Source organism: Macrotis lagotis, chromosome 4 (genome assembly GCF_037893015.1).
Source record: "Macrotis lagotis isolate mMagLag1 chromosome 4, bilby.v1.9.chrom.fasta, whole genome shotgun sequence".
Taxonomy (NCBI): domain Eukaryota; kingdom Metazoa; phylum Chordata; class Mammalia; order Peramelemorphia; family Peramelidae; genus Macrotis; species Macrotis lagotis.
Genome location: NC_133661.1, coordinates 23892738 through 24014682, shown reverse-complemented (window position 1 = coordinate 24014682; position 121945 = coordinate 23892738). Strand labels below are relative to the sequence as shown.

Genomic DNA, 121945 nt, shown 5'->3' with positions numbered 1-121945 from the left:
GTGAAAGAGAAGGTTCCGATTTTCCCACTTTAGTTTCCTTGGGAATCCTCATTGCTCTAACCTTTTTTTAAAAATGTGTCTATACAGTGGAAAAGAACATAAAGGAGCAGAACCTTTTTTAAGTGATAATTTAATAATCAGTAATTATAATAATGAAATCTTATGGTTACAAAACACCTTTTGCCCAAACAGTTCCAGTTTTTAGCCATGTTATGTCATTATCTTGGTAGATTACAGATTAAGTTTTTGAGGAGGTAGACCAAGGGAAAAACCTGGATTCTATTTTCACAAATCATAAACTTGGACAAGTGAGCTTACATTTGAATTTCCACATCTAAATCAGATTTACCTGTATGGACCTTTTCTAAAGAGAAGATACCAGTGTCTTTATTCTTTCAGAGATACATCTTTCTCAGAATAAAGAAGCCAGATCCCCATAGTACAGGAAGGAGGGATGAGTGGGTCTTTTGGACAATTTAGGTCCAAAGAACACAGCCAAAATTCAAATATAAATGAACTTTAATCCCATTTCCTTTTGTTTTTTTTTGGTTCATCTGTTTATATCCTGAACTTCTTTTCTTAAACAGTTATTACTTTGACTTTATTTTTTTAATGACAAGATTTAAAGTACTGTTGGTTAAGGGTGAATCCCCAGTTGATGTGGCAGCTCCCTTGGCACCCCCCCCCCCAAGCTAAATCAATCTTGATAAAAGCACAGGGTCCAAAACAGTGGAGAGGTCAGTCCCTTTGATGCTGTCTGCTTGAGTCACAGTGTACCCGGAGTAGTTTATGTTTGAGTCCTATATGTATTTGTATATGGACACGTCTTCTCTACTAGAATGTTTTTGCTTTTTTCTTGTGTTGCCTGTACTTAGTGAAGTCCCTGGCTTCTAGGAAAGATTTAATAAATGCTTGTAGATTGATTGAATGCATTCCCTTTGGGGTGTCATTTTGGAAAGGAAATAGCAACCTAGGGTATATACAGAATCAGCTGAGGGAATCAAGGATGTTGAGTAGAAGACCTGGTAATGGGAGTAGGGGATGTTCCCTCCCCATCCCCATGCAGATTAATTGCCAGCAGACACTTGGAAAAGCCATTACTTTTATTTTGTATGGGCTTAGAAAGCAGAATTTGGAGCAACAGGTGACAGTTGTAGACAAGCACATTTTGGCTTGATGTAAGAAAAATCTTCCTAATAAAACTATGTCACAGTAATATGATGGTAGACTGCTTTGGGAAGTAGTGATTTGCCCCTCCTTCGAGGGTTGGACCATTAAGAACACACTAATAGAGAGGACATTACTGTTTAGGTACGGGTTAGAAGTGATCTCTGGAGCCTCTTCTCTCAAATGGGAATTTGTGAAATAAGATAATGATTTATAAGCTAATAAATTCAAAAAAACTCAAAAATTAGACTCAGATTTGAAGCAGCCTAAATAGCAATGTCTACCAGTCCTTGTTTTGTTGGTTACCTTCTAGTGAAGGTGGCAAAGAAGATAGATCTGAGTTCAAATTCAGTCTCAGACACTTGACACTAGCGCTGGGACTTTGGGCAAGTTGCTTCACCCTGACTGCCTCACATTCAGTTGTCTTTGGTTTTTGCAAGGCAATGAGGTTAAGTGACTTGCCTAAGGTTACACAGCTAGGTAATAAGTGTCTGAGGGCAGATTTGAACTCAGATCCTCCTGACTCCAGGGCCAGTGCTCTATCCACTTAGCCACCTAGCTGCCCCATCTCCAGTGATCCTGTCTCCTATCTGGCCACTGGACCCAGATGGTTCCAGAGGAGAAAGTGAGAATGATGACTGGGCACAGCAGCCCCTCCCTCAAATTCAGTTCATCTGCTTGTCACAGTATCAACTCCCTGATGTGGTCTTCTTCAAAAATGAGGGACAAACAGCAATACCTTCTAGTGATGAATGGACTGCTTCATGTTCAAAGGTGTGTATTTGAAGTGGACCAGAAGGGTGGGGTTGGAAAGACCTAAAATCCTTCTCCGACTACCTACGGGACAGTTCTGTTTGGAGGGCCCCCCCTGAAGCTGCCCCTCTCCTCCCAGGCAGCCCCCCCCCCTCACTTGCTTCCCTACCTTGGAAACTTGGTCTTATTTTTGGCTCCTCTGTCTCTGCTATTACTCACATCCAGTTAGTTCCTGAACCCTATCAGTTTCTCCCTCAGTAACAGGGATTGGATTTGTCTTTTTTTCTATTTCCATGGCACCACCTTAGTAACTGACTGTCATTACCTGAATTTCTAACAAGTCTTCCTACCTCTGTTCTCTTCTTTCTCCCATTTTATCCTGTACTCTGCTGGTAAACTAATCTCCCTTCTGCATTTATATGATAAAACCATTTCTTCAGCACCTTCCTTTTACTAATGGTTAAACTTCAGACTCCTTACTGTGGCCTTCAGGGCCTCCCCTGGAGACACCTATTTGCAGACACTGGACAGTGTGCTGGACTTTGAGTCAATACTGGATTTCGATCTGGCTCAGCCACTTATTCAGGGAGTGACTTTGGGCAAGCTCCTTCACCTCTCAGTGCCTCAGTTTCCTCATCTGTAAAATGAGAGGTTAGGGTTAGGCCTTCAGGTTTCCTTCCAGCTCTAAATCCATGATTCTACTTTCCAGTCTTCTCTTTTGTTCTGCTCCCAGGTATGTCATTATGCTGAACTGGATTGCTGACTGTCCCTTGTACATTCTCCTGCTTGCCATACCTAGTTTTTCTTCACACATGATTCCCAAGCCTAAACTGCCCTACTCCTCTCCCTCAGCCCTTTGAATTCCCACAAGCCCTTTCAGGTCCAGGGCTACCCATTCAATCATTACTCTCCTTTTCTGCCTCCCACTTTCCCCCTATATTAGACCCCTGAACCCCAAGGACTTTCCCTAAGTCCTCAGTACCATCAGGAACTGCCCCCAAGAGGGACTCCTCTAATCTAAACTTGCTCTCTTGGCACAGGGACCCAGTGGGTTCTTAACGACTGTTGAATGTGAATGACCCACCCAGGTTAGTATTAGAGAGGCTTCCCTTCTCTCCTTCCTGTTAAGAAATGCAATCATTATACAGCCATAAATAGTTTTGAACTGTAAATTAAATTCAAACACCCTTTACTTCTCTTAATTAACTTTATTTTTTCCCTGTTTTTTGCTTCTTGTTTTTTCTTTTCCCTCCAGAAGACATCAGCCATCTCTCTCCACCTCCCCCGCTTTCCCATCTGTCCTTCCCTCCTGGCTAGGAGAGATTTTTTTTTTCTTTTTGCTTTATATTTAATTTAATTAATCGAGTTGAATCACAAATGGTGAAAGAGTTGACATTCAGCTTCAGCAGATAGTTAAAGGAGAGTTCTGGGCTGCCCCTTTTATGCTGGGCAGAGAAAAGTTGTGTTGTCTGGCTGTTATTGGGCTGCTACTTGTGGGAAGCCCATCTGTGGCCAGGGCAGATGAACCGTGGAGGGGGTCCTTCCTATGATGATGCCATCCCTCTAGGAAGGGGGAAAGAAGTGAAGGGAAAATTCCTTAGAGTGAAATCATTGATTGATTGAAATGTCTGGTATCTGAGAAGAGAATGTTGGGGGGTTAGTATCCAATTTAATTACTGAGACTTTTGAAGAATCAAATTACCTTAAGTTTCCTTTCTGAATTATGGAGTGGACTGCAAATACTCTATCTCTCTAATTCTCAAAACTAAAGGACTGTAAGAATCCCATGCGTTATGATCATCAAGATCCCATCAGAAATGAAAGGAATAAAGAGAAAAAGCTATGTTTTGTGTACCAAACACTTCTAGCTATCAGACTTGATAGTTTCTCATGCCTTTATAAAATCCTTTAGGCCTACAGTGGTGACAAGAGAAGACTGGAGAGAGGATTGATACCTCAGAGACCAAAAGATGTTTATCCTTCTGTCATACTGCCAGTTAGTAGCACGAGAGATGTTCACCCTTAAGTCACTCTGCTAGTGAGTAGCAGTACCAGAATAGAACCCAGACCTTCTGAGACTCCCTTGACTCCTATTTTTCTTCATGTAGTACATGAATTCCATTGATATTCTCACGTTGATAATCAAATACAATAGAAAGATCCCAACAGAAATGATAGGAATAAGGAAAAAAAGCCCAGCTCCATTGGATGAAGCTGTTAGAGACCATGTGATGGTCTTCACTCACTTGTTCTTGGTGTGTTCATGCCTAAGACCCTCAGCAGCTTATTGAAGAATCTTGCCTAGAAACACAACACCCAGGTGAGCACAGACACTGGGAAAACCCTCCAGGTCACTTAACTCCTGTCTTCTGTCAACCCAGTCTGTTTGATAGAGAGGTCTGACCCAGAGACCTGGGTTCCCCTACTCTTTAGAGATGGGGAGAGATCTTAAGAGCCATTAGTAGTCCTTGCTAGCTCTTTGCTTTTTGCTCTTTTACCAGGATTATCCTGTTCTCCTGATTATGTTAATAAGAACTTAATTTTACCCATTGCCTAAGGTGATCCACATATAATAAGTCAGAGGTTATGTAAGAGTGGCTTTAAATGGAACATTTTTACGTGAGTATCCCTGAAATAATTCTGAGGTAAAAAAAAAAATCAAACTCTGCTGCCTTGGGTATTTACTTTGAAATATCCTCTGTTCCAGTTTTCTAGGCCTGAAGTGTTAGGAAAATATGAAGAACAGTGCAGTTTCCAAGTAGAGTGGTAGGAACACTCTTGTATGTAAAATATATCTTCTTTCTATTACCATAGTGTGGATATCAATGGAATTCATGTACTTATAGAAGAGTCATCAGGAGCCAAGGGAGTCTTAAGAAGTGGGTTCTAGTGTGATACTGCTGCTATCCAGCCGTGGGACTAAAGGATGGACTTCTAGGGCTGCTACCCAGCAGTGGGACTGAAGAATTTATTTCTCTAGTGCTGTTTCCCATTTGTCAAATAAGGACATTGAACTATATGATATTTTTGACTGTTTTCATTTATCAAAAAATGAGTGTCAAGAATTTTATGTATATTATAACTGTGAATTTCAATAATCAGATCAATTCATATTGAAAAATACCACATTCTAAAAAGTGGTTGACATTTTTCTTTTGTTTTAAAAATATAATAAGGTAAAAATCAAAACATACATCCACACACATATATACATTTACATATATAAATAGGCTCATACACATGAAATTCTCTGGTGTGTCTATATTTATTTGCTCTTTGTTGAGGTCTCTTCCAGCTTTTATGATTTTCCCTGCATCTGGGTAAAACAAACCAAGGGTCATTATTGTCTTCTCCATGAAATGACCCTGTTTCTTAAGTTGGGCTGTAGTAGACTTCTAAGTGGAGACTTTTGTTCTACTCACCCCATGAATTGTTTTATATTAATAGCATCATGAACTAACCCTGGGCAGAGCCAAACCTCTCTTTGAGTTCATAAGTGCATTCACATTAGCGCTGACCTTGTGCTAGATTGTGGTCTAGACCCTGGGAATGCCGAACCAAAACACTCCCTGGTCTGAGGAGCTAGTGTTAAGTTGGACGGTAATGAAGCTAACTTTTATGTGGCTCTTACTCAGTGCTAAGCCCTTTATAAATATTCTCTTATTTAATTTTTCCCAGTTTTTGGCCTCAAGTTAGTTGAGGAAGAGGATAAGGATCAGGAGAGGGTCCTTTTTTTGTTTTGTATTCCTAGTTGCCAATCTGAGGTCTGGTGCAGAGTAGGGTCTCTTAGGAGGAATTGATAACCGATCTCCCTACACTGTGAAATAATAGCCCCCACGACAAAAGGGCTTGGATCACCTAGATGAATGTGGTTAGTCAATGATGCCTGTCCAGGCTATTCAGAAAGTTTGGGGTTATTGTACCTGTGTCTCCTCTTTCATGGCCCTTTGCTGTCATTGCTCTCTCTGCTGGATAGTTGAGACCTTCACAGTAGCAGTCAGTTTCTTTAGAACAAATTCTGCAAATGTTTAAGACCCAGACACTAGATCAAGGAACCCAGGACTGTATGAAAGAGATGAAATGATTATATTTTGTCCTGACATTTATTTTTCATAGACTGTTATGCTAATAATTCAAAGGCATTAGATTCCCACCCCCCTTCCCCTGTCTCCCCAACTGTATGTGTTTTAAATTTGTTTAAACCATGGTAATTACTTATTGTAGAATATAATAGGTCTAGTTTGTGGATGGACCAGGAAAGGGATCATTCCTTAGAGTAACTATAGTTCCTAGGCTTGTGAAATCACTGATCTAAAGCCAGAAGGGCCTTCAGAGGCTGTCTAGTCCCAGCTTCTAATTTTTTAGATGAGACGGAGGCCAAGGTTTCTCAACAGAGGCAACAAGGGCTGGGCCCTTTGGCTCCAAATCCAATGCTTTTCTCACTATACCATTTGCCCCATATTTTCTAAGGCTTAGCTTAGGAGGCAGAAAAAGTCCTTGAAAAGTAGAAGGGTATGGAGAGCCTGGCTTTCATGAGGTACCTGGCATCAAGTCTTAAGTACTCATAAGAAAGAGTTCGCAACTAAATAAGCTTCCTTTCCTTCTTTGAAGAACAACTTGCATTATTATTGAAATTTAGGACTTCAGTTGGGGAAGTGGTAGAAAATCCCCAGACTGATTTCACTAATGTGTCCTAGGGGCACAAGGATTTAAAAAAAGAAAAAAGGTGGGACTTGACTGTAGCGAGGCCCCTACCTCTTTTCCTTCCTTTCTCTCCTATCCCCTTCTTTAATCCCAAATTGGCAGATGGGTAGAAGAGAGCAGTGGAAGGAGAACATCTTCACAGTTTGGAGACAAGTATCTCCAGAGAAGAACTTGAGCACTTCCCTTTCTCATTTCTTTGTCATGTTCTTAAGGCTGTTAATGTGGTATTAATGTATAGTGTGGAACTCGATTCTCTCCACGGCATCTGAAAACCCCTTGGCTTCATCTCCCATATGTTCCTACTTTAGTCTCAGATGAAGAATGACCCTTCTCCTTGTAGCTTGATCTCATCCCCTTCTGTCAGTCATCTTTGCCCCACAACTATCTTCCCCACCAATTTCTAGCTCTTTTTCTTTGCTGCTGCATACACATACTCAGAGCTCCTCCCTCCTAAGAAAACCTTTACTTCTACTCCCATGCACAGTGTCCTCTAGGACTTGTCTTTACAGAGAGAGACTTATAGAAAGAGGTGCCTACTTTCCACTTCTTCACCCCTCACTCCTGGCTTCCAACCTTATCACTCTGCTGAAGCTGCTTTCTCCAGTCCCTTGTGAACTCTTCTTTCTCAGGTCCACAACCTACCTTTGGCCTTCTCGCCCTCTTCAGAGTGGCCATCTTTGACTCTTGCCCAGGCTCTTTTTCCAGGTACACTGACCTCTCTGGTTTCTGGGATGCTGTTCGTGGCTCTCCTTCTCCTGGATGACTTCTCCATCATTAGCTAGACCACCCCCTCCCTTACCCCTTGGGTTACTTCCAAGACTTGGGCCTGGGCCCTTCTCTCTGTCTACACCCTCTCAGTGGCATCATTAGATCCCATGAGTTTAATGATCACCAGACAACTCCTTGTCCTTGTCTTTCTCCAGAGCTTTAGCTCCACAGCACCAACTAACTGCTCCCCCCTCCCTCACTTTGACATGAATGTCCTTTGGGCATCTATAACATAACATGCCCCAAACTGAACTGATCTCTTCCCCAGACTTCCCGTCCTTCAGACCTCTTGATTTCTGCCCAAAGCTCCACCCGCCCCCCCAGTCACCATGGTTGGCAGCCTTGGCGTTATTCTCTACTGCTCATTCTCTTTCACCTCCACCACCTTTCAGATCTGTTTCCTCTTCAGCCAAAGGGACCTGCCAGAATTCTGGGCCTCATTGCTTCTTTCCAGGGTAACATCAAAAGACCTTCACATAGCTGTCACTTCCTACCTAAGAAATGCCATCTACTGTGAAACGAAAAGAAAGCAAAATTTCATATAGTCCAGTATTGTGAAAGCAAAGGCCTATTTCTTAGGTTTGCTACAAGTAGCTCCTGACTGGAATGCCAACCCCTTTTCGAGCTGGCTCCATGTATTCAGCCTATTCAGGGTTAGTCGATGTTATTGTCCTTTTCTGATCATGGCTTGGCCATGTTGCCTTCTTGTGGTGCCTTCCATTTGAGCCTCCAGCTCCAGGCTCCTGGCCTTTGCCCAGCTCTCCTGCCTCATCTGGGATCTGCTCCCCTCTGGCAGTCTCCTTCCCCTCTCCAGCCTCCCGAGTCTTTCCTGACCCTCCCCTCCTAATTTTGTTGTATTTATCATGTTTATATTGCGTTTTTGCTGCTAGGTGAACATGGTCTCTCTCTCTCCTTGTCAAGGACTGATGTTTGTAGGCTCTTAAGAACTGTTTGCAGATTGACTAAATGATTGCTTTGTTTTTAAGCATTAGAAAAGTTTAGGTCCTCCAAGGAGCTCCTAAGACTTCCATCTGAAATGTGGTTTTGTTGTTTGTTTGTTTTTAGTTTTTTTGCAAGGCAATGGGGGTTAAGTGGCTTGCTCAAGGCCACACAGCTAGGTTATTATTAAGTGTCTGAGGCTGGATTTGAACTCAGGGACTCCTGACTCCATGGCCCGTGCTCTAGCCACTGTGCCACCTAACTGCCCTGAAATAAGTTTTGAATGTCACCTGCTATCAGCTGATCCTTTAGAACTTGTACAGTTCTGATAGCCCAAAAAACTCATGTCAAAACTGTGTTGTATCTAAGTATTGTTCTTATTCCTATTCTTGTTTTAGGATTGGGAACTCTAGTCCCTTGTTGGGAAACAAGGCATTAGCTAGTTTCCTTTCTTGCTATCTTATGTTAGATTAAAAATTAATTTAATGAAATGTTAATACTCACTATCCAACCAAAATGTTTTAATCTCTTTTGACTGGAAGATGAACACTGGTTTGCAATTTCTTATCTTGAGACTCCCCATCTGGCTGGTCTTGGAAATAAGTTCATTTTTTAGCAGCATAGTAACTGGCAATTAGAGTTCTAGAAATGCCAATTTTAATCAAAACTTCGATTTCAAAGATAGAAAAACTTAAATGAACCGTAGACTGCTTTTCCATTTTATTCACTTAGATGTTTTTAAAAAAGCAATTTAAATAATTCACAGAGAGGATTAAGATGTCCCAGTAATGGTAAGAAAACAGCTTAGATTCCTAAATGCAGTCATTCTTACTCTGAAGACTCTGACACACACATCTTTACTATTATTGTTGTCTATAACATCCTATCTTCTTTATATGTATTAAGACCCTAGAACACCCTCTGTTCTTACTCTCTCAGAAATTTTACAAAATAAAAAAAATTGCTAACTGAATTTGTGTGTCCTAATAGTCAGTAGATTGATAACAAATTAATAAATATGAACCAGATAATTAAAACTAGTTAACTAATGTCATTAGATTTTTAAAAAAGTATCTTGTATTTTATTATCCTAAATCCTCCTTGGATAGAGTTCTTTAAAGTTCTGTTTTATTAAAGAATTGATTTCTTCAGAGTCAGAATCTTGAAAATAAATTTTAAAAATCATTAGAAGTAGAAAATTTTGTTTTCTAAAATGTGTATATGGTCTAGTTGCATTTACCGAATCCCATTCTGCTCTGTGATTAGTTACTTGTAGACCTGACTTTTTTTTTTATTTTTATTTTTTTATAGACCTTTACCTTCTTCTCTGGGACGTAGAAGCAAGCAATCTCCCTCTAAATATATTCAGGAGCTGGAGCAAGTGTTTCCTGTGGGACCACGGTCAGCAGTAGGTGATCTTCCCTGGTCACCTGCTCATTGGATAGAATAGCAGGAATCCAGGAAAAGAGGCAGATGATGGAGCTGAGTAGAAGGCCAAAAGGCTCTACCTCCAGAAAGGTAGCGTGATTGTTCCCACCCTGTCCTTGTTCATTCCTGTAACCCTGGCCCTGAAATTAGGTGTCCAGCTGCTGGGTCTGCTGTCAGATGAGTGATATGCAGATCCTCTTGTACCAGCATTTCTTCTCCACAGCCCACAAAATACTTTACCTCTCACCATGGAAAAAAAAAAAGTAGGAATGAAAGACAAAATACATTCAATTCAGTTCAGTTCAACTAATGTATACTAAAGATTTCTTACGTATAAGACTGAACTTGGTCTTAGGGATACAACTGAGTTACCTATCTCTAGGACCCTACACCTAGAACTTAGATGGGATCTTTTGGGTCTTTTTGTCCACTGCTCCCCTTTTACTGAAATCCCATATTCTCTCTGTGCTCTTTGGTGGGTGGAGGAGAGACTCCCTTCACTGGTACAGACTGCAGCATGATTCCAGGTAGTTCTTATTTATGTCTACCATAAATACTCCATAGAGGATTTCTTGCATAGGAAACTTCTCTGACATTTTTAATGTGGAAACTCTCCCTCAGGCTGTGGGTGATTTATCATTCTAGCTATAACCCACCTGATTTTCTAGCCAAATCTTTGTCATCTTTTTTCTACTTCTTGCATAGAATCCATTGTGGTTAATAGACTATAGCCTACTTGTATCCACCATGTTCTTTCTATTTTGGTTCCTCTTCCCAGCCACATAGCATCAATGGAATGCTATTGGATTTTGTTATAAAATGGACTTTTATGACATTGAGCATCTTGAAATCATTTAAAGGGCCTCTTAAATTCTTAAATGTAACCACGTCTTTTGTTCTAATTCAGTTTTGGGCATGGCTTATTGTGTAGCTTCATTGTATACATATTGTATACAATACATATCTTTGGGTTGTCTTTATAATTGCATATCATAAGGGCACTATGTCTTCAACTATTTTAGTTTTTCATTGTGGATAGCTAAATTGGTCTTTAAATGACCACAAATTTCATTGAATGGAATATTCTAGAGTTCTATGCAGTCAACTCAGTATTACACATAAATAGAAACTTTTAAAAATATTTCATTTTTCCCCAATTATATGTAAAAACAACCTTTTTTTTACATTCATTATTAAATTTTGAGTTTCAGATTCTGTAACTCACTGTCTTTTCCCTGACCCCTTCCTGAGATGGTAGGCAGTCTGATATGGGTTCTACATACATAAGCATGTAAAATGTTTCCATATTAGTCATTTTGTTACAGAAGAAAAACTTGAACAAAGCAAAAAAAGGAAGAAAATGAAAAATAGTATGCTTTGAATGCTGTCAATTCTTTCTCTGGAGATGAATAGCATTTTTCATCATGAGTCCCTTGGGATTATCTTGGATCATTATATTGCTGAGAATAACTAAGTCATTTACAATTCTTTATCATACAATATTGCTGTTACTGTGGACAATGCTTTCTGGTTCTGCTCTCTTCATTCTATGTTAGTTCATGTAATTCTTTCCAGGCTTTTCTGAAATCATCTTGCTTATCATTGGCACAACATATAATCATATATCACAACTAATTCCCTAATTGATGAGAATACTCTCAGTTTCCAATTTTTTATTACTAAAAGAATATGCTATAAATATTTTTGTACAAATATTTTTTTTCCTTATTCTATGATCTCTTTGGGATATAGACCTAATAGTAATATTACTGGATCAAAAGGTATGTACAGTTTGATTACCTTTGGGGCATAGTTCCATGTTGCTCTCCAGAGTAGTTGAATTGCTTACAACTTCATCTACAATGCATTAATATTCTGATTTCCCCACATTTCTTCCAATATTTATTACTTTACTTTATTTTTTTGTAAGTCAGTGGGGTTAAATGACTTGCCCAAGGTCACACAGCTAGGTAATTATTAAGTGACTGAGCCTGCATTTGAACTCAGGTTCTCCTGACATCAGTGTTATTCTATTCACTGAGCCACCGAGCTGCTCCCAGCTTTATTTTTTTTTTTTTTGGTCATATGAGCCAATCTGATAGGTGTAAAGTGGAATTTAAGAGCTGTTTTAAATTGTATTTCTCTAAGCAATAGAGATTTATTTAGTACATGTTTTCATGTGACTCTAGATAGCTTTGATTTCTTTCTCTGAAAATTGCTTAATTCATATCCCTTGTCCATCAATTGGGGAATGACTTTTATTCTTAAAAATTTGACTTAGTTCTCTTTATATTTGAGAAATTAGGTCTTTATCAGAGATACTTGCTTTACATTTTCCCCTCTTTCTGCTTTCCTTCTAATTTTGTTTGCATTGATTTTGTTTGTACAGAAACTTCTAAAATTTTATATGAGCAAAATGATCCATTTTCTATTTTTTAATGCACACTATATCTTGTTTGACCCCAAATTCTTCTCCTTTCCATAGATCTGACTGCTAAACTATTCCATGCTCTCTGAATTTGCTTCTAGTATCACCCATTATTTCTAAATCATGTACCCATTTTAACCTCATGCCTAGTTTGTGCCATCTTGTTTTCATAAATAGGAGCTTTTTATATAAGTTTTCTCACAACAGCAACAATAAAAAATTCCAACAAACTTTTCTCTGTGGTCCTATTTGTAATGAAATCTTGTCATGATGTCAATGTACAAACAAAAGTGAGTGTTATTCTTACAGAGAAAAAATGATTTTATTATTTTTATTTATTTATTTATTATTTTCATCATTTCAGTTCTAGTATTCTTTAGATGGTACAATTAGAATTTCTGAGATTACAGGATTTTGGATTTAGAGCTGGAAGAGATGAGGTTCTATGGTTTCTTAGGACTTTCCAAAGTGTAGAAGGAGGGGCTCGTAGTTCTTGGGAGCAGGCTACAGGACATTACAAATGAGGATACACATCAGAGACGTGGCGTAAGCAGTGGTGTGCTATTCAACTAGAACTGGGGGCCACTAAACCACACTTGATGAATTAGACAACTACATATTTTAATATATTTCTTTTAAAAAATACACCAGTACATTAAAATCAAATAGGAACTACATTTTAATTTTCTTTGGGTTACCCTTGGGAGTGTTATGGATCATGTGTTTGACTCATGGTATTGACAGAGGTACAATTAGAGAAATGGATGAATGGGAGAAAAAAGATAAGTCAGCAAGTCATGTGTGGATGAGGGAAGAATAATCACTGGACACTGAGTACTGTCGAGAGAAGGTTCCCTGCATGGAGGATAGACCTTCAGGTTGAGTGTATGAATATGGGACATGGATAAGACCCACATGGGAGAGGCTCCCATAGATGGATTACACCCTCCCTCTTTAGAAGGCATGTGATTATTCAGTTGTCTGATTCTCATGACCATAGTTTGCCAATACTATCCATGGGATTTTCATGGCAAAGATAAAGGAATAGTTGGCCATTAGAGACAGGAGATAATGGGACTTCACACTTGATCCTTACTAGCTGTGTGACCTTGAGCAAGTCACTTAACCCTGACTGCTTTGCATCTAGAGTCCAGTCATCCTAATCCATAATCTGTCTACTGGACCTACATGGTTCTGGAGGAAAAGGTGAGGCTGGTAATTTAGCACAGCCCTCCTTCAAATCCAGTTCACTTGCTTGTCATGGCATCACCAGACATGGTGTCATGGTCTTCTTTGAGAACAAAGGACAAACCTCATCATTTTTGATGTTCCCCTTTCCCCCCAAGGTTCAATCTATTTTTATTTAATCCAATTGAAAATGATGGTTGATGCTTAGAAGTTTGCACTCAAGAATGTGATCAACAGTGACCTTCTAGAATATTTCCTCCACTTTGATAGCTGATGGGAGGAGAAGACAGCCTTGTGGTATTAACAGAAGTATAGTCAGCAGAATGAAGGAAGTGAGAGTCCAGCTGTTGTCTGCCCTCCTCAGAGACAAACTTTAGAGGATTGGAATAAGTTCTGGATGCTCTAACTTTAGGAAGTCAAGAGTCTTCCCAGAGGAGAGTGATGGGGATAGTGAGTGACCTTAAGACCACAGAATCACAGTCACATGAGACTTAAAGTCAGGACCTCCTGACTCCAGAGCTATGCTCATTCCATAGGATTGAACTGCTTCCCTAGAGACAACTTCATTTACCATTGTAAATGCCTTTTCTTAGAGGTTTTCAGGTAGAGGTTAGAGGACCACTGAGCATGTTGGGAATTGGGGTTCATTATTCAGGGAGGTTGCCTCATGAGAACTAGATGATCAGAAAGTTCTCTTTCAGGTTTAAGTTTCTTTTTTATGTTATTTTATTTTTTCAATTACATGTAAAGAGTTTTTAACATTCACCTTTTGTAAGCTTTTCAGCTTTATATTTTTCTCCTTCCTTCCCCATGATAGCAAGTAATTTGATATATTTGTTTAATATATTTCCATATTAGTCATGTTGTGAAAGAAGAATCAGAACTAAAGGGAAGTTTCTAATTGTTAGCTTCCTTGTTAGTGGGGTTCAGGAAATTTTAGGAAACACAAGGATTGGAACTATCAGAGAGAGAGGAAAAGTGAATGAATATCTGAGCCATGGTCCTCATTTTGTAGAAGGGACTTGTTTCAAGATCATATAGATAATAAGTAGGAAAAAGTCAGGAGGCAAACCCAGATAATCTTTCACTTCCAAGACTGCCACTCTTTTTACTAATATCCCTCTGCCACTCCACAAATTGTATGTTCACTCCCTGGACACCAAGTGGAACACAATCTGCAATCATTCCATGGCCAAACCTCTAAATGTAGGTTGCTTAGTTTTTTCCCCTGCCTTTCTTTGTCACCTGCTTCCTCACTTCCAGATTGTAACCCACAGTGGTAAAGCCAGAATACCCAAGAGAGTCAAGTTGGATTTAGACAATGCGGACTTCCTTTGTCTGGGGCTATAGAGGGTTCCATTGGCTTATTTACTTCAAACAGATGCATGAGTTCCCTGGTTCCCATGTGGAGCCACATGATCCTGACTGGCCAGAATAACAAGAACTGACATTTATATATAGCCTTTAAGGTCTGGAAAGCACTTTACATAGATCTCACTTGTCTCATTTTATTAGGCAGCGAATATGGTACAGTGGGTGAAATGTAGGTTTGGAGTCAGGAAGCCCTGAATTCAAATCTGAACTCAGACACTAATTGGGTTATCCTGTATGCATTATTTAATCTCTATTTGTCTCAGTTTCCTCTTCTGGAAATTGGGGATAATGACACCTCCTACCTCCCAGGATTGTTGTAAAGATGAAATGAGATAACAGTGTTAGCTATTAGCGATCGTAGTATTAGCTATTATTATTATGATTTTCATAATGGCCCTGAGGGAAGGTGCTATTATCATGCTCATTTTACAATTGAGATACTATCTCTTAAGGCACCACTCTTCCTTTGTTGCTTTTTCAGTTGTTTCAGACTCTTCAAGATAGGCTTTAGGGTTTTCTTGGCAAAGTGACTGAAGTGATTTGTCTTTTCCACCTCATTTTACCAATGAGGAAACTAGGGCAAACAGGGGTGGTGGTGGGGGAAATGTCCAAGTTTAGACTGAGCTCAAGTCTGCCTGACTCCAGGTCCTGGTGTCTATCCACTTTGCCATCCAATTGCTTCCCCTTACTTTGAGGTTCATGTTATTCATATCTATCAACCAACCAAAATCCTGATATAGGTTGTCTACAGACTTCCAGTTTCCTCCCCTTCCTTCCTCAATGAGTTTGGTACCTATTTTTCTCTCCTCACTTCATGCCCTCATATAGTTGGCTCTCCCTATCTACTGACTTTCTACTTGATTCTACCATCCCCACAAACTATTGCCCTAGATCTCTTCTACCCTTTGTCCTCCTTTCACTCCCTTCTTATTGTCTGGTTTCTGAACTTATCATTCATCTGAAGTTATTCTTTCCAAAACCTTTTTTCTGTCCACATTCTCCTTGTTCTCTTTGCACTCTTTGCTCTCATTCTTGATATTCTCTTCATTCTTGATTTTTGGGATTTCTCTGTCTCCTTTGTTGATTCTTCCTCTATGCATATTCTCTAACCTTAGGTATCTCTCATCATTCTGTCCTGGGTCCTCATCTCTTCTCCCTCTATACTGCTTTTGGTGCACTTGTCAGCATCCATGAATGCTCACATCTCCAACTACCTTTTGAATATCTTGAATTAGCCTTCAGGAGACATATTAAACTCAGTATTTCCCACCACCCCTGAAGCACACAGAATCCAACACTAAACATTAAGTCCAAAGCCCAGAAGTAACCTGGAAGAGTGAGCAAACACAAAGAGAACCCAAACATAAAGAGCTAACATGGTGAAAGAGAAGCTTAAGACAAACAGAGAAAACAATGGCTTGAAAATATCTATAGGCAAAGCCTTAAAGAAAAATGTATATTGGACACAAACCCAACAAAAATTCCTAAACCATTAAGTAAAGAGTTAAGAAAAAAGGACCAAAAATTTTTACAACCAAATGAGGGCAATAGAAAACAATGATATATAACAAGGACTTGAAAAGTGAATTACCAAGCTAAGTAAAAGTGGTATCAAACTTTACTGAGGAAAATAATTCATTGAAAATTAGAATTGACCACATGGAAGCTGATAATTCCATAAACAATAAGAAATAATAAAACAGTAGAAATATTAAAAAAAACATAGGAGAAAATGTGAAAAATCCCTCTGAAAAATGACCTGGAAAAATAGATTGAGGAGGGATAATTTAAAAATATTGGATTGCTTGAAATACATGGATAACAACAATAAAAAAACCTTTTCATAGTTAAAGAAATAACACTGCTCAGATATCTAAGAACTAAAGGACAAAGTAGGATTTTTAAAAATCCATTGGTCACTTCTTGAAAATATCTCTAAAATTAAGATTCCCAGGAAAGTTAAAAAATCCAGAGCTCCCAGGTCACTGAAAAAATATTGGAAGCAGCCAGAAAGAATTCAAGTACGATGGCATTATACTTAGGATTTAGCAGTCACTATCTTTAGGAGTAGAGTGGAAAGCTTTGAAAATGAGATTCCAAAAGACAAAAGATCAAGGATTATAAGTCAAAATAACTCATCCAATAAAACTGAGTAATGTTAGAGGAAGAAAAATAGATTTTTAATGAAATAAAGACCTTTCAAACTTTTTCTGATGAAAAGATCAGGGATGAATAGAAAATGTGTTAAACAATTCAAGAGAAACATAGAAAAGTAAAAATGAGTGCCATAGGGACTAAATAAGGTTAAACTCTTTACATTCACATATGAAGAGATGATACATGGAATTCCAGGGGTCTTAGTGTGAGTCTTATTTGAAAGATTCTATTATACTGAGATATCTCAAAAGAAAAGTAGAAGAACCGTACCTTGGGAGGGGGTAAGGAAGAGAAAGAAGAAAAATTACCTCACATAAATGGATTGTACAAGGAAGAGTTTCTGCAAGGTAGGGAGCAGTAGGAGGAGGATGGGCAGTGCTTGAATCTGATTCTTATCTGAACTGGTTCAAAGAGAAATGCAGACATGTACACATATTTATAAATTCATCTCACCTAACAGAGAAATAGGAAGGAAAAGGGATGAGAGAGAATAAAAGCAGGAGGATAGATTAAGGGAGGCATTCGTCAAAAGTAAAAAGACAGTTCTAGGGGGAAAAGTAAAAAAAAATTAAAACTAAGAGAATGGAATGGAAGAAAATACAGTTAGCAATCATAACTCAATGTGAATGAGATGAACTTACCCATAAAATAGAAGAGGATAGCAGAATGAAGTAGAAACTATAATCCAACCATACAGGAAACCTGCTTAAAATAAAAATTCACATGGAGTTAAGAGTTTGGAGCAGAATCTTGAATTTCACAGGAAGTAAAAAAGGCAGGGGTAGTAGTCATGAACTTAGACAAAGCAAAAATAGATCTAATTAAAAGAGATAACGCAGGAGCTACATTTTGCTAAAAGGGTTTGTACGTTATAAATGATTATCAATACTGAATATATGTGCACCAAATGACATGGCATTTAAATTCTTAAGGAATGAGTTAAATGAATTATAGGCAACAATAATAAAACTATAACCCTATGATAATGTAGCGGGGGACCCCAATTTACCCCTCTTAGACATAGATAAATCTAATCACAAAATAAACAAGATAAGGAGTTGAATAGAAGTTTTAGAAAAGGTACATATGATAAACCTCTGGAAAATATTGAATGGGAAAAAAAAAGAAGCATATCTATTTCTCAGCTGTACATATTACCTAGCAAAAATTGACCATGTATTATGGCATTAAAAACCTCACAAAGAAATATGGAAATATTAAATGTGTCTTTTCCTAACTAGAATGCAATAAAAAATACAGTCAGTAGAAGATTTTTGAAGCAGAAATTAAAATTTATTGAAAACTCAATAGCCTAATCCTAAGGAATGAGTGATTCAAAGAACAACTTATAGAAATAACCAATAATTTCATTAAAGATAATGGCAATGAAATATCATACACAGCCAGAGCAGTACTTAGAAAGCAATTTCATATCTCTAAATGTTTACATCAATAAAAGAGAGAAAGAGAATGGTGAATTGAACTCACAACTAAAAAAACCCCCTAGAAAATCTAAATTAAATACTAAAATAAGAAATCCTGAAAAATCGAAGGAGAGATTAAGAAAACTGAAAGTTAAAAAGCTCTCAAAACTGTTGAACTAATAAAACAAGTAACTCATGTTTTTTGGGGGAAAACATATAAGCCATTGGCTAATTTGATTTAATAAAAGAAAGCAAAATGACTAGTATCAGTGAAAAAGATGAGTTTGCAACCAATTAAGAAGAAATGAACAATTATTAGAAATGATTTTTGGCCAACTAGTTGTCAATAAAACTGACAATCTAAATGAAATGGATGAATTTTTTCAAGATTAATTGATCAGATGAGCAGAAGATAAAATACAAAACTTCGATCTTAGAAAAAAATTAGACCAGCCATCACTGAACTGGGCTGCTAGGGGATGCAGTGGATAAAGCACTGACTTGGAATTAGGAAGACTTGGAATTAGGTTTTCTAGGAACTCGTCTTCATGAGTTCAAATCAGACCTCAAACACTCACTAGCCCAGTTATCCTAAATCACTTGCCCTTTTCCTTTGTTCTTCGTTCTGTAAAATGGAACAGAAAATGGCAAAGCACTCCAGTCTCTTTGTCAAGAAAACTCTATATGAGGCATGATGAATTATCAGCTATAACATAAGTTTCTCAACAGCAACAGTGAATGAGCTGCCAGAGGGTATAATTGAACCAGGAGATACATGGATTAAAAGTGAATTGTACCAAATATCTAAAGAGTATTTAATTCTAATATTATTTCATTTGAAAAATAAAGAAGAAATCCTAACAAGTTTCTTCTATGGCATATTTTCATGATACCTAAACCATAGAAATCAATCAAGCAGAGAAAGAAAACAATAGGCTGAGTTCCTTAATGAATATTGATAGAAAAATTTTAAATAAAACATTTGAAATGAGATTACAGTAATGTAAAGATCCTACACCGTGACACAAGCTGAATTGATGCCAGGAATGCTGGACTGGTTCAATATTAGGAGGACTATCAGTATAATGGACGATATTAGTAATAAACCAATAAGAGCACAGGATTATTTCAATGGATGCGGAAAAAAACTTTTTACAAATGCAATGCCCATTCTTGTAAAAACCCCAGAAAGCATAGGAATAAATGCACTTTTCCTTAAAATATGGTAACATTTCTCTAAAACATTAGACTATAAGCTTCTTGAGGGCAGGGATTTTTCTGTTTTACTTTTTTTTGTGTCTCCAAGTGTTTAGCACAGGATCTAGCACCTAGTAGACTCTTAATAAATGTTTATTGATTGATTGAACTGTAAACTTTTTTTTTTTGGTATGGAGACAAGCTGGAAGCTTTGCCAGTAAGATCAGGAATGATACAATAATGTTTATTATCACCATTGCTATTCAGTTTTTTTACTAGCAAACCAGCTAATTGTAGCAGTAAAACCAGAAAAAGAAATTGAAGAAACAAGTGTAGAGAAAAGAACTATCATTTTTTTGCATGAAACTATTTTTTTTTTTTTACAAATGATATGATGATTTACTTAGAGAAGCCTAGGAGTCAACCAAAAATTCATTGAGACAACTTCAGCAAAGTTGCAGTATTTAGAATGAATTCACATAATCAGTGTTTCTATATATTACAACAAAGAAAAAAGAAATTCCATTTACAGTAACTATGGACAGTATGAAATACTTGGGAATCTATCTGCCTGGACCGTCATGGAAACTATATGAAACATAATAACAAAACACTCTTCACAGAATTGGAGACCAAGAATAATTGGAGAAATATTAATTACTCAGTGGTAGGCCAAAACAATATAATAAAAATAATGATTCTACCTGTTAATTTATTTATTTGGTGCCATCTCAAACTATTATACATTGCTTTATAGAACTAGAAAAAAAATAACAATGCATCTAGAGGGACAAAATGACAAAGCATAAAGGGGAGTTAATGGGGAAAAAATGAAAAGGAAAGAGATCAAGCAGTGCCAGATCTCAAACTATACTATAAAGATGTCATTGTCAAAACAATTTGTTACTGCTTAAGAAACAGAGAAGTTGATTATGAAACAGATTAGGTACATAATTTACAGAAGCAAATGAGCACGGTTCATAGTGTTTGTAAGGATCTAAGCTTTTGAAGTAAGAAACTATTCAACAAAAGCTGTGGGAGAAAATTGGAAAATAGTTTAGCAAAAACTAGGCATAGCCCAACCACTCACACCATCTACTAAGTGTTGTCATAAAAAAAATTATTGAATCATGGAAGAAATTACCTGTCAGATCTTCCCATAGATAAGGGAAGAGTTCATGACCAAAGAAGAGATAGTGAAATTCGTGACTGGTAAAGTGGATAGTATTGACTATTCAAATTGAAAAAGTTTTTACGCAAAACCAATGCAGAGGGGCAGCTAGGTGGAGCAGTGGATAGAGCACCGGCCCTGGAGTCAGGAGTACTTGAGTTCAAATCCAACTCAGACACTTAATAATTGCCTAGTTGTGTGGCCTTGGGCAAGCCACTTAACCCCATTACCTTGCAAAAATCTAAAACAAAACAAAACCAAAAAAACCCAATTCAGATAAAGTTAGAAGCAGAGAACCCAAAAACCTTTGCCGTAGGTTTCTCTGATAAAGGTATCTTTTCTAAGACATTTAGGAAACTGAGTCAAATTTATAAAAGCAAGAATCATTCTCCAATTGATAAATGGTCAAGGAATATGAATAGGTAGTTTCCAGAGGAAGACATTTAAGCTATTGATAGCTATGAGGAAAAATGCTCTAAATCACTAATTTGAGAAATGCAAATTAAAGTTAACTCTGAAGTACCACCTCACATCTGGCAGATTGACTAAGATGACGAAGTACACTAATTCAATGTTGGTGAAACTGGGCTAGTCTAGCCATATTGGAAAGCAATTTGGAAATTATTCCAAGAGTTTTAAATTGTTCTTACCCTTTGACTCAGTGACATCAAAGAAAGAGGAAAAGGATGCTTTGTGAGCAAGTTTTGATAGCAGTTCTTTTCTTGGTGGCAAAGAATGGAAACTGAGAACATACCCATAAATTGGGGAATGTCTAAACAAGTAGTAGCAGATTGTGATGAAATAGTGTTGTGTTAGAAGACATGATAAAGGGATTGGAATTCAGAAAAATTTGAGAAGATTTGTATGAACTGATATAAAGGGAAGTGAGCAGAACCAGGAGAACAATTTACATAGGAGCAACATTATCAAAATCATCAGTTCTGAAAGATGTACTAGCTGATTGACACAACAACCAGCCACAGTTCCAAAGGACTCATGCTGCAACATGCTGTCCACCTCAAGATAAAGAGCTTATAGACTTAGGTGCAAATGTCACTTGTCTCTGTCTGTGACTGTCTTTTCCTCTCTCTCAATTTGGCTCATATGGGAATTTATCTTACGCAGATTACACATTTATATTGGGTTTGGTTTTTCTTCTCAATGGGTGAAGATAGGGGAAAGAATTTGGAACTGAAAATAAAATAAAATTGAGTTTTCTTGGGAAAAATAAAATAAATGTCACTTTCCTATCTATTTCTGGACTCCCTGAAATCTCTTCATGGAGTGCTTTCTAGAAATATTTAATATATTCTTTATCTCTTTGGTTGGATTCAGGTTGGGAACATTTTGCCTCCAGGCATTGCCTTAGTATTTCATTTACCTCCATTTTCCTGAAATGGAGATTCACGCATAGGTAGTGACAACCCTTTGGGGTTCCATCCATAAAAAGCTGAAATGTTGCCTCAGATTGCTGGGAGCTCTGCACCCAAAACGTCCCCCACCCACCCCCAGACACTGACTCACACCCCACTGACAGCGCGCTGACTCATGCCCCCACTACTTGCACACATTCAAGTTAATGAACTAATCACTCTCCCTGCTTTCAATACCATCCTCTTCAACTCCAACCATGCTCAAAATATACTCCCTCCTAGGCTTCCAACTACACCCACTCCAGGGAGCTTGCAGAACTCTTTTATAACCTGTTGGCTAATTGCAGAATAACAATCTCAGAGTTGGAAAGGAATGGATGAATGAGTAAAGCAAGGCAGTCTATCCATTTTAATAAGGGAAAACGACCTAGAGAACGTTCAGCTACGCGTCAGATGGATAGATCAGATGGAAAGATCGATCCTGTGTCCCTTAGGGTGCGGTGGCAAAGCAAACGGCCGAGCATCTTTCCTGTCATTTCCACTGATAACATTTCCAGTTCTGGTGGTAACCATTTGATAATACCAAGTATTGGAAGTCAGAACTTCCTTTAACTTAGAGGCCCAAGTGTGGAACACAGATCTGCTGTCTCCTGACACTAGTCTTTTCCATTCTGGGTCAGCTCTCAAGCCTTGCTGTCCCTTCTGAAACTTCTAGTGATCTCAAAATCGCCAGTATGACTTTATCAAGAGCAAGTCATGGCAGAATAACCTCATTTCCTTTTTTTTTTTAAATCAAGGTCATGAGACTGAGAGCTCATGAGAATATTGTAGGTAGAGTTTGACTTGATTTTTACAAAGCTTGGAATAGCCTCTCATTCTAACCTTGTGGCAAAAAAGATCAAGAGATGTGGGCAAGATGGTGAGATATTTGAATGGATTCAGGGCTAGTTGAATGCCAGAGCCAAAGAATGATTACTAATGGTTCAATGTCAACTTGGAAAGTTTCGAATGGAGCACATCCTAGATCTAGAATCTATATGACACTTCTATCAATGGCTTGTGTAATGGCACAGGTGAAATACTTAGCAAATTTACAGGTTTCACAAAGCTGGGATTGGGGAGAGAATAAGCATGTGCAGATACTGTGCTTTACAGATATCTCATTTAATTCTCACAGAATTTCTATTATTATTATTACCATTATGTAATTGGGGAAACTGAGGCAGGCAGCAATTAAACAGCTTGTCCAGGGTCATACAGCTAGTAAGTGTCTGAGGCTGAATTGGACATGGGTCTTCCTTACTCCAGTGCTCTGGGAGGGGTAGTTAACATGTCAGATGACCAATTTAGGACTGAAACAGTTCTCAACCATGTAGAATGTAGAATGTTGGGCCTAATTTGAGAAAATTTAGTAGAGAAAAATATAAAGCCTTATCCTTGGGTTAAAAAAAACCCTAACTCTTACAGGTACAAGATGGGGAAGGCATGGTTAGAAAACAGTTTATCTGATAAAGATCTGGGTGTTTTAGCAAATTGCAAGCTGGATATGAGTCAGGAGAGTGATAGAGTAATGGGAGAGATTGTAGCAGCCCAGTCCAGGCCAAAGAACCTCTGGGCAGGTGCAGGCAGGCAGGCCTTAGGCCTGCCCCTTTAGCAATGGTGCGCTTGGCCTGCTTCTGGGGGTCACTTTTTAGGTAGACCTTTCAAAAGCTTCGGGGTAATCTGGCAAGGGTCCCTCGGCCAGAATAACAGCTTCATTTCCCTTGATGATGACTTTAGCCTGGGGAAGAAAAGAAGAATTATTACAAAGTATGGGGAGCATGGTGAGAAAGAAGGGAGGTGAGATTTGTTCTGCACAAGAGGCCACAACAGGTGGAAACTTCCCAGGTGGATTTCATTCTGCTTGTTCACATCTGGCCAGGTGAGCTGATCTCGGATTCCTTCCAGCACCGAGAGTCTGGGATTCTCTGAAACCTGGGGGAACCTCCTGACCTGCTTCTTTGTTACTGGGATGACTGTGGGCAAGTTGAGACTTCTCTGGCCAGTTTCTGTCTCTAAGTGATCTCTGGAGCCTTTTCTGCTCTAAAAATGATGAGCCAATGAAGATCTTGGTTGAAATAGGATTGATTCCTTTATGGACTAGGGGCTGATTCTCACTTTAGAATTTTTTTGGCAGTGTATATAATTGAACTATTTCCCTTGTGTTAGACTAAACAATTGCTCTTTAGCAAGTTCTCCTTTTCAAATTTTGTATGTAGGCTATTTCTTGGCAGAGTATCTGATTGCCCACAGTTTCATTTTTCTCTGTTCTTTCTAATGATAACTTATTTCTATAACCTTTAAGGTTTACAGAACACTTTTTCCTCAACCACCCTGTGAGTTTGTTATCCTCTGTCTGTGAGGTCGATAGCAAAAATATTCTCATTCCCATTTTACAAATGGGGAAACCCAGACGTATAGCGATAGTAGTTCATCGACCAAAGAAACCTCTGGGGCTGGACTTGAATTCAGGCCTTGATGACTCCCAGACCAGTTGATCCAGGACCTGCTGCTCCATTCATCCCCCATGCCAATAAAGAGGCTTGTTGAAGGTAGCAGCTATTTCCTCTTTGTCTTGGAATCCCCAGGACCTACTACCCATGTGACTCTTGAGTTGAAGTCTCTGACCTTATCCTCTCCCCAGTGAACACATATGAATTAATAATAATAATAATAACTTTAATGTAATAAACATTTAAGGTTTGTAAAATGCTTTACAAGTATTATCTCATTTTATCCTTGTAATAACCTTGGGACTCATTCCCAATTTATAAATGAAGACACTGAGGCTTGCCCAGGGTCACACCGCTAGTAAGTCTCCCAGTTTGGATTTGAACTTTTTTTTTAAGACTTTAAGTCTAATTCTTTATCCACTCAACTACCCCGCCACCATAATAATATTACCTACCATACCCATATTTCTTTTCATAGCTATATGATCCCTCAAACTTTAAGAAATTCTGTTTTCTTGTGCATACCCTTTGACCCAGCAATACTACTGTTACTACTGAGTCTAAATACCAGAGAAACTTTTTTAAAAATGGAAAAGTATGTACAAAATTTTTTATAGTAGTTCTTTTTTTGTGTTGGGTAAGAATTGGAAACCAAGGGACTGCCCACTAATTAGGGAATGGTTTTTGGTTGGGAATGGTATATGATTGTGATGTAATACTATTGTATTATGAGAAATGATGAGCAGGATGGTTTCAGAAAAATCTTGGAAGTCTTATATGAACTGATGCAAAGTGAAATGAGAAGAACCTGGAGAGCATTGTATATTGTAACAGCCATTATTGTATGTATCTTAGTTCTTAGTTCTGAGACTTAGTCCTCAGCAATATAAGACAATCCCAAAGAATTTACGATCGAAAAAATGCCATCTACCTCTAGAGGGAAAAAAAAAACTGATGGAGTCTGGATGCAGACCAAAGCATACATCTTAAAATTTTATTTTATTTGGTCTTTTTTTTTTGTGGAAATGTGAAAATGTTTTGCACAAATGCACAAGTATAAACTACATCAAATTGCTTACCTTCTCAAAGAGGGAGAGGAAGGGAGGCAAAGAGCATTTAAAATTCAAAATTTTAAAAAATGTTTAAATAGTACTTCTAATAAAGGACTCATTTCTAAAATGTACATATACATACATGTATATGTACACACACATACACACACAGAACTGAGTCAAATTTATAAGGACAGAAGTCATTCTCAAATTGATATTCTCAGAAGAAATGAAGAGGCAGGTTTCAGATGAAGGAATTAAAGCTATGTATAGGCATGAAAAAAATTCTCCAAATCATTATCGATTAGAGAAATGCAAATTAAAACAAAAAGTAAAATTATCAATGTTGGAGAGGATATGGGAAAACTGGGATACTAATGTGCTAGTTAGTGGTGAAGTTATGAACTGATCTGGAGTGCAATGTGGAACTATGCTCAAATGGACAAATAAAACTATGCATACCCTTTGATACAGCAATACCATTACTGAATATCTCAAAGAGATCATAAAAATGGGGAAAAAGTTTGAAAATTGAGGAGTTACCCATCCACTGGGGAATGACTGAACGAATTATGGTATATGAAATGTGATGGAGTACTATTGTTCCGTAAGAAATCATGAGCAGATAGACTTTAGAAAAGCATGGAAAGATCTACTTGAACTGATGCTGAGTGAAGTGAGTAAAATCAGGAGAACATTATGCACATCAATAGCAACATTGTGAGATGATCAACTATGACTGATGTAGCTCCTCTCAGCAGTTCAGTGAACAAGGACAATCTTAAAAGCCACAATGGACAATACCATCCCCATCCAGAGGGGGAAAAAAAGCTATGGATTCTGATTGCAGAGTGAAGCACACTTTATTCACTTCTAAAAATTTCTTTTATATTTTTTTCTTCCCCCCCCCAGTTCTAATTTTCTTTCACAATATGACTAATAGGGAAACTTGTTAAACCCAATTCTACATGTACAACCTACATCGGTTGTACAGATTGTTCACTGCAGACTGTTCATGGCAGATTGTTCACTGCCATGGGAAGGGGGAGGGAAGGGAGGATGTAGAAAAATATAAAAACTTAACTTGCAAAAGGATGAATGTTGAAAAATGACCTCTGCTTGGAGACATGGATAATTTTAATAAAGAAAACAAAAAAAAATAAAATTGGTTTTATATGTAATTTAAAAAATACATAAAAAATTTAATTTAAAAAATTCAGTTTTTCACTCAGGCTGTAGGATTGCTAGGAATGACTCCTATATCCTTCATCTAGACCTCAGGGAACCTCCTGTCATAAGCAGCAACAGTCAGCCTACCCTACAGTTAAAATATTTAGCTATTGACATGACTTCTTTTTCCATCAGAGTGGCCTATAAACCAATTAATAATCAAATTGCTAAGTTACAGTGGCCTGAACTCTTACCAAGAGGAGAGAAGAGCAGAACTACAGGAGTGGGAGTAGAGACTATTGAAAACCTGAAAAAGGGAGACTTTGATGTGGGGTTCCCCAGACCCTGATGAGGGAAGAAAAGGAACTGGGAAGTTTCATCAGTGTCTAGGTTTTAGTTAAGTTTGAATCACCAATTTGTAAACTTGTCTCTTTCCATACTTTGTGTATTTTGTTTTCTTGGTTTCCTAGTTGTTTACTTAAACAAACAACGTTTTAACTTTCTCCTGGTTGATCTAAAAGGAAAATGTCTTTTTTTTTTTTCACCCTGGGTTGTAGATAGGAGGAACATTGAGCTCAGACTCGACCTGGGGTCCTGCCCTGGGCCTGTAATTAAGGATCTTTACCATCACAGGCTGAGACCTCTCTTGAGGATACCTCAGTTTCCTCCTTGGTGAAATGAAGAAGTTGATGTAGTTGATCTCTAATATCCTTGATAGCTCTCAGTTCTGTGGCTCTGTAGTCAAGATATTTAGGGAGTATCACTGTGCCTACAGAAATCAGAGATGGTGCCAGGATCTGGCAGAAAACTTATGACTTGGAGCAGATAACATTTGGGAGACTAGGAAGTACTGAGAGGATGACAGTCGGCATCTCTTCCCATACCAAGGCAGCAAAGAGAGCAAAGATAAGAATCCTGTCTTGGAAGTTCCTCAAGGAGCTTTGGAAGTTGAATCTGCTTACCTTACATTGGACACAGTTTAGAATGAAAGCTGGATGACCTTATGTAAATGTCTTTGGCAAGTTTATCCTTTGGATGTTTCCAGGGCATTCTCTAGGAGAGATTCCTGGTCCAGAGGATGGTTACTAGGGGACAGCTCGGGAGGCCTGGGAGAACCTTAGAGAGATGAGAAAATGAATTGAGCTCCCAGATACAGCTGCGATTCATTGCTGGGATGAAAATATGCTTAGCCAGAAAGATGAGAAAATGCCAGTCGATATAATCATAAACTACGCATAACTTTCCTTTTCCCCCTTCTAACTTCCCTTTCTCTTCCAGAAAAAGAAGGATTAGAAATGATTCATCTTAGATTCCTGAAAGTCAGCTGTGGAGCCTTAGGTTGGGGGGAAGGGGATAAAATCATTTGGAATTTCAAAGAAATGTTAAATTGAGAATTTGTGATCCACAACAGCATCCTTGCTTCCCTGATTCTTGGTTGTGCTAGTTGAACTTCACTGGGCGTGGGAGAGAATCAGTTATCCATTTTTCATATGTACCGATGGCTGCCCATCCTGAAAACAACCCCAGGCAGACCCAAATGAAGGGAGAAGGGAGAAGAAGGGGAAGGAGGGTTAGGGGAGAATTGACCTTTGTCTCCCTTCTGCCCAGCACAGGGCTCTCCCTGTGTAGGGAAAGAGGTCCTCCCTCTGAGCCATGGTCGTTGGGAATGACAGGTTTTACCTCTTCCCTCCACATCAAGGGGAGAACTAGACCCAATAAAATGGTTTGCAAAGTATTTTTGGAGTTAATATTTTTTTGGTCTCATATCACAGGCTTCCTATCATCTTTAGCAGGTGGCTGCATAAATTGCTGCCAAATATCAGCATGGAAATAAATGTAATACCCTTTGACAGCCTTGTTAACACTTTGTTTCTCATTATCAGAGCTGGGTGTGACTCTGGAAGGCTCAATCTGAGGTCTGCATTTGGGTCAAAGAAGCAAACTGAGGGGAAACCTAATTTTCCTAAAGAGCAATTTAGCAAGACCTAGCCAAAGTGCATGGCTCAGGGAGACTCTGGGGGACTTTTTGTTCTTTCTACCCCAGACCCTGCCCTGGGCTGTGTTTTTGCCACAGTTGGCCTAGGAGAAGAGATATGGTGACCTTCTCCCACTCACACCTGTGCACATCTCTCTAGGGCCTTTGCCCCATTTCTTCTCCCTGACTAATGAACTTCTCAGCCCTGTGCTCCCTCACCTATGTTGCCTTGGAGCTAGAGCCAAGAAACTTAAAACCAAATAGGCAGACAGGCTGTCAGGGTTAGAGCCGGATGATCCTTTTTTCATATTTTTTCTTCAAACATTATCTCACACAATCAGATCGGAGGAGAGCCAACTTAGGACCTACTCTGTAAGAGAGGCATAAAATGATTGTGTTTGATCCAGTGTTGTGGCACTTGAGAAGACTAGGAAGGAACATACTGTGAGGTCCCCTGCTCTTCTGGTAGAGAAATGACTTTAATGTTGAATCTTTATGTCCATGGGACATAAAGTCTCTTTTCTCCTGGTCCCCTTTCTCCATACTCTGTCATTTTAGCCTTTCTCCTTCAAAAACTTGGAAGAGCTTCTCATTCAATCAAGGCCTCATCCAATTAAGTGATGTTACTTCTGTGGAAACTACAAAAAGAGTGGTCAGTAAAATATGGCTTTGGTTTTTGAAGATTAGAATATGGTGGTGGTGGTGGGGCAAGACAAAGAGGCAAGAGCTTAGTAGAAATAATGTAGTAGGCCACCCTTGAAAAATCCTTAAACATGATGTTAAGGCTGGTTACATGATGCCAAGAAAGACACATATACAGCTATTTCCTCCCTAGACATCCTTCTCAAAGTCCTCCCCTGTACCTGGCCTGAAAGGTGGGAGCAGGGGAGGGAGATTGTCAAGGCTGAGTGGTCAGCCTTGTGTCTTTAGTCTCTGGACTGGCCTAGCCAAATTCAGAGATCACCAGGTTGGCCAAGATGCAAGACTCTCGAATGTTGGTCACTTAATCACAGAGGAGTTTCAACTTCCATCAGTGAAGGGAATGGTGATGCCAAAGAAATAGTTTAGAACACCAAAGTAGTGTGGTAGAGACCAAGGACAAGGCTGAATAGCATTGCTATAGAGAAAAGACAAGAATGATCAAGTGGTCAGGTTAGTTAGGGTCTTGATTTGGCTCCTAAAAGAAGTAGTTGACATGAATTGGTGGAAAGGAGTTGGAAGAGCATTCCCAATGGCCTTGGAGGACTCTTCCAGTTTTGAAATTCTGCTTCTAGGAAGTGTCCACCATGGCTTTTGCCAATTTCAAATGACAGTTCTTTATCATGGTCCTTTTTGATGCCTCTACTTTCTTGATAACATAAGCCAGTCCCTACTCAACACTCTGACAGGCATTAAAATCCCTATTTAGTTTGTCCTTTAACTCTCTTTGCCTCAGGGTATCAGCTTCAGTGGCACCTCAAGACTGGAGGAGTTGGGGACCCTCAGGGACCCCAGTCCTTTCAGTTAGTTATGCACAAGCCTACCCTTTGTCATGAAGTCTTGCCAGATTGAATGGCTCCTACTATAAGTAGCTATCCTGAAAATATACATTTTGATTTTTTTATTGTTTCTTGCTGTAAGAGGTAATAAACTCCTTAAGGATGGGTCTGTTTTTCTTTTTTTGTCTTTGCTCCCCATTACGGCACAATGCCTAACCTCTAGTTGACACCAATAAAAATCTGTTAGATTTAACTGATCCCGGGAGCTTTCTTCTGTTTGTCAGTTCACACTATTTCTACACATCCTACTCCAATGGCTCTCAACTATTCTGGTTAAATCCTTTGGCTATCTGGAGAGCCCTATGGACCCTAGTGAAAATAAAGATGGCATCTTTTTTCTCATCTAAGTTCACAGACTCCCTGAAATCTATCTGTGGATCCCAGATTACAATCCCCTATGTTGCCTTCTATTAGAAACCAGCAGTAAATAGATTTGCTCACTCCTATGTCACCCAGTCAACTGTCAGTTTTCTTTCATTCAGCCAAACCCATCTTGGTTTTCCCAAAAAGGGCTCTTGTTTTAAAGCAGTTTGTCTGGGCCTCTCTCACTCAGACTTTGATCCACCGTGTGGGGAAACCCAGAGCTACACACACCATTGCATCTGAAAGACAAGAACAAGCAGCAAGTCCCTGTTTGACAAAGCTTTATTTTTAAACCATCCAGTGACAAGGAAAGGGGACTGCAGATAATAGTGCAGGTTCGGATATTCTAGGGCTAAGGCAAGGTTTTTCTGCCCAGCTGAGCAGGGTCGGTGAAAATGAATTTTCCATTAAGTTGGAGTCAAACACAGATTGTACTACTTAGTCTACCATAAAGAACGTGGGCAGCTCCACTGAAGCTGCTATTTTTATCTTGGCTCCTCAGTATCCGGCTCCTAATTATTTAATTCACAAAGTACGGTTCACAGGGCAGTGTTTGTTTTGTGTGTGTGTGTGTGTGTGTGTGTGTGTGTGTGTGTGTGTGTATGGGTGTATTAGCTTGGGATTGGATTGATGACTAGTTAGGGAGTTAAACAGGTGGACAGAATTATCCTCCTTGCTGGACCCCAGAAATGCTATGGATGTTGAGTTGTTCCTTTTAGGATCTCATGAAGCACATTCAAAATGACTTCTGAGAGTCTATAGGCCAATGTATAATTTTAGGGGGAAAGTGAACTCAACATAATGAGGATATGAGAGAAGGAGATGCTTAAAATGAAAAATTAAAGGGCTTGGTGGACTTTGGAAAGATTTTTCTGGTTTATCTGAGTTTTACTGAAGCAAGCCTCAGTTGTATGTGGTCTGCATGGAATGGCTCCCTGGGGTGGAAATTGGGTTGATCCAAGAATTTATTGGTCAGGAATTCAAACTGACAGTGAATGGGCTCAGCTAGGGAGACACGATGCACAAGCCAGTCTTGTTTATCTGACAGTCCAAGGAAAAGATGGATGTTGAGGTGCAGTAGTTTCCGTGAGAAGCATTTCACCTGTTAGAAGTGCAAAAGGTAGTTGGAGGCTACTTCTCTATATACTAATATATTTTTATATATCTGTAGCGTGTGGGTGCTTCATGATCTATCCATATACACATCCATGTGCATGTGTCTACATGGATGTGCCTATACAGGTACTCATGTGTGTGCCTAGGCCTATATGCATGTGTGTGAATAGACATGTAGATGTGCATGGATATTTGTATGTATGGATATGTGTGTGTGCATATTTATTTGTGTTTTTCCCATTGAGGTTTGCAAAGCATTTTACATAAATTCATTTGATCCTCACAACAACCCAGAGAGGTAGGTGCAGTTATTATTCCTATTTTTAGGGTGAGGAAACTAAGGTTCCCCAAGACTTGCCCAGGGTGACCCAGTTCATGAGGCAGGATTTGACCTCAGGTCTTCAGGACATCTTTGAGAAAGTGATAGTAGATAGGACTTGTATAGCCAGAACTATCTGACTGGTCCAGATCCTACCTTGGACAATTTATAGCTCTGTATCCTTGGAGAAATCACTTAACCTCCCTGAGGCTCATTCTCCACATCTATACAAAGAGATTGGGTTTCATGGACTCTAAGATCCTTTGCAGCGCTATGCTCCTATGAAAGTACAAGGTTGACCCTCCAAGGAGAATTTGCAGAGATTGTGCACAGGGATTTCTGGGGAGAGGAGGGTAAGAAGTGCCAGAGATTTTTTTTTTAGGGACTGGGCACCTTCTCTGAACCCTGGTGGCCTTTTCTCTCAATGTAAGAATATTCCCATTATGGCTGCTAGATTATATCTGCCATCCCCTTCCAAGACCTCCTGTAAAATCCACACTGGGAGTCTATCCGCTGCTTGTGAATTTGTGACACCTTCAAGAGAATGACAGCACAGGGCCTCATTTATTTGGTATTTGGAGGAAGGAGGTGGTCCGTGTACATGAATTATTATTATTATTTGTTAAAGATTGGGTCCCCCTCTTTTGCTCAGGATGGAAGCTGAAGTCTTCCCCACAGACCTAGTTCCTCTCTGAGCTGCAGGGGAGCTTTGGTCTGCTGTTTCTGATCCTGGGAAGTCACTTTCACCCCTCCCCCCATCTGCCTCTGTTTCCTCATCTGTAAAATGACATGAAGAAGGCCATAGTAAACATTCTGCTAGCTTTGCCAAGAAAACCCCAAATGGGGTCATGGAATGTTGCACACAATTGAAATGACTGAACAGCAACGATTTCTGACCTGCATTTATGTAGGCAGACCAGTGGCCCCTGCTGCTTAGCATCTCATTGCCGGAGAGTGCGCACCCCTCTAGTCTTAGCCTGCTGCAGTTCAGATGCCCTGAGTTTGAGCCCTTCCAGAGTCTGTCTCCCTCCGAGCTGGCATTGCAGGTGTGTGCCGTCCCAACTGGCCATGACTCTCACCTAGCTTAGACTGCTTTCACATTCTCTAAGATTTGATAGCATCACAGGTTCACAGAGTTAGAGCCGATTGAGTCTTTAAAGGTCCTCCCTCTAGCCAAGCCTTCTCGTTTTACACTTGAGGAAACTTGAGTCCCAGGGGTGCTCAGTGACTTGCCCAAGGCCACTCAGGTAGGAAATACTGGAGCTGAGGTTTGAATTCACTTCCTCTGACTCCTAATCCAACATTCAATTTGGCAGAAATTTCTCTTAAAAATGTATCACACCTGTCCCTGCTTATTAAATAGATCCATTGAATATGATTTAACATTTTCTTGCTGGTGTGGGGTCACCCTGAGCTGGACAGGATTCATTACTCCTTTAATAAATATTCCTAGACTGAAGTTGAGGATTCTTTGCCTCTTCCTTCTGTTCACCCTCACTCCTCACACTCAGTGTGTCCGTGTCAGGGAAATCCCCTTTGTCCACTGTTGCTTTAACCTAGAAAAATTTGAAATGAAAAGCAGCGAGTCAAGTTTATGAAACAATAAACTTCATTAAATGCGATGAAGGGGAGAGAGAAAGGCAAAGAGGAAGTTGTGGGACTTTGGGACACCTGCTTGTCGTCTTGCAGTACCTGAGGAAGTTCTGCCCTGTCCTGGGCTTGACCCAGGTCTTCAAAGCCTCTCTCTGCCATTTCTTCCATCCAGAACCTTCCTTGTATCTGCTAATGACCTACATCTGGTGGGGTTTTTTGTTTTGGTTTTGGTCTCCCACCGGGTGACAGTTGATAGAGGTTGGCCTCTGGTAATTCTGTTTCAGTTTCATTACAACTCAGGGAGAAAGTCAGAAGTACAACTATTGGAAGTCAGTAAAATGATCCATTCTCCCACAAAATGGGATGACCAGCTAAGGTGCCAGCCTATGTCTCTGGAAGCCAATGGATTTGCATGGATCATTCCACTGACTGATCTGTAAACATGTCAAACACAAATGTCTGTGTACAATAGTCACTGTTGAGGGGAAGGTGGAAGGAAATTATGTAACTTAAAATGTGCACTAGCATATGGATGGATGTTGAAAAACTTTTATGACATGTAATTGGAAACACAAAATGTCAATTAGAAAAACAAAACCTTACCCATCATAGTGCCTCACTTTGAAATAGCAAACTGACCCAAGAGTGGCCCAGCCCCCTAGACAGCCCAGGGTATTAGAGCATTCACTGAAGACAGCAAAACAAATTCTTCCTTGACCATGCCAAAAATTTTTGATAATTGAAAAGAAAAATAAAAAAAAAGCAACACTCAGTTGAATGGCTAAGTTCTGATAATACTTGTATTTTTTGTTTCAAGTTTATTATCATATCTGACCCCCCCACCTCTCATCTATCATTGTCTCTATATATCTTTCTCACTCTCTTTCCCTTCCCTTCTCCCCCCCCCAATATTTCCAGAGGCAAAATGTCTCAATATGAAGCCAAATTCTGATAAATATTTAAAACTGAAAATCCCCCTTTCTTGAACACCCACTAGCCAAGCTTCCCTTCCATTTCAACTTTGGTTCAAGTCCCTGGGGGCCCTGGGACTTCCCCAGTGCCACAATATGTGATGTAGCTTTTCACACCTTTGGACTGGGGAAACCCCAGCTTGGGCAGGATGCCAATTCTAGAATCAGCTGAGCATCTAATGAACCCCAAAGAGGCAACTTGGGGGAGGTAAGGAATATGGGAAAGTGGAGACCACCCCAACTGTCCAACTTGGACAGTATTGCCAATTTTTAACACAGAACAGCTCAGAAAATGTTGTTAATGAGAAGAGAACACTGAGAAACTGGAAAGGAGGAATTCTGCAGGTAGGAACATAGGATATGAAGAAAAGCAGCTTATAGAAGACCAAAGAGTGGTGGCCCTGGAGTAGCCAAGAAAGGCAGCAATGTGAAAGGTAGAAAGAGCTCTGGATTTTGATAGCTGCAGAGACCTGGCTCTGAATTTTGGCTCTGGGCAAATCAACTTAACTAAATATTTAAGACTCAATTTTCTTATCTGTAAAATGAAGATAATCCTAATTTCCCTATTTCCCAGGTTTTTGTACGGGTAAAATGAGGTTACATGTGTAAAATACTTCCTCAACTTTAAAATATCATGTCAGGCTGACATTGATAAAGAATGAGAAAGGTGATGAATATCTGGCATTCTAATGATGTGTCAATCCCATAAGCATTGCACTCTCTGTAGTAATGTTGGGATATTGGGCAGTTTAGCTCAAGAAAGGACCTCCATTGGGGGTGGCTAGGTGGCATAGTGGATAAAGCACCGGCCCTGGAGTCAGGAGTACCTGGGTTCAAATCTGGTCTCAGACACTTAATAATTACCTAGTTGTGTGGCCTTGGGCAAGCTACTTAAAAAACATAAAAAAAGAAGGAAGAAGAAGGAAGAAGAAGAAGGAAGAAGAAGGAAGAAGAAGAAGAAGAAGAAGAAGAAGAAGGAAGAAGAAGGAAGAAGAAGAAGGAAGAAGAAGAAGAAGGAAGAAGAAGGAAGAAGGAAGAAGAAGGAAGAAGAAGAAGAAGAAGGAAGAAGAAGGAAGAAGAAGAAGGAAGAGGAAGAAGAAGGAAGAAGAAGGAAGAAGAAGAAGGAAGAAGAAGGAAGAAGAAGAAGAAAAGAAAGGACCTCAGGGTCTGGTATCTTCTCCTGCCAGATGATCTTCAGAAATGGAAGCAATTCAGTTTCCTGACATGGTGCTGGTAGACTGTCCAGGTTTCACAGGCAGCATAATGGCTCTGCAGATCCTCAGTTTGGTATACAATCTAATAGGTACCTCTTCTCTCCCATACTTTCAGAGGCTCCCCAAAACTGAGCTAGCTCTGAAGGCAATGCATGTGTCAACTTGAATGGAGAATCATGTGAGAGATGACAATAAACTTTTTTTTTGCAAGGCAAACGGGGTTAAGTGGCTTGCCCAAGGCCACATGGCTAGGTAATAAGTGTCTGAGACCGGATTTGAACCCAGGCACTCCTGACTCCAGAGCTGGTGCTTTATCCACTGCGCCACCTAGCTACCCTGACAACAAACTCTTGAAACAAAACTACAAGTACGATCAGAATGTAGCCATTCAACTGAGTGTTGCTTTTCTTTTTTTATTCATTTTTTCTTTTCAGTTATCAAATATTTATTTTCTCTCATAATTACCACTATACTCTCATTGAGAAAAATAAAGAAAAACACTCAGAACAAATAGGCACAAACAAAACTAACTCCCAGTGTCTAAAAATGTATGTCTCCTGCATTTTGAATTTTATTTTTTCAATGAACAAAAATCAGTTTTCTTTCTTCCCCACCTCTGCCATTCTTCCTATTAGAAACAATCAAACAAATTAAAAAGTCTTTATAACAAATATGCCTCATCAAGCAAAACAAATTCTTCCTTGACTGTGTCAAAAAATATTTGAATCAATTGACCACTGTTAGGAAGTGGGGAACCTGATAGGATTTCTATAATTGCATCGAGTTTAGTCTTTTTACAATTTTTCCCTTTTTGTAATTCTGTTGTTATTGTATCAACCCTCCTCATAGTTAGGCTCACTCCTCTGTGTTTGTCATTCAAGTCATCACAGGTTTCTCTGAACTTTCTCTTCCATCATTTCTTATAATAGCACAATGATATTTCTTTAAATTCATTGACTATAATTGGCCATTCTCTGGTTGACAAACACCCCCCTCAGTTTCCAATTCTTTGATACCACAAAGAATTGCTCTAAATATTTTAATATGTGTAAATATGTCTTTATTTGATAGATGGGCCTAGAAGTGGTTTCAGAGTAACTTGGGAAGCCATATACTCCAATCTTACTGTCAGTGTCCCAGTTTCTCCAACTTCAATTGCATTTGCCTTCAAAAGTCAGTTGACCAGTCAGAAGAAAGCCAATCCTCTGATTTTATATTTATAATCACAACTTTTGCTATTAAGCAAAAAATTATAGCATTGTGAGGGACAATTGTGAGTGGATCCAACATCCCACATGATTCAGGAATCTTCTTTACAGCTTATGTGAGAGATGATGACTTAGCCTCTGAATACTCAGTGATGAGGAGTCCGTTATTTTGTGAGAAAACTTGTTCTAGTCAATGACAGCTATCATTTCTGCTTATATTGTTCAGAATCTGCCTTCTACTTGTTAGTGATTGTGTCCTCTGGAGAAGCCAAAGAAGGGTCCTGTAACTACAGACTTTCAGATGTATTAGAACTATCATTGCCTCGTTGATGCTTCTTTCCTTCACCAGGTTACACACCTCTAGTCTTTCTCTTTGTCTCTCTCTGTCTGTCTTTGTCTCTCTGTCCCTGTGTCTCTGTCCCCTTTGTCTGTCTGTCTCTGTCTCTCTTCCCCTTCTCTCTCTCTCTCTCTCTCTCTCTCTCTCTCTCTCTCTCTCTCTCTCTCTCTCTCTCTCTCTCTGTCTCTCTCTCTCTCTCTCCCCCTCCCTCCCTCCCTCCTCCAGATCCTACCATCCTGGATGTTCCCCTCAGAATGCTCTCTCTGTGTTGCTATTGTGCTGCTTGAAGTGGGTACTCAGACCCAGGCAAAATCTTTTTCCTATCTCTTCTGAGGAAGATAGAATTCAGTACAATTACTGCCTCCTTTGACTTGGATACTGCAACTACTGATGTAGCTTCAAATTGCACATTTTTAGCAGCCCTATTACCCTGCTAATTCCTATGGAGCTTGTGTTAATTCCTAATTAGCCTATCTAGTAGTTTATGTTTCAGGGAGGAATTGGACCAAATGATGCTTAAGACTCACCCCCACCTCCTTGTCAGGTGACCTGTCTGTCTGTTGGACCCTCTCCTATATAGACTTTTTTTGTCCAGTTCAGGATTTTGCATTTATCCCTGTTCATGTCATCCATTAAGTTTCAGTCATCTGTTGAGGATAATTTGAATCCCGACTCAGCCGTCCCAAGTGTCGCCCTCTCTGTCCATCTTGTGTCATCTCAAGATTGTTAAGGATATTTTCCATTCTGAATTGTAAGCTCCTTGCAAAAATCATTCCTTGCCCAATTATATTTGCCCCAATCTCTGGTAAAATACTAGGTGTTTAATACATATTTTCTAAGTTGATAATGTTTAATAGGAGTAGTCCAATGAGAGCCTTTTGGTGGTTCATCAATGACTTCATTTCAAGTTTAATCCATTCATTCAACAAATATTTATTGGGCACTTATATATATACAATATGTATATCTCTATGCCTACATATAATTGACACTATATAATAAGTTCTGTAAGGAATACAAAGATTTATCGTCTGTTCTGACCCTCAAGGAATTTGTAATCAAATAGGCTGAAACAGATTTATTTATTAATCAATTCTCTGAGTTTGAATGGTTATAAATTCATCTAACTGGCCCTGGGGCAATTAGGTGATGAAGTGGATAGAACTCCAATCCTGGAATCAGGAAGTCTTATCTACTGTGTCAGCCTGGGCAAGTCACTTAATTCTATCGGTCTCAGTTTTCTCATCTGTCAAATGAGCTGGAGAAGGAAATAGCAAGCTACTCTAGTATCTTTAACAAGAAACCCAAATGAGGTCACAAAGAGCAGATGTGATTGAAATATGACTGAATAACTGGCCCTCATTTTCCAGGGCCATTATACAGGAAGATATCATGAGATCAGTTGTCAAATCTTTTCTGAATTAAAATCATGCTTCATTAAATTCATGTATGATATTTATTTCCCCATTTTATCCTAGACACCATCAATGAAGGATATTTAGTTTATCAAGCATGATTTAATTATAATTTATCAGTGCTGACTCTTAAGGATTGCATATTTCTTGACTTTCTTGACTAAAAAAATTGAAAGAAATCTACTTTAGAATTCTGCAGAGATCTAATGTCAAAATTCCCTATAGTATCTGGAGTTCACCTTTTCCTGAGCTTTGAAATTTGGAACATTCTACCATCTCCATTCCTCTGGCATCTGTCCCATTTCCCAAGTTTACTTAAAGTTTACCAGTAGACATTCTTTAACCACTTAGAAAGTAATTCATTTGGACTTGGAAACTTCTTCTCATTGAAAGTGTTTTTTCATTTTTTAAACAATCTCCATTATTTTGGGTTTTAGTTTTTTATTACCTATCCTTTCTCTACCTCTATTAGATGATGCTTTTCTTTCTTTCTTCCTTCCTTCCTTCCTTTCTTTCTTTCTTTCTTTCTTTCTTTCTTTCTTTCTTTCTTTCTTTCTTTCTTTCTTTCTTTCTTTCTTTCTTTCTGCAAGGCAGTGGGGTTAAGTGACTTGCCCAAGGCCATACAGCTAGGTCATTATTAAGTGTCAGGTACTCCTGACTCCAGGGCCAGTGCTTTATCCATTGCACCACTTAGCCACCCTGTTGGTTTTCTTTCTCATAGAATATAGAAGCAAACAGTACTACTTAGCATGATCACCCACATCATTCACCACCTGCTTCTCTTTTTATCTATAGCATCTTGTACCAAATTCCTTCTCAAAGGACAAAGATTTGTGACCATTGAGAGCAGTTATAGAAGACTGTTCTGCAGAGAAGGAAGGCAGTTCCAAATGCTGAACTTCCCAAAATGATCCCCAGGACTCATTTGGCTATTGAAATTTGGTAAGTTTGTTTTAAAGTAAAAATAACAATAAAAGCAGTTGAACCTTATCTCACAAGATCATGTTTCTTACCTGGAAGGAAGCTCTGAAGTCATAGTTTCAGTGGCTTGTTTAAGGTTGATGATGATGATGTTGTTTGTCCTTCGTTCTCTAAGAAGACAATGACCTCAGGGAGGTGATGTTTGACAAGCAAGTGGACTGGATTTGAGTGTGGGGGCTGTGCTAAGTCATCAGACTCACTTTCTCTTCCAGAGTATCTAGATCCAGTGACCAGATATGAATCAGGACTACTGGAGGCAGTCAGGGTTAAGTGACTTGCCCAAGATCATAGCTAGTGGGTATCAAGTGTTGAGACTGGATTTGAACTCAAGTCCTCTTGACTCCAGGTCCAGTGATCTATTCACTGCAAGGTAGTGAGCATCAAAGTTGGACTTAGTTTCTCTAGGCTCAAGGATTACTGTCCCTACTCCACTCTTACTGGTATGTTGGACCTCCAGGGGCAACGGATATCTCTCCCCTTATCATATAGATGCCAGAAGAATGGAGATGGTAGAATGTTCCAAATTTCAAAGCTCAGGAAAAAGTGGACTCCAGGGGCAGGGGCAAATTTTGAGCAATTCAGGGTCTCCTTTCTAGTATTGCTGGCCCCCAAGTCCATGCTCACATGCTTCTCCCATGAACTGTTGTTAGTTGATATCATTTAGTAAGCTGCTGCAGAGAGCACAACTAAGATGGACTGGCCATGTTGTTTGAATGCTTCCCAAAAAGATATTTTATGGAAAACGTACCTGGGCAAGTGCTCCCCATGGGGTCAGAAGGATTGATACAGAGACATTCTCAAGTTCTCTTGAGAACTTTGGAATTGATTGTATGACATGGGAGACCCTGACCCAGGACCTCCCAGCATGATGTGTCCCCATCAGAGAGGGTATTGTGCTCTATGAGCAAGGTGGAATGGAAGTAGCTCAAAAAGAAACTCAAGATGTACAAATTTAGAGAATCTTCCCCAAATGTCCCCATGACCTATTTGTGCATGATCTGTGATAGAGTTTGTATGGTCTGATTAGACACAGTTGGATACACACAATGACTTGACCAACATGGTCCTCTTCAAGAGTGAAGGACAACAACCAAGCAATCAACCAACCAGTAAGCTAGACCTTATTTGTACTTACTAAAGTAATATTATAGTAAAAACAGTTGGTATCAAATTGGGGGGGACACTTTTTCCTAAGCACATGGGGAAATCCAAGGGAAAGTGTGTTCTTGTATGGCGTACATAGCATGGTAAAGAAATAAACTTGTAGTTCCTGATGATTGGAAGTTCTTTTCTCCCTTTATGGATCCCGCTTTTGCTGGGCTCCTTGTAGAATCCTAAAACTGTCTTACAACCATGTATCTAGTTTCTCCCCAGCTTCCATTCCAGACTGCCACTAGCTATTCTGAATTTATTGCTGGAATGCTCACAGGCAACTCAAAGTCTTCCAGAACTTTTAAAGTTAACATTGTAGAGGAAGAGACAGGAATTTCTCCTCTCCCTCTCTCCCCATGTGCTGATGTACTGACCTGACCCTTTGGGTCTTGTTGGGTCATGAACCGGCTTGCTATTTTATATAAGCTCCATATGGCATGATTGCCAGTCCCAAGACAGTTGTTTCATTTTGTTCAGTGACTTGAAGCATTCTCCACCTTCCCAACTTGATGAACTAGATTCTTTGCACTTGAATCACTGCCCTTACTGAACTGATTGATTCAGCAGAGATGTTCTCACTTTACAAAGGGGTCGTACTTAGAGCATTTGGTTAGTGATTTTAGGTGGGCTGGGGGTAGGAGATAGAATTCTTCAATCTGCCCTTGTCCTCACAATGATGAGTGGAAATACTGAGGGCTGTCCAGTGTGGAAGTTGGTACTCTGAATTTTATGCTTCCATTTTACAGAAGAGGAAACTAAAGCTGACAGAGGTTGAGCCTGGAGCCCAAGATAATTGGTGATATCCAAGAGAGTCAGTGGTTCCACCATAATCCAGGTTTCAAGGTCCTTCCCAGGTCTTCTTGACTCTGAGTCTAACATTTGCTTATATGTTTCAATCTCACAAGACCTTGAAAACCCTTTGAGGTCAGGGACCATTTTTTTTTAGGTTTTTGCAAGGCAAATGGGGTTAAGTGACTTGCCCAAGGTCACACAGCTAGGTAATTATTAAGTGTCTGAGACCAGATATGAACCCAGGTACTCCTGACTCCAGGGCCGGTGCTTTATCCACTACGCCACTTAGCTGCCCCATCAGGGACCATTTTAAAATTTGATTTCGCATCCCCAGTGATGGTATATTGGGGGGGGGGCAGACCTGTGTGTTTGTCAGTATAGGACACTTCCCTGGTGGAATTCCCTTCACTGATAAGAGTTTGGCTACCCTATATATAAGTGTAAGGTTATGACTTTAAAGAGCTACCTGGGGGGCACTGAGAGTTTGGGTGACTTGTTTATGTCACAGGTGGGACTAGAATGCAATGCTTCCTAATTCCTAAACTAGCCCTCCAACGCTGTTTTATACATGGTTGAATTGGATTAGACTGGGTATCCTCTGTACCACATTACCTCTCATCAGAAGTTCATAATGGTTTAGAAATAAAATGTGGTGACACAGAGCCAACAGATAAGTTTCTGTCCCATCTTTTATTTCATTCAAGGTTTGATCCCTGCCATCTGAATCTGAGGCTGGGTCCTGGTCACATTGGGGCTCATCCAATTTGTTGATAACCTTTTCCTTCCCAGAGTGGTTATTTCCAAGTTTCATTGACAGTTATTCTTTATTATTTCAAAAGTTTCCTGGTTACAAAAGGGGGGAAAGCCAAGATGGCCTCATCTTTCCCTTTGTAAGACTTCCTCCACTTAGTAAACTATACAGTCATGCTCCGACTGTATATAATATCTTAGTTCCTAAAAAATGTGTGCAAATCATTGAAGTTTTGTGAATTGGTGCATCAAAGGCCTGTGGTTTCCTTGGTGTGGGAACAGAGCTGCCTCCACTGAGGCAGATCACAGCCTCTGTATCACTGACTGTCTCAAAGAGTTGCCCTTGGTTCAGTTACATGAACTGTTCCAGAACTAATGAGAGGGTCTGAGGGGAGACTTAAACCTAGGTCGTTCTCCTGGGCATTGCTTCCCAAAGCTTGTCTCTTCCTAAAGATTCTTCACGGGAGGGAACGCCCTGTTTAAAACTGAGGGTGGGTGGGTGGACTCTAAACCCATTTCCTGCTGGGACACCTAAGGGCCCACAGACCCCTTCTTCCTCCTCTGAAGCAGGGATCTAATGCACAGGCTCACAAAGGAATATCACCAATTGGATATCACCAATTACCTGTCCTATAAATGCAGTGATCAAAATTCCAGATTAAAAGGAAGTCTGGAATGAAACCTTTTATCATATAAGATATACTTTATGTAAATTTGGATACATATCTCTTCATGAGCATGGATGTGTGTGTCTACATGAAGACCCACTTGTTAAACACACTTGCATTTCTATAGAGCTTTAAGATTTCCAAACTCCATTTACAAATGTTATCTCATTTGATCCTTGCAACACCTTCTGAGGTAGGTGCTGTTATTTTCCTCATTTTTCAATTAAGATTAAGTGACTTGCCTAGCTTTTAAGTATCTGAAGCTGGATTTGAACTCCCTGTCTTCCTGACCCTCTGTACCATTAGTTGCTTTTCAATTTGTATATACCAACACCAGGTTTATATTTGAAGCCTTTCCAGCTTCATAAGTTTGCCCCAAATCTCCACTGGGTTAGACCTTGAGGGTCCAGAATCTTTACTGGATGCCATGAGACAGGAGTAACAACCCCATCTGAATAGTTCTGGATGCATATTATCCACAGAGATCACAAACCCCATTTTTCAGATGAGGAAAAGGCAGGTGTTTCAGATTGAGTTCCCTAGGGTTCCAGAGCTAATTCAGTGTCAAAAGTGAAATGGAAAAACCAGGTCTTTCCATATACACCAGGTCCATCCCCCTTGCTTCTTTATGGGTAGACCCTCCCTGGAGCACCCACAAGGGCTGCAGGTTGCCTCTTGGAGCCATCAGATGAAGTCCAAGAATGCGGATTGATGTTTTGACACCACAATTTTGTATTTTGACATTTTTCTATTACTTGTTTAAGCTTTCAACGAATGTGTCCTACGTTTTCACGGAACATCTTTTTCCAGGCCCCCGGGCTGTGTTGCCATCTGTGACTTGGTGAGTAGTGCAATGCAGAGCTTTTCAGAGGTTAAGGAGACAGCTGGTGCTGGGAGTGGGGGGTGGGGTGGAAACTGAAGGCTTGGGGAGGCCGCCAGGATTGGGTCTACCACACCTGAGCAGCCCTTGGGTGTTCTGATGACCACAAAGCAGTATGGAAGGTTTTCATAGTCTGTGGTGACAGCCTGGGCTCCCTGTTCAGTGGCGGGCTAGCTTTTGGTAACAGCTCTGGGAATCCACGACCATAGCATCAGGACTGGAAGGGATCTTTGAGACCCTGGGGGGTCAACCGTCTGATTTTACAGAACAGTAAACCAAGGCCCCATGATCATAGAGGTGGGTAGCAGCTGAACTGGGATTTGGTCCCAGATTTTCTATTTCCAGATCTTTTTTTTTGCCATGTGAAGGCCAGTTAGCTTGGGAGCATCCTCAAAGCAGACTGCAAAAGTGGGACAGTGTGTCATTTCCTTTGTTTACCTCTTGAGCACTAAGTCACAGGAGACAGGGATGGATTAAAGGAATATCATAAGATTCTCTCATTAGCCCATCAAGAAGGCACAGACCTGGCCTCCATCAAACATTCATCTAGAGGCACTATTACCTGAGATAGCATGTAGCAGGCTTTGCCAACATTAAAGGGCTGCATAAACACTCACTATTATTATAGTTATTATTGCCTATTTTTCCATAAGTGTATGTGAAGCACAATATAGCTTTATAGGATCTCAAGATAAAAGTGAGAACCCGTCTGGTCCAACTTCCTTTATCAGAGAGAGGAGATGATTTCTCCATAGGCACTTGACCAGTAAGTGACAAATTTGGGATTCAGACTCAACTCCGCTTACTCCAAAGCCCAAGCCCATTCCAAGTACACCATACTGCCTGGGCAAGGAGCAGGTCCATCAAAGATTTCAGTCAATCAGTCAGTAGATAAGCATTTATTAAGCAACCCTTACTGTCTGCCAAGGACTTCACTAAAAGCAGAGGATAACAAAGGAAGAGAGAAACAGCCCTGCTCTCAAGGACCTCACATGCTAATGGCAGGAGACAACTGAGAACTATTTGTGTAATTACAAGATGTGTGTGTGTGTGTGTGTGTGTGTGTGTGTGTGTGTGTGTAACAGAGACACACAGACACATATTTTATATATATATATATATATGTATATATCTCTACATATCTATATCTATCTAAAATGGATGAAAGGTAAGCCCAAAGGGAACACTACCCATAGAAGGTAGCTTTAGAGCTTAGTCTTGAAACAGGAAGACAGAAGCCTGAAGAAAGCTGGGAAGCCAAGGTGAAGGGGCCCTAAATCTCAGATAAATGCATGGAGTTAGGGGGTAGAATGTTGTGTTTGAAGGCCAGTGGGTTTTAAAAGATCACAGGGTATGTAGAAGAAAGTAAATTATAAGAAGAAAGATAGGAAGAATCTGCCAGATGATTCCATTTGATCCTGGAGTACATTGATTAAGATGAGGACATGAACAGACCTGTGCTTTAGGACCTCTGTCCTCATCTTGGAGACTGATTGTGAGAGAATGTGAGTGGGGAGAAACTTGAAGAGGTAGACCCATTAGAAGGCTATTTTAATAGTTTAGTCACCAGTTGATGGTGGCTCTGTGAGTAGAAAGAGGGGAATTCGAGGGATGTTGTAAAATGTACTTGAAGAGTTGAGGGGGATGAGAGGAAGTTGTGAACCTGGGTGACTGGAAGGATGGTGAGGGTGGAGGCAGTAAGAGGGAAATTCAAAATAAGGAAGATTTGGGGGGGGGGATGAGTTCTGTTTTAAACACGTTAAGTCTGAGACACCTACATAACATCCCCATTTATGATGTCCAAAATGCATATAGTGACATAAGACTAGAGCTTAGGAGGGAGATGAGTGCTAAGTATATAGTCCTGGGAATTGTTTGCATAGAAATAACAATTGAACTCCTGGGAGCCAATCAGATTACCAAGGTCAATAGTATAGACTGCAGGGATTCATGGACCCCTTTGGCATGTTAGTGAGGCCTACTGGCCCATTATATGAATGTTATATTTCTCTGCATAAGATTACAAAGGAAGTCAATAAAATTGAGTAATAGTTATTAAGATATTTTTAGAAAGCAAATTCATAGACTTCAGGTTGAGGGAAAAGAGAAGAGGTGCCATGGCAGACTTTTAGGGGATATTCATGTTTGTTAGGTTGGAAGGACTAAAGAACTAGGGAAGAGACTGAGAAGGAATGGTCACAGAAATAGGAGGAAAATTAGGAAAAAGGAGGATCATGAAAATCTAGCAAGGAGAGAATATTCAGGAGTAGAATGTGAACAATAGTGTCAGATGCTACAGAGAAGTCAAGAAGGATGTGAATTGAGAAAGACCCATTAAATTTGATGATCCAAAGATCACTGTTAGCTTTAGAGAGAATAGTTTCAGTTCAATGATGAAGTAGAAGGCAGATGGCAACCAGCTTAGAAGATAGTGAGATGAGAGGAAGTGGAGACACATGGGGTGGTTTTTTCAGTGAAGGGTTCCCAAGAACTGGTGCTAATTAGATAACCTCTTTATAACAAGTAGGATGAAACAATACACAGAAGTGGATTCATGAACTGAAGGGTCCATATGGATACACATCAGAATAATAAAGTGAGGAGCCACGAGGTGACTACAACCTCTACTTTCTGATTTCTGGAGCTTTCTCATCCTAGATCTGATTCCCATTTTAGTTTGGGAGTTGGGGCGATATTGGATTAATACAATAAAGAAGTGCCCTCTCATATTCTTTGGGAACATGCCATTTTCAGGGGATTTTGGTCTTTTGCATCCTCAAGTTGCAATGAGGATCCCATGGTCTTTGTGATTTGCTCTGTTTTTTTCATGAAGGACAGGGCATCTTGTGAATGCTAAGAACTAGGAAAGTCTTGATGTGCAATCTGATTGTGCCACCACCATACCATGCCACCAGAATCTTCACTGGCTCCTCATTGCCTCTAGAATGAATACAAATCTCTCAGCCTGGCTAGGTTGGCTCTCCATAACCCTTCTAAGCTTCCCTCTTTTATTCATTCTATGATCCATTCAAACTGATCTCCCTGTCTCCTCTGAGATCAACCCTCCATCTCTTGCCTCCGTGTCTTTCTACAGGTTCAGGATATCCTTCCTCTTCTTGTCTAGTTCTTAGAATTCCTTGGTTCCATCAAGGCCCAGTTTTATTGTGAGCCTTTCTTTATCCCCATCGTTGCTGATGTTGCCCAACTCAACTGATCATATAGATACTTGCCTGTTTCTCTGCCCTCCCCCCCCATCAAATGTAAGATCCTCCAGGGTGGAAGTTGTTCTTCCTTCTGTCTTTGTTCTGCTGGTGCCTTACAGGTACATAATCAGTGTTGGATTGGATGAATTTGACCACCCTAGGCCCGCTCCAATTCCCTCTCTATGCTTGCTGAGGTTGCAGGGACCCCTCCCTTTGGGGCAGCTGTGGGTGGCCCCGCCATGTTTATCCCCTTTTCCTTTCTGTAAATTCTGTCCTTCATCTTCCCTGAAGCATGCCGTTTTGTTCATGTCATCTGAAGGGCCATTTAGAGGAAAGAAGTTTGTTGTTTCTGACCCAGGACAAATCAAAACTTTGTGTCCGGGTGGCTCTTCGAGCGAGGCCCAGGAATAGCTTTGGGCTTGCTAAGTGTCTGGAGGCTATCGACTCCACAGACATGTTTTGATGCGGTTTCTAATCGTTTCTACAGCTGTTAACAGTTCAGAGAAGAATGGCCACATTCTTTATCAGTGTCTAAAATGTGCATGATTCGCATTGCCTAGAAGTCAGACTGGGACAGAGTCCGATTTGTTTTGGGAAGCTCGGCCAGGAAAGTCTTCAATAACTCGAGAAATTCTTTTCACTGGTGAAATCAACATGCGGCTCATTGTGTTGTTATAATTGCTTATAGCTCACCATGAAAGTTGTCTTTGTATGTCGGATGTACGGACTGTTCTGTTTTGTTTTTATTTATTCGGCATTCTTTATTCTAATGTTCTTTTCCTTTTTTCCTGACCAGAAAGATTGTTATTGAGCTCGGCACAAAGCTGAAATAATGCTGTGTGTTAAAAAAATGCTAACAATTCAGAGAAGTTATAAAAATTTATAAGTTGGCTGAATGCTTAGGAAATTTCTGCATATTTTAATATAAATAGGTAATGCAAATGTTTGCTCTGTGCATTTAGAGGTGAGCTTCTGTTTTCCAAAAGGTCCTGTTATTTTAATCGGATTCACTGGATGGCATTGGAATTAACGTCTTCTCCATTTTGAATGACGCCTAAAGTTAAATGTCATGGCTACTATGAAATGCAGTTAACTCATAAGATTGGACATTCTAACTTATGGGTTCAGACAGACTTCTACAAGAAATCAAAGAATAGTCCCTATGTTGGAATGACAGAGAATGGCGTTCCCTACGATATTATGAAAGGAGATAGAACACACAAGTTGTATCCCAAAACTCAAGTCCTTATGCTTGTCCTGTTGTCCTCAGCTATATTTGTGGGTGAAAAGAAATTCTGAGATGTTCGGGCTCTCTGTCTTGCCACTCTCATGTTTGTTGTTTTTTTGGTTGTTTTCTTAGAACTGGTTAGTGCACTGATGGATTTGGTCTGTCCTAGGCATGAGATGCTAACATCTAGTGAAGGGCTAAGAGAGGGAGAACAGGAAAATGGCCCCATTTCTAGAGAGGACCTTTACAGTTTTCATTTTATTTGTGAACCTAGTGCAAAGAATGTCCTTTCAAGAAGCCAAGTACCCCCTAGCCCGGGGGGTCAGCAACTTCTCTGAGCTGATGGGCCAAGTCTCCCATCAAGAACCAGGTGGTCTAGTCTAAGTTTTATTCTGGGGGGTCTTGGGCAGGTAATTTCCTCTGGACAGCCTTCAGCTTCCTCTTCAGTAGAACAATGAGGGGCAATGTGGTAAATTTCTAGAAGTCAGGATCATCTGGTCTCAGTCCTGTCTCTGACATCTACTAGCTCTGACTTTGGCAGTGCCAGGAGACTCTTGGTGGTTCAGAGTTATAAAGTTGTTACCAGGCTACTCCATGGAGTCAGTTCTTCAAACCAGAAGTTCTTGACACTGATGAAATCACAGACTCAAACTCCCTCAGCTGGGAATTGTGGACTCATCCATCTCTAAGGCAAATCTCCAGTCTGAGTTGGTAACTCTCTATGAGGTCTAGATTGGAGACTGCTCAGGGAGCAGCCTCACAGACTGTCAGTCACCAGACTCAATGGCTCTTTGCTTGTCTTTCAGCACCTAATATAGTGTTGTGAATGTGTCACTTCAAGGCAGTTCTCTGCCCACAGGGTGACAATCATTATTTCTAAGTTTTGAAGAAGCCCCTGAATACTCCCCCACTCAGTGAGAACCTGGAACTTGGTGCCCACCCACCTGTCTGATTGCTAGGAGGCTAAGAACAACCATCCAAAATTCTGACCTCCCTACTGGCCTGGTTGTTTCCATTGCTGGCACTTTTAATTTTAGATGGAAAAGTGATGGGTATGGCTCTTAGTGATGACATCTTTTTGCAATGATTATGTGTTTTGTTTCACATCTATATTTCACGTGAATTGGTGTGTCCTGCCCAAGGGGCAGGGGTTTTGAGTTATACTATCTGTATTCCCATAGGCAGATATTTAAAGCTGGAAGAGATCTTTAAGGTGATCTAGGCCAATCTTTTATTTTTACACAGGAGGAAACTGAGGCCCAGAAAGGAGAAGCTTAATCAAGATCACACAGCTAAGCATGAGGCAAGGGCATAAGCTGTATATTGCCCCCAGATATTTCATGATCAAAATCTATATCTCCCAGATACTACATAGAGAATGGCTTCTGAATTCATCTAAGTATCAGTCACTGTTTTTGTTAAAGGAATTGTATGTACTGTAACTAGATGGGAGGTGACCTTTGATATAGACCTTCAATTAGCTGTACTTCAAGCAAAGGATAAAGCATATAAGCCTGCTTTAAAAGCATATGGATAGGGGCGGCTAGGTGGCACAGTAGATAAAGCACCGGCCCTGGAGTCAGGAGTACCTGGGTTCAAATCCAGTCTCAGACACTTAATAATTACCTAGCCGTGTGGCCTTGGGCAGGCCACTTAACCCCATTTGCCTTGCAAAAACCTAAAAAAAAAAACCACATAGATAATACATTTTATTTTACACACATACACACACACACATATGTATATGCCAAAAGATAAAGCCAAAGATAACACATATAAAACATATGAACTATTAGAACAAAATTGGAAGAATTCAATTTATTTTTCATGGCTTCTTGTATCAAAACTGGGGGCAACTTTTAGACTTCATGTGTGGGAAAACTTCCTAACAGATGAGAATTGGACAAAAGTGGAATGGGCAGCTTCAGGAGTACACCAGATGACCTCTCATCATGGATGCTATAAAGGGGAAGCTTCGGACAGTCCCAGTCTGAATCACGAGCTCCTGGACTTCCTGGTCGTCAGGATTTCTTCTTGAATCCTTAATAATGAAGGCTGGCATATGCTTTTAGGGAAGGGATAGGAAGCCAGCTGGGAGGACTTTATAGCTTAGTGGAATCTCACTGACCAGCAGTAAGAAAGAAGTTTCTTTTTCAGACTAGGCCTGAAACAGATCTAATTTGAAATCCTACCTTCTTTGGAAGAGAGAAGAAGACTTATCAGTTCTTAAGTGTAGGGTCTGAAAAGACAAAAGAGAGAGGACTAGATATGGCCTTAGGGTTAAGCCTAGAAATGAATCTTCCATTCTAATGAGAGAGATAATATATATATATATATATATATGTAAGTAAATACATTGTATCTATATAGGCAGGTATATACAGGTGTGCTTTCATACTCCCATACATATACAGACAAAGAGTTAGACCTGGAGTCAGGAAGACTCATCTCCCTGGGTTCAAACCTAGCTTTAGACACTTAGAAAGCTGTGTGACCCTAGGCAAGTCACTTTACCTATTTGCCTCAGTTTCCTCATCTGTCAAATTAGCTGGAGAAGGAAATGGCAAAACCACTCCATTTATCATTTCCAAGAAAACCCTAAATGGGGTTTTCCATACATCCATCCATCTATCTGTGTGCCTTTCTGTATCTATCTATCTATCTATCTATCTATCTATCTATCTATCTATCTATCTATATTTCATCTCCATAGAATTAGGGGTTTGGGCTAATGATCTCTAAACTTCTTCCAGCTTGAAATCTCTAAATATCTGTAGAAGTTATTTGTGTATGGGAATGAAAAAGGAGATGGTAAAACTCTCCCATTTGCCTAAGAAAGATCATGAAAGAGAATGTTTATATATTTGGAATAAAAAAGCTCCCCTGCTCTCTAGGAAGAAAGGTCTCAAAGCAAGTAAATAATATGATATTTTTGAAAGAGGAAATGTATTATCAAAGATGGGATTGGGAAAGAATGCAGAAAATCTGAATTTTCCTCTTCTTTACTACTTGGGGACCTTTGTTTTTCCCCCTCTTATGACTGGCTCATTGCAAGTTAGGAATTACAGGAGTTAAGTGATTTTCAAATTGAAGCAAGAAATGGAAAAGATTATCTATTTCACCAGTAGCTACTAATTATAAACCTTTAATATAATAAATGATCAGAATAACTAGTTGACTGATTTAAGTGTTCTTCTACTAGAAACAACTATGCACTGATATCCTGTTCTTTTCTTTAAAGTTGTATTAATATCTTTTGTTTTTACATCAGAGTCTTTTCTTAAAACCATCCTCTGTTACTGAACCCTCCTGGTAACACAGGGAAAAGTTAAGAAAAACCAACATAGCAACCACAAGTGATTGTATACGCAGCCTTCTATATTTCTAATTCCCCATCTCTTCACTCAGGGAGTGAGGTTTTCCCCTCCTATATCCTCAGTCATTGTACTTACCATGAATCTCTCTGCCTTTCAGTGAATTTTTTTTGTCAGTATTATTGCAGTTATTCCATGGTTCTGCTTTCTTACTGTGTATCAGTTCATGCAAAGGTCTTCCATGTTTTTCTGAATTCTTCATGTTTGTCATTTCTTATGGTAAAATAGCATCCCATTGCTTATTCTGTTCTTTCTAAAAAAATAACTATTGCAAGTAAATTGCCCCCCAAAGTACAAGCCCTGATATATTCTAAACTCAATTTGCTATCATACTCCAGGAGTGCTACCCATATCACTGGGTGAGAACTTTGACCTGAGAGTGGGAAGTCATGGCCTTGTGGACATAGAGCCAGGAAAACTTAAGTTTGAATTCTGCCTCTGATGACCATGAACCTTGTCACCAGGGGCTAATTACATAACTTCTATGAGCCTCAGTCTCCCCATCTATAAAATGAGGCTAATATCTACTTCATTGAACCATTAGGAGGCTTAGGGAGATGTCTGCACAATCCTTCATATTCTTGAAGGTGCTCGGTAAATGTCAGACATTCCTTACCAATCAATCATATACTTTAAAGTCAACTTTACTGCAAAGTGAATTTTTGTATAATTTTCTATAATCCACAGTTTCCACTGCCTTTATCAAAGATATATTTGAGGATTGGGATAGCATTAAATGAGTTCCCACTTGGGAAGAAAATCACACAATTTGAAAATTGGCATTTTAAGGAAAAATACTACAAAAAACTAATACTACAAATATCACCTTCAATCAGTCATAAGCATTTATTAGCCACCTCCTAGGTGGCAGGTGCTGGAGCTACAAAGACAAAAGTGAGATAGCCTGTGCCCTCAGGGAGCTTACACTCTAATGGAGGAGACAGTAGGTTCACATAGAGATAAACAGGCACAATGCTACCTTTGGGGGAGGTTTCAGCCCCTTGAAGTACCAAAAAAGTCCTTGGGCAGGAAATGACATTGGAGCTTAGTCTAGAAGAAAACCAACAGCTCCAAGATGCTGTGAAGAACTCTGCAGATGGCGGGGGGGGCAGCACACTGCAGACATGGGGGGCAGCTGACAGGTATGAGGAAGATGAGGTTAGACTAGATGAACTGAGAAGTGTGTAAAGAGGAGTGAGGTCTATGGAAAATGTCTGGCAAGGTAGATGGGGCCAAGGGGATAGACGACCTAGAGTTCTGGGGGAGCAGAGGTGTGACATGAGCAGATCCACACATTAGTAAACTCATTTTGGCAGCTGAGTGGAGAATGTATTGAAAAGTGCAAGAAAAATGAAGTTTGGGCTTCCAGTGCCATGTTAACAGAAGCCTCTGAAGCCCTCCCAAATTCCCCTCCAAACAACTAGAAAACTGTCACAGAATTGATCTAGGAGCAGGAAAGTTCTGTTTCATTGGGGTGTGATAGGAGTGAGGTTCAAGAGCAGCAGCAGCCTCAGCAGTAGCAGCCAGCCTCATAGCAGGGGCCTGAAGCAAAGGTCCAAGCCTGGGGCAATCTACCAGCAAGACCCTATCCCAGGGTCCCCACCTCCAAGCCACCAACAAGACCTTGATCCCCTGCTGACTAGTATTGAAACCCTGCCCTGGGACTGACCAACATGGGACCCTGACTCTAGGACTCTCCAGCAGAGAGACTTTATTTCCATGGCAACCTTGCAGTAGGACCCTATCCCTAGGGTAGGTCAGCAGATAAATACTATACCCAAAGGAGGCCAACAGGGAGATCTCACCCCTAGTACAAGCCAGAAGGGAAGCCTACCCTTAGAGAAAGCAAGCACATAAACCCTAAAGTCCAGTAAGAGCTAGCAGTAAAACTCAGAACTCAAGGACAAAAAGCTTGGAACAATGTATGACCAGAGCCCAGCTCTCAGGTAAAAACACCAAGTGGAAAAAAGAAAGGCAGAAAAATGTATAATTAAAAAAAACCAAACCCCCAAAAACCTTGATTATAGAAAGTTCCCATTGTAATAGGGAGGATCATGACAAACTTAGAAGACAATAGTGTCAAAATGGCTATATGTGAAGAAAGATATAATTTAGTTTCAGGCTTTAAAAAGAATTTCTAGAAGAAGTTAAAAAGGAGTTAAAAAGCAAATTAGAGAAGTGAAAGAAAACTTGGGAAAAGAAATGAGAGTAATCAAGAGAATCATTTAAAAAGTCAATAGGATGGAAAAAGATAAACAACAATTTACTGACGAAAATGATTCCTAAGAGAATAAAATTGGGGTGGCTAAGTGGTGCAGTGGATAGAGCACTGGCCTTGGAGTCAGGAGTATCTGAGTTCAAATCTGGCCTCAGACACTTAATAATTACCTAGTCACGTGGCCTTGGGCAAGCCACTTAACCCCATTGCCTTGAAAAATCTAAAAAATAAAATAAAATAAAATAAAATTGGTTGAAGAATATAATTCTTTAAAAATTAGAAGAGAAACTAATGACTCCATCATCAAGATACAATAAAATAAAATGAAAAAGTAAAAAAAATAGAAGAAAACGTGAAATTTTTCAATGGGAAAACAACTGACCTAGAAAATAGATCCAGGAGAGATAATATTAGAATTATGGAACTAGCTGAAAACCATGATTAAAAAAAAGCCTGGACAACCAACATCTTTCAAGAAATTATCAAAGAAATTGCCCTGATATACTAGAATTAGAGGGCAAAATAGAAATTGAAAGAATCCACTGATCATCACCTGAAAGAGATACCCAAAATGAGAACTCCCCAGAATGCCATAACCGAATTCTGGAGCTCACAGATCAAAGAGAAAGCACTACAAGCAGGCCAAAAGAAATACTTCAAATATCATGGAGCTACAGTCAGGATGACACAGGATTTGGTAGCTTCCACATTAAAGAACTGGAGGTCTTGTATATTGTATGCTGTAACAGAAGGCAAAGGAGTTAGGATTACAATCAAGAATCACCAAGATTGAATATAATTTTTCAGTGGGGAAAAATCAGATATTTAACAAAATATTTAACAAAAAATATTTCTAATTAAAAGATCAAAACTGAATAAAAGAATTTGAACTCCAAATATAAGACTCAAGGAAAACATAAAGAAGTTTAAAAAGAAATAGTAAAGAGAAAACATAAGAAATTGAACATTCTCAAACCGTTTATATTTCTGTATGGGAAGATAACATTTGTAACTCTTAAAAACTTTGTTACTATAAGAACAATTAGAAGTTAGTATATGTAGGCAGAGGGTGTGGATACGAGATGACTGGTGGGATGTAACCTCAAAAACAAAATAAAGGGGTGAGAAAGAACATTGCACTGGAAGAAGGAGGAGGGAGAATGAATGGGATAAATTATCCCACATAAAAGAAGTATGAAAGAGCTATTATAATAGAGGGGAAGATGGGGGTGGGGTGGGGTGGAGGGAAAAGCTTAATCCTAACTCTTATCAAATTTGGCTCATAGAGGGAATAACATATACACTAAGTTGAATGTAGAAATTCATCTTATCCTATAAGAAAGTAAAAAGATATTGGGCTAATAAAGGGGGAAGAAAATACTGATAAATGGGAAGTATATTGAGGAAGGTGCTGATTAGAAGTAAAACCCTTGTGAGGAGGGGAAAAGGTGGGATTTGAGAGAGGGGGGGGATAAACAAGCAAAAATAACTTGAAGGGAAATACATATTTATTATAACTCTAAATGTGAATGAGATGAACTTACCCATAAAACCAAAGTGGATAGCAGAATGGATTAAAAACCAGAATTCTACAATATGTTGTTTACAAGAAATATATTTTAAACAGACAGATACAGACAGGGTAGAAGTTCAGGGTTGAAACAGAATCTATTATACTCCAGCTGAAGCAAAGAAAGGAGAGGTTGCAAAGCAAAAGCAAATTAAAAGAGATAAAGAATCTATATTTTGCTGTAAGGTACTATAGTGAGTAAAGTCATTTCAATACTAAACATATATGCACCAAATGATATAGCAGTTTGAAGGCAAAATTAACTGAGTTACAGGAGGAAAGAGATAATGAAGCTATAATAGTGAGGGACCCCAACTTTCCCCTCTCAGAACTAAATAAATATAACTAAAAATAAACAGTAAAGAAGTTAAGGAGGTGAGTAAAATTCCAGAATATGATATGATTGCTATCTGGAGAAAATTGAATGGCAGCAGAAAGGAATATCCTTTTTCTAAGTAGTATATTGCACCTAGACAAAAATTGACCATGTATTTGGGCATAAAAAACCTCACAATCAAATGTAAAAAAGAAGAAATAGTAAATGCATCCTTTTCAGGGCATAATGCAATAAAAACTACATTTAATATTGGACAATAGGAAGAGAGATTAAAATTAATTAGAAATTAAATAATTCAGTGCTGAAAAGCAAGTAGGTCAAAGAACAACTCATGGAACAATCAATAACTTCTTTAAAGAAAATGACAACATTGAGACAACGTACCAAAATTTATGGGGTGCAGACAAAGTGATACCTAGAGGAAAATTTTTCTCTCTAATTGCTTGCAAGCATCACTAAAACAGAGGAAAAAAACAGAACAATGAATTGGTCATGCAACTTAAAAAAAAATAGAAAAAGAACAATTAAAAAACTCAAACAACTAATTGGAAATCCTGAAAATCAAAGGAGAGATTAATAAAATTGGAAGTTAAAAAAAAAACCATTGAACTAATTAATAAAACTAAAAACATGTTTTATGGAAAAAACAATAACAATAAAATAGATGAGCTGCTAATTTGATTTTTAAAAAGAAAAAAGGGCCTCATTTCTCAAATATATAGAAAACAATCAAATTTATAAAAATACAAGTTATTCCCCAAAATTTTCAGACAAAGAAATAAAAGCTATCTATAGTCATATGAAAAAGTGCTTTAAATTACTATTGATCAGAGAAATGGAAATTAAAACAACTCTGAGATACCACCTCATACCTATCAGATAGGGTAATATGACCCCCCCCCAAAAAAAAGGAAAATGAGAAATGTTCGAAGGGATGTGGGAAAATTGGGATACTAATGCCTTATTGAAGAGTTGTGAACTGATCCAACCATTCTGTAGAGCAATTTGGAATTATACCCAAAGGCCTATAGAACTGTGCATACACTTTGATCCAGAAATACCACTGTTAGATCTATATCACAAAGATAGAAAAAAAGGGGAAAGGACCTTCTTGAACAAAAATCTTTATAGCAGCTTTTATGGTACCAAAGAATTGGAAATCAGAGGAATGCTCATCAATTGGGAAATAGTTAAACAAGCTGTGGTATATGATTGTGATGGAATAATATTGCTCTATAAGTAATGATGAGCAAGATGATTCCAGAAAAACCTGAAGACTCACATGAACTGATGCATAATGAAGTGAACAAAACAAGGAGAACAGTGTTACATGGTAACCGTAATATTGTTCAATGAAGAACTGTAAATGATTTAGTTCTTCTCAGCAATACAATGACACAAGACAATCCCAAAGGACTAATGATAATGCATATATTATCCACCTCCAAAGAAAGAATTGATACTGTTTATATACTGACTGATGTATGCTATTTTTCACTTTCATTTTTTGCCTTTTATTTGAATCTTCTTGTACACAACAACTAATATTTTGCATAATTGCACATCTATAACCTATATCTGATTACTTACCATCTCAGGGAGGGGAGAGGGTAGGTAGGAAGGGAGGGAGGCTATATGTATAAAGATTGACCTTAGCAAGTAGAAGGGCTGTCTCTTTATTAGATACCTAGAGTAAAGAGATAATCAAAGGATTTTGAATGAAAAAATTGGGAGAAGTCTATCACTAATGGCCTCAATTTCTCCTCAGTGAAGTAAGAAGCCAGGGTTTTAGCTGAGACTGGAGGAGGCATGGAAGTTTTAAGGGGAGAAGAAAAGGCTTGGAATTGACTTTTTAGGGCAAGAAGTGGGGAATCAATTAGAGAGGAACAAAACTTTGCTAGAGAGTAGAGATTTAGTAGCATGAATCTGTACCCAAATCAGCATGGTTGGGTTCCATTCAGAAATACCATGAGGAGGAGGAGAGGCAGAGGCAGAGGCAGTAATAGTGAGAATGCTCTAAGGTTGGAGTTAGGCAAAACATGAGTGGTATTCGCTTGGGCAGGGGATCAAGGGTTTTTTTTTATATGTATGTTTATGAATATGTGTGCACAGACATATATTTAATGTATGCTAGAAAAACTGTTTGGAACTTGAAGTAAAATACTGTAATAAAAATACTGTGTACAGTTCTCAAAAGCTTCACCATCAGCCAGCTTTACTAGCCTCAAATATAATCCCCACCACAGACACCCACAACCAAAATGTTTATGCAGCTTGACCATATTCTTCCACTCATCTTAGACTTAACTGGCTTTCCATGTATGCTCAATTCTTTCCTCTTTTCCCCCCTTTTACTTTTCCCTCCTGTAATTACTATTTCTTTCCTGACATCTTCAACTCTGTAACACACGATTGATTAGTCACATTATACTGGCTTAAGAAATGTTTACCCACTAGAAGACCTTAAGGCCAGGGCCTGAAATGCCCATTCTTTACCTAGGAAAGATGGATTGCACCAATGGCAAGAAAATAGGAAAAAAAGAAGGAAGGAGAATGGAACTAAAGAAAGGGAAAGAAAGAAAGAAGGAAGGAGGATATGAAGGAAGACAGCAAGACAGGAAGGAAGAAAAGAAGTATTTAAATGCTTACTAAGGCCAGGAACTCTATTAAACCCTGGGGATGAAATTGTAAATAAAAAGAGAGTTCCTGCCTTCCAGGGGCTTACATTCCAATGAGAAGAGACAAGATGCAAAACAGAGCTGAAGAGGGAACTGGAGGAGGAAAGTTGTTATTTCACCATCCAGGTCTTCTTAGCCTCATTTGGAGTTTTCTTGGCCAAAATCCTGGAATGGTCAGATGAAGACATTGATTTAAACAGGATTGAGTGACTTTCCTAGGGTCACCCAGTTCCTCAGTGTCTGAGGTCAGATTTGAACTCTGGAGGTTGATCTTCCTGACTCCACCTAGCCACCGCCTGATGTCCAGAGGTCAGTCTGAGCTCATCTACACCATGGACGCTCCCAGGTAGCTCATCAGTGAGAGAAATGGTGAGCGAGGGGGTTGGAATTTTCAGGGTGAGCAAGTTTCAAGGGCATTTGGCTGTTTCAAGGTGACCCCAAAGTAGAGAACTCTTGATTTTGAAGGTCTTAAGTCAGGGGGAATTCAGCCCTCACCCTATCTCCCATGGACCACTGCAATAGCCTTCTCACCCATCTCTGTTCTTCCACTTTTCCCCACCCCCCACTCTGATGTCTACTCAGTTTCCAAGGGGCTGGTTCTGATGTGTAGGTCAGACCAAGTCAACCCTGCCCAGCAGCATCCCTGTGCCTCTGGGATAAACTATCAACTCCTCTGTTTGTATTTAATGTTCTTTATATTCTCCTCAAGTCCTTGAGTCAATGAATGAGCTTCACTGGCCTCTTGCCAAGTCCTTGACCCCAACATTCTAACTGCTATGTTTGTGTTTTTGGATTGTTTTTTCCACCTGCCCCTTCCCCCTCTACTTTCTAGCTTCTCTGGTTCTATCTCAGCTCAAATTCCACCTTTTGCCAGAGGCTGTCCTTTATTCCCCAATTTTCAAATGCCTTTCTTCCTCTTTGAAGCTACTATTCATACTGGGTCAGCTAGGTGGTAAAGTGGTTAGAGTGCTGAGTCTGGGGAAAACTCATCTTCCTGAAATCCAATCTGACCTCAGACACTTTCCAGTGATCTGACCCTAGACAAGTCACATCATCCTGTCTGCCTCAGTTTTCTTATCTGTAAAATGAACTTGAGAAGGAAATGGCTATCCACTTCAAGATGGGATCACAGACAATCAGACCCGACTGAAACAACATTTGTACTCTTGTAGTGCAGGTGATGGACCTCCAGTCATTCTAACAGACCATGTCTCCAAAGCAGGGTGCTACCTTTACTTTTAGGTTTCCAAGAGTCTCTCTGAGGAGTCTGGGGAGTGGTCTGATGTTATCATGACTCTTGAGCCTTCATATGGAAACACTTCCTCTCCCCAATGATCACTTGCTCTCCATTTGTCAACCAAACTTAATTAGATTTTATAAAGGAATGTTTAATAAGATGATACACTGTCTGACCAATCTGACCAGAGGAAAGTGGGTTGAAGTTTAGAGAGTAGGCATGGCAGAGATGTAACTCCCGATTCACCTCCCCTTTGAGGGGTGCTTCCATAGGCTCATGACTGGTCTGGCTTCCTTGTAAAACTGTTTTCCTAAACCCTTCTGGTTTGGCCCAGTTAGTGCCCAGTGTGGGCTCTTCCATCAGCTTGTTCTAGGGATGCAGATTGGTATACTGTATTCCTCAGAAAAGCTGCTTTTGAATATCTGTGACACATAGAAAGAAATCCTGTCAGTTCAGGTGAGCCTGAAGACAAGTGATTTAAAATGTGGTTGTTTATATGGTATTGGAGAGGGAGGATTAAATAAGTCAGGAGAAGGGTTTAGAAGAAGCAAGGGTTCAGACCTTGAATATATATATATATATATATATATATATTTTATCAAATGGCAAAATAAAAAAGTTGTGAAATCTGAGGCAGAATGGACTCAATGGCTCTCTCTGAGTAAGTTTCCCCTCGAGATATATATATATATATATATATGTATATATATATATAATAAATCAATATGTCAAACAATTGCCTTGACTTTTCCTTAAAGACCCATGCTGCTGGAGGGCAACTTGAATTATTAGGATACTTTTATATATATACCACAATTTGTTCAGCCATTCCCCAATTGATGGACATCCCCTCTGTTTCCAATTCTTCATGGCTAACTCTTGAGAAGCTAAGGGAACAACTAAGAGGATTCCTCCGGCAGAAGATCTATCAGATCAAAACCTACCTTTTTCCCACTTGTGCCTGTCATTTCTCCTTCTGCCATTGGAGCTTAGAAGAATAGAAATCTCTTCCTTCTTCGACATGACCCCCTTCTAACCCCTGAAGACAGTTCCCCCTCTCTCTGATGATGGAGGATGGCCTTCTGGGCACAGGGTTGGGTGCTGAAACTCTTGTGGGAGGAGATGGGATTTAGGCCTCTCATGTGGGGGCCTTTGACAAGTCACTTAACCTCTGAATCTCATCTGTAGCATCAGGGAATGTGGTTTGATCGCTTATAACATCTCTTCTAACTCTAAGGTTCAATTATTTTAAGATGTAAGTGTGGCTAGAGAATGGATTGGATAACATCTCTAGCTCCTTACCAATCCAATCTTAGTTTAAAAGAAAAAAAAGAATGGGGCATTGGCCTTGGGGTTTTCTTGTTTGCAAATTGATATTTTTGCTAGTTTGTTTAGACACTTTCTGAAATTTCATCCCAAATAATTTGTAACATTGGCCAAGGAAGGAGAAGCATGAGTACCATCTGGAAATGCCATGTTAGCTAGGGTGGTAATTAACTGCAGGATATGGTGGTGGAAGATGGCTTATGCTAGGCATCTGGCCAGTGGCATCTTCCAGCGGTGGAGTGAGAGGCAGAATGTGGCAGCTCAGTGAAGCCACTGTAGATGGCATAGTGGTCTCTGGAGAGGCTTGAAGTTCCTCTGCCAGAGGAATCCTTTTAGTTGTTCCCTTAGCCTCTCAAGAGTTGGTCACGAAGAACTGGAAACAGAGGGGATGTGTGTATGTATGTCATGGAACATTATTGTTTTATTAGAAATCAGGAGGGATGGGATTCCAGAGAAGTCTGGAGGGATTTGCATGAACTGAAGCTCACCAAGATGAGCAAAAGCAAAAAAAAAAACATCATACTCCCTAACAGCAACATGGGGGTGATGATCAACCTTGATGAACTCACTCATTCCATCAGGGCAACAACCAGGGATAATTTGGGATTGTCTGCAATGGAGAATACTATCTGTATCCAGAGAAAGAATTGTGGAATTTGAACAAAGATCAAGGGCTATTAACTTCAATTAAAAAAAAGTTGTCATATGTACTACATCATTTTTCTATCCCTAATGTTTTATTTTTTCCTCAAGGATATTTTTCTCTCAACACATTCAGTTTTGATCAATGTATAGCATAGAAACAATGTAAAGATTATCTGATTGCCTTTGGTGGGGGGTGGAGGGAGGGAAGGGAGGGTGGGGAAAAATTGTAAAATTCAAAACTTTATAAAAGATAATAGGTAGAAACTACTATTGTAGTTTGGAAAACAAAAAATAGTATTGGAAAACAAAATATTTATTTAAAAAAGTGAAAATAAATGGGAAAATTTGAGTCTATGAAGCCAAAAAAAAATGTTGGCCATGATGCTTTCAAGGTAGGTCTGGGGCTGCAGGATCAAGCCTGAGTGGGACAGAATCATCCAGGAGAATCCGTCTTCTGATTGAGCTACAGGCTGTGTCTGAGGCTTCCCTCTGAGACCTTCCCTTGTGAGACCAGCCTCTCTAGGGGATCTGATAGCAAATCCAATCAATGAAGACAAAGCTCAAGGGAAAAATGGAGGGAGGGGACTTGAGACAAGAGATAGGGTAGAACCAAGGTCTCATTTGGATCCCAGAAAAACTAATGGGTTCCTTCAGGAACTCTAATTGACTTGAAAATAGTTCACTCTCAAATTCTGAAATAGAGTAAACATTGTGAGTGTGTGTATGTGTGTGTGTGATGTGTATGTAAATGTATGCATATGTGTGTGTGTGTGTGTGTGGTCTGTGGAGTGTGGATATGTGCATACATGTGTGGCATATGTATGTGTGTTTTGTGTGTAAAATGAGGTAAAATGCAGAGCAGGATCGATGACCATTCAGCCAGTGTGTCCTGAGTCCCTACTGAATGTCATATGCAGCCAGCACGACACATGTAGTATCTTTTCACTCTGTGGCGAAGGTGATGTACATCCATCTTTTTCTCATTACTCTCAATGTCATTGTGATTAATTGAACAGGGTTTTTGTCTAAGACTAGACAGTCGTGTTTATGATTTGCAGTGAATGGGGCAACTGGGATTCAGGTTCTAATGAGCCCTGGCATGTTCCCTAGAGAAGGCCAGGCCAGGCTGGAGGCCTGGGCACTGCTCAGCAGGAATCCAGGGCACTTTGACCCACTCTTCTCCCATCTGTGAGCCCATGTTTCATTGGTCCAGTCTCTTGAGGTTTCTAGTTGTCACAATTATGCTCTATGGGCTGAGCTTCCCTTTGGTTCATCACAAGCTTTTATTGCTTTGCACCAGATGCTGGGGTAATTTGTGGAGATGTGAAGACAAAGATGAACCTGGTCCTTGACTAAGAGAAGTTTACCTCCTCCTGGGGTATACCGATAAGTTAGTATAAAATGTATGTTAGTTATGGGTGGTGATTCAAGATAAATCTAATGTAAGAAGTGGTAAAGGTAGAAGAGTAGGAGAAAGGCAAAGGTGGCCAGGCTTGGGGAGTAGCTTGTGCTAAAGCCCCGAGGTCAGAGATGCAATAGATGGGGAACAGAGGCATTGGGCTGGAATGTAAGATAGGGCATGGCATGAAGACAAGGAAAGTAGTCTGGAAAGAAGGGTGGGAGCCAAGGAGCAAAAGTCAAAAGAAGGAATTGTTATTGTATTCTAGAATAAGGATTCTTCACTTTTTTGTGTGTTCTAGAAGCCTTTGGCAGGCTGATGAAACCCATCGACCCCCTCTCAGAATAATATTTTTAAATGCATAAAATAAAATGCATTGAAATACAAAAGAAACCAATTCTATTGAAATATAGTTAAGAAACCCTGCTCTGCCTGCTCTGGAGGTCATGTTTGAAGCCGTGAAGCTTCTTGAGAAAGGCTCTGATGTAATCCACTCCCTTGGTTTCTGGGGCAGCTGTGGGGAGGATGGATGGGAGAGAGGAAAGGTGGCAGTTGGGGGACCCCTTCCCCAACTCATAGGGAGAATTCTGGCTCTTTCATCTGCCCCGCCCCTTGAAGACTGCAATCATTTCATTTTTAAGGGTGTTTGCTCCAATGCATGACTGGAAAATAAAGAAGGGAGAGATAAATGACCCAGGGCCCAGGGCTGAACTTTGAGGTGATGGATGTCTTTTAGTCACTTCTAGCTATTCTGGCATGGCCGCTGGAGCTCAAGATGCTCCTTGCCTTGCTCATCTGCTCACAGCACCTGCTTCTTCTAAATCTCATTCAGAGCAAAGGCCATAGCCCGGATCTCATGCCTCGGGCTCAAGACCTGGGTTCTATGGGGCTGGATCCAGGGCAGCCCAGTCCTCCAGTCAACAACTCCAGGACATTTAGCAGAGACTCGCCTCTCCCTGCTCTTGGGGCTGCAGACTCCCTGTCCCAGACAGCATGTTGAGTAGCAGATTGTCCTTTGGTCATTTGGTTTGCTCTTGTAATCTCATTTCTTCTTCCTTTTTTTTTTTTTTTTGTAGTCACCTTTCTAAGAAATGATTCTTCTGGCTTCCCACAGAGGTGGCCTTGCTTCCAGTGCTAGGTAAGAAATCAGCAAGACCTAATCTGAAGCCTGGTGCAGACACTTATCAGTTTTTTGATCCAGGGCCAGTAATAGGAGCACCAACAAGATCCTAGATTTTGAGCTGATGGGACTGAAGAGGCCACCCAGCCAAACCCATCATTTTATAGATGAAGAAATGGGCACCATGAGAAAAGTGACTTGTCTAAGATGACTGTTCTTCTCTTTGATCAGTTGTGTCCCCATGGACCATACCATGCCAGTACAATCCACAAGATACTTCTCCAGTGGATGAGGCAAACAGGCTAAGTGACGTGCCCAGGGTCATACAGCTAGTAAGGATTTGGGGTTGGATGTGAACTTAGGGTTTCCTGACTCCAGTCCCAACACTCTATCCACTGAACCACCTAGCTACTTCCAATGAAGGGGATACAGATAGAAAATCACAGAGCCAGCATTAAGTTGGGGTCTTCAGATACCAAGTTAATGGTTTTTCCATTATCCCACAGAGAAGACCTGGTTTACTTCTGTTCAAAGGAAATCAAAATATGGCATTTCACAGACTCCTAGGAGGGGGGAGCTCGACGATGGCCTTGTCTAACATCCTGACTTTATAAATGTTTCCCTTGGCTGAAATGCTCTCCCTCTTCCCTTCCAGCTCACTGAGGTTCAAACCACAGCTCGGGTCTTTCCTGCCCTCCTGGCCCCCTTCTTCTTGATTACTCAGTATTTATTTATCTCTTTAATAGAATCTAAGGTCCATGAGGGTAGTAATTGCATTGCTTTTATATTCCCATCCAGAGCATCTACTTTGTCCCTGACTGCATAACAACTATTGAATGAGGAAAATGAGATTTAAACAAACCAACCCATCCAGAGTCATGGCTAGTTTGAGGAAGGGTCAGATAAAGAAGCTGCCTGCCCCCGGCCTTCATTTGTCTTCAGACACAGCTGCTTCTTCTGGACTCACCTGTCCTGGTCCTTCCCACAAGGTCCAGTTAGCTGCTGCACACCCACTGGGGTGAGACCTGTCTCTGGAGCCCTGGAGGTCAGTTTGGCTTAAAATTGTCAAATGCTATTTTTAGACCTTTTTTCCCCGAAGAGCTGAGAGATAATGTGCCATGGCTGGCTGCCTCTGGCTGTACAGTCTGTACCCCAGTGTGCATGTGCTGCCTTGCCACTGTGGGAAGGCTGTCTGGACCCCCAAGAGCCTTGAGAACTTTGTTCTTTAAGGAGCTGCTTCCTTTGTGGCTTGCCCTTGGCCTCCAGAGCTGGGGGAGATGTTTGGAAATGAGGGTCATGTCAAAATAAACGACACCACCAAAAATAAAACCTTCAACATCCTGGAAAAGACACGTTCATGGCCAGGAAAAACCTGGGGATGCATTCATTTAGTCCCCCCATCTCCAGGAGACTGGGAATCTCCCTCTAAAGTCTCCCCACTGGGGCATTCATGGTAGAATGTAAAGAACCCTGGATCTGGAGCCAGAAGAACTGGATTTAAATTCTGTTATCTACTTAAATTCAATAATATTCATTGACCAGCACCATCCAGAGAACTCAGGAGTCCTAACTGCAATGTGAGATGATGGGTGTTGAGGATAAAAATACAAACAAATGAAACCATCCCATCCTCAAAGAGCTTATATTCTATTAGGAGAATAGTATATACAGAACTAATGAAATACAAAATGATTTAAAGAAGATATTCAATTATTTTTGGTCAAGTCTGACTTTTCATGACCCCCAAATGGGGTTTTCTTGGCTAAGGTCCTGGAATGTTTTGTATTTCCATCTCCAACTCATTTTACAGATGAAGAAACTGAGACAAACAGAGTGAAATGACCTTCCCAAGGTCACACAGCTGGTAAGTGTCTGAGGCTGGATTTGAACTAGGTTGGACACTGTTCACATGGGAAGAGTAATAGTGGGAGGTGGCAGGAACTATTCTGTTGCCCACAGGATGGTAAATCAGAAAAGCCTCCCTATCTGTGGGTTCCAGCTTGGTCAGAGAAAGCATACCTGATATTCCTTCTCCTCCAAAATCAATGGTTTGTCTGTGCCTTAGTGGAGAAGGAAGAGAGACCCAAAGGCAGGGAGTTGAAAGTTTGCTCCAGTGAATCCAGCAACCACTCAACTAACATGTTTTTTAATCAGCTGTTTTTTGTAGTTTTACAAATGCAATAGAAAAAATTCTCCAAAGAATTTGAATGAGAGACTTAAGTTGTTTGAAGTGATGTGGTCAGTACATGACCACCAGGGAAATGGGCCCTTAGTGAGACCTTGAAAAATTGTCCCTTCCCCCACCTCCAGGTCCCCTTGCCTGTCCTCAAGCCCCAGCACCATAGAAGACTGCCAACTTCACAGAGAGCCAGGAATCACTGAAGCCTTTGAGGGACCCTCAGAACTTGTATTTTTTTTTTAAAGATTTTATTTATTTTGAGTTTTATAATTTTTCCCCTAATCTTACTTCCTTCCCCCCACCCCCCCCACAGAAGGCAATTTGTCAGTCTTTACATTGTTTCCATGGTTTACATTGATCCAAAATGAATGTGATAAGAGAGAAATCATATCCTTAAGGAAGAAACATAAAGTATAAGAGATAGCAACATCAGACAATAAGATATCAGATTTTTTTTTCTAAATTAAAGGTAATAGTCCTTGGTCTTTGTTCAAACTCCACAGTTGTTTCTCTGGATACAGATGGTATTCTCCATCACAGACAGCCCCAAATTGTCCCTGATTGTTGTCCTGATGGAATGAGCGAGTCCATCAAGGTTGATCATTGCCCCCATGTTGCTGTTAGGGTGTACAGTGTTTTTCTGGTTCTGCTCATCTCACTCAGCAAGAGTTCTTGCAAATCCCTCCAGGCTTCCCTGAATTCCCATCCTTCCTGGTTTCTAATAGAACAATAGTGTTCCATGACATAGGTATACCACAGTTTGCTAAGCCATTCCCCAATTGAAGGACATTTACTTGATTTCCAATTCTTTGCCACCACAAACAGGGCTGCTTCTATGAATATTTTTGTACAAGTGATATTTTTACCTTTTTTTCATCATCTCTTCAGGGTATAGACCTAGTAGTGGTATTGCTGTATCAAAGGGTATGCACATTTTTGTTGCCCTTTGGGTATAGTTCCCAATTTCTCTACAGAAAGGTTGAATGAGTTCACAGCTCCACCAACAATGTAATAGTGTCCCAGATTTCCCACAACCCTTCCAACAATGATCATTGTCCTTTATGGTCATATTGACTAGTCTGAGAGGTGTGAGGTGGTACCTCAAAGAAGCTTTAATTTGCGTTTCTCGAATAAGTTAATGATTTAGAGCAATTTTTCATATGGCTATGGATTGCTTTGATCTCATCTGTAAATTGCCTTTGCATATCCTTTGACCATTTGTCAATTGGGGAATGGCTTTTTTTTTAATTTGACTCAGTTCTCTGTATATTTTAGAAATGAGTCCTTTGTCAGAAACATTAGTTGTAAAGATTGTTTCCTAGTTTACTACATTTCTTTTGATCTTGGTTACAGTGGTTTTGTCTATGCAAAAACTTTTTAATTTGATGTAATCAAAATCATCTAGTTTGTTTTTAATGATGTTCTCCATCTCTTCATTGGTCATAAACTGTTTCCCTTTCCATAGATCTGACAGGTAAGCTAGTCCTTGATCTTCTAGTTTGCTTATAGTATTGTTTTTTATGTCTAAATCCTGTATCCATTTGGATCTTATCTTGGTATAGGGTGTGAGGTGTTGGTCTAATCTAAATTTCTTACATACTAACTTCCAATTTTCCCAGTAGTTTTTATTGAAGAGAGAGTTTTTATCCCAATAGCTGGACTCTTTGGGTTTATCAAACAGCAGATTACTGTAATCATTTCCTGCTCTTGCACCTAGTCTATTCCACTGATCCACCACTCTGTTTCTTAGCCAATACCAGATAGTTTGGATGACTGAGGCTTTATAATATAATTTTAGATCAAATAGGGCTAAGCCCGCTTCTTTTGCACTTTTTTTTCATTAAATCCTTGGAAATTCTTGACTTTTTATTTCTCCATATGAATTTACTTACAATTTTTTCTAACATTAAAGTAATTTTTTGGAATTTTGATTGGTATGGCACTTAATACGTAGTTTAGTTTTGGTAGGATTGTCATTTTTATTATATTAGCTTGACCTATCCATGAGCAGTTGATGTTTGCCCAGTTATTTAAATCTGATTTAATTTGTGTGAGAAGTGTTTTATAATTGTTTTCAAAAAGTTGCTGAGTCTGCCTTGGCAAATAGATTCCCAGGTATTTTATACTGTTTGAGGTTACTTTGAATGGGACCAGAACTTGTAATTCTAAACTTGTAATCAGCAGACCCCAAAGTCTTAAGGCTGATAAAGTCCTTGTTTGGGACACCTGAGGCCAAAGTGGGAAATGAGCAGCCCAGAGACACACAGCTGGTCAGTGCCCAAGGAGGATTAGAATGCAAGTCTTTCTGTCCCATCTGTGTGCTTGTCTTATCACCCAAGATGGAAGAGAAGATTGGTGTGGTGGACAGGGCAATGGAGTTGGAATCAGGAACATCTGAATTAAAATCCAGGCAAGTCACATAACTTTTCTCTGTCTCAGTTGCCTTCTTTGATTGGAAGACTGGACTCTAGAAACCCTTCTAGCTCAATATATGGTCCTAACTCTTATGACTTTTCCTCAAAGCTTCCCTAATTCTAGTCTCCCCAACAAGATCTCTGGTACCAGCCAGGTCATGCCACACGAATGCCAGTATCTTGTCAAACTAGTATGGAGAAAGGCATGGGCAGAGAAGCAAGAGGCCATTCCAAGTGACTCATGAGAGTTGCCAATTGGAGCCAAAAGAAAAGAAATTGTTGTCTTCTAAGGCTCGGAGTGACTGGACCGGTGATAATAAGATACAAAAACTTACCTGGAGGCGACTGGTTTGAATGTGGTACAGGCTGTTAGTTACTCAAGGTCATTACCTGTGATGGGTTATCAAAGGCCTATGTGAAATGTGTGGGCTTTTTATGAGCTGGTTTTTATGATGGCAGAATGTTTAAAGGCCCCCTTAGGTTGAGAGCACTTTGAAGGCTATAATGGGCCCCCCAATCACACGAATAATTATGATGGTCAAATTGTGCTGGACAAACCCAAGAGAGCTATTTTTGACCAAATTAGTGGATGAAGAGAAAGAACAGATAAAGCCCCAATTTTCTCTCTTCTTCCGGCTCCCCAGGGCTTAGTTAGGTGCCCTACAGAAACTGCAACAAGGAAGGAGGAAAAATCCCTCAGCTGCCATTCAAGAGGCTAAGTTTCCCACTCTTCCTAGCCTGTAGAGCCTGGAGTACCCTCCTTTTTGCCCCTTGGGATGCCCAGCTCCCTTCTGCAATCTTCTGGGTCAGACCTTTCTTGATCTCACCCAGATTTTAGGGCCTTCTCCACAGCTGGGAAGCAGCTTTGTATTTACTTTTTTTTTTTTTTTGTATTTACTTCTCTATGATACATGCTATTTCCCTCCAGGAATCAGTAAATAAGCATGCATTAAGTGCCTGCTGTGTACCAGTCAAAGTAAGAAACACCAGAGAAAGAAAAAGAACACCTCAAACCCCCTAATCCAATATAGCACAGTAGAATGGAAGGTGCACGAAGGTGGGGGTTCTTCTCTTTTTGTCTCTATCTATTTTCTGGCTCAGAGGTGGTAAGGTGGCAAGCTTTCCCGGAGGACCTTCTCTGGGCCAGCCCCTGTCCTAAGCCATGGAAATACAAATCTAATAAACAAGCACCAGGCCCTCCACTCAAGGAGTTTAGGTTCTAAAATGGGAAGACAATACAGAAAAAGGGAAGGAAAAGGGGTGAGGAGGCTCAGTAGGGGCAAATGGATAAGGGGACAAGCAGAGCCAGGAGGGAATGTTCTGCCCCAGTGACTTGCTACTGAATCCATTTCTTAAATATTCACTAAGCCTTGGTAGAGAGAAAGGGTACCATCCTGGGCTCTCTCCCTTTCCTTCATCACCCTACAACCTCACCTGATGTCCATTGATGTCTTTGGGTGGTGATGGTTGAGTTACAAGGGAGTTAAAAGTAGAGCTTCCCTGCCCTTTTCAACAACTAAAAGGCAGGAAGGATTTTATACTAATATCTCACAGAGATCATTCAAGTTCAAATGGGTTCAAAAGTGAGGGTTCCAAAAAGTCCTACCAGATCCCCATAGAAGCCCCCATCCCTTACCCCATGAATGGAAGGGGAAGGAGGCAAATACTGGGATCATAGCACTGGTTTCAAAGCCCAGCCTTGGGGGGAACCCTTTGGGAAAGTCAGGTCACTCAGCTGGGCCTCAATTTCCTTATGTGTAAAAAACAAACAAAAAAATGAGCAGGATGTGGGGTAGGGGGATGGGCTAGATCCCTTCCAGATTCATCCTAGAATCAGGAAACACTAAATGAAAGAAATAATCTAGTCTCCAACATAGCTGGAAGTAAGCAAGGAACTTCCCCTTTCCACCTTCACTTCCTCCCCTGTGAACCTTCCAAAGGAGCTAATTTTTTTTTTTTTTTTTAGATTTTTCAAGGCAATGGGGTTAAGTGTCTTGCCCAAGGCCACACGGCTAGGTAATTATTAAGTGTCTGAGGCTGGATTTGAACTCGGGTACTCCTGACTCCAAGGCCAGTGCTCTATCCATTGCGCCACCTAGCCGCTCCCAAAGGAGCTAATTTTGAATCTGAATTCTGCCTCTTACTGCTAAGAGGATTTCAAACTAGTCACTTCTACCTCTCTAGGGCTTCGCTACTTCACCTGTACAATGTAGGGTCATCTCTTCAGATAATTAGGCTCAAAGGAGTTGAAAGAGACTTGAGAGGTCATCTAGTTTAACCCTTTCATTTTACAGATGAGGAAATGGCCATTGAGGTTGCCCAAGGTCCCACAGGTAGGAAGTAGGGATATGAACCCAGATCTTTCAGATATTAATCTATGACATTATGATCTGTAATAATAATGATAATGATAGGATGCTTTGGACTGAATTCTTATCTTGGGATTAAGAACTGGGGGTAGATTTCCAGGGGCCTGTGAATGTAGATGGGAATTTTCACTAACATCTAACTGAAATGGAGCATTTCTTTCCATTATGCATGTGAACCTTAAACCATCTATGGGAGAAGGCTTGTGAGGTTTCTCCTGGACCATGGCAAAGAAATGATTAAGGTCCCTTAGACTAGGATCATTTCCAAGGTTTCCTCCATCTCTAAATCCTAGAATGCTGATTATGACTGTGTCTGGTTCTGGGCCATGAAGCCACATGGTCAGTTTTACTTGTTAATGGTTTTACTTGTTAAATTCATTCCAGACTGTTACTTACAGTTGGACCTATTGTAACTGAGGAAGGCAGGAGATGGTGAAGATCATCCACCCCTAACATGTATCAGTGGCAGAAGGCTCATGGACACATCAGGATCTGGGAATAATTAATAATGTCTATTAGTGCGTATAGGGTACCTACCATGTGACAGGCTACAAATGTCAACTCCCGGGATCCTCTTACCAAGCCTGGAAGGTTGGTGCTGTTCCTTTCACCATCTTATAGCTGAAGAATCTACTCAAGCTCTCTCCTCCCCCTCCCTGCCATTGTGAAATAAGACCCTGGTTTAGTGGAAGGAGAAGCAGGTTTGGATCCAGAGGCCCTTGGTGCAGATCTCACCACTATGGCCTTCGAGTTGCTTTGCCTCCAAGGGCTCTGCTGGCCTCATCTATAAATGTGGGCATTGGACCAGCTGACTTCTCCAAGCTCTTCTATCCAGAAAGATGTGATTCTGTGGTCCTACCAAGACAGTTACCTTCATAAAATCCTAAGAATTAGGTTGATAAACTTATTAATTCTGAGGGTTTTTCTTCTACTTTAAACAAACAAACAAACCAACCAAAATTCTATGTAATATCCTCCCACTGTGGACTGGTTTCTTGTGGCTAGATAAGTTGTGGCTAGAAAACCCTCCACTGACTAATGGTACAGACACCCCATTACAGTAAAATTTCCTCCTCATCTTAAAAATAAGGAAACCACCTTTACAAACTTGTCTTGCCCATTTTTTTTTAAAGCAGACAACCTCTTTGATAAAGAGCCATGCAATATTGCCCCAACCTGTCTCCAAAGGAAGCCCTCACCAGCCACAAAGCCAGCTGACTAGGTGTGGGGAGCACACAAAAGTGAAGTCAGAACAATGAGTGATATCAGTCACCTGGGGCAATCAGGGCATCTCAGCAGACGTAGGTTGCCAGAGACAACCACACTGGGCAGTCAGCCTCTCTCCTGGGTAACAGTGGGCAGGAGCTGAATGGCAGCCTCAAGCTTGAATGGGGGACTGTGTTGTAGGCACAGAACACTTTACCCATATCACCCATAGAACTGGGTCTGTGATTTGGAGCCCTAGAGAAGACTGTGGCCCATCCACCCATATGTTCACACATGCTACTCATCTGACATCCTCCACAATGCCCCAGAAAGATGACCCTTTTAGGATTTCATAGATCCCAGCATGAATTGCCTGGGGATTGTCCCTTACTTAGATCTCATGTGAGGGACCCCTCTTCTTCCCCAACAAGAATTTTGATCAATCCATGCTCCCTCTAGAGGAGCCAGTCTGGCCCCATCCCTCTCCAGCTCAGAATCCTCCCAGATTTCCCATAGCCTCTGGCACAAAATGCAATCCCCATCAGTTGGCTCCCACCTTCCCTTGCAGCCTGCCTTCACCCAAGTGACCCTTTCGCCTGGGGCCTTGGAAGGTCCAGTTTCGTTGCTTCTGAGCCCCAATCCAGTGGACAGCTCCAAGACTTACAAAAGGATGATTTACCAAGAAGGGCAAGAACAGCCAGGAAAAAAACTGTCTCCCCAAGGGAGACTCAGGCCAAACTACAAAAGCAGACATGGGGAGAGAATCCACCAGGTGAGAAGTCCTCTGGGACCCTGGCCCTGGTAAGCCTTTTCTCCCTTCAAATTGGGGGAAGTGCTTTCTTGCTCAGCCAGGCTAGCTCCTTCTGAGATCAAATGGGTCAGCTAGCAGTGCTCTGGCCTCTGGTCAGACTTTTCAGGGTTGTCTTGAAATATTTGTTTCACTCACTTGGGCAGCAGGACAGTGCAGTGGATAGAGTACAAGGCCTAGAGTCAGGAAGACCTGGGTTGAAATCTAGCCTCAGACACTTCCTGTGTGACCCTGGGCAAATCACTTTACCTCAGTTTCCTCATCTGTAAATGAGCTGGAGAAGGAAATGGGAAACCACTCCAGTATCTATGTCAAGAAAACCCCAAATAGGATCATGCAGAATCAGATATGATTGAAGAGAAGCAAAGAATGAACACAAAAGAAACCAAGATGGATACGTGACCCTTTGGGATGCAATTCTTCTTCCACTGCCTCACCAGTTGCGAAGATTCTCTCTCCTTACATTTTTCCTCTTACCTATTTTTGTACATGTTGACACCTCTCACTAGAATGTAAACTCCTTTAATTCAGGGATGATTTTTCTCTGTCTTTCTGGTATCTAGCACAGGGTCCAGTACAATGAAGGTGATTAATCATATTAAGTTGTAGCAAATCATCTATATCCTTGATGATGACTCTTATGTTCCTGTGGGAACATGCTCCAAGCTAATTATACCTACTATGTGTCCATTGCCCTTTGGGTTGACCACAATTTTGATTTTTCTGAGATCATAGTGGCTATAATTTACAGCTATGTTGTGTAACCAACAGAATATCAATGTTGAAAAAATGAAATGGGAGTTTCCTGGTAGTAAGGAATTCAGCATTATTAAAAGCATTACTCCATCTCCCAAATGGAATCTTACCCATCTCATGGGTATGAGTTATTACAATGAGGTTGGTTAATTAAAACAAAATAAAACCACGGTTCACATAGTCCTAGTCTACAAATCCTTTCAGAATTTCTGTCAGTGAAAGTTTCCAAAATCTTTAATTTATTGAATCAACAGATGTATTGTTGAGTCCTTATTATATGTAAGACATCGTCTCCTTGAGATCCTAAGTAGACATAATTCTCAGCCTCCCAGAGTGGCTAGTCTAGCTGTAGCTACAGGACTGACGTACCTAAGATTCAAAGGATAACAACAATTATAAATATAATAATAAAATAAATAATGGTTGCTAATACTTACTTAGCTTACCGTATGCCAAGCACTTTACAAAGATCATCTCATTTGATCTTCTCAACCACTTTGGGAGGTAAATATTGGTTTTTATTCTGATTTTGTAGATAAGACTGTGGCAAACAAAGGTTAAGTGACTTATCCAGGGTCACCCACTCAGCTCTTCTTGACTCCAGCTCTGGAGTTCTATCCAGAATAGTCTCAGGCTCCTCCTGGCCTCTTCACTAGTTTGAGGAGATTTAACTGGACCCTATTAACAGGATCCCCTGGAAAAGAGAGTTGAATGAGACAGTGGAAAGAATCCAGGATTTGGAGAGGGAGGGACCTGAGTTAATCTCCTCTGCCCCTTGGTCTCAGACCACAGCCCCACAAACTGACTAGGCCCCTCCTAGCTTCCTCTCCCACTTGATGGACTCAACAGAACTTATGCTGCCTGTCTAGATCACTGTAATTTTTACAAAATACTTCCCTTATATTTCATTTGGCCCTCACAAGATCTCTTGCAAAGGAGGTGCTACAGATTTATTGACCCATTCTGCAGATGAGGAGCTTGAGACTTTCTCAGGGTAAATAAACTTAGCAGAAAAACTTGTCATGTTTATGTTGAACTCAGAGTTTGCACGAGCATCTAATGTGCAAGTCTTTGTTCATCCTTGGTCATATAGAGGCAGGGTAAATACTCCCATCTTCCTGACCTTAAACCTAGCTTTCTTTCCACTATTCTACCTCTCCCCTGCATCGCTCTTGAGAGTTGGAGTTCCCATGGCCAGCTAGGTGGCTCAGTGGATAGAGCACTGGCTCTGGAGTCAGGAAGACCTGAGTTCAAATCCGTCCTCAGACACTTAATAATTACCTAGCTGTGTGGCCTTGGGCAAGTCACTTAACTCTATTGCCTTGCCCGCAATAAAAACCCCAAAAGAAAGTCAGGGACCCCTCCATACACTTTGAAGTAGAGCAATACTACAGTGCTTGATCCTCAAAATGTTTCCAGAGGCTTCTGTGTTTGTTGTTTCACTTGATTCCCTGTGATGCTACTCATAGAAACTGAGGCAGAGAGAGGTTATAAATCCCTTGCTTCAGATTACAAAGCTACTTGCCACAAAATTTGGACAGGAGAAGACTTAATGAGGATATGTCACTGTCAGGAAGAAGAGAAATGAGATATTTTCTGTTCATCTTCAAAAGACTGAACTAAGGTCAGTGGGTAGAAGTTGTCAAAGGACAAAATAAGTTTTAAGGGAAGAGCTCAAAGCTGCCTAATAATAGTGATGGGCTCCCCAGAAGCCAGTGGATTTCTTCTTCCTGGAGACCTTTGATTAAAGGCTGGACATGATGTAGATGAGATTATCCTATGGATTAAAACATGACCATTGAGCTCCCTTCCAGCTCTGAGATTTGATGAGCCCTAGACCAGAAATCAAATCTCCCGCAAACCCACAAAATTACCTCATTAGTGGAGCCTGGATTCACGTATCTTTGTTCTTTAGTTCATAATGAGCCGTTAGAGAAAAAAAAAGAAGTTTACTAGGAACAGAACTCTTCTGGAGAGTTCTTCCCACGTGTTCCTTATGAGATGGGTGGATGAACCGCTGTCTTGAGTACCACCTCCCAGCAAACTGGCGAGGACTTGGCTCACACTGACTTTAAAACATTTTGGTTGTTTTCATGGGGACTTGTTCAACAAAGGCACCTGCTGGCTTTTATGGACATTTGTTTCTACTCTGCATTTTCATTGAAAGTTCCCCCATACCAGTGAAAACACAAGTCCTCCATTCCAGGTTTGTTTTTTAATTCCTAAGTGTCCATGGTGTTCCCTAGTAGAATGTAAGCTCATAGAGAGCAGGGACTTACTTATTTCTGCCATTGTATCCTCAGCATCCAGTAGCCTAATGCCTGATTCTTTATAGGTGATTAAAAGTGCTTATTCATGTCTTGGTAGGTCCCTGTTTCTAGATCTGTTGACTGGTCAGAGAAATGGAAGAGCTTAGGAGGGAAGGACATGCTTTGGAGACCAGAGGCTGGCTTCCTTTTGGCTGGCAACCAATTCTGCACTCCCCAAAGATTTTCAGATTTCCCCATCAGGCTGCTTAGGTTGTAGAAATAGTGATTCTCTTTTCTCTGATGTCATTTCACTGTTAGCTCTTTGAGTGTCTTGGACCAGGAAACTGCCAGGAGCTTTTTGTTTCTGGTCCTGGACCTCTGGCTACTACAAATTGCCTTCTTGCTCAAAATGTCCCCCAATCGTAGTGCAGTGATTTTGTAAATTCCCTTCATTCACCCAAATTGCTTTGAAGAGTATGGTCTTTGTGAATAAACAGTTTTAGGCTGTGTCTTCCAGCCTGTGTGTATCACAAATTATTAAAGTTCCAACATCCAAGAAAGACTTTATAAACATCCTGCAAAAATCTCATGCTGGCCTCTAGGCAGCCTTGGAGACCCCCTTCTCCAGTGAATTCACGCTGACCATCAAACCCTTTATTTTGTTATGGAAAACACTGAAAATGTCATTACCCAAATGCAAGATTAGTTCTGGATCCTAGTTTTGGATCTGGAAAGGACTTGAGAGGTTCTCTTCCTTCCTTTTCCAAGAAAGGGAATTCAAGCCAAAGAAGTGAAATTATTTTCCCCAGATCATCTATATTGCTATGGGAAAGGATCCAGATTAGAAATCTCACCACTGATCTGATGGGCAATTATAAAGAATCACCCATCAGCATGAATCAATTCCTCCCCATTCTAATAGTGGCCCACTGTAGACAACCTAAAAATACTCTCTTTTACCCAACATTTCATGATTTCACAACATACAAATAACCTCTCTGAACTAGGAAAAAATTGAGCAATTGTTTTGTTTTTATTCTTTCAAAGGAATAGAGAAATCAGCCCAGCTCGACAAGAAAGGAAGTGATATTTTTGATCGTTCATTCAGGTTCCCAGAGTTGACGTGAGACCACAGAAAGTTGCCGACAGGATGTTATTGATTGAGTACACCAAAAGGAGGGCACAGAAGTATGCCTTCCTCCCTCTTATGGTATATACTCTTTCCTTTCATTATGGCCGGGAAATGCAGGGTGATACACATTGCTGCCTGTTCTCCTTCAAAGTATGGATGACAGAACAGGACTTGAGGAATGTTTGGCAAATTTCCCCTGAAGTGCTTTTAGGTGTGTTCACCCCTATTTGTGGTGGAATGTAACTTCTCATTGATGCCTTCTGGGAACCTCACATAATCATCTACTTTGAGAGTTGAAAGAGACTCCTCAAGGTCACCCCAAGCCTGAACAAGTCTCCCCTCTACCATGGGCCTAACATGTGGCTACCCATCCCTTACTAAGAGACCTTCCAAGAGGGGGGGATTCCTTCCAGCTCAGAGCAGCTCATTCCTTACTGGGGCAGTTTGAATGGTTTGGAAGTTATTCCTAACCTCAAGTCTATTCCAACCATTCTGCAACTTTTCCTCTTTGCCTCTGGCTAAGTCCAATACATCCGGTCCCTCTTCCACACAGCAACCCTAACAATATTTGAAGATGATGGTCCTGTTATTCCTATGTCCTTTTTTCTCCAATTCATCCAATCCAAACAAACAATAATTTGTTGAGTCGCTACCTTGGCAGAGATATTGGAAACAAAAAGACAAAGATAAAATAGTCCCAGCCTTCAAGGAGCTTCCATTCTAGTGGGGAGAAACAACAAATACATAGACTAGTAGATGCGAGATTCATTCCGAATACATGTAAAGTAACTGCTGGTTGTGGGGTGGGATGACTATGTGAGGGAGAGGTGAGAAAGGAGTGCAGTTAGTGTGGGGCCACCTGGGCCAAACCTGGGGTTGTGCGATGAAAAGTTGTACATGAATGAACAAAATGGTATTAAGTGCTTCTTACTCACTGTGTTAGGTTCTGAGAACCCCTGCCCTTCAGAAGTTTGTATTCTAACAGAGGGAGAGAACAGCCCAAGGAAGATGGGAAAACCCAGTGATCTTTGGGGTGCAGCAGCAAAGCCCATGGTCATGCTTTCTCTTTCGTGCTCTTGTCACTGATAAAATCATGGCTGTCTCTGAGTTTGTACTATTTGACAAAGACTTTTGTGGTGGTAAGAACTTCTTCTCCAGGTCTTTCGTAGCTGTGGCTGCAACACCCACAGAAGCCACATCTCCATAAGGGTTGCTTGCTAGGATGAAGCTGTGGTTGCTGAGCTGGAACAAGGACTGGTGATCTAGGGGTGAGTGACAGTTTCCAGTGCTTTTGGGTTTTCCTGTTCATCATTTGTAGTTGGTCTTTGTGGTGGCAAGGAAAGTGGACTGCTCTGGAGTGAATTCTACCCTTCATCATGGCTGTTAGACTTCATGTGGGAGCAATAATGATGATGGCATTGGGGTCACTGCTGTTGCCAGGGTTCTAGATTCCCCTTCCTTGACTGTCTTTCTTTGGGTATGATGAGAGTTGAGAGGGATGGTTTGACACATCTGGAATGTACAGCCTCCTATCTCTCTTCAGGGTACCTTAATTCTTCAGTTGTACTGACTTGCCTGCTCCATAGATGGCAATATGGGAAACAGATAGCATGTCAATATGACTACATATAGGGGAATAATGGGAAAAAATCAAATTAGGCTAACAAGGTATATGGGAGCCTAAATATGGATTTTACATTTTATTTAAAAAAAAAAACTCTAGGGGAACCACTAAGTTAATGAGGAGATGATGTTTTGTTTTTGTCCTTCATTCTCAAAGAAGACCATGACATGGTGATGCCATGATAAACACATGAATTAGATTTGAATGAGGGAGACTGTGCTAAGTCACTAGCCTCACTTTTCTCCTTCAGAGCCTTCTGGGTCTAGTGGCCAGATATGAATCTGGATGAATGGAGATGGCCCAGAATGTGGGGCAACCAGATTTAAGTGACTTGCCCAGTGTCACACAGCTAGTAAGTGGTCTGAGGGTGGATTCAAACTCCTGTCCTCCTGACTCCAAGGTCAGTCAGAGCTACTTAAGGATGATCAGTTTGGAATTAATATGGAGGATGGCTTGGAGAAGGGGGAATGCTGGAGACAGGAAGAACAATGAGGAGATTATCCCCATAATCCACATGAGAGATGATGGGGACCCAACCTGGAGGCATGATTCCATGGAGAAAAGAGGAAGGAAAGATGTCCTTCTGGCCCCATGGATAATCAAGAGATAGACTTCTGGATGTATGGGAAGGGCCTAAATTTGGAATCAGAAAACTGGATTCAAATGTCAATTGCTCTTTATTTGATCTTGGTCAAATGACTTGCTATGGGTTTTGACTTCCTGAATTCGAACTCCTCTCTTTTCTAGTAGACTATTAGGTCCATTAGGGTAGAGATGCTTTAATAATGACCATAATATGAATAGTCAATATTTATATAGAGTTTGAATCAGAGTTTTGCTAAAGCCAGCTCAAAACAGTTCCCAAGATGACTGTTAAATTTTCAGTGCAAGCATTTACGCTTCAGATACTGGAAAATGCCACAAATTGGGGCTTATTTGTTTTTTTTTTTTTGTTTTTTTGATGGGGCTTGAGAAAGTGATAGAGAAAACATTAGTAATGCTGATTAAAAGGAGGACCTTATTCTTCTTCTGGGGAGCTGCATATTTCCCAGCTTGTGGCTCGCTTGAAGGTGGCCAAGTTCTTGACGGTCAACCCTGGTTCCTATCCTGCCTTTGTTGCACGGTGGCTAGGTGACCTTGGGCTAGTCATGTTTCTTCCTGGTGTGCATTCTCTAAGGCTCTGGGGGTGAGTGAGCAGAAAATAGCCCTGCTTTGATTGGTGGGAGAGTTTCCTCATCCAGAGGTTGTCTTTATCAGTGAAATGACAGGTCAAGTGTGTAATCCTCACCACAAGATGAGGTATGTTTCTGATTATTCCTTTTACAGGGTAGGAAACTAAAACAGGAGAAGGAAGTGACTGACTGCATATGATAGATGAGGCTGAATTTGGACCCAAGTCTTCTCAAGGTCTAGCATCCTTTCAGCCCCATAAATCTGCTATCTCTCCAGATTCTCTGCACACCCTAGACATTGAAAACATTTAAAAAATTGCATCATATTAACCAATTTCTAACATACTTAGGCAACTTATAGCTTATTGGATCCTCCATCTCAACCCTTGGCATGAGAATTGGCCTATTGGCAGTTGGGTGTTTTGGTGGACATTATATTTTCTTGTTGAGACTATTGCTTTCTTTCTCCATACATTTCCCAAGCATCTCAACCTCCACTCCCCTCCACATCCCCCGCCCTGGGGATATGCTGGATTCATTTCATTTCATCCTGCTGCCATCCTGGTGGGGAGCATGGTAGAGAACATGGAGAGAACATTGGGCTCAGAGTCCAGAAGGCTTGACTTCAGATCCCTCATCTGATGCTTACTAACTGTGTGACTGTGCACTGCTCACACAACCTCTCTCAGCCTCAGTCTTCTCATCTGTCAAATGGGAATAGCGCTTTGAAATCCCTTATGGGTTTGCTGGGAGGAGTGCTTTTCTATCTCTTAAGTGCTTATTAAATGTGACTTCATCAGACTCTATGAGTCTTTACATGTGAGGCCAGCTGCATGGAAGCTGCTGCCCCCATTTCCATCACCTGGGAAGAGGTACTGGGCTGATCTTTCTGAACTCTCTTTTTCTTATCTCTTTCTTCTGTTCAGATCTCTCTTATCTTGCCTAAGATAAAAGTTCAGGAAATAGCCTGGAGACAAGTCAGGTATACTTGGTGAACCTAAATCTCCACCCCACCCCACCTTAACCCATGCAAAAGTTAAAATCCAACTGTATTTTGATGATAATTTAGTCAGAATTTCCTTTTTTTCCACAAAGATCCTTCCTTTAGATATCTTAGCAGGATGTTTACAACTCCCAAATTACAGAATCTTAGAATTAAAAGAAAATGATTGAATGAAATAAAAAGTGTTTATTAAGTGCTTTTATTGTTGTTTGGTCATTTTTCAGTTTTGTTCAACTTTTTCTGAACCTATTTAAAATTTTCTTATCAGAAATGCTGGAATGGTTTGCCATGTCCTTCTCCAACTCATTTGAGAGATGAGGAAACCCAGGCAAATGGAGTTAAGTGACTTGCCCAGGGTCACACATCCAGTAAGTGTCTAAGGCTAAATTTGAACTCAAGAAGACAAGTCTTTCTGACTCTAGGGCCATAGCTGTCCACCACACCACTTATTGAGTCCTTATTCTGTTAAATATGGAAAAAGCACTTTCTAAATGCTGGGAATAAAAATAGTAGAGAAAGACAATCTTGTTCTCAAGAAGGCCACAGTCTGAAAAGAAATGACAAGTAGAAAAGCTTTTATCTGAAAGTCAGAAGAAAAACCCCCTCCCACCCCGTACCCTAGAGTACAGAGACATTTCTTTACTATTGACTCCCTTAACAAATTATAAATTAATAATTAATAAATTAATAAAACCATATTGGTTTCTGAGATTGAACCATCTGACAGACTAGAAGTGGGGGTTTGGTGGTGGTGGATAGGGGTGAGTGCCTAAGATTTTGGGGTTTTCCTATCCTTTTGATGACTACTTGGAGGTTGATATTGGGAGTGACAATGATGGTTTACTGCTTTCCAGAAAGATTAATCCTCTGGAGAATGACATCAAGGACCAAAATGACAGAGGTATTGGGAGCTGCTATTCCCAGGACTTTTGGCCTCAGGATCCCTGATTGTACCAGAATCTGAGGGAAACTGGCAGTTGAGGTAATCTGAACTTGGAAACCATTTGGTCTGACTGATAATTGAGCAATAAGCACCTGTCCCACATCCCCCTGCTGAGGATCATCTGGTTCTTCTTTGGAATCACCAGTGAGGGGATCCAGTGGTGTGCTGGAACCAGGCAAGAGAGCCAATTATGGAATGTTCCATGTGAGCATTTACACGTCAGGGAATGAGAAATCAGCTAGCATTACAATTTGGATCTTTTGATTTGTTGTTTTGTTGATTATTTAGACTTAGAGAAAATGTTAAAGGCTGCAGATTAAACTTAAGAGTGTGCTGTTTGATAGCTCAATCCCTTCTTGGTCAATTGGAAATATAAAATTTTCTTTGCTTCGAGTCTAAATCAATTTTCTTGCTTCTAGTTCTACCTCTGAGGCAAAGCAGGACAAGGCTAAACTGTTTTTCATGAGATGTTGAATTGTTTCAATTGTATCTAATTCTCCATGACTCCGTTTGAAGTGTGGTTGGCAGAATACTAGAATAATTTGCCATTTCCTTCTCCAGCTCATTTTTACATATGAGGAAACTGAGACAAATAGGGTGAACTGATGACCCAGGGTCACACAGCTAGTAAGTGTTGGAGGCCATAGTTGAACTCATGAGGTTGAGCCTTCCTGACTTCTAGACCTGACCTGTTCCATCAGATCTCTTGGATCCATCTAGCTCCCCCTCTTTTATGGAATAGCCCTTCAAATCTTGAAGACAAATATCATGTCATTTCTAAATCTTCCCTTCTCCATTTAAACATCCTCCCCTCCACTCCCCAACCCTGTCCAGTTTCTTCAACTTCTGAAATGGCAGAAACTTGAGCTTCTATAAGAAGCTTCTCCAGACCCTCTCCAGTTTCACCACTGGGAGGGCCCCCTATCATCCTGGAGCTCTAGTTGGTCCTTGAGATACATCTCAAACTGTCCTGAAAACTGTCAATTCTTGTTCTATTTTCCAATGCTTGGGTGCCATATTAGCTGCAGGTCCTCAAAAGAAGCCACTTTCTGTTGCTTCCCAACCCTTGCAGAGCACCTGCTGCCCTGCGTCCAGGGAGGGATCACCATGCTCATAGCTCTCCATTTTTATGGGAGGGGTTCCATATCTTTTGGATATTCAGGGCTCATTTTCCCTCTTTCAGCCAAGAGGGAACGAACACTCTCAGAGACTAGATATAAACATTCTTCTAACCTTCCTCAGGGAATAAGTTTCTAATTTTCTTTGTCTAGGTTTTCACTTTTTTTTTTTTCAGAGTGAGAGGTAGTCAGTATTTCTTTGATAGGAGTGCTAAAAACAAGGAAACCTAAATCCAGGAGAGGAGATTTGTCAGCCACCTTGGGTGTTAACTTTTGCCAACAGTTGTTAAATTTGGTGTGAAAGATGTTGATTGTCCTGAAGTCACCTCTTTCTTTCTCCAAAGGGGAATGCCTTCATGACAGGCTACCACATGCTTGGGGGGGGGGGGTTGTTTGTTTGCTTTGTGGCTTTTGAAATACTTTTTCTGCCAAAAAAATAAAGAAAGAGGAGTACAGTTGTAAGTGTCCTACCTCCGAATTTCCTTTCTGTTGGGATTATGAAATAAGACTTGTATCAAGGGCGAAATTTTCTCAATGAAGTCAATTTTATATTTTGAGTATGATTCTTGAACTCAACATGTCTTTAGATTAATTTAAGCCAAAATCATTTTAAAAATTTTTTCTTTACATATCTAAATAGATGAACCTCTTCACTTCATTATGGATGATTTTTCAGTGAAAATGAAAGATTTCCTCTTGTGAGCACTGTGAAGGACAGAATGCAAGAATCACTCTCCCTATTTGCCAGATGGATAAATTGAGACCAGAGTCCACTCAACTCAAAGCTGGACAGCTAGTAAGTGACAAAGAATCAGGATTGGAATGAGGTTATTGGAAATTCTGTCTATGATTTGGCTTATTGGTAATTGTTTCATATTCCTTGATGAGGTGTGCCAAAGGCTTCAGGTAATTTTTCTTATCTCTTACTTCTTTATATCTATAATCCCCTTTCAGTTTCTTCATTACTAGGAAGGTCACCAATAAAGCTGCCATCATTAATGTTCTAGATTGGATTAGCCAGGGTGTTCCAGTGGCCAGGACTGAGCCTGATTGAGAATAGCTCTCAGCAATTTGAAGGAAACCTAGAGGCCCCTTTTTAGAAACATAAGTAGCTAGTCTAGGATCAAGCATAAGAGAAACTTCAGAGCCAGGATTCAAACATAACTATTCATTTCAAGAGGAAACAATGTCTTAATGTCATTCTAGATGACTAGATATTAAAAGTTTCCAGATTCTTTTAGGACAAAGGGCCTCTCACAGTGGGTGAAGGATAGAAATTGGAAGGATTAATACCCAAATTTTCTGAGATTCTGAAGCTGTCTCTGTGTGATAGCACCATAAGTCTAGATTGATTACAGTTGTCTTCTGGTCGACCTCTTCCTATGCCAGGGTGGATTCAGCTGCCAGAGGGATCTTCCCAAAGTGTGGGTCTGACCATGTCAACCTCCCTCTTCAGAAGACTCCAGACTTCACTACCACCTCTCACATCAGTGTATAATCCTCTGTATGGCTTGTAAAGTCCTTCACCACCTGATCCTGACTTTTCCATCTTCTTATTCTTCCCCTTTGCCTCATGATCCAGTGATCCTGGCCGTTTCCCTGGTGTCCCCCATGTCTGGAGCCCTCTCCATCTCATCTCTACCTTCTGGCTTCCTTCAAGTCTCAACTCTCACTCACATGTCATGGTGACACCTCTCTGAGGCCATGGTCATCTTCGAGAATGAAGGACAAAAAACAACAACAAACTATCAGTAGTAAAAGTTTCATTTCACTTCTTACCTTCTCAAGGATGCCTTTCCTTCTCCCCTTAATGCTAAGGCATTTCCTTTGAGATTCCTCTAACTTATACTGTAGAAATCTTGTGTGTATAAGGGTGCTTTCCCATTGTCTTCCCAACTGGGCAGGGACCCTTTGGTCCTTTCTTTGCATTTTAAGGTTCAACCCAGTTCCTGACCCAGAATAGGTGTTTACAAATACTGGTGATTGACTCTCCTTAAGAAAATAATTGGAAGGCATGGTAAATGACAAGCCTCAAATACCATAGTAAAAAATTAGATTGCATTTTAACAAACAGGAAAAGATTTGTTATCAATGTGGGAGTTATCTGTGAACCAGCTGTCTGTGTTCTGACAGACTGTCAATTTGTCAGAGTTAAGATCAGAATTAGTAAGAAGCAAGGACAAAGAGTAATATTGAGAAATAAGACACTGTGTACAATTCAGACAACTCGGTTTTAAACTATTAAACAAGTAACTGAAAGTCAAATCTAAGAAATGGATGAAAGGAATGACACTGACACAGATTAAAATAATTGTTGTAATGTTTAACAAAGGTATAGTAATTGCCTCAATAAGCAAAGCAAAAACTCCCAGAAGGAGCTTTGTAAGCAAATACTTTACTTATCAAACACAGAGAGAGAAGGCTGCCAAAGGTATGTTAGAATATAAACTCATTTGTAAAATCATGAGGGATGATTATAAGCAGTATAGAATTTAAGGACGAAAACAGGAGGATAATGAGTGACAAAAAAATGACAAACTTTTCTTTTCAACAAAAGTGAAACCATGACATTTATTTTTTTTTTTACTTTTTCTTTTAAATAATGAGCTTTATTTTTTTCTTTCTGGCACTTCCTCCTCTCCAAGTGAAAAAAAAAAACGGGGGGAAAGTTTAAAAGAAAGCTTTGACCCCATCCTTCTAAAGTTAGTTTACTGCTAGGTTCAAGGGGCCCATCCATTTACTTTCTCTATTTAAAACATTCAAACCTTGCCAAGCAGCTGATCTTCACATCTACCCTGGGAGTTTAGTGTGGCTGGTATCCTCATTTTACAGTTGAGGAAACTGAGACTGATTAATGAGAGGTTAAATGACCTGCCCAGGGTCACACAGCTAGTAAATATATGAGGTTGGATTTGCACTCAGTTCTTCCTGACCCATGATCCAGTGCTCTATTCTACTGCTACCATGGCTATTTTAATTTGCCTGATAAAGAGAAGGATTAGATTTGTTTTGTTTCTCCCCATGGGACAAAAAGTGGAAATCACAAAGACACAAATTTGGAATTGATATACAGAAAAACTTCTCTCCCTCCCTCCCACACCTTCCCCACCCATTGAGAAGACAAGCTGTATTATATCAATTCTACATATGAAGTCATGTAAAACATATTTCCATATTAGTCATGTTACCAAAAAACACATGAAAATATCAAAAGAAATAACGAAAGTGAAAAAAGTATGCTTCAGTCTGCCTTCAGAATTCATCAGTTCTTTCTCTCAGAGGAGAGCATTTTCTCATCGTGGATACTCTGGAATTGTCTTGATCAGAATGGCTACCTAAGTCTTTCACAGTTGGTCACCATTGTAGCATTGCAGTTACTGTGCACAATGTTCTGGTTCTATTCACTTTCTTTTTTAGCGACTTTTGAAATCTCAGATTTTTTGTGGCGTCATTTCCCTCATCGTTTCTTATAACCCCAATAATACTCTATCACAACCACCTACCATCACTTGTCCAACCCTTCCCCAATTGGTAGGCATCCCCTCAATCTCCAACTTTTTATCACCACAGAAAAAAGATTATTGTACATGTGAGTCCTTTCCCCTTTCTTTGATCTTTTTTGGGATACAGATCTAGTAGTGATATTAGTGGGTCAAAAACAAAGTATTTCAAAAGATTTAAGTACTAATCACTACAGTGACCAGTCATGATTCCAGAAGGTGGCTGATAAAGCCTGCTATCCTCCCCCAACAGAGAGGTGATGGATTCAGGTCAGAAAGAAGCAAACAAACTTTGAATATGATTGATGGAAGAATTTGTTTTACTTGATATATAAAAAATTTTGTTGTTTTTTTAATTGGGGAATTTACACCTATTCCTAGAGAAAGTCAGTCTATCACTTGAGATCTTTTTGGATCCTGGCTCTATTGTCTAGTCTGTTTAAAGAGTAACTGGGCTTTGTGAAACCTAATAGTATCTAACTGGAGAAAAACAAGGTCAAGGGGCAGCTAGGTGGCACAGTGGATAGAGTACCAGCCCTGGAATCAGGACGACCTGAGTTCAAACCCAGCCTCAGACATTTAATAATTACCTAGCTGTGTGACTTAGGGCGAGTCATTTAACCCCATTGCCTTGCAAAAACCAAAAAAAAAAAAAAAGAAGAAAAACAGGGTTGAGGTTTTCTTTTTCAGCTCTCTCCTTGAATTCTTATTTTTGTTTTTGTTTCTAGGTCTTTGCAAGGCAATGAGCTTAAGTGGCTTGCCCAAGGCTACACAAGCTAGGTCATTTTTAAGTGTCTGAGGATGGATTTGAACTCAGGTCCTCCTGACTCCAGGGCTGGTGCTCTATCCACTGCACCACCTAGCCATGCCACTCTCCTTGAATTCTTAAACTTTGTCTCCTTTGTCCCCTCCCTCAACTCAGGAAGGAGAAATGGATGGGAAGAGGGAAGAAGGAGGAGGCTAGAAAGAAAAGAATATAGAAGCAAAAAGGAAGAGAAAGATGTATGATCATGGGATCAGAATGAATAGAAAAATGATAGAATCTCTGTGAATGATGGAAGAAGAATGAAGAAGAGGAAAAAGGGGGAAAGACTGACCAGTGTTCATGCTTACAGAATCCCATAGTTTTGCTCTATGACTCTTTAAAATTGCAGGTGATGTTGAGGGCAATGTCTTATTGTGAGTTGTGTTGACTGTATCCTTTTTCCCACCACAGCTTGTCTAAGAAAAGTTCTCACGACAAGTGTGACAGGAAAAGAGAGTGGGTAAACCAGGTGTCTGTGACATATTATAAGAACCAGAGGGAAACCTCCAGGAATTTTGAATAATCCTTGGTGGTGAGTTTGTGGAAAGACATGGCTGAGAACCAGACACAATGGAAAGTTGTAAATGAGATACAGTCTCCACTGGTAGAAAGAGTATCACATTGATGACATCACAGTTCCATTGAAGTAGATATTGACATGTAAATTAAAATAAAAGCACAACAAAACCTCTGAAAATGAGCAACAAGGAAAAAAAAAGATTCTTAACTTCTTTTGAGTCACTCTTCCATGTTGGTAGTCTCATGAAGCCTGTGCACCCATTCTAAACATAAAAAAATCTAGAATTACAAAGAAAAGTAATTATAGTGAAATCAAAAAGTCATCTTTTCTTCATGTAAGTTTGTAGATTCCTGAATCTGTCATTCTTACTAGATTAAGAACCTATAAAATGGTTCCTCAGCCTTATGTAAAATGAAAACTCCAAGGATGGTAAGACAGAGGTCATAGGGGGTGGTAGTCCTCTATCACTATTTTACCAACTTGGATCTTGACCTCTCTGTTGGCAGCTGAATGGACTAGATGATCTTTAAAGGTCCATTCCAGCCTTAAGATTGAACAATTCTTGATCTTCCCCATATTTCCATTGGTGATGAATGAGTGAAGTGGAAGAATTTCCTATATAGTTTTGTGTATCATAAGAATCTGATTTCAGGCCATTTAATGTAATGCAACCCCTCCCCTTATCACTGTAAATAAGGAAAATGCTACATTTTATTGTTATTAGGCATCTTACATCCATTTTTTTTCACTTGGACCTCACAATAACTCTGGGAGGGGAATGGTCTAAACAGAATTGATAGCTAGCAATTTTTGAGGCAATCAGTACAAAAGTATTGCCAAAAATGTACTGCCTATATATGTCTTTGGGGACTGGATAGCAGGGTTGGGGCTGAGCACAATCATGGTTGGAAGGGAAGGAGGCCAATATTTGGTAACTTCCTATTTTAATAAATTATTCTTACTACCTAGATGCTAAGCTCAGTAGTTTCTATGTTACTGACTGAAAGTGATTTTAGCATCCTTCTAGATTTCAATACCCACAAGCAAAGCCCCAGTTGACTTGCCTTACTTAAATCTCTGAGTACATTATGCTCATATCACTTAATTAGGAAACTGAGGTTTTTCACACACCCAAAGAACCACTAACCAGAACTCAAACTCAAGTCCAAATATTCTTCTTTTCACTATACCATTTTGTCTTCCTTTAATATAACTTTCAGATGGAATTCACTTTTCTAGGGCACTAGGTTCAAACTTACATGAGTACAATTGAATTGAGCATGCAAGAATATTTTCCTCTGGTTAAAAGTTTCACACTACATGGTGGTTTTCCAGTTGATATGCCTCCTTCCTGTCTATTCTGATATTTTTCCACTATGCAGAACTTCCACATCAAACTCCCCCTAAATTACACTTTCAAAAGAGCTCTTTATGAGGAAATGTTAATCAGCAAATAAAGGAAATGAAAACTCTCATGAAAGTTGTGTAAGAAGAGGGTTGTATCACAGCCGATGAAATATTCTTTCCTATAAACTAAATGAGGAACTGGACCAAGAATCATTAAAAATACTCAAAACAGGGCAGTCTTGGAAACTTCTATTCTGAGGTTCTGATCACTTCCTGGGTGGGAGAGAGGATGGATCCCCAAATCTGGTCATTTTAATGAGCTGTGTTAAGATAAAATGATAGAGAAAATACATTCACAGGCCCCCAAATTAGTCTTTCTGCTGAGATCAGGGGTTACAGGCAGCTTCAGGCTAAGTCATCTGGGACGATATACTCAGAACACACCATTGTGCCTACTTACAACTGGTTTGACTGTTCTGCCCAAGTTAACCACAATCCCTCAAGCTCCAGATAACGAACTGTGCAAGTGCTCAAGACTTTGGGTTGGAAAGGACAAAATAAAAATGGCCAGTGAGGAATTAAAGCCCTGGATCAGTGGAAACAACAATAGAGCACCCAGGCACCCCTGAGGAGTCCAAGTAACTGGAACCAGAAGGGACTATGAAAGGAACAGGGTACGAGGACCAGAGCAGATGAGACAGTGAACCTGCTATCAGGGCTGAAAGAAAGTAAAAAATGGGACAGGTCCTGTAGGCCCACCAAGGGGCAAATGGACTCATTTTATAAAAGGCGGGGGGAAGAGGTAGGAGTCTACAAATCACAGTCCAGTGGGATGGATTTCATTTGCTACAAAGTGTATCCTTAAAGGGATGCTTAGTGAACATCTAGAAAAGGAAGCAATTATCACAAAATTATCACAAAAAGCCAGTATGCCTTTATCAAGCACTGGCCATACTAGATTTACCACATTCCTTTTTTGATAGAATTACTAGACTGGAAAACCAAGGAAGTCCTGTAGATGTAGTTTAACTTTAATTTTAGCAAGGCATTTGATTGATGCCTTCATACCCAGAGACATCAGAGAAGTAGGATAGTAACAGGTAAATCCAGAAATGTTTGGGCATTTGGAGTCAAAGAATAGTCTTTGGTGATTCAAGGCCTCTGAAGGAGGTCTTTAGTAGAGTGTCCCAGGGATCTGTACACAGTCATGTGGTGTTGAATATTTTTTACAGTCGTTTGGATCAATCATCAGCAAATCTATAAGCATTTATTAAGTGCCTATTTTGTGCTTGGTGATGGGAATTCAAAAACAAAACTGTGAAGCCATCCCTAATCCAAAGGAGGGCACATTCTATCAATGGACACACCATGTACATAAATAAGTATCATTTGAACTTTCAATGTAAATGACATTAAACTAGAATTGATAAAATTTTACATTATTAGACTTCAAATAGTATGAATTTAAATGTATGCAGCCCTTCCAGTGAATTCATCAGTCATACTAATTGGGACCTGATTATTTACAGAATAAATATATGCAGGATAAATTTTTTTTTAAGATAGAAAAATAGAGGCTAGGGAGGAAGAGAAGACACCAGCTGTTGGGGAAACAGGAAAGGAAGCATGTAAACTGTGATGTTTAAGTTGCCTCTCAAAGGAAGTGAGGCATTCTATGAGGCAGAATCGAGGAGGAAATTCATTCCAAGCTTGGGGATGGCTAATGCAGAGGGCCAGAGACTGGAGAAAATGTGTAAGCAGCAGAGGTATGGCTTGACTAGAGGGATAGATGTGAAATTTGAGTTCACACAAAGCAAGGAGTAATAGCTAACATGTTTTGTTCCAGAACCAAGATTAAAAAAAAAAAAGGCTCAGCAGGCCATAGATACAGAATCTCACATCTCATACTTGAATTCCAAGTAGACTTTAGCAGTATAAAATCGGGACAGTTTGACAGGTGAGATCACCCTGAGAGCTTTCAATGGACGACAAGCTCGATAGGAAATGCCAGGCTGACTGTCCTAGAGCCGCCATGACAAGTGAATGAATTTCCTTTTGACCGTCTCTAGAGAATGTCCAGAGCCCCAGAGGGGATAGTGCCTCTGACTGTATCTGGACTACTGTGTTCTGCTCTGGAATTGTATGTTCAGTCGGATCCCTGTAAGCTGAAAAATGACCAGAGAAAGGGAGCAGGATGAAGAAAGGGTCTTGAAATCTTGCCATTGGAAGAAACTATGGATGTTTCATCTAAAGAAGAGTTAAAAGAAACCCTTTATGTATTGTTCTTTGGAGCTTCATAACAACTATGTGAGATATGTATTATTTTTATCCTCATTTTTATAGATGAAGTAATTGAAGCTGAATGAGGTTAAGTCACCTTTTGGTCGTGTTACAGGATCTATGTTTGGCCCCGTGCTGTTTAGCATAGGATCATAGTTCTAGAACTGGGAGAGACCTAAAGACCATTTGGTGGAGCTTATTTACTTTATAGTGAGGGATATTGAGGCTCAGACAATGACTTGACCAAGTTCACAAAGATAAGAAGAATTTTAACAATGACTTAAACAAAGGGTTAGATGACAGGTATATAAAATTTGCAGCTGACATGAATTAGGAGAGCTAATTAAAGTCAGAATTGTATCTACCAATTTTGCTACAAGCACCCTCATAATTTCTGTGAAAATAGTATATGATTTAGATGCTTTCAATTGATCAAGAAGGGGAATTGGATATTTAAAAAAGACCTATTATCTAATTAGTCTTGGTATTTAAGGGCTAAGTTCACTTTTTTCCTTTTCTTTTTTACTTTTTTCTATCCTCTGCCTAAATATATTTTTAATTAATTAATTTATTTTGAATTTTACAATTTTTCCCCTAATCTTGCTTCCTTTCCCAACCCCTCCCCCCACTGCAGAAGGCAGTCTGTTAGTCTTTACATTGTTTTCATGATATACATTGATCTAAGTTGAATGTGATGAGAGAGAAATCATATCCTTAGGGAAGAAAAATAAAGTATAAGAGATAGCAAAATTACTTAATAATATATTAAGTTCACTTGTTTCTAAGTGCTGTTGAATTTGTATTACCTCTAAATTGCAGTATTATAGAACAAAGCCTAGTGACCTTGTCCTCCTTAGGATTCTAGTTTAAAAGACAGAATTGGAATCTAAAGAGATCTCAATGGGACTGAATTTAAATAGATGAAATTTAGAATCAATGAACCTTAGAATTGGAAGGCACTATTTCGCCTCACCCAAATATGGTCCATCAGGTTTACATGGAGAGTTGGTGAGGAACCCCATGAGGGCTCCCTGATGAGGAGCCCATTTCACTTGTGGAGAGATGAAAAGTCTAACCTTATAGGGAAGCCTCTTCAGTGACCTAAGCACATTGCTCCTAGTTTTGCTCTTTGAAGTCAAGTGACCTTTGAAATCCAGATGAAATGCCTTGGACTTGGCTATCCCAAGTATTACCACTTATTAAAATATGTCTGACAGAACTCAACACTAAATGTGAATTCTCATATATGAAATTTTTTAAAAATGTACAAGATGGGGGAATATTAGCTAAACAATAGTTTGAAGAAGCCACACATTTTCAGTGGTTTCAATGGTTTCAATGGGCTGCAAGCTCAAAATGAGTCAGCCAAAGCTGACACAATTCACAAAGTCAATCTTAGACCTCCCTGAGAGAGGCCTGGTGTCCAGAGTGTGGATAGTGGTAGAGCTGAATACTAAACTGGGAGACAGGACTCCAATCCACCTCAGACACTTAATAAGCAAGGGCCAACTCACTTAATCTCTTAGCTTCTTTTCCTTCTCCGTTGAATGGGGATGATAAAATTTGTTATACTTCACACACAGTGGGTTGTAAAGTTTGAATGAAATAATAGATGCAGAGCCCTATCTAAATACTAATTACTATTAATGATACCACTGTGCTTTACCTTGGTCAAATCACATCTGGAGAATAATGTTGGCTTTTGAATGCAATATTGATGAGTAGGAGGCTGGGCAGCATGTCAAAGGGCACAGGAAAATGAGTGTCATACCTATTTTTGATCTTGATTCAACTTAAATAAATACATTGAGTTTTTCTGTGTAAATATGAGTGATGGAAATGAAAATCATATCTTTGAGGATATCAAAAATGAGTTTTCAACTTCTCTGTGATCATTGGATGTCTGAGACTAGATGGGACACAGTGAGACTAGGCAACTTTAAGACTTACAAGACCCAGCAGAAGAGCTATGCCACACTTAAGGGAAACCTCTGGAGGACTCCAGCAAAAGGATTTCTTGTTCCTATCCCTGTGGTCTTCCTGGACAGTACCAGGTCAGAGTGTTGCCACTGGGGCCAATATCTCCATTTCCTCCCCACTGGAAAGTTAGACTATGTCTCTGGAATTATCCTGAGCCTTCATAGGAGCATTTTCGGGCTCTTTTCCATTTCATGTCATTGCATATCCCTTGTAATCCCCACTCGTCTTCCCGCTTTCCCTTATGTGTAGTTTTTCTCCATGAGGATGTAAACAGCCTCTTAGTGAGAGGTACTATCTTGTCCCTTTGCATTTGTATCCTCAGCACTTAACACAATCTTGGCATGTACTAAATAACAAAGTATTTGAAGGCCTGTCTTGGAAGAGAGATTTTAGGCTTTTTTTGGCTACAGAGGTACCTGGGTGGGCCTGGGGGGAGTCATGAAGAGGAAGATTGAGTTTGATAGAAGGAGGATCTTCCTAATGATTCAAATGATCCGAAGGGCTCCAAAGGGCAAGTCAAAGGACCAATTCAGATAATACTGAATTCACCCTCACAAGAAATCTTAAGCATAATCTGGTAAACATTTCTCAGGTACAAGAAGTACTAATAGACAAGTCTGTCTGTCTGTGTCTGACCACTTGCCTGTCTGTCTATTTAGATTTATTTGTCTATCTGTTGTCTGTCTGTCTTGTCTGTCTGTGTCTGTGTATCTGTCTATCTACCTATCTGTCTATCTATCATCTATCTATCTCTCTATCTGACTGTTTATCTCTATCATTATTATTAAGGCAACTAAGGCAATTGTATTAATTAACAGTAATTATCCATAATTGCAATTCCTTTCTGGCTTTACTTCTATTGAAAATGTATTTTTGAATTTATGATGATCATTTTATAAAGCATTTTCATGTCCCCCCCCCCCCATTAGATCCTTACAACAACTTTGTGAGGGAGATCTGACAAGGGTTGGGGATCTTTGAGTAGAAGTTGGACGGTCACTTGTAGGTAATGGTAAAGGGGAAATTCACCCTTGAAGTCTGGGTTGGGTCAAATGCTTTCCAAGTTCTCATAGGGATCTAGGATTTGCTGATTATTATGCCCATTTGACACAGGAGGACCCTGAAACCCCTAAAAGTGAAATGACTTGTCTGAAGCCATAGAAGCTGGATCTTCCTAACCTAAGTCCTGAGCTCTTCTCAGTGAAGCAGGAGGCTGGTAATATTCCCTAAAGGGGGCAAAGCCCACCTTGTGCTCTGCTTTGTGCCTGGGGAAGCATGGCAACCCTGACAACGCTCTCAATCTCTCTCTCTCTCTCTCTCTCTCTCTCTCTCTCTCTCTCTCTCTCTCTCTCTCTCTCTCTCTTGCCAACAGCAGGAGAGGGGCATGATTAAGGAAGAATGAGGAAGGACCAAAAATAGCCACTATGAGCAGGCAACTGCTTCTCTTTGGCTCTAATGTTCAGACAATTCTGTTGTAGAAATTTCCCATCTTATGCAAACTCTATTGTAGCTGTGAAAGTGTTTGTGTTTGAATGTGTGTGTGTGTTGGGGGGAGAGAGCCAGAGCCAGAGCCAGAGAGATACAGAGCCAGAGACAGAGAGTCAGAGAGAGTGAGAGACAGAGAAAGAGAGGGAGACAGAGAGAGAGAGAGAGAGAGAGAGAGAGAGAGAGAGAGAGAGAGAGAGAGAGAGAGAAAGAGAGAGAGGAAGAAGGGAGGTGGCCTACATGCCAGGTTACTTTCTGTGAAGTAAAAACAACCTTGGTGGAAAACGAAAAAGTATCTATCTCACTCCCCCTATTTGTGACTCTCTCTTTCTTTTAGATATGTCTCTGACTGTGTATCTCTCTTCTCCACCTCTTTTTAATACTGTTTAATACTGTTTGCCACATTTCAGGAAGTAATTGATTAAGGTTATCCAAAATAGGATGGCCAAAATAGTCAAGGACTCCCATTTATTTCAGGTTCTCTAAGGACCATCTGAAGAATCCAGGGATACTTAGACATGAGTGGTCTCAAGTATTTGAAAGCCTGTCTTGGAAGAGGGATTTTAGGCATTTTTGGCTCCAGAGGCACTCCAAAAGGCAAGTCAAAGGACCAATTCAGACAACATTGAATTCACCCTCAAGAGAAATCTTGAAGCATAATCTGGGTAAACATTTTTCAGGTATAATGAAGAGAAGACTTTGGTTAGACTCATTGGTCACTGTGGGGCCTTCTATGATTCTGAGTTTCTGAAATTACAGCCTCGCAATTTAGTTTTCAATGGTGCCAACCATTTATACCATCATGGGCAACATTTCTTTTTCTTTTCATCATTTGTCTGTTCCAACTGCTTTCTTTAATAGGTTAGTGTTCATATCTAACCTGAGTTCCTTTTTATTTTTTTAATAGGTGAAGAATTTTAGAAAAGAATGGAGGAGAGGGTTCAGCTAGGATACCCATGATTATGGGCATTAGGAGAATTCAGTTCTCTGATGCCCAGCTGACTTTTTTACACTACCATGTTCATTGGTAGGGATAATGACCCTCCTGCCATTATCTTGCCTCTTGCTCAGTGGCTTTCAAGACGATGCTTGGGTTCTTTTTTTGCTTGTCACTACAAGCTATGTGATCTTGGGAAAGTCACTTCTTCCCTTTGGGAATCACCTCTTCCAGTTTATAGGGGATGATTTATCTACCTAAAATGCTATCCTGTTGGCCTTCAGAAAATGAGCAAATGGTCAAACTTGGACCTCAACTTGAGAACTTTCAGAGGCACCGGGGTCTTAGAATTATGTGGTTCAACCTTCTTATTTTATAGAAGAAAATGAAACCTTGTCCTGGCCTAATTTTACCCTGATCCAATTTGATTCAATTCACTTCAGTAAACCTTTATAACAAATCACTTTCCTGGGGGTTGTGGTGGAAGGCATTGGCGGTATAAAAACTAAAGCAAAAGATGCTCTGCCCTGAAACAACTTGCATTCTACTGGACCCACCATTCACTTTTCTTTAAGTGCCTGTTGACCTCACCCTCCCTTTGTCTGAGGCATACTCTGAAGGAAGGCAATTTATACCACTGATTCTGCTGGTTTCTTTCCCTTTCTAGAACCCAGTCCAGTGAGGGCTCCCAAGGTTGTTAGATCTCTAGGACCTAACTGGCTTGTTCATTCTGGATGTCTCTGGAAGGGTCTCTTCCTCCTCTTTCAGTCACTTGATTTCTTATTGACCTCCCCATCTAGGTGTCACAACCACCAATAGCTCAATCTGGTGCTAAATGTACAATTCATTTCCTTCTTCATCTAAATTCATCCTGGTGAAAGGACAAAGGCTTGGTGACTCAGGACTTCTTCCTCTTTTATTTACCATGAACCCCATCCTGTGAGGAATACATGGATTTTAAAGCCTTTTGTTGTTATTACTGTTGATCATTGTCCCTAGGGTCTCCAGTCTCAGAGTGTCCCAAGAGGAGATGATTTGGTCATTGGATGGCATTGGATGCTGGCATGACCCAGTGATCATCAGTGTTTATCAAGACTCTGCTTGGATGTGCTTGACACCCCTTGAGGAGGAGCAGTTTGGCTCAGAGTCTGGGATCCCTCCTTCTGTGCTGGGATGAACTGGCTGATGTGGCTATCCCTCTGAATGCATTGCTCACCTGCTTCTCTGCATCTGGAATAGGCCGCCTCCCCCTCAGCATCTTCTCAATTTCTACCCAGCAATTCAAGCCCAACCCAAGTGCCACCCCTCTAGGAAGCCTTCCACAATTCTCCCCTTAGTATTTCATATATCTCCTATACAGTTATATGTCCCTCTGAATCATCACTGTCCACAAATATGTCTTAAGTATTGGCAAATAATGGATCTGGTTCAAGGATGCAACCCATTTCTTGAGTCAGGACTTACTTGTCCTTTTTGTCTGTGCATCCTCAGCTCCTTGCACTGTCCCTGACCTGCTTAGATAGTGTTTGTTGGACTTAAAGAATGATAGAGCCTCAGAAAGACCTTTTTATTAGTCTGAAGGTCTCTAGTTGTACAGAAACGCTCTCATGACTTAGTTCCTGAGTTTGACAGATTGCTGTACGAACTGAAAGTATTTCTTTTGACAGTAGGGTTGCAAGCTGCAAACTCCATCCTACTGTCAGCTTCAGCAACACCCCCCACCCCAAAACACACACTAGAGCTGAGTCATCCCTTCTATGTGGGTGAGATTTGTAAACTCCCTGCAGAGCAGAGAGCAGAGATGTGTTCTTGATAGTGGTGGCAGAGAATTTTCTCAAAAGTCCAAATGTGGAACCCTTGTAAAGTATATAACCCAGAAAGGGTCCTGCGTTTTATGATGCTCCAGACAAAGGCTCAGCCACAGGGGTCGGAGCCAGGATGTGGTCAGGCCACAATAGGCGATTCAGAAATTTCCCTTCCCAGCCTCTCCATCCCATTCTCAGGTGATAATATCATTCCTGAGCATTACCTGAGAGACAAGGGAGGGGTGTGTGAGCATGTATCTGTGAGGGTATGTCAAATGAGTGAGTGGATGGGTGTATTTGTGTATATGCTTGTATGTATTTGTGTAGATATGTACAGGGTATGTGTGTAGACTTGGGGTTGCTGGAATATCCAAGTGCAGATAGTTCCACATTCCCTTGTCAAAAAAATTTTTGAAATTATCACTAGTCAAATTTTATAATTAGATATTTATTGATTTAAATCACCTAATCTTAACTTAGAATATAACACGGGGAAGTGACCACTGGAGACCAGGGGCTGTTTGTAGACTCTCTGTATGGCAACCTGACCAACTGTTGAATGAAAAGGAGTTGTCAGGTTCCCCTCTGTTATATGCTGATCATGAGCCTGGACAGGTCACTACCAGTTCCCTTCTCAGAATCCTGGGCATCTCTCTAAGACAAGGAACTGGCAGGTGTTAATAGGATGAGTTTACTCATTAGGGAGCTCCCCAGACCTCAGATGTGACCCACCTAGTCCCTATCCTAAATTCCCTTATGTAGGTAGGATAGCCAGCTGCCTGTAGATGGGCAAGCTTTCTCCTCTGCTTTCTTGCTTTATTGGAAGGAGAAGAGAGAAATCAGAGAAGAGATCAGATCAATGGGGATGGATCAATGAATGTTAACTGGCAACAGAGAGAAGGCAGAGCTGCTCACTTATTTTCCTTATTTTTCCCAGTTTTCTCTGTCAAGGAGAATGGCCCCTTTGTCATGAAAGTGAACAACTAAAATTGTTGAAAGTGACCCCCGAAATAAGAGAGTGCCAAACAGCCCCTGAGAAATCTATGTCACCCGACCAAATGGAACCCCATTCTCAGCTCCTAAAAGAGCAGACAGATGTGACAGCAGAACTACCACTAGTAATGCTTGGGAGATTGGGTAAGATAGGAGAGGGCCCACATGATTGGGGAAGGATAAGTGTGGTTCTGATCTTCAAAAAAAGGAAGAGAGCAGGCTGCAGAATGGAGGCCAATGTGCTTGCCTTCCTTTCCTCAGAAAACTCTAGACTTCATCATTAAAGAGAGGGGTGGTAAACAGGTAGAAAGGAAAGCAATGATTCCCAAGAGTTTCACAGCTTCACCAATCATTTCTGTATTACAGATGAGAATGACGTAGGTTTCTCCTAGATTTGGGCCCAGCTTTTAATGGGTATGTCAAGTGGACCAGGTGATAATACATTTAGATAGATTCAGTCTTCTGGATAGTCTGATAATAGTCACCTCGGAAGGAGGTCATGGTTGTAGGGCCATAGTCTGTGACCCTGGGCTATTTGAAGTTGCATCAGAGATTTGAATAAAGCTTTAGATGGCCTATTCATCAAAAAGTCACATAAAGCTGGGATGGGTAGCCAAAAAATAACTAGTACATCAGACTGAATCTAATAGGGTGCACTTGGGTTCCTTGTGGATGGACGGGTAAAGTCTTATGCTTGCACCCACAAAGAAGTTCAGCTTCCCAGGTTTAAGATGCAGGTGGTATGGTGGGATAGCTATTTGTCTAGGGATTTTAGTGGAGATTGCAAGTTCCAGGTGAGTCAACCCAAAATACAATCTCAGACCCCCATTGGAAGGCAGAACTCTGAGTTACCCAGAGGAGAGAGTCCCACTGTACTTTTCCCCCATCAGACTTCCAATGGGGTCTTAGATGGTATGGGTGCCACAGCCTGGGAAGACATGGATCACTGGAGTTTGTGTTCCTATCCTGCAACAAATGGATCCAGGATCTGTGAGGACTGATGGCTTGTTCTCCCAGTATTTGAAGCTCTATCATGCAAGAAGAGGTGGGGGAGATGGGGTTAAGCTTATTCCATTTAGCCCAAAAGACAGAGTAATGGAATTGTAGAGGCCACTTTAAGTTTGATGTCTAAGAAAATTTCCTGATAATTGAGTTGTTCCTCACTGGAGGTCTTTGAGTAGGGGCTGGTCAACCATTTGTCACTTATGTTAGAATGGGGATTCCTTTCAGGTGTGGGTCCTACCAGATCACTCCTCAAGGTCTCCACTTCTGTGCAGCTCCAGTGAAAGCCGGAGACAAGGGCATGGGACCTAGGTCATGCTGGAAGGACAGAGGGAACATGAATCTCACGAATGTGAAACTGCTCAGGTCTGGTTGGGGACTGTCCCAAAGGGGAATTCAGAGCAAGCATGGGGCTCCAGTGTGCACTCTGTGTGTGTGTGTGTGTGTGTGTGTGTGTAAATAGGAGAGAAATAGGAGAGGTTCACTCACAAAGATTACCCATCTCACAGTGTTGCTGAATATCAGAGTAGTTTTTATAATATATGTATATATTACAGATAAACACAAATACATTTAAATCTATCTTAATATGTATCTCAGCTATATAAATATACATTTCCTATATAATAATATATTGCTTTATATTTTTATTTAATATATTTTTTAGTTACTTCCTGACTCAGAAACCTACTGGGACTTCCTATGCCCTCTAGCATAACATACAGACTTCTCATATTGATATTTAGGACTTCTCATGATGTGGCTTTTATACCCCCTTTCCCAACCTTATTTCACATTCCCTGCCTCCCCATGATCTAGATGTTTTCTAGTCAAAATGGCATTCTAGCTAGTACTCCATTTCTAAATTTCATCACTTGTTTCTAAGCAGAGTGCTTGGAATAAAATATGATGATGTTGATGGTGATGGTGATGATGGTCTTTGGCCTGCCCAGTTTAATCCTTGGGGTCCCAGGGGGCCTCCATGATTTGTAGCACTGCCCCTCTCCTGGTACCCACTACTATGCATTTCTCCTCCCACCCCCACCTTTTCCCCTCCTATGATGGGGTCCCTGCACCCACACCTGAGTCTTGTTCTGGCTCCAGAATCACTGCAGCCTTCATTCTTTGTCATAAACCATCCCCTGTGCCAGGAATATGCATAGGTTGGCTTTTTGTTTCTATCTCTCATTCCTTTTCTTCCTTCTACACTCATTAAGGAACCAGTTCTTTCCATTCTTAGCTGCCTGTACTGAAGAATCTGCCCAAAGCAGTGTAGTAGAACCCATGCTTCTGGAGAGCAGGACTGGGATCCTTTTGTTTTTCCTAGCCTTAGTTCCTTTGTACATAGGAGCCAGTTAATAAATACTTATCAAATTAACTGAATGGAAAATGTTTTCCTAATAGCATCATCATCATCATCATCATCATATATCTTTAATTCTTATTAGAACTCCTGGAAGCTTATGGAAACCAAAATGGTTTCAGGGGTTTATTGGTCTAGAACCTTCTCTCTCCATCATTAGGATAGGAGTAACTGAAACCTTGACTCCAGGGTACCCACATTTGGATATTGAGTATTGACTTCATTTTATACACTTTCAGAAGCATAGGGGGAAAAAACCAAAACACCTAGTTAACAAGACTAATTAGAATCCCAGAAACTGGGCCTTGGGAGGGGTGTTTTACATAGCTCTCTGGTCCAAGCTGAGATGGACTCATGCTTCAGCCCATGAGTGGCATTCACAGGGGCTGGTAACTCAGTGGTTCCTGATGGGGGGAGGGGGCCTACCATTCATTACTATGAAAACAGACTCCCTGTGGATTGTTATTTCCCCAACCCCGGGGGGATGCTAGTGAAGTCTACTCTTCAGGGAGAGCTTCATCCATGTGGTCATCCCTTCTGGGACCAGCAAATAGGGAGGCCCACTCACTTCTCACCAGGGGGAACTCCACTTCACAAAGAAGAGCATTGCTACTAGTTGGGAATCCCCCTCCGAAGGAAAAAAATCTCTTGGGGCCTTTTTTATCTAGCCAGTGTGGCTTGAAATCATTACCCACCATCGAGGAGAGATGCTACTGTTAAGCTTGTCTGTCTATATCATAAACTATGTGGATTCTCAGAAACCTCAGGAACCTGGAAGTTTTTTCATGGAAGATGAAAGTAAATGTTAAGAGATCATAAGAGGAGTGACTGTACACAGTGACCCCCATGTCACCCATTGTCCCCATTGAGTTCCTAGTGGAATGGCCAGAGGATGGGGGTGTACTTAACTCTACATCTCATTTGTGGGTTCACTTGGCTGATCTGAGCACATGGACGATTCCTCCTCATTTGATTCAGCTGAGGCGTTCAGACATTTCACAACCTAGAAACCACAGATACCAAGGAGTATACAGACCATAAATAACCACTGATTAGCAAGGGGTTTATTTATTAGTTTCTATGCCAGTATGCTTGGATCCAAGGCTGACCCAAAACAAAATGGTCCCATAGATATGATGTGCCCGTGGCACCCCCTCTGTCTTCCATCTAACCCTGGCTCCTCAAGACTAGGCTCTGATGGATCTCTTTGATCCTCATTCCTATTATTCATCTTATGATTAACAAGGCTTCTTAATTAACAAATGAATGGTTGAAGTGGGTGAAAAAATGTGTTGAGCACCATTCTGTGCTAAGAGTTGGTAACAGAAATAGAAAAGTAAGCTAGACCTTGGTCTAAAGACCCTCTAATTGGGGGAGATGGCACATTCAGAAATTCAGCTGAAGGGTGGTTGGAAAAGTCAGTGAGTCTCAGGGTAGATAATAAGGCCCAGAGGTTCTTAGGAGCCATCAATAGATCACCCAATATGCTTAATGACCTTGAGGTCATTCCAGTGTAGATGGTAAGGAATGGTGGCCCTTCATCTCACCAGTGTGAAGAGAGTTGGTGACACCCAGTCCACCCAAGCCAAGTCAAGCAGGCCAGGTGAAGTCTAGGAGGAGATGAGGAGGTGAGGATGGGGCTCAGTCCATTCTGATGCTTTTTAAGGCAGAGCCCACAGAGAAGGACTTCTTCAGTAGATCCTCTGATTCCCATGGGGCTATGGTTGTCTAAAAATGGTTTTCCTCTTACGCCTCCCAGGGTAACTTAACTGGAGACAACTGAAAGGAATTTGAGACTGTGGCTGCTGGTCAGGGGAAAGACAGTGAGACCATTCAGGGTCTTTACATCATGCTAACTTCTTAAATCATGGATTGTACTTCACCTATAAAGGAGTGGGGTTGGTTGAGAGGATCTCCAGGCTCTAAATGTAATGTAACAGTCCTTGTGTGAGGTCCTATGAAGCTTCCTAGAACCCTCACCTTCCCCTCCAGTGAAAATTACTTCCTAATCATTTGGGCTACATTCCAAAGTACCTATTTGTATACGTGCTCTGGACCTCCAGCAAAAGTTAATCCCGGGGCAGCTAGGTGCTGCAGTGGAGAGAGCACTGGCCCTGGAGTCAGAAGGACCTGAGTTCAAATCTGCCCTCAGACACTTAATTACCTAGCTGTGTGGCCTTGGGCAAGCCACTTAACCCCATTGCCTTGCAAAAAAAAACCTAAAAAAAGGTTAATCCCCCTTAGGGCAAGGACTTCTTTGTAATTTTTGTCTCTATGACCCCAGAGCTTGGCAGTGTTTGCCTTGAAGCAGATGTGGAATGAATGAAAACAAGGTGGAGCCACCATGCAGAAGACCAATACTGTTGAACTTGCCCTCAGGTGGCCTGGATGCTGAGGCTACCTCTGACCTGGTACAAAACAGGGAGGGACAAGGAGCAGCCCCTGGGGCCTCAGGTTCACCTCCTATAAAGTGGGGTTAACCATACTTCAATTCACCTCAGCAGGATAGTAGAGGAAAGCCTTATCATTCTTAAATGGGTAAGTCTCTGCAGAGACATGGGAAGACCTAGTGAGTCAGGATTTGTAGGTGAGAATGGATGGTGTCTGGTCTTGAGACCCGCCCCCCCCCCCCCCCCCCCCCCCCCCCAGCCCTTAGACTATGTGAATGAGCAAATCCGTTCCCATTCTCAGCTCAGTTTCCTCATCTGCAACATTTTGGCCTGGGTCTAGCTTCTAAAATCTTTTCCAAATCTAGATTCTCTGATCCTGTTTGGGGATCTGAATCTGTATCTTTGGTGTCTCCACTGTGCCTAACTCACTCTTCAGCCTAAGTGACTGGTCCAGTTGGCCATTACTGGTTAGAGACTGAAGCTTCCTAGAACCTGAGGCCTGGCATGGCTTCATCTGTTTTCAAGAGCCCTGTGATAGATATTGAGTCAAGGATAAAGGATTGCAGTGAAATGACTGGGAAGGACCAAGGAGAGGCAAGAAGCAGTGACAAGGCTCACCTGGCCAAATTCCAGTCTCCTGCCCTCTGTCAATACACCAGGCTTACAGATGATTAGATTGGCATTTTTATATGTATGGTCTGAGGATAAAGACATTTGCTATGATGGGGGGAATACCTTTGAACCCTGGAAGCTAGTGCCTCCCTCCTACCCCCTTTCCCAGGGTGTTGGTGCCCTTTTGAAGTTAATATGGCTCTAGTGAATGAATGTATAGATGACAGGATATAAGAGAACCACCAAAGAGTCTTTGGATTTGTCCAGCCCCAGCAAAATGTAGCATGAGATAGTGTCCGGAAGTAAGGCGCCTTTTCCTTGTGGGCTAAAAGAGAAACCCAGTCAGTAGGAATGGTGGGGTAGCACCCTGGTGGAGCAGGGCAAGGAAAGATCTGTGCGGCAAGTACCAGGGGTCAGTGGTGATGGGATAGCAGGTGAGCCAGAATTGAGCCTCACCTCTGATTGAAAAGGCTGAGCACACCTGCATCAGGTGGATGTGCCAGGTGGATGCACTCTACCCTTGGCATTCAGAGGTGATGCTCATCTGCCTCACCCGCCACCCTATCACTGCAGGTGCCTTCCTGAGGCATCCTCTTGGGCACCCCCCAGGTAAGGGATAGTGGCCCCTGGATGCAGGACCCTGATTCTCCATCCTTCCTAAGAGAGTAAAAACCCTTCTGACACTTAGCCAGAGCAACAGAGATGAGAAGAAAGGCTCCCAAGCATCCCTGGCCAGCCAGAGCAGCAGCATCTGTGAGGGTGGGGGGCGGCTGGGCAGGGCAGGGACCATCTGCAGCCTTGCTCCAGCTGGGTAGCAAAGGCAGAGCTTGGCCCAGGGGTGTGTGGGAGATGGTTCATTCCTATTACTATGTGGGGGCAGAGAACAAGTTACTACTTCAATTCCTTTCATTTCAATTTCATTTCAATTCCTTTCATTCACAATTCAATTCATTGATTAGGGCCTCCTCTGTACCAGACACTGCCCATAGCTCTGAGGGTGCAAGAGGCAATTCAGTCCCTGCCCTCAAGGAGCTTACAGTCCAATCAGGGAGAAAGCAAGCAAATAATTTGTAGGAAACAAACTATCCAGGATAGACAGAGATTGGGGGAGGTGGAGATGGATACCTGTTGAAGGTGGGATTTGAAGGGGGGAGCAGCAGAGCATCCTGGGGGAGGAGGAATGATGCTCTTTCTGTAGCTGATGGCAAATGGCCGTTCTGAAAGTTCTCTATAAAGGAAGGCTCCTCTATAAAGGGAGGAGTTGGTGGTCCCACGTCCACCCTCCACTCAGCCTCCTAGGGTGTCCGATGCTCTGCAGAGAAGCCAAGCAGGCCCTCCCTGCCCCTACAGGAGTGTCTCCAACTGGCAGGTGTGTTTGAATTCAGTGTTTTTCACTTGCTCTGATTCCTGCCTGACCCATGAAGTTGAATCTGCATTGGGTGGGGGGCTCAAAGCCCATCTTTCCCCCACATTGACCCCGAGTAACCCGAGGACCCAAGAGATCAGGACATAGGAACAATATAGGCTTCAATTGGATTCCTCGCATGTTCATGCATAGATTCCTGGGTCGGCAGAGATGATCTCTGTGGTCCCTTCGATCCAAGCCTGGCATCATCGGAACGTGCCCATGATGGGTGAGACCTTGGGGACAACACACTCGATGGCTGACCCCCACTTCTGATGGAAAGCCCTCTGCCTTCTCCCATCACTAAGGAACCCACTGCTGCTCTCAGACAGAAGGAAAAACAACACGATTCCCTCATCACCTTTTTATGTTTGTCTGATGTAAAAGAAAGGCTCAGATATTTTAAAATGAGCTATTTGGTGCAAAACAAACAAAGATTTACATTCTAGGCTTAATAGGCTGTAACAAGTTCTTTGAGAAATCCATATTGTGAAATGAATGCATCCTGATGTTGGGGCTGAGGCTTCCCAGCTCAATAAATGATAATTGGTTCCTTCTCTAGTCTGTAAATCTCTTTTGGTCCCTTAATAAAACATAGACATGATATCTATATGTATAATGGAGACCCCAAAGCCATCAGAGTCCGTCATGTAAATGATTGGCTCCATCTATTAAAGTCGACTTCCAACTTGTCTGCCAAAAAGTTCTCGGGAAATTTTCCCAATTATTAAATCGGAGTCCTCGGAGATGGTATATTTTTATCTTCAAAGTCTGCCAAGGAGTGCTCTCCACTTGAGTAATCAGTGATCCCACATGTACTGCAAGCTACCACCCAAGCAGCTCCCACCCGGCTTGGGGGCCCACAGAAGGGAGGGTGGGGCTCCGATGCACAAAGGAGACACTTCTGAGAGGGTCCAAATGGGGGGGGTGCCTCAACCTTGAACTCGGGGCTCCCCATGGCCCCCATCTGTGCTTCCATTAAAAGGGATTTTTAAAAATGCTTCAAATGAACAAATTTAAGAATGGATTTGGGAGTGTTCCTGATTTGTTTATTTATTTTAAGTTTGTACATTTGATATCAGTACAGAGAGGCTGCCAGAAATCCATCTGCCTCTGGGGAGATCTTCCCCTGGGAGGTCTGCAGGGGAGCCTGGGCTTCCCAGAGATGAAGGAGAGTGAGCGCTTGTCGGACACCAGGCCAGCCACCAAGGGCCCAGGTTGTGCCGGAGGAAGGCAATTAATCCACCCCGGCTTTTTTTTTTTTTTGAGTCATAATTACATCAGCATCTCCTCTTGTAAATTATGCCTCATTAGTGACAGATCTGCCAGTTAGCATATAGAACTCTTTGTAGGCTGGGGAGGATCTGCTGCTGGCCCAGTGGGGCTGGGGGCTGGGCCCCCTTCTTCATGGTAACGGGAGGCTTCCACTGCCTCCAGAATGAGTAGGGAGGCAGCGAGGCCTCAGGGAGGAACTCTGGCTTCTAAGTGGGAGGAAGGGCTTGGGGATAAATCCCCCATCCCACTAAGCACTTGCTATGTGAACTTGAGTCTCTGTTTCCTCATCTGGATAAGGCCAGTGAAGTCTCAGGTTCAGTCTCTATCCACATACAAGGATTATGTGACCCTGGCTAAGTCATTTAACTTCTTTCTACCTCCGTTTCTTCATTTGTAAAATGGGAATAAGTAAAGCCCTGACCTGCCAGGATTGTTGTGAGGATAAAATGAGAAAATAAGAAACCTGAATGCACCATGCTACGAGGACAGTGACTGAAAGCTTCAACACCATCATGTGGCTGGTTCCTAGTTTCCTGGGGATGGGACAAAAGGTAAAAGCTGAATTTTTGTCCTTCAATGAAAGGAAAGCAGTTTAGGGCTTTCCCTGTGGTCTCAGATACACTAGTGGTTGGTTGTTTTTATGTTGGGAAAGAGAGTTGGGACCTCTCACTCCCTGTCTCCTGGGATGGGGACAGCAGCCTTCACCCAGCTGCCAGATTTCAGTCCCTAGGATAAACCCGTGAATTCATTCATTCATTCTTTAAACTCCCATCACATGGGAAGAATAATAATCAACCCCTTTGAGTTAAGCGGTATCGATTTTATGTACTTCATTTTACAAAATTGCCAACGGAGCCTCGGAGAGCCCAGGAGGCATTCTCAGGATCACACATCAAGTAAGGGTCAGAGGTAGAATTCTACTCCAATTGCCCCTCACTGGATAGGATGCTCTCCTTCTACCCCATCACTGGTACCAGGCCTGCCCACCAGGCCAATTGTCATAAAACAAAAATCAAGATTGCATTGGAAATACTGGTTGGGGGTTAGGATTCAGGGATGGGAAGGCTCCAGGGAGTGTGTGCTGCCAACAGAGTCCTGGTTCTCCATCTATATATGCGGATATTTTCGACCAATTGCACTTCAAGATTCAGGTGTTGGTCAAAGCTCTTATGGTCCAATGTGTAGAATCATAGAGTGAACTTTTTTGCTTCCTATCTACTTCCCTAATTGTGGTGGTCAGTGGCATATGGGATCATGGATATCACAACATCACTGGACATTTCAAGGATAGTATGGCATTGACTTTCCCAGGTTCTCCTGAAACAGTTGTGCCAGATTGAGGGAACCTCAGGGGAATTCCCATCCTTGAGGGGTATCCTCAGATTCAGTCTCTATCTGCCAGAACCCTGGCTCAGGAAATCCTTGCTCTGGACCTCCTCCAGGGCGTCTGGCTGTAATTTGTGAATGGGATTTTTGCTGGGCTTCCATAGTCATACTCCCCCGTTCCCTGGGTGGTCCAACCAGTTACTCCTTAGGCAATAGGGGATTAGGATGCATTTTCTTCATAGGATCCCAACTCTACTCTTTTATAGATGGATCGGCATCTAGAGTCTCAGTTTCCTGAGCTGATGCTTTCCATGGATCCGTTCTAATCCCCTTCCCCCAGGAGGCTGCAGTCGAGAACCCTGAAGAAGTGGACTGGCCAGGATTCATCATGGACTCAGGTCACTGCTGCCAGTGGCAAAGCCAGTCCTAGCCAGCTTCTTTCACTACCCACTCTGGTCTTCCTTTCCAATATATGCCTTGAGGCCTAGAAATGGAAGATTTCTGGCTTTAGAATGAGAAGATCTCCATTATTAATGAATTCCTGTCTCTGTCACTAATTACCCATCTGACCTTGGACAAGTCCCATAGCTTCTCTGGCCTCCATTTCCTCAGGATGTCGAACTAAATGACCTCTGGGTGCCCACTGAATTCTAGAGCTATGCATTCTAGAGCCACCTTGTTAATGAATCCTTAGCTAGGAAATGAAATTGGTTTTTGAGCCACTGTCATCCCTCAAAAATGTAAGGTTTTTGAGGACTGGGACTCTTTTAAGTTCGTCTTTTACAATCCCCCCTCTCCCCCCGCCCCTGCTTCCCTTCCCTGGTACTGTTTGTTGAATTGAATTGAGTTGAGTCATTTTCCTGGAACTCCCAAGTCATCCAGGCTGGCATCTATATAAGACACAAAGAGCTTCCTTAGGTCAGCAAAGACCCAAACAAGTGGGAGACTGGGCACACAGTAACAAGGGGGTGAGATCTCATTATTCCCTTTGTCTGGACTCCATTTCTGAGTTTCCCTTATTCATTTTTGCTTTTATTTTCTTACAAAAAGATGTCTTTACCTGGGAAAGGGGAGAAGGCCTTCCTCCCCTCCCCTAGTAGGATGCCGTACAAGTTCATCTGTAAAAGGGTTTTGCATAAAGATAAAGCAGCTGGTTTATAATTCATCACCTAGAGGGCTAAAGGTTTAGAGACTTGTCCAGAATGCTAAAACCACTGTGGACTGTGAATCTTCCAAATCTGAAGACCCATTTTCTATTTCTATTGTCTTATGTTCCTCAGATATCTTAGTTTTCCATAAATTTCCAATAAAAAATCTCCAAACTCCAGAAATGTTTCCAGTTTATAACAATTCTTTGCACATGGCCAGATAAGCAGCCCTTCTATTGCTGTGTTACAGTCAAAGCCCACATACAGTCTGGAGATACTGTGTGACCATGTCCCAGAGGCTGTTAGGCAAAGTTGACATGGCAGTGAATAGTATGGGATTAGAAGTCTCTAGTCTCCTTCGCATCTCCAGCAGACATTTATAGTAAGGTCATAATAGTGTTTGGATATGTTAGCTATAGATGCATTTACATCTAAAATTAATATCACAAATTATTATGTATTATTATTTTCCTACAAAATATGCATGGCATCCCTCAGATCTAGAGGGTAAAGATAAGGTAAAGGGCTCTGTGCTTTGGCATTATCCAGAGGAGGAAACAGAGTCCCAGGTCTCTATCTGCTGTACCACCCAGCTACTCAGCTATCACCTGGATTAGGCATTAAAAGAAGAGAAAGAATTAGTGGCTAAGAGGCAGGAGAGTGGTAGAACACAGAATTTGGTTGCAGGAAGGACCCGGGTTCATACTCTGGGCTCAAATACTATCTGTCTGTGTAACTGTAGGCAAATTACCTGACTTCCCCCAGCATCTCAGTATCCTCATCTAACATGGGAGGGGGGGTGAAATCATGGACCCCAGAGACATCTTTAACCCTAGATTGAGGATCTATAATTCTTCTATCTTGCTCATAGGCCAGTGATTGAAAGCAGTTTCTCCTGCCACTCATCTCCGAGGGATGTTCACAGACTCAGGAAGAGAAGAAGTGGCAGCTGAATTGTGGGGATCCAGTAGCCCAAGTCCAGTTCCTCCACCATCTTGCAGTTATCCCAGACTATTGCCCAGTTATGGAACCTTAACTAAGAGAAGGCATCTCAGGGAACAGGAGTTCTTTGATTGACCCTCTCTAGAGCAGACTCCTTCCAGACAGGGCATTGTATTGGGCATACTGCCCTTCAGGATGGTGAAGACTGCCCAACAATGAGAGCAAAATGGCCCTGGTAGAGCAAGCCTTTTGATCTTAACTGCTTTGTGCTGTCATGGTGGATCCTCTACCCATAGGAAGAAACCAGTGGAGAGAAACATCTGGAACTACCTGCTGAAAGAAAGGAAGACCTGTCCGTAAGGAACCGCAAGTGCTGCTTGGGAGAGATGGAACTATATGGAACCACACAGAACTGCTGAAGACCCTGGAGGAGACTGATGGAGAAGCCAGCCTGCCTCCTTGGGTCAGTCCCTGAGAATCCACAGAGGGTGATGGGAGACATCTGATCATAGGAGAAGGCCCATAGATGGGGATTTTGGTGTTAGTTAGAGTTATTTTCCTCTTTCTCTCAATCTCATTTGCCTTTCCCATTGTGAACTATGAGGCTGTCCCATAATAATTTCCCCAGATTTTCCTGGCTGGGGCTTTGAACCAGAGAAGTAAGAACCCTCAAAATCCTTTTGGGTCTGTGGTCTTGCCTAGGATACAAGGTTTTTCAGAACCATTGTGCAGCAAGACCTTGACAATGACATAGCATGATTCCAATGGAAAATCTTGCCCCAGAGTTTTAGAAAACCAATTCACAGTTGAGAAGTGATTGAAGAAAGCTGTAACATTTCTCCTATCTAAGAAGACTTAGTGGGACATGATGGCTATTGTCAAGTATTTGAAGGACAGTGTCTTGGAAGTAGAATCAGGCATGTTCTCATTGGCCCCAGAAGGTAGAACTTGGGGTAATAAATGCAAACTTGAAAGGGGCAAATTTTTAAGCTTGAGATAAAATCTCCTTAACCTTGTAAAAATGGGTTCCTCCTCACTTGAGTTCCTTGTTCAGTCATTTTTCAGTTGGGGTCAACTCTTGGTGACCCCATTTGGGATTTTCTTGGCAAAGACATTGGAATGGTTGGCTATTTCCTTCTCCAACTCATTTTATAGAAGAGGAAACTGAGGCAATCAAAGTTCTATAGCTAGTAATTGTCTGAGGCAGATTTGAACCCAGGAAGATATCTTCCTTACTCCAACTCAACTTTCTGGACAACATGGTGCCACCTAGCTGCCCCTCCCTAGAGAGACCTTTAATCAAAAGTGATATGGCACCTGTTGGGTGGGGGAAAGAATGCTTCCTCAGGTACAGATGATGGAGGTGAGCTCTGAGGTTCCTCTGTGATTCTTTCAGATGTTAGCAATCAGGTATGATTTATCCCAAGGGACAGTTCTCTTTCCTAGACCTTTTTGGTATTTCCAATTATTTGAACTCTACTCAGCCCCTATCTGACCAATCATAAAATCCTTGCCTTGTTTGTCCCCTTCCACCTAGGGTGAGTCTTTTGGACTCTTCCCATGAAGCCATCTGCCCTTGAAGGGTTGGGGATGAGTGGGAGTAGGAAGTTGGCTGTGGCTCAAAGCCCATCTCAATAGGGTGAATGATATGCTAGGCTTAGTTAGAGTCAGGGAGTCCTGGACTTGATTCTCATCTCACTCAGTCAAGCCCCAGATACTCACTAGTTTTAGGACTTTGAACAAAACTTTCTGTCTCTCAGCCTGGGTCTCCCTAGATCTAAAAGGAGTGGGTTATGGGACCTTTCTTCCCGAGCTGATGAGAGATCTCCAGGGACCAGCCATTGAAGTGACTGGCAAGGTAGGATAGAAATGTAAGTGTTATGATTCTAGTTGAGGGGGAGATACTTCTTCAGTGACCGTCGTATATCCTTCGCACACCCCCAAACCGAGCGTGGCTGATGGCAGGTGCTTGGAATTCCCCAGGGATAGGTCCTAGAATCAGAGTTATCATGAGGAATTTTTGATCTGTGGTCAAGCCTGGAGCAAGTAGCCCTGAAGGCTCTATTGAGAGTTGAAAAGGGAAGGACCAGACAGAAACTGAGACTCACCTTTAGGGTGAGCATGTGGTAAAGGAGTCTAGGGAGAAGCTTTTTATTTTTGATTATTCTTGTGCTCTAGATGTCTGCTTCAGTAATAATGAAGGGTCTCCAGTGCTAGGAGAGACCTTTCAATTCGGCTCCAGTGGACCTAGTTAAAGCACCAACTGGTCCCCCAGCACCCTCTACTGCATGCTCACTAACAGCTTCTAGATTAGAGGATGGTGCCTCCATAGAGATTTGGCTTGTAGATCTAATTTTCCATGTCACTAGAATGTGTGTATTGAAAGATAACACGAATTCCTTTATCTCCATGAAGTCTTCATTTAGAATTAAGCTTTAAAAAAAAAGGAAAAAGAAACCAGGATGAAAACCCCCACTCCGGTTAATTCTTTCCCCATACTTTATGTTGGACACAATGGATTAAATCCATGATGCTCGAACTCATCAGCTCTGCCCTTGACTTGACCCCATCGGCTTTTCCTCTCCTAGAGTCGGTGCCACTTTTTCTTTTGGGGACCGTTAATTTCAGTGTTAGATCGGGATCAATAGTCATAGCTGGGAATTGGCATCTTCGGAGGACAAATCTGTTGGGCAGCCACATGTCGACTTGATAGGGCTTCAGTTAAGAAAATAGTGTACTCTTTCATTATTGTTTTCAGTGACAGGGTCCCCAGTGGTATTTCATTCCAGTGCCGAGATGCTGACAGGCTCTCGTAATATCTTATCTATCATAGGGTTTTTGTTGCTATCCTTTCATGCTTGGTTTCTGAAGTGAAACTTTATTTCAGAGGCCCCCAAATGAAAAAATATTATCGTAACTGTGCCCCCGTCCACCCTTGGGTGCAGGGGAATGTAGCTAAGGGGAACCCAGGTAAAGGGATTCATTTGACCTCATTGGTCATTCAGACGGAGCTTGTAGGCTAGTTGCATATTTGCATCTAGTTCACAAAATATTCTTGAACATCACTTTAATGAACCAATAAACTAAACCCCAAACAAAAATAATACTGGGGAGAACTGGTAATCACTTCAAGAATGTTCATTAGCTGGTTTGGGAAGATGGCATTCATCACAGTCACTGACCCAGGGAGACATCCTTTCCTATTAAAGTGAAAGGCATGGCTTGAGCATCTGTCATAGTCCCTTCTCTAGGGATGTTCCTTCATCTGGGAGGATGAAGATGGTGGGAGGGGAGCAATAGAAAGGCCAAAGACCATTGTGGCTTTTTTTTTTCCATTGCTTAGCTATTTTTGTGTGAGTTCATTAAAGTTTTCATTGTTCACAAGGATTTTGGTGGTGAATCATACAGGTTCTAATCCTTAACTGAATGACTGTAGATTGATGCTGGTGTTTTTAGTTTTAGTTTTTTGTTTTTTTGGTGAACCTCCTGCTGCTGCTAATGCTCTGCCTCATTGGTGTACTGACCAAGTCCTGTATTTACCTTGTATTTTCTTGTGGATTTATTCTTATTCACATAAATACCAAACTATCTCCCAGATAAAATGAAAACTCTTTAAAAATAGGAATGATTTCAAGTTTTATCTTGGCTCTCCCAGGTCCTCGCCCAGTAATGGGCACATTATTTAATGCCTGTTGCCTGACCAGTCAATTGATTGATAGGAACACAGTGACAGAAATATAATAGTCCTTGTCTTTGAAGAATTTTCATTCTATTGGAATAAGCACAAGTGGGGCAGTGTAAAATAGCAGAAAGAAAACTGCATTGAGAGCCAGATGACTGGGCTTTACAATCTTGGTTCTTTGGTCAAATTATTCCACTTCTTTGGACCTCAGCTTCATCTTTACATTGAACGGTTTGGGAGACCCTTGGAGGTTTATTCCACCTCTAAATTCTCTAGTTTTAGGCAATTAAAAATTGGCCTTCCAAAGAATGAAATCCATCTATGGGAAGTGAAGCCAAGCTAATGCTTTGGTTCTTCCACTTTTGTGCTGGGGTGGGAGTAGTAAGTGGGAAGAGGGTCTGGATCCCAAAAGGATTCTACGAAATCCAGAGCAATGGCAAAAAATAAGACAACACAAAACAAAACTTCCCTACCTTTTACTTCTTCACAATAAATGATATTTGAAAGGGTCTGGCTCTTAAGGAAGAAAATGTTTTGTGAATCCCGAGCTGTAGACTTGGACCCAGGACAGCTGGATTAGTTTCCCTTATGGTGGCAGGAAGATTGTTTTTTTTGGTTGTTTTTTTTTCAGTATCTGTACAGCAGAGGTGGGTGGAATGAAAATAGTCTCTTACAAGCTCCCCTTAGTTTGCATAGTATTCTTAGAACCTGGTAACTTTGGCCTTTGTGATTTAAATGATGGTGATGGTGAGCAAAGGAAACAAAAGTTATTTTGGGGCCAGAGGGAGGGACTAGGAAGTATTCTGGCTTCTTCTCTGTGATGTGTCTGTTGTGCTTACTTGGAATTGGTTCTGGGGTCTGCCGGGAGTTCTAGGTATCCTGAAGCCTAGGAATATTCTGTATGGGTGCCATCAACATTTGCTAGGTTCTTCCATTAGAATGGGGACTCCTCAAGAGCAAGGATTGTCCTTTCTCTGTATCCCCAGATAGGGCAGTTGGATGGAGCAGAAGATAAAGTGCTGGGCCTGGGGTCAGAAAGGTTCATTTTCTTGAATTCAAATCTGGTCTCAGATACTTACCAGCCGTGAAACCTTGGGCAAGTCATGTCACCCCTTTTGCCTCAGTGTCCTCATCTGTAAAATGATCTGGAGAAGGAAATGGCCAACCAGTTCAGGATCTTTGCTGAAGAAACCCCAAATGGGGTCACCAACAACTGGACATGACTGAATAACAAGAAGCCTCCCCAGAATTTAGTAAACTGCATTGCTTGTATTAGATGTTTGATAAACTCCAGATGGCTTGATAATGAGCCTATAGTAAGGCAGCATAGACTTTCTAGAAGAATTCCCAGGCTTTTCCCTTTGATTGTCTTTGGGCAGAACAACCTGAAAATCACTGAGTATGTCTGAATGATTTGCTTCTGTTGCTTAATATACTAGGATACAAAGAGCTTCCTTTGTTGCCAGGAAGATCTGGGTTCAAGTTCCACCTTTGTCCCTCTTGGAGTCACCCTGGTCACATCACATAAAGCCCTCAGATCTAAGGCAACCTCCTAAGGCTATAAGTCGCAGAGAAGGCCTTTTCCATCTGGGAGTTCCCTACAGTTAGTGAAATCTAGTCCCTCTCCCCTAACCTACTTTTAACATGTGGCAGAACTCACAGCTCTCCCCTGCATAGTGCAGATGAGTGAATAGGAGAGAGCCAATTGATCTGGCAGTCCTGATCCACTATTTTTGGCTGCCTATGATCCGGCCATGTTTCTGAATGAGGAGCAAAGGTTGAAGGTAAGGCTCTTGGCTAGAATGCTTGGGAGGATCTGCTGAGGTCAAGAAGATGGCCCTGATGGGGTTTGACTGAGTCTTCAAAGCCTGAGAAGGACTGGATAGTTTCTGGGGTGTCCCTACTGTTTTCTTCTTAAAAGAGTAACCTCTCCTTTCAGCTTGACTTTGACCTGTGAGAATGTCAAGCAAGTGAGTGACTTGAACCACCATAGATATTGGTTAAGGTCCTTCCAAGCTAGGCCCTGAAATAAAACCAGCAAATAAAATCTTTTAAGTCCCCAAAGAGCTTCTTGGGGAATTGTACCTATGTACAGTTAAGACAGTTTGAAGCCCCAAGAGCATTCAAACCCCTAGAGAGGGATCCAAAAAAAAAAAACTTTCTGAGGCTTTCAAGAGACCAGAGTGAGGAGGGGACCCATTCTAGACAAAGAAGTATTGGTAGAAGAGGGCCAGGGATTAACAAGGAAGCCCATTGGGCCCAGAAACTGAGGTTATAAAAGAGAGTTATGTGAAACATCTAGAAAAAAATATGTGGAGGTTTATGGACCTCAGAACTGATCTTCTAATATTACATCTTGACTTTACAGATGAGGAAACCAAAGTATCTAGAAGTTGACTTCACACACACACAAACACAAACACACACATGTGATAAGTAGCAAAACTTAAGCACCACCTACTCCCAATGAACAGTACCACTGCTCATTGCTGCCTTGAGGTTAACATCAGTTTATGCTTGAGTTTGTAGTTTATTTTAGAAGGGGGATGTCATCAATAAATATTAAATTCTATATGCATCTCTTGACAAGTTTTTGTTGGGCAATGAGGTCCAAAAGAACTATTCTAGTGGCAAATGGCCCATAGGGAGCCACTGAAGACTGTGGAGTATAGATGGACATTAGTCATAGCTTTAGAGTTTAAAAACCGGGGGACAGAATCCTAGCTAGAATGAAAAATATAAATCTATCCCTGCAAATTTCTGCCAAGTCCTGTACTTTGCAGTCCAGAATTGGGCTGGTCTGTTTCCATCCTTTGTCCTGCAGCTTAGTCCTTGAATATTTCATGACAGTGGATGGAGAGAAAGAAGGAAAAAGAGAGGGCTTGCCATTTATCCCATAGCCTGTTCCAAGAGAAGTTTCCAAAGTGACAAGAGAGATGAGAATGTTCATGAGGCCAGAGAAAAGAACAAGAGCATAAAAATATTAGAACAAAGAACAATGAACTAGCCGCTGCCAGGGGAAATCAGAGTGCCATAATGGCCCTGTTCAGTGTAGTTTAGAGGAGAATATTCAATGGAAGAACAGAGATGGTGCAACTTTGGGGGAGCTCCCAGAGCACTTGGCCTCTGATCTTGATGACTTTCCTTCCAATGGACCCTGAGGAGGCTTGCTTCTCCTAATACTTATTTTTTTGGAAAGTTTTGGAAAAGGTTGGGAGGTGGGGTTTCCTACCTCTGAGGGGTTAACTGTCCTTTCTTTAACAAACATTTTATTTTTTCAATTAACAAACATTGACTTTCTCTTCTTCATTTCTCTCACCTCCCACTGAAAAAATTCAAGGAAAAAGCAAACTCTTAAAATAAGGTTGCAAGAGTCAAATAAAACAAATCCCTATATTGGCCACCTTTGAGCCCATCATCTCTGTGTTAGGAGGTAGGGAACAGGCTTCTTCTTTGGCTCTCCAGAAACATGGATGACTTTGATCACAGTTCTTAAATGTTCCAAAGTTGTTTGCCTTTACAAGGCTTTTGTAATTGTACACATTGTCCTCTTGGTTCGCCTTACTTCATCCTGTGTCTGTTCATACAATTCTTCCTGGGTTTCTCATATCATTATCATTCCTCATGATGAAATAATATGCTGATATCTTCATATATGATAATTTATTCAGTTTCTCTCCAATTGATGGGCATCTTTGTATTTGTTTATTGTCTTTCTAGTACACAAAAGTCTTTTGTCCTTCTGTCCAGAGTCTGGCAAAGAGTAGGAGCTTAATAGATGTTCATTGACTGATGGCTTCAAGATAGTTGGAAGGGACGGTGCTAGCATCTGAAGGGGGGAGAGAGAGGAATCAGGAAAGTCTTCATGCAGAAAATGGGATCAGAGCAGCACCTTAAAGGGAGGAAAGAACTGATGAGGCAGAAATGAGGAGGAATGTGTGGATGTGTAGGATGGTTTGTGTCTATGTATATTGTATAAGTATTCTTTGTCTATAGAGATATGTATATAATATATCTAATACTTATTATATCTCCCTTTAGAATAAAACCAGAATTGTGCTAACACAGTACCTATATACAGTAGGTGCTTAATAATTACTCGATTGCTTGGTGGGTTGACTCCACATTAACCCCCTTTCCATGGGTTTCCTTCCTCTTGGGGGCTGAAGCCTCATCCACCTTCCCTTGTCCATCTCATTTTTTGTGCATTTGTCTTCTCTGACCAACTGTGGTGGATCTTATGAAACATTAAGTTTTGTCCATGATTGATGACAGATTGAGCTGAGTGACCAACCCAGATGTCTCTGAGCTAAAAAGTTCACTGATTAATGCATTATTTCTTCACTTTATCTATGCATTAAATATATATTTAATCCTTTATGCTTAATAAAAATGAAGATAGTATTTTTATAAACGGGAGCAGCCCCCATGAATGAAAGGAATCAGGGAGAGCAGAGACAGTCTTGGGGCCTGCAGCTCACAGGGGCTTTGAAAAGAAAAGACAGTCCTTTAACATGTTGGATCATGATCCTGGTGCAGGCTCAATAATGTGATTTGAAAAGGAGGAATAACAGAGGCCGAGTCCTAGCCTGCATTCTGCCCAGGAGGCTCTTGGACCTTGTGTATGTGTGAGGAGTGAGGCCCAGGAAAAACCAACTTCCCCACCCTCTGCTTCCGCTGACCAGTACCCTCTGTGTACTTGTAAGAGGGGCATAAGCCAGGCCCACTGCAAGCTGGCAGGCCGGACCTACCCTGGGGAAGAAGGGAAGTTAATACAATCAAGCCAATTTAAAAAAACAAAACAAGCACAGCTTTTATGGAGGCCCAAAACAATGCAACCACTTTTAAAAAAACAAAAAACAACTTACTGTTTTGGAGCTAGTGGTGAAAGTATTTTGTTTTTTAAAAAAAATAATTTTCTAGCTTTATCTGCTTTTCACTACAGATGAACAAGTTCATTCAAAGGTTGATTCAGAAAAATAATGGATCTGGGGGAAAATGGAAACTATCCATCCATCCATCCATCCATCCATCCATCCATCCATCCATCCATCCATCCATCCATTCTCAAGAACCACTTTTTAGTATCTATTGTCTGCAGAATTCTGAACCAGATACTCAGGGAGATAAAAATGAGCTTAGATAACAGACATCTCTGACCTCATGGAGCTTAGAGTCTAGCAGAGAGACATGATTACATGCTAAGGTCATTATACAAGTACCTTTTTTTTTTAGGTTTTTGCAAGGCAAATGGGGCTAAGTGACTTGCCCAAGGACACACAGCTAGGTAATTATTAAGTGTCTGAGACTGGATTTGAACTCAGCTACTCCTGACTCCAGGGCTGGTGAAGTTCTCTTTATGGGAGGTTCCCAGGCTCAAATTCTAGAAGCTACTTCAGAGATGGTGAAATCCAACCTCTCATTTTCAGAGACGCAAAGAGGAAACTCAAGACTAGGGAGTCTAAGTGATTTGCCTTGGAGATCATTCTACTGGTGCTAAGCAGCTGCAGAACTATCACTTGTGAGGTTTGCACCTGGGCAACCCAGACTATAATAGCTCTCAAATCTAGGAACTAGTGAGTGCTCCCATGGTCTTGGCACTAAACATTCCCCCTGCCCCAAACCCACCCTGGGACTGATCTCCCACAGGCATGGGGTCACTCTTTGACTTTTGAATCTCTTTCTGGTGGAGAGGTGGTAGAGTGAGGCAGAGATTTCAGATCAAAACAGCTATCTAGGGGAGTTAGAAATATGCCAACTTCTGTTGTTTCATTATCCAAAGGATTCAGAATCCTAGGGCAAAGTTCTGTTCATCCTGCCCTGGTAATATATCTGAGTAGCAGGGCTTAAATTTGAATCCAGGTCTTCTCATTACCAAATAGGGATGGAGTGGGAAGGAAGGTCCTTACTGATATGGGTTTGGGAGTAAGAATTAGGAAAGAGTTCTAGGGAGAGGTAATATTTGATTGGCTTTGAATCCATACACCAGTCAATCAACAAACACCTTTTAAGTGTCAGTTTCTTGGGATATCAAGACAAAAAAAGAAAGGAAACCCTAGTCCCAGGGAGCCTATTTAGCTATCCTCATTACCCTAACAAGTGATAGCATTTTTTTGTGAATGAAATAAACTTGTAGTTTAAGAATTTCTAAACAGGTAAGATGGCCCTAGATCTGCTCCAGAGGTGGGTTCAGCCAACACACACACACACACACACACACACACACACACACACACACACACACACCCCACACACCCCAACCACTACACACCCTCAGGTGCCTATCTCTAGGCCTATCAAAATGCCCAAGTAACTTTCCTCCATCTAACTTCAATCCCTCCATGCCAATTTAGTTCTAATTGTGTTAAAATGTTGTCAAAGTCTCCCCTGGACTGGAAACTCATTTGCCAAGTTTTTGCCCAAGGCAGATTTTAATGGCCAAGTACTACAACCATCAAAGAAAGGGAGGAGGAGTTATCTTTTCCCTGATGGTGACAGCTTGCTATGAGACTGAGAGGCTCCAGAGACTGGGTATAGCTCTGACAGGCTGAGTGGAGGCGAATGGCTTCTTTCCCCCCTTTGTGGAGTGAGAGGAGGAAGGGGCTGCTGCCTCTGAGCTTCTCCTGTCATTGGGAGGCTCTTAATCTCATACTGAGCAAAGTATTTGAAAGTCAGGGGTCATTTCACCTAGATGTTCACTTTCATCATCATTTGTATATTAATCAATTAATTGGATATTATATATTAATTAAGTAATTTTTCCTGTATCGGTATCTTCCCTTTGAATTCAACATTCATTCATTCTCTTAGGTCTTCCTCTCTCCCAGTGAAGGCATAGAGTCAAAAAATGGAATTGAGATGTTTGGGTTTGCCTCAATGGTTGGTGACTATGAAGTCGGTGGGGTCTTTGAGAGATCAGCTAAATGCTTTTGGAGTAAAAAAAAGCGAAAGTTTGCTATATTTAGTTTAATGGAGAAGTTGATGACATTGGCTAGGAAATACCTGATTAATTTTCCAAGGCTTTCTGGGTAACATCTACTAAGAAATACTGAGAGCAGTTTCACAACATGGGTATCAGCTTGCCAGTGGTCCATTAGATTGTGGATTTTCTGCTTTGAGGGTCCCGAAAGATCATATAATTCAACCCATCCATTTTATAGACTCAGAAGCTGAGGTCAAGGGAAGTGAAATGATTTTTCTCATGGTCAGATAGGTCATAAATTGGCAGATAGTTAGCAGATACCAGCAAGAGAAAGTAGAAGAAACGTTGAGTCTCCACTCAGATGAATTATGTTTCTCATTGACTATTTGATTTTGGACAAGTCACTTTCTCTCTAGATCTTAGTTTCCTTATCTGGATAAGGAGATGGTTTGCCTAGATCTGAAGTAGGATTTGAACTCGACTCTTCCTTACCCAGCTCAATTCAAGCCATTCTGACTTAATAGCTGGTACAGTGAATGGGGTGAGGAAGAGTTGAGTTCAAACCCTGCTTCAGATACTAATTAGCTGTGTGACCCTGGATAAGTCACCTTACCTGCCTCAACCACTGTTTCCTCTTCTGGAAAATGAGAATAATAGAATTGTTGTGATGATCAAATGAGATAATATTTATAAAATTCTAGTGATAATAATGATGACAGGGATAGGACTTGCCAGGACTGTGCTCTGCTTAGATAACTTGGGTCTCCTCCACATCATGAGGTGGAGGTAATGGAGGAAGACTTTAATGGAGGAAGTCATGAAACTATTTTAGCAAAATTTTCCAGAAAAGCAATAAGATTT

General features: G+C 41.0%; 1 long non-coding RNA gene across 1 annotated transcript; it reads left to right on the top strand.

Moving 5' to 3' along the window:
- Window positions 1-271: 271 nt before the first annotated feature.
- On the top strand, window positions 272-85457 carry LOC141520644 (uncharacterized). Its single transcript, XR_012477694.1, has 11 exons — window positions 272-1941; window positions 9643-9849; window positions 39630-39776; window positions 43942-44018; window positions 64349-64410; window positions 65191-66256; window positions 77421-77583; window positions 78449-78773; window positions 81573-81672; window positions 82159-82286; window positions 84006-85457. It is a non-coding gene; the product is annotated as an uncharacterized LOC141520644 (long non-coding RNA).
- Window positions 85458-121945: the final 36488 nt, after the last annotated feature.